This window comes from Mya arenaria, chromosome 5 (genome assembly GCF_026914265.1).
Source record: "Mya arenaria isolate MELC-2E11 chromosome 5, ASM2691426v1".
NCBI classification, from domain to species: Eukaryota; Metazoa; Mollusca; class Bivalvia; order Myida; family Myidae; genus Mya; species Mya arenaria.
In genome coordinates this window covers 67,481,037-67,625,215 of record NC_069126.1, presented here as the reverse complement: position 1 = coordinate 67,625,215, position 144,179 = coordinate 67,481,037, and the positions used below count along the sequence as shown (strand labels likewise).

Sequence of the window (144,179 nt, the reverse complement as noted above, 5' to 3'; positions counted from 1 at the left end):
TAAATCAGGCTAAACCTTATTAAGAAAAAGTGGCAATACATGATAAAGTGTACAGATTTAAGATTACTTGAATATTACAGTATTTGCTATTTCTAGTATGTCAAGGGCATTTCATTATAATAACTGAACCGTTGTGAAAGGAACATCTTATAATAGACAACTATGAATTCAAGAACACGAAATACGTTGTTTTTTTTCACCAGTATCCCACATTATAAATATTGCATAAAATGCATTATTCTCGAGATACAACTAGAGGCGCTTCGGTCCTTTCAATGTAAACAGTTCTTTGATAAAAATAAAACGTTAGAAGAGTTAAAAAATGAACAATAAACCAGGAAAGTAATTGAACACACTTGAAACAAGTTTGAATGTTTACCCTGACATTAAGATAATATTCTTCAACTGCCTTTCTTCGTATGACTGTTTGTGTTGTTTTAATCCACTTTATAAATTGTTTAGTGCAGCCATCCGGAAGAGAATGATGGCGCACGTTGAACATACTTCCCATCTGTTGTCATATTTGTTAAGTTTTAAGCATATGACTAAAATCACACTGCACAATTGTTTATAGAAGAAGAAGAAGAAGAAGAAGAAGAAGAAGAAGAAGAAGAAGAAGAAGAAGAAGAAGAAGAAAAAGAATTTTTTCTCAGTTGACAGGTTTCAATAAAGTGTCGAAAAATATCTTATACGAACAACATGCTTTCATACAATATACAGAGTGAGTATGTCTGTTATTAAGTTAGGTATGATATATAAATGAAAACAACGATTTGTTTTTACCAGCTAAGAATATAATTCATACATAAAATAAATCATAGGTCGAGTAATCTTAGTCTAAGACGATATATCGGTCATAAACATTTCCTCTAGTTATTACTAATTTTGAACGTTTTAAACGTTCCGAACTGAATTAAATAAAGCCATATTGATATTAACCGTAATAGTAATTTTGTTATTGTATTTTTTAGAAAGAAATAACATTATACTGAGCATAAGTTTATGCTTTATAACAACACAGGTATTTCATTCTTCAGCAAAGCAGTTTGATATTTATATTAAAAAAACTACACAAACAAGACCATCAGTCAAAAGTTTAAACATAAAACCCGTTTAATGGCACAGGGTCAACGCGAATGACATAGAGCACAAAAAAGCAACACTCAAAAATCAGAAACATGGAACAACAACACAAAACCCCACAAACAGTACACTACATAAATAATGTACAATACTAGGGGTGCTTATAGCTTATTTATAACCTCAACTATATCCCCAACTTAGCGCAATGCGTTACACGGCATAATGTACAAAGGGAAAATAATACGGAATCTTCGTTTTGTCTATATTTAGCCACCAAACAATATGCCCTTATGAGTTTCGTGAGTTGTAAGTAGTCATTACATAACAAAACCACTCCGTAATGCACGAAAAATAACTGTTACAGTTGTATGCACTGTTGTTCATCGGGTATGGCGTTGGTTCCTCGAAGCAAATACTATCTACCTGATTTGGCAATTCAATTTAATATATAGTAATAGTTGTTTTATAAGTTGTTTAACATTAAACGCCGATACTTCATTTGTTTTTCGTTGCATTACGTTAGTACAAGGTATTATAAAGAGCTAAGTATGACCATCATTGAATCGAACGGCCCCAGCCTTGACACCTGTAAGTTAGGCTATTGGTTACTAACTTTGACAGGTTCGCTTTCTCCTGTGTCATCAACAACGCAAGACCACACTCCCGAGCAACTTCATGCCATCGATATTTACTTAGTATAAGTTATTATAACTTTCTTCTTAATCGTTGTTAAATATAGAACGTTTAAACTAATAACGAGTGTGCACCTTAAACTGTATCTTATGAGTAAAGTGAAGAAAAACGACATTCCAGGACCCGTAGATATCATATTGTTTGGACCTGAATTTGGCAGAAATATCTCTTATGTAAACAACATACCGACGTCTACTAATCCCAAATCTCTTCGTTTAATGCATGGGTCAATCGCATTATGCAATGTAATCAGTCGAAAAGAGTCCAAGAAGTCATAATTGTGCTAGTTTTCGCGAACATTGTGAACACATTCTTCCCCATATCCATGGTTTAAATGAAAGGAGTTAAATAATTGGTGTGTGTATTTCAAAGTCGCTAAAGAATAGCAAAATAGAACTGTAAAAACAAACACGTACAAGGTTCGAGTGTCACAAAATACGCAAGAGCTCCATAAAACGTTAGAATTTTGTGCAAAGAACAACATATCGGTATTAACAAAGTAACATATTGTTACTATAAGCAATGAACAAAAACTGCAATTGATATTATCTACTCAGTTATTTCAGATTTACTAGATGAACAGTTTCATTTCACCTTAATACTAAATCACAGCAAAACTTTAGTCAAAGTTTCCTTTCTTATTGTTTTAGCTTAGCAAACCTTTGAATAAAATACATGTATGAACGTGCGTATCTATTCATCAATAACATTTGGCGAACCTTTTATATGTATATTTGTTTGACATAAATGTTTGGGATTTAAGTAAAAAAGTGAATATCCAGATTAAATTAATTAGAAGGCTTGAATTAGATATGTTAAGTTTGTTGAATTAAGCTATCAGAACCTGTACCTTAAACATGCTTGTCAGTTTAAAATATTGATTTAAGATATATACATGCCATTGCAAATATGCGTACCCGATAAAAACGAACCTAGAAGGAAGTGAACTTGTATTTTTCTTCACTTCATGCAAGTAAAATGACATCAAGACTAAACGATTAACGTGAAATAAACAAATAAACCTTCCCTTAAACTTGGATAGCTTAGCAGTGTTTTTATTACATAATGAAACGGAATATGAAGACAATTACGTGCGTGTGTCTCTTATCACTTTTCAAGACATTCGGTAAGATGAATTTCACTTCAAACCAATTAACACGGAATAATGGTTGTAATTTATTTCTTTTTTCAGTGCATTTATTCGCCGTCGCAAATTAGAAAACGATTCATATTAAATATTTGTATGTTATGCTTGCATGATCAGTTTAGTTTTCGGTATGACAAGAATGTAAATAAAAACAGACCTCATTAACAATAACGCAATGACATTTAGCAAATATTCACATTACTGTATTGATATGAAACTACAGCAGCGTACCCGTAAAGTTTATATTTGGATACTAGGTAGTATTTGATTTTGATATTTTCTATTGAGTACATTTTTAAAACCCTATAGTAGCCGTCTCTGTTCTTCCTGGTTCTTTGTTACACGGCATTATTTCTTTGTTTATGTGTTTTGTTTTTCTTATCAATATTTATATTTACTTAACATGCATACCTTCTGTGTATCGTTTAAGAATATAAAACCTATGTTTCATAAGAAATATCCCCACAGTTATATATTTATATTAAACATATTTTGAAATGCATGATCCGCTTAAATGCCGTACTGGTTAATCCAACAGTAACGTGTAACGCAAGTATGTTTCAGGGTAACTCCTGAATGGTCATATAAAAACCTATACTTAACTATTTAGCAAGGACTATCTTGATTACGTTCCAAAGTTTTACAACAGATATTATGAAAGAGACTTTAATCCTTTGTGTTGAATACATGTTTATTTTTTTAGAAATAAAACATTTAATTGCAAGTGGTCATGCCCGTTCAAATGCTCTATTTATACGCGATTTCGAGATGAGAAATTGTTGCTTAACTAATTTCCCTTTTTTGGTAAAAGGCTGTTGAAATTAGACAAAAAATGATTTCATCTACGAGGAGTCTGGTAAAGCATCTTTGTTACATATAGAAGACCTGTAAATGTATTCAGACAATGGCTGAACATACTAATTATTATGATTATAAATATGTAGATATAAAATTATGAATTATTTAGTAAGTAGTTAATGGTTTATCACTAAAAAACATTTATGCAATCCGAAAATGTAAAAGTGAAAAGAAAATTTGCCATGTACTTTAATTATGCATTTAGTTCAAGAAATACGAACCATTGCTATTGTGACTAAAATATATATAAACTGTTCATGCGCGCTGATCCCTCACTGTCACATACTTGATATACTGGCATGTATTTTTATAGATGCATAATGTAAATATGGCATTGATCTATTGATATTTTTCTTTTCACAATTGTATACTCATGGACATTATGTCTGAATGTAAATACTGAACATCTGTATTTCTGAATAACACGAATCTAGCGCGCTTCATTGAAATTACCATGTTGACATTCAATATCGCATAAATGACCCCAAACTGAATTTCAATCATGAAAACATATCATTGCTTTTTTCAATTGCATTGGTTGATGAATTGCTTGTTCCTATAGTTTCCACTTTTCCATGATCAGACTTATATCCACCACACGACTCTTTATATACTTTATTCTTTTGATAAAATTCGGACTGTTGTAAACGATTGGTAGAAATGTCCATTTACTTCGTATTTCCATCATAATGAGCAGACTAAAACTGAAAGTTGAAATACTGAGCTATTTAATTTATAATATCCATCGTAAAGTAGCATACACTAATTGCATTGCATTGTATTTCGTACAAAAATATGACATTGCAATTCGCTTTTATTATTTTATAGGCAGCGACTCGATCACTTTAGAGGTAAATAAATCAAACATAGAAGAAAAGAAACAACTTACCCTGACATGCTCTACACAGATGCCTCAGGCATATATCCAATTTGTGTACGTATCATCGAACAATTCTTTTACTAGCGCTGCTTACGTGTTATACAACACAACATCAGGCGCCTGTATTCAGTATATTGTCAGAGATGAGGTTCTCTTCGACTGCTTCTGTGATAATTCGAAACGGTACATATGTCACACAAAGCCTCTAACGAGAAATAACAATGGCGATGGTTGGTTCTGTTTTGGAGCAAACTCAATAAAAAGCAATGTAGTTTATATCAGCATCATAGGTGAGAAATATTCCTTTATTTTATCATATTGAAATTAACGTTTAAAGTGTCTTTCTTGATGGATGTTTATTTAAATGCAAATTTAGAAATCCATTATTTTTTTTGAACGAACACTGAATCGTAAAAACGAAATACCTATTCAAAAGAAAGTCGTTTCAGGCCCGAAATTACCAAGTTTTGATTATTCAATATGATTCCGAACGCTTTTCGACAAAATTGAGTTCGCTGTGTTTTCAAATATTTATGAACACAATAATTATGAAGTAATGCACTTTTAACGACTTCTTACATTTTTTATCAGCAAAATGTATACATTACACGAGAACAAAATCGATGCTTTACTCATACAACCTAATAAACAATATACGAGCAAAATAATAAAGATTACGTTAAGCTGATAGATCTACTGTACTAAAATGTCCGTTGTTGAATGTAAAAGTACACATTTTTGAAATAAAATGATACTACTTTAGAGTCAATTTTAAACTGTGCCATCATGTTTTGAAAAAAAAAACATTCAAACATTTCAAAAGACGATAATAAGAAACTTCAATATTATCAATTCAAATTAAATAAACATAAGTACATGTTTACAACATTTGAAGCCCTTTCTACCTAGAGAATATAGCATTATGCGAAATTTATGCCATTGATTGTAGAATTTCTTAATTGAATTCTGTTGTAAAACTTCTATCCGTGCATTTAACTAAACAATCAGGAAATTAAAATAATGTTGCGTCACATTGCCTAAGCGTGCCGGGAAAACAATTCTAAGAAACATTATATCTTAATCATAGGATATACTTATACTACATTTAGACAAAACTGATGTACATGTTGAAAAGAGAATATTATAATTGCTGAATAAAACTTGCCGTTCACACAAAAATCTTCAATAAGAAAAAAAATCACAACACAAATGTGACCCTTTTTCCAATATAGGGGATATTGATGTGCATACCTTAGATAAGCCTGGTTAAAAAAATCTTAAAGTATCTTTGGCATATCGTTGAACGTTTTAAAGAAACACATTTCAGTACCAATTCAATCGGCAACAATACTGGAAGACATACAAGAGGTGATTGATATACAGGAAGGAGGATTGGTACGCTTAACCTGCGAGTCGCCTTTTGGTATTCCGGCGGCGAATATCACATGGTTTCTTGACAACAAAACCAGAAACGCTTATGATGATGATTTAGAGATTTCTTTAAAACTGAGTGCATCGGTTAAAAAGAATACCGACAGGACGTACAACACAACAAGCAGCCTTAGTCTTAACGTCAGTAGAAATGAAGATGGAGAAGCCGTGTATTGCAATGCAAGTAATTCATTGTCCAATGTAGCATCAAGTAGAAAACTTATTTTAAATGTGAGATGTAAGTATAACTAGAAACATAACTTATTTTGAATTAACTTACAATCAGAAACATACCCGGTTTTTTTATTTAATATGTGTATTTAGAGAAAATGAAAAAAAAATAACTTAGTTTATGTATGTGAATGCATTTTAATAAGTATTTTGGATAAAAACGGTTATGGATTGGGCCCCTGATACATTATGTACTGAATACTAATATCTGCGGTATCGAATTTGGGGCAAAAAATTTCACCCTAAAAACGAATAGAACATGGAATGTCATATTCATTGTGTCATTTGGAATGTTAATTGTTATGACTAATTAATAATTGATGAATGAAAAAAACATGACCTTTCTTTCAGACAACCCGGAGACTAGTATATTGATAAATAAAAACGAAAGTTATTCCGACTTTTACATGATCCGGAATGCTCCAACTATTCAACGTCTTCAATGTGACGTTCGTGGTGGTAAACCGTTTGCAACTTTGACATGGTCGTGCTACGGAGGAAATCAAACAAACAACAACACTTCTACGGGTGCAACCAGTAACATAACTTGGATTTCAGGGATTCATAATGATTCAGTGTGCATCTGTAAAGCATCACATGTTCTTGGGTGGTCAGATGAAAGGAAAGTCTCTGTCCACGTATTATGTAAGTGTATAACAGTATTTTGACATGAAAACGGTTTAAATTGATATATGTCGTAATTGTTTTGAAGTGTATAACACAAGCACATCATACGTTATACTTTATAGATCCACCATCTGAGCCAAAGTGTAAAATTGGTACGGCGACAATTAGAAGTGGACCAGTTAATGTTTCTGTAGCTTCGAACTTTACAATGACATGTACTAGCGATGCTAATCCAGAACCTACTACATTCATATGGTGTTTTCCAAACGGAAACTGCACAAAGAGAAACATATTATTTATACCTTCTATGCAAATCGAAAATGATGGGATTTATAATTTGTATATTCAAAATACAATGACACCCAGCATTGGAGACAACATGGGTGGAAACAGAAATGCTACATTTTCACTTCGTGCACACTGTAAGATTGATATTGAATAACAGAATGTTAATAACATAATAATATCATTAACCAACCTATAATATAGCCGCCATTTAATTCCTCGATCATCATTCAAACATGATAAAAATGCTATATTGATTATTATTTGCCTTACTGTTATTGTATTGTACACATTATGCTTTACATTAAATTAAATGAAGACTTTAGATATATAAAGCATTGTTTCAAATGAATTTTTATAAAGTATATTGAGAATATTGAAGGCTTAAGTTTGATTTCATTTGTATTTTAACATTAAATTCATCAAAAGAATTTAGCAGTTTTGGTCATACAGTTTAAGAAATTTGATATAGGTCTTATTTTTTAAGTGATTAAGAGATATTGATCATTATACAAGTGTAACAATTTTCATTATAGATCATCCAAAGGATGTATATTTCCATTTCGATAACAAGAACGGTATTTGTATCCGCTCTACGAGTATTGCAGTTATCAAAAACGACAACGTTACTCTCGCGTGTGTAGCAGACGGATATCCTGCCCCGAATTATACATGGACAGGCAATACAGTTGGACAGTTATATCATCGAGCATTCATTGGTGATACAGAAATCGTCTGCAATGCATCTAATACGCTTCTTCCAACTGGACATGAAATAATTGAACAAGAAAGAATTACCAACGCTAAACTCCAAGTGGATGTTTTATGTTTGTGTCGTTCTTATTGACTAACAATTGACTTTATTGCAGTAAGTCTGTTAATTTGGAAACAACAAATTCAAACTTCCGATTTCTTATAGCACGTTTATGTTTCTATTTCAGATCCATCTACGCGTCCAAATCTTCAACTTCTTGCATGTTCAAGTATGAGGGTCGAAAGCGGACACTATATCAAAGTCATTATCGGTGAAGCATTGTACATTAACTGTTCTTCGAGCGGAAATCCACCACCAACTTACTTCTGGTCTGATGGAAAACATTCAAGTCAGTTTTACATTACAAATGTGTTAAGAAGCCATGCCTCGGAGTATTTCTGCACTGCCCATAATACCATGAACGCTTCATACGGGAAGAGTATTTCATCATCGATGACGTCAAGTTTTTATCTCGATGTTTTAAGTGAGATTTTAACAATTACGTCAATATTTTGCTTGCATTCAGTGAACGTTAAGTTTACCTTAACGAATATCTGTGCGATATTCCTACTTTGATAAGTCTGAACTGTTTTCTATAACAAAATATTACTAACCTAAACGGGACGTTCTCTTGCTTTATAGTTCAAACACATTCATTTTTTGCTTTAACTTTCAAACAACCCTATTTTGGTATGATTTTGCCATTCTTTGTAGGACCTCTGTTAGATTTGATTTATTCCATTCTCAAGGTATTGATTTTACTATTTACATGTTTACATCCATATGGTACACAGCTGCGTCAAGGATATCTAGATATTTCAGTTATTGTAAATGCATCAGGAAAAATAAAGATTTATTGAACTTGACAATTAACAGGACATACTTCTGCTTTGCAAATACATTGTTGTTAAACATATAATTATGCTTTATTAGTTATTTGTGACATTGCTTGTTGTCGATTCGTTTGGAGATTGTATACCAGACAGAATAAAAAAAAAATGTTATGTGCAGTACTCATTTGGCGATATTTGAAAGTTTTCTAAACGTATATTTAGTCAATGATTTACGAATTTGATTTATATTTATGTATCACTATTTCACTGACCGGATACGTGCTGGATAAAGTTTGACCTTTAAAAAAAAAGTTTGAATGTCACAATTTTGGCTTGGTAATTGTTAACTAGAGAGCTCAATATCTTATTATATGAACGCAAATTTAAGTCGCAAAACATTAACAACAAAATATACCACAAAGGACGACAAATGTTGGACGGGGATTGTTTATGTAGTAATTTATATTTTGGTCATTCGGGATCACTGAATATTTCATAATTTAGATGTATTTTATGATCCAAAAGGATCATCTTTCAAGTATATATCTAAGTATTAACACCTTAATTTTCTTAAAGGACAGGTTTTTAAATGTGTTATATTTTAGATCCACCGAAGATATCAAACTTTAGGACAATCATTGAAGTCCCTGAAGGTGAAAACTTCAGTTTAATTTGTAACGCGGAACCGGGAAACCCAAACGTCACATCATATTTTTGGACAAGTTTACACCAACCTGATAGAAATACATCGGACCAATACCTCGTCATTAAGAATATATCTCGGACGAAAGAAGGTGTATATACATGTTTTGCTCAAAATATTATGCAACCTACTGGATGTCCAGAAATACGTGGAAGCGATAGGGAAAGCGTTTATGTGGATGTTAAATGTAAGTATATTAGTTTAAATGATGTTTTGGATATTTTCTGATTCCCGAACTACCGCATTGTAGTATCATTATATATTTAGCATGCACAGGAAAAGTGTCATCACTAGCCTAATCAGTATTTACCCTTGCATAAACATGAACTGGCATGGAATGCTAATGTTGTTTGTTTTCTTTATGTTTAGATAAAGCGTCAATTGAAACATTTATAGCTGAGAACACTATGGTATCTCACGGCAATGATCTAACATTTGAATGCTGTGTAGACAGTGATCCTCCTGCTAATATTACAATGTTATCACCTATTGGGTCCGTCCTAATATATATAACTGGAAGTAATCAGTTACATTACACCAAGAAAAGTTCGTGCTTAGAGGATATCGGTCTGTTTACGTGTGTGTCTGCCAACAAGCACAACCGTATGCAACCCGACATAAGAAGCGTAATAGTGGATGTAAAATGTAAGTAATGATATAATTAATACTGATCTGATTCCGAGTGATATTTTTACTAATCATTATTAACACACTTTTTATGACATAAATTCTCAACACGTATTATCTGTAGGAAAAATCCGGATATCGGCTTACTCGACATCAAAACATATAATACAAAAAAAAAGTCAGAATCGTCTTTGAAATGATATGAAGATTTATAACGAATCAGATTTTCTTTCGTAATTATAGCGCCTGATAACGAGCTGTGTTTTGATGCAATATTGTAATTTGTTTAAATCCAGGTCCTCCTATGTACCCGTCTGCCTACAGGCAATCGACAACAATAAAAACTATACCTGGGGAAAAGGCAATTTTAAATTTCAGTGTTTTTTCGAACCCACCACCAATGTTTTTCATATGGACCAACAGTTCAAGCAATTTGCGAATTCCGTTTGACACAACCACACTTAACCGAGTGTTTATCAACACTACATATACCATGTCATCTTCGCTTATTATATCAAGCGTAGAACCCTGGGACTACGGAAATTACTCCGTAATGGTGCAAAACGAAATTGGCAGCATGATCGAAACGTTTCTCATTGTTGAAGACAGTAAGAGATGTGTGTGCATAAATACCGATACACTTGGGGCCACTTCTAATCCGGACACTTTTATAATTCAGTATAGCTGTATTGTTTGGTTAAAAGATAACTTCAAAATGTTAGATATTATTAATTCAACAAGTTATACGAACATCATAGAAATTTAATTTCAATTAAACAAAAAACATAAAGAAAACATTTAAAACAAATAAAGTACGTCACTGTGAAAAGTCACAGAATCATAACCTTATCAGTACATGATAGTAACTAATACCTTATTTTGCTTGTTCTCTCGTGGTACTTACCACGTGCACACGCCTTTGTCTCATGGACATTGTGTAGTTTCGTATTAAACGTTTGGGAATATTTCTCCCTTCTTGTACAACGGCCAAAATTAGTTCACGTAGCTTGCGAGTGGGTTCCGGTCGCCTCCGACTCGTTCCTATCAAGTTAAATAATGTTAAGATATTGCGACTTTGAAGGGAAAGGCAGCCGACGGATGTTCTGCCGCTCTATTACCTCATGTGTCGCTCTCGCGTAATGGGCCGGTAGGAATACCATGCGACTTTGGAGAACTGCAATGTGATGAAAATATCATGCTGATATCCATCAGCGTAAATGTTCCTCAGGAGCAATAACCAAGTCTGTCTTTATACGTAACGACACTTCGGCCAACTGGCTCCCATTCACATAACTACCACTATATTTGTTTCAGGAAAAACGCACTCGCGATCGTTTATTCGTTTACCTCGACGTCTGCACTACAGCATTTATCCATTTTTGGGGTACAAGTTCGGCCGGCTCTTGTCCGTTTACAATATTTATGCGAAAAACTACAGAAACAGAATCAGTAGCAAAACGTTTAAACATAATCCCGGTTTAATGACTATATTGGAACCGTTTCTGTTTTGTAATTAGAATCATTGCGATATAAATAGCATACATAACATACGTTACTGAATGAGTGGCCGGCCTGCAAAATGCCAATTAAACGACCGCGATCTTTGTAATTCATTCGAATCAAGATTTTTTTTTAGGATTGAAATTCTGTTATTAGGCATTGAAGAGTTTTTTTGTTGGAATTTTCAAAGTAGAAAACAGACCGATCGTAACAGCAGGATGTTTTCTATGTTTTCTGTGGTATAGCCAATGTTGCCAAATACTATTTAAATATTAAATAAATATCTTGAAATCAAATTTTATATTTGCCAAAATAGAACTTGCTCCAAGTGTACGCCCATCATTACTTCTTCTTTATCACTTTAAATGAACACGTCGAAAATGGTAAAAGAAGGAGTCAAACTATTAACGCGCATTTTTTAACTTTAAGTTTTACTTAACAACACCTTTTATTTAGATAATTATTTAATGGTCATGAGTCAATTAACTGAATATTCGAATAAGCGCATCAGACTTGTATATCAATTTTTAATTACATTGACAGGGCAGGGCGAAAGTCGTTAAAAGGTCAGCTTAGTATATCATCATAAACACATAGTTAGCTTGACTAAAAGATGACATACACTATTAGAATTTCTTTTCTACTAATTATGTTGTGGTTATGATCTCACATAATACATGTTTCATAAATTTAAAGTACATCGAGGTATAAAATGTACGTAGATATGCATTTTAGTTAACACTGATCCTACCAAAGAATCTTCAACGTCAGCCAATTCTGACAGTGGTACTGGAACAATCGTTGGAGGGACAGTTGGCACTATGTGCACTGTAATAGTTGTCACAGTTCTGCTTGCTATTTTCTTCTATAGAAAACGACAAAGTCGTTACGGTGAGTATGTCATACTGCATAAACGTTTATTTATTGGTAGCAATATTTCATTAAGTCGAGATTAGTCCATGTGTGTTAATAAGTAACTAGGGCTTGGCACCCGCCTGTCCTATTTTTAATAACGTGTAAATAATTGATAGCATAATGTAAACAAGCAGTGATAGAGTATACCCTCTATGATATGAACTCTATAAATATTGAATTGCTTAAGAGGATATAATACCCATACATCGAACAAAATCTGGACGATACGATGTATCAAATAGTTTTCTAAAACACACGTGTATATGTTACTAATGGAGCCCCTTGATGACTTAATGGACTGAAAATCGATGTTCTGAGAACGATGTCGTTAACTCTTTCAATTGTGTTAGGAATAATTGGTTGTAACTTGTGAAGCCATTACAAGGGAAGGCTTACACAGTTCGAAGCCTTTATTTTCTAAGTTGATTTACAGCGCGTATTGGACTTTGATGGGGGCTAAATTAAATTAGCTAGACGTCATTCCGTCGTTCGTTTATAAAGCAAAAAGAAGAGTTTTGCATTGATCAATGTCTTCCATCGTTCCAAATTCAATTTTCGTGAACATTGTTTTGAAAATATTGTATTAAAAATCTAGCTGGTTATCGAATTGTATACCTAAAAACTGTTAATGTTCAATGTATTACAGAACATTAGGCTTGCTAATATTTTCGTTTATCTTCCTTCGTGTGCCAACCTTATTTTTATCCTTAGAACGACTTGTCATCTTGACCGATTTCTAAGACACTAAAACTTTAAAGTCGTTATATCCCAAAACAAGGTTAATTGTCGGACTTGTTCGGCTTGATTGCAACTTACTGAATTCCTATGCGAGTAAATTAATTTACTGAATTTTCGTTTTGACTGTAGATTTACTTAGATAAATCAATCTTATATTTCACATATCAGATTTATTCTTCTTTTTTTTGTGCTAATTCTGGTTTCTCAATTTCAGAAAGTGACCGACTTCGAGATGAAGGTACTCTAAATGATGAAACTCGGTAAATTTGAATGCTCTAAACTACTTTAATGACAATAACAGTGCATTGAAGGCATTCAATATGCACTCTTACATTGAATACTTCACTAAAAAACGAATATATTGTTCATTTTAGGTACGAATACCTTGCCATGGGTCCCACAAGAACACCTACCGATTATTCTGACCTTGGTATGTATCATTTTATTATCAACGTGTTATGACGATTACAAACGATGAGTGTTACTAACTTTAGTCATACGGTTACTTCATTAAGGAGTAAAGTAATTTTATCAATTTATTAAAAAATATTCAATTTAACAAATTGCCTTTGCCTTTAACTAGGAGGGTTCATATGCTTTAACACACATGTTTTAGTGCCACCACTTTATTTATTATTAAAGAAAAGTCGACGTACTAGCACATAACTCTAACATGCATTTAAACTCTTTGCTTATAAATTAAATGCGCTGTTAACAAGAACTGACTCTTCTACAGTGCACATGACAAATCAAGAATCAAGTAATACATTTAAAGCCAGGGCAACTTAAGAGAAAACTAAACTTCAGTTTCATGTTTCATTCATGTTTCCTTTACTTTAGGCGGAGAAATATTCCTGCAATTTCTAAACTGCCGGATTAATTTTAAATTAAAGAGATGGAAAACATATAAGATATAATATATAACCATGTAAGATTGAGATGGGTTTTTACCAAATACACGTTTAAATTGCTTAAGACGATGCCAGGGGCATGACCGTGTAACTCATTGTAACAAATAATTATCAAATTTGTTTCAATAAAACAACTTTTCTTAAATAGTATGCTGTTTATGCTGAAAATGATCTCTTTTCAAGAAAGTAAATAAGCCTATGATTTACTTAAAGAAAACTAACCATCTTCAGATGTGTAATATCCACCAAATGTTGAAGTCAGTAAGTGTGATCTTTCGGTGAAACAAAACACCAAAATTACGAAAATAACTGTCTCATTTTTTTTTCTATTGATGTCAACAACAACTTGTAATTGCAACTATATACTCCCCCTCCGCATAACGGCTCTAGCGGTATTATGGTTCCCGTCATATTAAACATACTTTTGGAATATATATATATATATATATATATATATATATATATATATATATATATATGTTTGAGGTTAATGTATTAATGTGGACAATTATTTTGACCGTCAACTATTTCTAAAAATACATATTCCTTTAAAAAATAATCAGATGAGAACTGACTTAAGTAGAAGAAAACTTGAGATTTGAGTTGCCATCCAGGCAAACAATTCTGTTTCAGTATTATAATGCCGGATGCATTATATGCCCAAAACGTTAATAATCTCAAATGAAACATACTTAAAAGATTATGTTGCGTTTCAGATTTTCAATGTAGAACCGAAAAGAGCAGTAAGCAAACACCATTCAAGGACAGCGATGTGTATGAAAATTTGAAACTGACTTCAGCAAAAAGCAGTGCATCGACATAAACTTTCTTTCTGTGATTGGCGTACAGATGTGTCAATGTCAAGACTTTAAAATGCTGAATCCTTTTAATAAACATGCAACGATGTATTCCCAAACGCCCATGCTATTAAATTATAATGTCATATAGAAGTACTTTTGTCAATAAAGGCAGTGTGGAACAAACAAGATATTAGTAAATCAAGCTGCTTTGTTAATGAGTGAATTAAGCATATCAAAATATATTGTTTAAATATTGACAAATATATTCAAAACCGTATTTTATCAGATGCAATCAGGTGTAGCATTTTTATCATTGTCACATGTTAAAAGTGTTTGTTTAAAACGTGGCATATCTTCAATGCCTAAATAATATGGCGGTGGATGTGAGTTCGTAGTTTGTTATAGTATTTTATTTGTAACACTAAAACTCATGTAAACAAATATACATTAAAACTGAACTATTTATTTAACAGTGTATATGCTATATTGTATAATAATACATATTCAATGATATTCAACATTCATCAAGGCAACGTGATACAACGATATAAATGAAGCAACAAATTGTATACTGTTTACGGCTTAAAATAAGACAAATATCATCATAACACGTAAGGGCTATATAGATCTTACCAGTATGTGGTGCTGAGTACTTCAAATACACACACTCAGATGTTTTTTAACGTATTATATAGAGCTACATATCTTGTAATGTTTTATCAACATGTAAACAGAACTATGGAGGCGCGTAACAAAAAATAGTCATGGTTGCTGTTTTAAAGGTCTTTAGTGAATAACCGCATTAAGTATTAAATGACAAATCCGAAACCACACAAATACATTCATAACGACGTAAATCCATTAGAAACCAAATACCCAGTAATACTAACTTGATTACTCATGGTGATCTAAGATTTACAAAGATTAACTTATTATTAATTACATGTATGTCTATTTATTCCATTTCTAGTTGTATCTTACTCATTTATACATTACATAATACTCGATTTAATGCAAAAAAGTCATCATTTTTAGGCAAATGACAAAACATGTATCGACGACCGTACCAACAGCTTCATTCGCGTTCACTCATGTAAAAACATAGATAAATGATCTCATGATTATTTAACCATTTTATTTAAAGGTATTCAATTCAAATTTCCTAAAATATGCGACCCTGTGCATAGTATTTCACATTCTAGAATAAACTTCGACTTAATTTTAAGGTTTGTATATTTTCCAGTTAAATTGCATATCAAAATATAAAAGTATATTTTAATGATTCATTTCAAAAGCTTGTGAGCTTCCTAGACGGCCTTATAAATACGGCTCTACTTTCAAGTATGTGTCGTTTAGCGTAATGAACTGTTCTAACGGAGGATTAGAAACGTTTTTTTTTCATTAATTTTCAATGATCACGTAGTCTATTTAAAGACGATCAGCACTTTTCCGAATTGTGTTTAACATGCCCTTAGAGCCTTTAACTGGTGGACTGTATTTGTTTGAGAAACCGGATATAAGTTCATCTAAACATGTTTATTCAAACAGATGATGGCATCCTATAACCATTTCTATGTAATTTTTCATAAAGACCAACGCATAGATGCAATGCAGTCGTTTACAATTGTGTCCTTACACTTTCGCCCCATTGCGTTTTCAAAACACTCGGTAGGGTTCGACTGTCTACATAAAGTTATCAAGTAACTAAAGGAATATTTTTTTCCTAATGAATTTACAAAGTATACATGGTTCAAACGTAAATTGACACTCTATCATTTTAAGTGTGCAATTAAAGTGTGTGGTCTTGTCCCCGAAATCATACATATATAATGTTGTATGTAATTTAATTACGCGTCACAAAAAAGAAAAACAAAAGGGCTTGTATATCTTTGCGCAAATGAAACAATGGCATTTAAAAAGAATAAAAATACGAAAGTTACGCTAAAAATAAACAATTGAAACACTAAATGACTGAATCACACAGAAGTACTAACGGACTTGTCTTTTTCGTTTTCGTTGTATTATTTAAATAAATAAAAACAATCGTGATCATAACCCGTTTTAAAAACATAGTTTCGTTGAGTATTCAAAACCTCTTGGCAGGTAATCCATTCAAAGTATTTTTCACGTGTTTCCCATGTGGAGGCGGAAAGCGGAAACGATGATGTTAAAAAGTTCGTAAGGACATTGCAATTGAAAAGAGTTTAAAAAAAAATTGTATTTTACTCTCTTCGAAAAATATTCATCTTATTTTGCTTGTTTCATTTACTATCAGTTCATCTAGGTTTTCAATTGGTGCGTTGTTGCGCGTGACTTTTCTAAGAGGTGTATGGAGCTTCCCAGAACATACCAGTAACCATAAACGCATGTTACAAGAGTATACGTTCTTCTCTGTCTTAATAATATTTAAAACTTCAATCGTATACTGTAGTTATGAATAACAAATATAACGTACACAATAACGTGAAAATTATGATGCATTTTTTCATAAATTGGCATAACTTATTTTTGTATAAAATTTGAAAATTTCATCATACCTATATTATCAATCGCATTATTTTTCAGGCGGAATACCCTCGAACAACGATAATTGTATAAAACCATACCCTGAGTAGTATAATTTTTATCAATCTGACCTTTCTCTTTAATGTACATTTTATATCAGACATGCTTTATTCACTATTGACTTCAAAATAACCTTAAGTATATTCATATTACATGTAATGAACTGAGGTTTCTATGTACATATAGCATTATGGTTTGCCTATAATTGTCTACACTATTATCTGTTATTGGCCAAAGCCTCGGTGAACTATCTGTATCTGTTTCAACCAGGAGCAAAGCAATTTAGATATCATATTACTTTGTGCATGTATACACAATTGTTACAAAAAAACTGGTATACGTTTAGCTTTACGGTACGAAAACCTAACCGTTTATACAAGCACACCCATCAGTTCTTAGAATATATAACACAAAGTCAACATACAACATTTAATTTCAAATTGATTTTATAGTATGCATGTTAAGAAAGACATAAATGTGATTAAACCAGTATCTTTCGGTAAATAAACCATATTGAGCGCGTGAATGACGGACACAAATATTTCATTAAAGCGTGACTAAACTGCGTTCGGTTTTTTTCGTCATCGTAAACTCGGCAGTTTTCATAAACAAATACATACTTGAAAAATAAACCAACAAATGCAAAATGTAGTCCAAAAGTAATTATCACAATAGTTCAAAGTATACTTATAAACACAGAATATGGAAAGTCTTTGAACTATCAAAAAAATCATGAATCTATATGTATTCATCCAACGCGACTATGAGCGAATTTTCCACTTAATGTCTGAAAATTGGTATACGAATAGAAGACCATATGTCCAGTTAGAAACTGTTTTTACTTTTTCAATACTCGGAACAGTTTTGAAACTACAAGTCTTCATAATGTACCACTGACGTCAATATTGAGACGTCTGTCATATTTTTGAGTTCCAGCTACAATAACCAATATTTTCATCAATTCTTCGTTTACTGCTATGAAATTTAGACCCCAAATGCGTCTTCTGAAAACGTTCACGCACATATATTTTTCTTTCTCTTGTTTTACGTTTTTTATTTTAAATTCGTTTTTCAAGAAAAGTGTACCTTACCGACTTCGTTTTTGCGCAGTATCAAATAATCTAACCCCTATACCTGTTTTTTTTTCAAAACGTATTGTATTAAAACGTTTAGCATGACGTTAATCGAACTATTGTTTTTGTTAATGAAAAGAATGAAAAGATTAGAAATCTTAGAGTGTCTGATCAGTTTTATGTTAGGGATACTTTATTAATCAACGGATGACTTAAATCTGGCGGCTATTTTATTGAGAGGCTTTCTAAATTATTAAGCAATCTCATTTGCCGAATTATAATATTTTGATAATACACATCAATATTCGTTCAAGTCATGGGACTATGCTGTTAAGTGCTTTGTTTTTTTTTATATATATTCATCTACAGCAATAACACAACAACAAACAGTTCTACTACTTTATTAGTTACCAATTTCTTTTATAAGTATCAGTAGAAATTTGCAGTTATAAGGCTCTTAACTAAGCAAAAGCATAGTATATCTAACGTGTGACATTCATTTCATTCACAAAATATAACTTACAAACCAAAATATGTTAATCGACAGAAATCTGCATTGTAATAATGTAATAAGCACAAACGGATCCAGGCAGTAGAGCCCCCCCCCCTTAAAGTCATCCAAGTTCACTTCTGTATGTCACTATCGGAGAATAATGTACAGACCTGTAAAATACGCGATAATAGAGGTCAGTGTTTTGGATCTAAGTTGATGTAGCCAATCGGTTATAAAAACATATACAATTAATAAATTCAACTAATTAACGTGCTACCATATTATTGACTAAGTTTGGTAGTGAATATAACTCTTGAACAAATTTCAACGAGGACCATTTGTTCCGCAACGGTTTGGGAAGGGGTGGGGGATGGTCAGTTCTTTACGTTAAAGTGATCGGTCAATCTTTGAACAGAAAGAAAATGACTCATGTGGTCAATATATAACGGGGTCCAAATTGAATGTTACATCGGTGTTAATTTTAAACACACTAAAATTTTAAAGTGAAACTCTTATTCAAAATCATTATCAACAAAGTTGACCAAAACCAATTTAATCTTGACACCATACTTTTCCTAAACCTGAATAAGGCGACGCTCTCTTAACTTTATTTCCATGTTACACATTAAATTTCTTAAACAAAGAAAAACAACTTAGCTGTTGAATGTTTGGCGAGACTCCCCTTTCACATATATAAATATCTGGGCCAAATTGACCACAGCGCAAATTATTTAGGCCCAAATGGCCATAGCGCAAACAAATAATTTTGGGCCCACTTGACCAAAATTGAATTTTGAAAAAATGGTCTGAAAATGTTGACCCGATTAAAGGCCAACTGGTCACCTGCCAAACTTTGGAGTCTTTCATGGCGACCTACCCCAAAGCCTCGGGGTTGAAATGAGCAATCAATTATTGCACTGCAATCACTTATTGCAGCAGTTTAACAATACAATTTAATTTAGCTCAGCAAATATGCAAATCAGTATGAAATATCAATTACAAACATTCATTCTTTAGCAAATGTAAGTGAATTCCGTCACGGAAAAGCAATGTCCGGAAAGCACTTTAAAATTGTTAATGATAAATTTGCTTAAGATTTGGATAGAAAGGTGCTGCCGAGCGCTAACCAATAGAAGTATGGTGTATTTAATACAACGGGTATTCACGCGGTGTTCAACGTACAAAACCCTTTGAATAAAAGCAAGGTATCATGACAATTTACACATTCTGCTTAGGAGACACAAAAATACATTTTTTTCATATAGTCTATGGGAGCCTCGCCGGACTTGGATTCTTCGGGGTATTCGTCTGGCGACTTCTTATGGCCGTTGCGCACATTGAACTTTCTGCACTGGGTCGCCAGCTTCCCCGGTTTTACGTCATTCAATAGAGCGATGACTGAAATATTCGAACAACACAACAAAAGAGAGCAAAAAATGATAATATAATGCGTTTCATGCTAATTTTTGTTTATAAAGCGTACAGCTAGGCCGCCTAAAATATGCAGGGGGGGGGGGGGGGGGGGGGGTGCTAAATGACGATGAAATTAATTCCATAACTTTTAACACACCTTGTATTGACGATGGCTTGATTCGAAAGAAAGCTTTACCACAAAGGATTAATACTTGTAAAGCGAGAATTTACTTGACCAATAGAAATTTAGAAGAGCGATAAACAACTCATGCGAATTAACCCTACGTTGACCTTCGGTTAATAACAACTATTATTTCATTTGTTGATTATTTCACATGTATAACAAACATCAATTTTGACTGATAAACCCTTACTTTTTACTAAATAATGCAAGTTATGCGAAATGTTATTCACTGATTACAAGATTGTAATGGGTATTTAATAGTAGAAAGCGCAAAAATGATTCATTTTTTTTGGTGAATGCTAAACGATTTATTATGATCTCATAAGGTAGAAATACCGTGATTTATGCACATTTCTTTCAAATTAAACTCGGTATCCTTCAGAATCCTTGTTTTCGATATTTATTCATTCTTAAAGGAATATTAAAACAATATTATTAGTTGTGGTAAATCGTAGTTGTGTTTGCACTGATTATAAATGATCACATTGAATTGTTTCTATAATCTCGTCTTATTAAGGGTTGTTATAGTTCACACATATGCACTCACATGCACGCACGTATACGCCCACATACTCGTACATGCACGCACGCGCACGCGCACACACACGCACACACGCACGCGCGCGCACACACACACACACACACACACACACACACACACGCATACCAACACACCCATACGCACGCCCATACACACGCACACACACACATCCATGCACACGCAAGCACATGCTCCCACACTCATGCACGCTCCCACACGCAGGCATGTATGCACACACGCTTGCGCACGCATACACACACGCACGCACGCGTACACAGCCATTGTACGCACGGCAGAGACCTTGAGTGCGGGATTAGGTAGCTATGTTGGCTTCTGTATCATGGGCATTGAACAGTATGTGTATACCACGTAATACGTTGCGTCATAAATGCTACGCCGGAAGGCAATATTTTGATTTAAAAAAAAAGACTTTAAACAAAGATAACTTAACTATTTCTTCACCATTTTAAATAAAATAAAGCGCAGTCTACGCCGCTAACAGTGGCCCACCTTCGGTTTTTTACTAGAGTTTGAATGCGAGTTTTGTTTCTTAAATCACTTCGACAAACCCTTTCACAATACGGCCGTCTGACGGAGCACTGTCAAAACATTATTTTGGAAACAGGTTTGCCGAAGTGTTTGATGAAACTAAGGACCTCATCAAATTTCGGAAATAAAACAAATGCGGGACTCTTTAAGCGGCATAGACTGCCCTTTGTTGCATTTAAAATGGTGTTGTAAATGAAAAGTTTTCTTTGATTTAAGTCTTCATTTTAAGCAAATTTTTGCCGCCCGACGTTGCATATATGACGGAATTTATCACGTGGTGTACACACACTGTTGAATGCATCGCTTGAAGTTGTTTCATGAAGTTGCTTGTACCCAAAAGAAGCTTTGATTGCGTGATAAGGTCAGGAAAACAGAATAACTCGTTATGGATTAAAACACACAATACGTTGATTAACAAAATTAAACATTTTACTGCACTAAAAACATTAACTTTAAGATCATTATTTTCGTCATTTGGAACAAATATTTTTTCGTAGTGTGTGTGTGTGTGTGTGTGTGTGTGCGTGTGTGTGTGTTTGCGTGTGTGTGTGTGTACGCGCGCGTGTTTGCTTGTGTGCGTGCCTTTGTGGTACCTGCGGTTTGTGCGCGTGTTTGTATGTAAGCTATAACCATCCTTAACAAAATGAGCTTATAGTAACTATTTAAAGATGCACTCTTACTCTCCCAACTCAACTCAACTCAACTCAAGTCTTTATTCCTCCCATAGCTGGAGATATTCATAATATATACAAACATTGATAGACATTGAACATAAATAATAATTATTATGTATATACAACAATAGTACAGTTTAAAATTATAGCATACTGGTATCAAAATATTTATACAATAGTGTAGGATATAGCTTCATATCTATATATGTATAAATAAAAAGCTTATATTCTTCATGCAAATAAAATTAGTCTATTTGACTTCCATGATAGAGAGGTGATTCGCCGCTTGGCTGCAGTAATCTTGTCGAAAACAATGGTTCTTATGAAGAATACCGAGTTTAATTTGAAAGAAATGAGCATAAAACATGGTAATTTTACCTTATGAGATTAGAGTAGACCATAGTCAATCTTTTAGCATTCACCAATCATTTAATATTTTTGCGCTTTCTGTTATTAGACACGCGGTTAAAATCTTGTAGTCAGTAATTAATACTTTCTATAAATGCATAATTGAGTAAGAAGTTAAAGGATTATAAGACAAAACTGATGCTGTTAAACATTTTTATGTAGCGTGTCACTTTAACTATATAGTTCATTTATAATCAGTGCTTTAATGATTTAATAATGTTTACTTTTCGGAATTCAACAGAAGAAAACAATGTTGAATTATAGATTTAACAAAAATAAACAATAACTTTTATATATTTTTGAGCAGTGGTTTATTCAAAACTAAGCGCTTATTAACATAAATAATAGTTCGATTAACGTCATGCTAAACGTTTTAATACAATACGTATTGAAAAAGAAACAGGTATGGGGGTTAGATTATTTGATACTGCGCAAAAACGAAGTCGGTAAAGTACACTTTTCTTTCGTGTGATTTGTAATAAAACATTGAATACATGTATTTAAAAAAAAAATCAAAAATTAAACGAGCAGTTTTTTCAACAATTAAAGAAAGGCGCACTTTTTTCAGCAAAACACGGCGCCTTTTTTCCCGCGGAAAATGATGTTAAAGACGAATTTAAAACAAAAAAAAACGTTAAAGGGGCAACATTCGCTGCCTCGGCAGCGAGTAAATGGGGAGTGGCTTATTGTAAATTCTCTCAGCTATGTACTTGTGTCAGTGTTCTATCTTTAGCACACACAAGAGAAATGTAAACAAACAGGGCTGATCAGAGGCTGAAATAAAGATGACCAAGCCATCTTTAACAGATATTTTCTTTGAAATTATCGTTTTCTTGTTCCTTATTGGCATTTTGTTATTTCGACTAAATCTTGTTTTCTGTATGGGACATCCCTCTCAAATGTTTAGATACAACATCTCATTCCAGTCCAAAATAGCAAGGTTTATTCTTAGTCTGGAATCCAAAACTAATCATTTTGTCAACATACAATAATAATGCTTTATTGAATGCATCCACAACCATAGTACAAATTAACCTTATTGTAAACGAGTTCAGCAAGGAAACAATTCATATAGTGTTGACACCTCTAATTGGTAATTAAATGTCACTGGCTGGAATCTGGTTTGTGTATTGATAACTGGAAATCAAATGCACATTTTGAGTCAAAAAAGAGGGAACTCAAACACAGTTATACATGAACATTTGCAAGACATGAAACTAGGTACTGCCTTCCTTTAAAATAATAACTTTGGACAGAATAAGAAGACTCAAAATATGGAACAAAATAATGCGGACAAAGATATATATATAGTAAAATATATATTCAAACTAACTTTATGAAATATTGAAATATATCACTGTACTTACATTAGTCGGACTCAAATAAATAAAAGATTAGTTGTTTTGTTTTATTTTAAAACGAAGGCGTTCCAACAACTTGACATGCTTCGTTTAGTATTTATATTTTTATGTACTTTTAGAGTTCAGAAATTATAAGACAGTTTTAAACTAAGTTAAAGCTAATGAATACCGTATAAGTCGGGCTAGTCGATTCAAAATTAAGTTGACATACGAAATCATGTCAAAAAATGCATTGCGAGATTTCATAACGGTCAGGATCGGGAGCGGGTTCGTTCCGCCTTTTTGGACCCTACTATTAAGCAAAAACTTAAGGACGGGAATATCGGGATCGGTCCGCAACTCCCCAAGGATGTCCGTGACGCCAGGAAGCCGCTCTACGACGCCATGCGCGCTGCCAAGGACGCCGGGAAGGAGGTGAAGTTCGTCGGTAAGACGCTGTACATCAACGGCCGCCCGTATGCACCACAACCCGAAGGAAACCGCTAGGGACGTCACCAGGAGTATTCCATAAATATAGCATCCTGGAACATTCATGGACTAAAACGCAAGTTAGCTGATAGTGATTTTATAAAGTTAATCCAATGTTATGACATTATCTTTCTTAGTGAGACTTGGATATCATCAACAAACACTCTCAATTTAGATATAAGTGATTACTGTTGCGAGCATATTTTCGGACGTAAAAACTCAAAACGTTCAGGACGATATAGTGGTGGAATTTCGTTGTATTATAAAAGCTTTCTAAAGGACTATATTTCAGTGATTGACAAAAATGAAAATGGACTTATTTGGGTAAAGTTGGATCATTCTATCTTCATGCACAATAATGATGTTTATGTATGTCATGCATATAGACCACCAAGTAATTCAAAATCGTTTACTGCAAATAATTTGAATGAATTTGATTTCTTTGACCCTTAGAATCAGATATTGTTAAATATGATAATCTTGGCTATACTTTTTGCACGGGCGATTTTAATAGTCGTACCGCAGATAATATAGATTTTATTATATATGATAAATATTTAGATGAAAATCAACCTTTTATTAGAGAATTTAACGATATTTCGGTAAATAGGGCCAGTGAAGACAAAGTTATTGACTTTAGTGGGCGAAATTTGATTAACTTGTGTCAGGCCACAGGATTACTAATAGCAAATGGCAGACTAGGTAATGATAAAAATGTTGGCGATTTTACCTTCTGCTCTAGTAGGGGTACCAGTGTTGTAGACTATTTGCTACTTAAATACGATACATTTGATTTTATTGACAAATTCACTGTTAATGAATTTAACGAGTTTTCTGATCATGCCTGTATTTCTTTCGCGTTAAGTATAAATACAAACGATGATAACGATGCAACTACAAGTGAGATCCCCACTAAAAAGGGAGAGTCCAAAATTATATTTGACAATGAGAAGATCCCGTTATTTCAAGGTCAACTCATGAGTAAGAGTGACGTATTATTGCACCTTTCCGCGTTATTGCACACTGAGCCGGTAGAGAGCGTAGTAAATGAATTCTCTGATCTATTGTTTACTACCGCGGACACGATATTTGGCAAGACCGTGGGAAAATCTAAAAGTACATATAAACAATCAAACAAAGATTGGTTTAATAAGGAATGTTTTGATGACAAACGAGAATTTAAGCGTCGGAGGAATATATATAATAGAAATAAGACTGACGATAATAGAGCAAACTTTATTGCAGCGCGCTCTAGATATAATAAAACCAAAAAGAAGGCATTTATGAAATTTCGAAGAGAAGAAGGTATAAAGATAAATAACTTGGCGTCAAAAAATCCAAGACAGTTCTGGAAAAAAATAAAAGGGAGATCTCGCAAAACGAATGTACATGCGGATACTTTAACATTGGATGACCTGTATACTCATTTCAAAAACTTGGCCGGCGACGGCGTTTCGCATCCAAATAATACTCCGAGATACGCAGACCCTAACAGTTCTAACACGGCTCGAGATGTATTACTCGACACGGAAATAAATGAAACGGAAATAAGAAACGCCATTATGTCCCAAAATAATAATAAATGTGCAGGCATTGATCAGATACCAGCCGAAATCTTTAAAGCGTTAATAGATATAATTCTTCCATTTATGAAATCATTGTATAATCATATATTTCTTAATCATGAATACCCTGCATTGTGGGGTAGGGGTATAATTGCACCCGTTTTCAAAAAAGGAGATGCAAACGAGGCTAAAAACTATAGAGGTATCACCCTTATTAACATAATAGCTAAGATTTACTCGCAAATCCTACTTAACAGGTTAACCAAGTGGTCTGTACAAAATGAAAAACTTACAGAAAATCAATTTGGTTTCCAAAAGGGCAAATCAATCTCAGACTGTATATTTATTCTACATTCGATCATTATGAAGACTCTGAGTGAGAAGGAAAAAATATATTGTGTGTTTATTGATTATCAGCAATTTTTTGACCGAATTGACCACACCTTTCTATGGCAGAAGTTGTTAACTGAAAATGTAAGCGACCAAGCAATGTATAACTAAGTCAAATCGTGCGTCAGATACCAATCGTCGTTGTCACCCTTCTTTGAAACGACCGGACTTGGTGTTAAACAGGGGGATCCCAGTTCGCCTCTTTTGGCAATGTTTTTCATTAATGACCTAATTAACAATATTAACTCAGATTTACCCGGAATAATTACTTTGGAAGATATCAAACTTTTTCTTCTATTCTATGCCGACGATATGGTGCTCTTTGCTAAATCTCCTGAAAGTCTTAAAAAATGTTACACGACGTTGAAACCTACTGCAACGCTTGGGGACTAAAAATAAATGTATCAAAAACTAAAGCTATGATATTCGAAAACGGGAGGGCCACGCATGTGAACTTGTATATCTACAATGAACCTATAGAAGTCGTTAATTCATTTAAATATTTGGGAATAAACCTTTTTAAGAACGGCAATTTCAACAGGTCTCAAAAAATGATTGCAGATCACGCATCGTTTTCTCTTATTAAGCTATACCAGATATTTAATACCGTTGAATTACCTATTCATCAAAAAGTAAAATTGTTTGATGTTTTAGTAGGCTCTATTCTGAATTTTTGCTCGGAAATATGGGGAATGAATCCCGCAACGGATATAGAAATGATTCATGTGAGGTTTTTGCGTTATATTTTGGGAGCTAAAAAATCGACGAATCTCAGTGCTTTGTACGGTGAATTAGGAAGGGTTCCTCTTTCTATTTACAGAAAAGTTAATTTAACTAAATATTGGAATAAGGTTATTTCACTTAAGGACAACAGTCTCGTTAAACGCACATATAAGCTTCTACGAAGAGACGATTTCGACAATAAGACATACAAAAATAAAAATTGGGCTTCTCAAGTTAAAACTATTTTGAACGAGTACGGCTTCTCCGATATTTTGATAAATGAGTCTATAGATATTTACACACTAGAAGTAATTAAGAGGAGAATAATGGATACGTATTGCCAAAGCTGGTATTCTGAGATAAATAATTCGCCTAGACTAAGAACGTATGCTATTTTTAAGCACACTTTTATACGAGAAAAATATTTAGATGTAATTCATGAATACAAATTCCGAGATGCTTTAGCAAGATTTAGAATTTCCTCTCACAGATTGGGTATTGAGATTGGCAGGTATACCAACACGCCATTAAATGACCGAGTATGTACACTATGCAACATGAATCAGATAGAATCAGAATATTATTTTCTACTTGTCTGCCCAAAATATAGAGACCTAAGAGTTAAATTTTTTAAACCATACTACTGTCACTGGCCTAATATTAACAAATTTGAAAATATTATGAATAGTAATCATAGAACAACAATATACAATTTGTCAAAATTTATTTTCTTTGCTACTCAGCGTAGACACTCTTTATTAAATTAAACGTCTTTTTATATTTATGATAATGCCTACGAATGTTTACTGTTAATGTTACTAACATTTATTCAATTGTCGCAGGATGTTACATCTTTCCTGTTTGTTTATACTCTTGAAAAATTTCAATGTACATGTACACGTACTTTTCTCCATTCACTGTTTGTTTTTGCTAAAAACGTTGTATAATGTATTCATGCAATAAACACTCCATACAACACTTAAAATCTGACTGGATATAACTGAATGTGTTTGCTATTTTGCAGCAATTATTGCTTTGTATAATTACTCATCTGCAATTTTCAGATAGAACAATGGTCATGGTTGTGTTGATAAATAATCACCAAAGATCGGTTTTGTTTGCATTTTGTTTTTATAAAACGCATAAACACTGATGCGATGAAGACGTGTCTTTAAGGAAAAGGCGTTGGTACTTATTTTATGTGACCCAGGAACGATCAGGCAAACATAGCAATAGTCAATTTTACTAATGAATTTCTCAGCTCAGCTCTTAAGCGAAACAACTTCCAAGGATAAGGCTGGTTATGTAAATGTGTTTTATTTCCGTATGCGCATAACAACAGCAACCTGTTCCTTATACAACATACCTTTAGACCCGATTGAATAACAATATATAGAAACTCACTAAACCGGAACTCCACAAAACCGGAATCCTCGGGATACCGGACTTTTTTCAGAGTCCCGGTTTTCCTCTTCTATTTTCAATTCAAAAAAATCCCTACAAAACTGGAACCCCGGAAATCCGGATATCGGACATAAAAATCGGGAAAATTTGTTAGTTGTCAACATAATTTTACCTCACAGAACCGGACATATATTTGTTCCAACATGTCAAAATGATTTTGTGTATTAGGAATTCGCGAAACGCGTGTCACTTTGTTTTGACAGCCGGTGCGTCGTTAAATATTGCACCTGTGATGTTGTGTTAACTCGATAATCGATAATGATGATTGCGCATACGGAACTCCTCGGCCATTTTTTTCGAAAAACAACCTCGGATGTATGCCGGTACATCAGTTGAAGTAGTTCGGGGTTTTAAAATTATATCGTTAATTAAATTTAGTGTTTTAAAGTTGTATTTATTGATCTAAGTTTAAATTGATTACCAGTGAAGTTTATTATTGCAAACATAATTAAGATTCCAAAGAGTTAAGACAAAAAATTTAACTGCTAAATAAATTACTACGCGATCTACTTGCAGCTGACTTAAACGTACCTCTTTTTTAGAATGTAAATCGTCTAAATACATCCGAGGTTGTTTTCGAAAAAATGGCCGAGGAGTTCCGAATGGATGATTGCGCTGTGGATTGACTGCCGCACGATATTCAAACTTGTGAAAAGAAAATTGATTGAAACATTAATTTGTTTGTTGCAGAAAATAAAGAACTAGAAACGGTTATTAAATGATCATTTTGGAGGGTTGTTTTATCTAAAGAATTCTATGATTAAATCAAATTAGAGCGGTGCGTTAATTAAACTAATAAACATACTTAACAAGCATTAAATTACAGATAATCGGATAATTTGTTTATTTGTTACTCAAATCAAGAACTTTGATTGGTGACGAAGTGGTCATTTTTGAGAGTTGTTTTATTTTAAGACTTGGAAAAAAGATGATTATAAAAACGCAGAAATGTTTAATTATGTTATGTCCTCACTAAACCGAAATCCTCACTAAACCAGAAACTTTGGCCAGTCTGAACCTTGTCCGGTTTAGTGAGTTTCTACTGTATATAAAATGAGCCGATGACACTTTCGAGCTAGTGCAAAAGAGTGGTGTGAGTGAGTGAGTGAGTGAGTGAGTGAGTGAGTGAGTGTGTGAGTGAGTGAGTGAGTGAGTGAGTGAGTGAGTGAGTGAGTGAGTGAGTGAGTGAGTGAGTGAGTGAGTGAGTGAGTGAGTGAGTGAGTGAGTGAGTGAGTGAGTGAGTGAGTGAGTGAGTGAGTGAGTGAGTGAGTGAGTGAGTGAGTGAGTGAGTGAGTGAGTGAGTGAGTGAGTGAGTGAGTGAGTGAGTGAGTGAGTGAGTGAGTGAGTGAGTGAGTGAGTGAGTGAGTGAGTGAGTGAGTGAGTGAGTGAGTGAGTGAGTGAGTGAGTGAGTGAGTGAGTGAGTGAGTGAGTGAGTGAGTGAGTGAGTGAGTGAGTGAGTGAGTGAGTGAGTGAGTGAGTGAGTGAGTGAGTGAGTGAGTGAGTGAGTGAGTGAGTGAGTGAGTGAGTGAGTGAGTGAGTGAGTGAGTGAGTGAGTGAGTGAGTGAGTGAGTGAGTGAGTGAGTGAGTGAGTGAGTGAGTGAGTGAGTGAGTGAGTGAGTGAGTGAGTGAGTGAGTGAGTGAGTGAGTGAGTGAGTGAGTGAGTGAGTGAGTGAGTGAGTGAGTGGGTTTGAGGACAATCCTTAGAAATAACAGCAACGATTGAGACCATTACCGCCAACTGAGGACGGTCTCATTCGGCATTTTTTTAAGGTAGTCTCAAAGTTTGTTTTATGACTTGAAACAAAAAAAAATCATAAAAATGGACTGTCCTCAGTTGGAGGTCAGAAGGGTCAAGTGTATGGGAAGTGCGTGACCGTCCGTAAATTTCCATTTTTTGCCTCTATTTTGGTCACACTCCAGTGGTAGACCAAAATGTCTAAAGAATTAGAACTTAAGCATTACTAATGATCATATGATGACTCGATGTAGATATGTAAATTATTATCTTTGAATACCCTTATTTATTATGTTTCATAGCCCATATGTATTTCCAAAATTGCCAATGAAACTTGAAACATAAATATTTTATAAGAAAAAGTGTTACGTTTTAACTGTCTGTAATAGTGTTTGCGATTAAAAATGGGAATAATTTTTGCTTAATATATTTCTTTCTTTTTTTACACAAAAACAATATATATGACATTTCTTAACTAGTAATGTAAATGAATAATCGAGTATCATATATAATTTCAATTATATAATAATGATAAAAGGAAAAAATATCCGAATTAGTTATGGAATAATTTCATTGCTATAAATGACAAACTTCGCAGCACATGTCATACCCAGTGTCATAACCTTGCCGATGGATTATTACTATCCTGCTGTGAATACGCCGCGGGGTGGGCCATAAAACCATTATCGTACAGTTGAATACACAATTTCTGGGCATCGATTTTCTACAAATTTTACATAAATGTTCAAAAAGGACCAATAGATATTTAAAGTGCATTTGAAAGAGAAAACAATTCTGCATCGTAATCCGTTGGAAGCTAGGCGATCGGATGTCTAAAATAATTTTACACAGCAAAACATTTTTAAGCTCCTTCTTATTTCAATGTAAATTTTAATGACCAACAAAACCCTTAAAAAGGACCAAAATGTAAAAATCATACAAATAATACAAAACCATCACCTTCAAGGGCAGGAATTATACTAACATATATATAGGAAGTAAGTTGATCTGTTAAAAGACTAAGTCGTGAACACTGTTTAACCATATTTTCCCTATATAACACTATAGGCCCTTTCGCTTCAGCGGATTTCTCCAAAGTTGACAATGTTTCTTATTTTTTGATCAATTTGGATAAAATTTGAAATAAAAACCTATTATGAAGCCTATTCAATTATTTGTTTAACCAAAACATTAATTTGTTAAAAATAAATGAGTTATGAGTGGATTTCACGTCTCAAAAAGTGCATTTCAAAATTGCCCTAACTTCTTCATTTCTTGATATATTTCAATAAAATTTGAAATATAAACCCTTTATGAGGCACTTTCCAAAATGTATACAAAAAATAAAAATTACTAATTGATATAACTGAGTTATGAGTGGATTTCACTTCTCGAAAACTGGATTTCAACTCGATTTCCGATCTATTTTCGAAAAATTGCTTTTACTTCTTCATTTTTTGACCAATTTCAATTAAATTTGAAATATAAACTCTTTATGAGGCACTGTCCAATATGTATATAAAAAAGAAAAACTATTAATTAAAATAAATGAGTTATGAGTGGATTTCACTTCTCGAAATCTGGAGTTCACCTCGATTTCCGATCTATTTTCGAAAAAAATCGAAAAATTGCTCTAGCTTCTTCATTTTTTGACCAATTTCAATAAAATTTGAAATTTAAATCTTTATGAGGCACTTTCCAATACGTATACAATAAAAAATAATTATTAATTAAAATAAATGAGTTCTGAGTGGATTTCACGTGAAATCCACTGGATTCCTGTATCAACCCGCACCGCACTCCAGTGGTCTCGATTGGCGGTGTTACGCGCATCATCAAGTGAGTGAAACATCTTTTTTCAATTGTTAATTTACTTTATAACAATACTTTATCGTAAAATATATGTTTAAAGGTGTTATCTTATCAGTATGATACGGTCATGACCAGACGTTGTTTACTTCGATTGATTTTTGAGAGTGTCATATGTTTTCGCGATGTCTGACCCGGAAACGGAAAATTTCATTAAAATGAAGATACAGTGATGGTTTCTACAATTATGATGTGCCCATTAGCTGTTTATATAAGGAACTATATACTTTTCTTTGAAATAGAATTTTATTTTATTTTTTATGCTAATTTAAAGAATTATTATATACATCAACACGACGAGTTTTCGGAGACATTCAGTGTATCCTTGTAAAAATGAACAAAACAAGATTTAAGTTGGTCAGCTGTTATGTTTAAACACCAGCTATTCGCCAGTTGTTATTTTTGAATGGTTTAATTTATTAAAGCTTATGTATCTACAAAAGCAGTGAATTAAAGCATTATGCTTAGTATACATCTTAGTCCAAATAATTGTACGTTGATGAATGTTGGCTTCAGTCTTCAGAGACGGTTTTTATTTGGCGACTCTAAGCGTCCATGTCCCACCTGTTGTTTTCCTAGCCAAGAATGACAGAGCCCAGCGCTAAGTTTATTGAGTGGAAACATAAAGGGCACCTTCTAGGTAGTTTAAATTGGTGATGCTTTGTTGACAGATCAATATGAATTAGCAACCCCTGCATTGGAAAAATGTCTTCCGGGCTTGTTAAAATCCTGAATTTTATATAGCAGGGCTTGTTAAAAAAATTGATGCCAAGCAAAAGTTTAAGAATTCAGGCTTGTTCATCCAAAAGTCTTAATAGCGATGACTGGTTTCATGAAACACTTATGCACCAGCCAATTGTAACCACGGTCCCCCCCCCCCAGGTCCAAGGGAATAGCCGGGTAAACCCCGGGTAAAATCCCCGCCTTGCGGGGACTAATTGATTGTTAAACGCCGGCCAAATGCCCCCGCACCCCACAGTCTCTATATAAGGCCCAATCTCCGCTAAATTTGGCGTTATGACTAAACCATCGCGATCACCCGGCCCTGCCGGGGCACCTGGAAAATAAAAACACAGGCATAATTGTAGTCTGTGTTAGTCAGTTTCGTTTTATTGCAATTTAATGCTTTTTTTGTGCAAAATATATTTGCACTTACATGGTAAAATATAAATATAAACCTTTATTACCTATTTCAAACATAAAATTCTTCTCGAAATAAAATTTCAATACGTTTCAAAAAACCCCTGTTTTTTGCACAAACCCGTTTAGACGTTAGGTATTGGAAGAATCCTGTATAACACGTCTATTTTTTTAGACTAGCATACAATCATGCTTGTAGCTAACAACCATGCATGAACTTCATCAAACACGTGATTACAAGAGCCATCGTACCAACACAAACTAGTACTACTATGAAGTCTCACCATATATATAGAGAAGTCGCCCCGCATATGGATTATATACGGTAGTGCATATTATTTCTGTCAAATTTTACAATATTTATTGGATATCTTTTTTAAAGGTATTTTATTGATTAAGAATTTATGATGGTAAATTAATATAAAGTCTATATGACAAGCTACTTATATGAATCTACCCATACCGCCTATATAATACATATGTGGGGCGACCTGTCCGTATATTGCACGACTCGTATTGGTGCGAGTTTGTGTTGGTACGACTTCTGTTAGCAAACTTGTAGCCCTCTGAAAAATAAACTACAATATGATTTGAATAGGTTTTCAAGACAACCAAACCCTACCGACAAAGAATCGTGACCCGATTATGTTTTTTTATGTTAAGGTGACTGTGAAAGCAAAATTATTCTGTTTAGGGTACAGTGACTAACCTTAACTTTCTAATGTTAATGTTTAAGTCAAGTGTGGTCATTAGGAATTAAAACAATCAAAATCAAAAATAATATAGATCTATATGTCCAAAATTTACTGTCGCTTATGCTCAGAAGTTGTATGTGAACTGATGTGATGTTAAACACTTATTTTTAAGATACATTGTTGTTTTGCAGTCAGATTTATTGTTAATGTAGCAGAAGTCCAAAACAATATATTAAACAGCGTACATTTTGTTTATTTTCATCTTTATAAAAAAACTCCAAATACGATTGAATGTTACCACTAGCCGGTTGAAAGCAAGATATGATAAAATGTATATTTTTTATTATGCCCCCGAAGGTGGGCATATTAAAATCGCACCGTCTGTCCGTCCATCCGTCCGTCCGGCTCTGTAACTTTCTCTTGTATGGACAGATTTAAAAATAACTTGTGCCACATGTGTTCCACATACCAAGACGATGTGTGGCGTGCAAGACCCGTGTCCCTACCTCAAAGGTCAAGGTCACACTTAGTGTTTATTCACAATGGAGTGCTGCATATAAGGACATAGAGTATAGGTTGTCGTGTCCGGGCTGTAACTTTCTCTTGTATGGACAGATTTTAAAATAACTTGCCACATGTGTTCCACATACCAAGACGACGTGTCGCGTGCAAGACCCGTGTCCCTACCTCAAAGGTCAAGGTCACACTTAGTGTTTATTCACAATGGAGTGCTGCATATAAGGACATAGAGTATTGTTTGTCGTGTCCGGGCTGTAACTTTCCCTTGTATGGACAGATTTTAAAATAACTTACCACATGTGTTCCACATACCAAGACGACGTGTCGCGTGCAAGACCCATGTCCCTACCTCAAAGGTCAAGGTCACACTTAGTGTTTATTCACAATGGAGTGCTGCATATAAGGACATAGAGTATAGGTTGTCGTGTCCGGGCTGTAACTTTCTCTTGTATGGACAGATTTTAAAATAACTTGCCACATGTGTTCCACATACCAAGACGACGTATCGCGTGCAAGACCCGTGTCCCTACCTCAAAGGTCAAGGTCACACTTAGTGTTTAATCACAATGGAGTGCTGCATATAAGGACATAGAGTATAGGTTGTCGTGTCCGGGCTGTAACTTTCCCTTGTATGGACTTATTTTATAATAACTTGCCAAATGTGTTTCCACATACCAAGACGACGTGTCGTGTGCAAGACCCGTGTCGCTACCTCAAAGGTCAAGGTCACACTTAGTGTTTATTCACAATGGAGTGCTGCATATAAGGATATAGAGTATAGGTTGTCATGTCCGGGCTGTAACTTTCCCTTGTATGGACATATTTTAAAATAACTTGCCACATGTGTTCCACATACAAAGACGACGTGTCGCGTGCAAGACCCGTGTCCCTGCTTCAAAGGTCAAGGTCACACATAGTGTTTATTTACAATGGAGTGCTGCATATAAGGACATAGAGTATAGGTTGTCGTGTCCGGGCTGTAACTTTCTCTTGTATGGACAGATTTTAAAATAACTTGCCACATGTGTTCCACATACCAAGAAGACGTGTCGCGTGCAAGACCCGTGTCCCTGCCTCAAAGGTCAAGGTCACACTTAGTGTTTATTCACAATGGAGTGCTGCATATAAGGACATAGAGTATAGGTTGTCGTGTCCGGGCTGTAACTTTCCCTTGTATGGACAGATTTTAAAATAACTTGCCACATGTGTTCCACATACCAAGACGACGTGTCGCGTGCAAGACCCGTGTGACGTGTCCCTACCTCAAAGGTCAAGGTCACACTTAGTGTTTATTCACAATGGAGTGCTGCATATAAGGACATAGAGTATAGGTTGTCATGTCCGGGCTGTAACTTTCTCTTGTATGGAAAGATTTTAAAATAACTTGTGCCACATGTGTTCCACATACCAAGACGACGTGTCGCGTGCAAGACCCGTGTCCCTACCTCAAAGGTCAAGTTCACACTTAGTGTTTATTTACAATGGAGTGCTGCATATCAGGACATAGAGTATAGGTTGTCATGTCCGGGCTGTAACTTTCCCTTGTATGGATAGATTTTAAAATAACTTGCCACATATGTTCCACATACCAGGACGACGTGTCGCGTGCAAGACTCGTGTCCCTGCCTCAAAGGTCAAGGTCACACTTAGTGTTTATTCACAATGGAGTGCTGCATATAAGGACATAGAGTATGGGTTGTTGTGTCCGGGCTGTAACTTTCTCTTGTATGGACAGATTTTAAAATAACTTGCCACATGTGTTCCACATACCAAGACGACTCGTCGCGTGCAAGACCCGTGTCCCTGCCTCAAACGTCAAGGTCACACATAGTGTTTATTCACAATGGAGTGCTGCATATAAGGACATAGAGTATAGGTTGTCGTGTCCGGGCTGTAACTTTCCCTTGTATGGACAGATTTTAAAATCACTTGCTACATGTGTTCCACATATGAAGACTACGTGTCGTGTGCAAGACCCATGTCCCTACCTCTAAGGTGAAAGATACACTTAGTGTTTATTCACAAGGGAATTCTGAATATAAGGACATAACAGTGTGGGTTGTCAAGTATGGGTGGTATTTTTTATGTTCAGAGGCAATTTAAAATAACTTGCCATATGTATTTGACACGTAAAGGCAAGATCAACTTTTCATGTACTGACCTTGTTCGTAGGTCAATGTCACATTCGGGGGCATTCGTCACATACTGTGACAGCTCTTGTTTCTTTTAAAAAACAATCTAAGAGTCTAAATCAGTCTTTATCATGTATATCCGATAAAATACATAAAATTCAACTTAAAGTGACTTATTGTTATATATAACAGTTGAACAGTATATAAATAGCAACAGCTTTCCAATTACAGCCAATATCTAATCAATTGATTGTAACCAATAATTGATTGTAAAATAGAATACTGTTTAAAACAAGGAAGCATAATTAAAAAAAAATGCAAAATATAAATATTATCAAAGTAGAAATGAATGTAAGTGATGATGTGCCATATAAACATTTGCATTCACATATTCTAGTGGAGGCATAATTAATTATTTTATTGCAGACAAAGTTTTTTTCTTGGCCAATTCTTACCTGATTTCTATCAAATGTTTTTTCATAAATAGGACAATCTAAGGAAAATATTGTCCGGAATTTGGGAAAATACATACTCACCTATTTTACATGTATAACAGGACATAACTTTGTTGGCAGAAAGTTATAGTTCAGGCCCCAGCATAAGGTGTTAACCAATGATTTTTTAGCTTGACTATTCAAAGAATAAGGAGAGCTATTCTAGTCACCCGAGCGTCGGCAGCAGCGTCGGCGTAACCACTAGTGAAGAAACGATAATCGAGTACAATCGATAAATCGTCGCTGACAATGCTTTGTCGGCGACAATCGATAATGGTTGTCCATCGATGTCTCTAATGTTACTTCCGGTATCTACGTATTTTTTGTTGAGGTAAAAGTCGAGTTAATGTCAATATTTGTTTCTTGTAAATTCTCGTTGAAGTCATTTTAACATGGGAGGTCACTCTCTTACACAAATGCGGTGAATGTAAACACTTTTGCTTTACAACTTACAAACTCTCTCAAAATTACAAATTGTTTTTATTTGTTTATATATTTCATAAAACCTTCTTCAATAACCTGTTATTGTGGTATAGTGGGTCCGGTCTTACCTGCAAATACCGGTGATCCCGGCTCGATGCATTCTGTTTTTAAAACATTTTTTGTATCGTTTGTAATTAAATAATTTACTTTTTTGTGAAAGTTTTATGAAATGAAGATTTTCTAATGAAAAGTTCAATATAACAGTTTATTGAATGTTAAGCTGGTTCACAAATAAATACCTACTTGATGCGGTGTGCATCATTTTGCAATTAATGTGCAATTATTAAGCATGTGTTGTGTTCTTATGTTTTTTCGTTAAGTTATTAAAGACAGAAAAGGTTATGGAAATTTAATTACTGTTGCAAATCACTTACTGTTTAACCACTTAAATGATCATGATGATAATATGTATAAAGAATGTATTGTTTACTGATATTATGAACTTTCGATTATTGTACGATAGTAAATCGAAATGCTTGATCCGATTCGATTCGATTATCGATAGCAAAAAGGGTCCGATTTTCAAACACTAGTAACCACTTATATTAAAGTTTGTGTACCACCTCAAATATTTTCAAAGTCCATTGACATATGGCTTCGAAACTTTGCACGCTTGTTCACCATCATTCCCCCAACCTGTACACAGGAAGAGGTAACTTTATCAAGCATTTTGAGAAAATAATGCCCCTTTTTCTTCTTAGAATTTACGTTAAAGTTTACGTACCACCTCAAATATTTTCAAAGTCCATTGACATCTGGCTTTGAAACTTTGCATGCTTGTTCCCCATTATGCCCCAACTTTTATTTTAAATAAAGAGTAATTCTTTGGTATAACTTACATGTTTTGTTTTCAATTAAAATTACTAGAAAGTTTTTATTTGCCGTCAGTGCAATTGGTAAACTCCAAGGTTGCTCTGTTAAATTGTATTGAATTTTCTCCTGGTTTGAGAAAGCATAAGTGATTGAAGATTTTTGTTGTCTATGATACGCTTGAAATATGGTGTGTTTTTCTTAAGTAGGAGTTGCAAAGTGTTATAATATTGGTTGTCAGTGGGTGTGCTATAAAGAACTTCCAGTAAACGTGCCTCAAGTTTTATGAGACAAAACTGGTTGAGGTGCCTAGCTTAAATGAAATTTTATACCAGAGATATTTTAGAAATAGTTTTATATGTGTTGGTCAAAGGTAATAACTTGTCCTCAATTGGAGGTGTTTGTGCTAGAATTGTCCTCAATTGGAGGTCATTCACACTGCACTGTATTCAGTAGTTTTTCTTCCATGTTAAATACCATAATGTATATTCTTGTTCTGTTTTTGATGCTTCTGTAACTTTTCAGTGATGTGATGTTTTTGTATTGCAGCTGGACAGTGCCATGATGTGAATACTGTTGATACTGATGATGTGGATGCTGATGATGTGGATGATGATAATGTGGATGCCTCCGGGCTGAAATAGGTACTTTAATCTTTCTTATAATATAAGATGAATGGGTGCCTGTCATTGGAGTAAAATTGCAATTATTTTTTGTTCTAGTATAAACCTAGAGGAATATAGTTTTTTTCTTAACTAGAAGTTGCAGTGTTTTGATATTGGTCTTCAGTGGGGTTTCTATCAAATACTTTCAGTAGAGGTCCCTCCTATCTTATGAGACAGAACTGTTTGAAGTGCCTAGAGTTAAAGGAATTAGATACTAGAGACTCTTACGAAATAGTTTTATGTGTTGTCCAAAGGTATTAATTTGTCCTCAATTGAAGGTGTTTGTGCTAGAATTGTCCTCAGTTGGAGGTCATTCACACTGCACTGTATTCAGTAGTTTTTCTTCCATGGTAAATACCATAATGTATAGTCTTGTTTTGTTTTTGATGCTTCTGTCACTTTTCAGTGATGTGATGTTTTTGTATTGCAGCTGGACAGTGCCATGATGTGAATACTGATGATGTGGATGCTGATGATGTGGATGCCTCTGTTGATCAACCAGGGACTGAAATAGGTACACTTATCTTTCTTATAATATGAGATGAATTTGTGCCTGATATTTGAGCAAAATTGCAAAAAAAAAATGTTTTATGATAAGCCTTGGAATATAGTTTTTAGCTCGATTATTCGAAGAATTAGGAGAGCTATACTACTCACCCCAGCGTCAGCGTCCGGTTAGAAATTGCAATTTAGGGCAAGTTGGAATTTTCACTTAGAAGTCCAATACATTCATTCAATTAACTTAATACTTAACATAGTTGTTCATGACCATCAAACAATGAAGTTAGATTACTCCATATTATCCTTTTTACAAATTATGACCCCTGATTGACTATTGAACTTCGGTTAAAGATTTAGGACAGGTTGGGATATTTATTAATAACTTCTATACCCTTTGTTCAATTGACTTAATACTTCACACAGCTGTTCAGGACCATCACTCCTTTGAGGTTACATAACTCCATATTATCTTTAATACAAGTTATGGCCCCTGATTGACTTGGGTTAAACTTTAAGGGCAGGTTAAAGTTTTAGGACAAGTTGGGATTTTCACTTATTAGTCCAATACCCTTCATCCAATTGACTTAATACTTCACACAATTGTTTAGGACCATCACACAATGAGGTTACATAACTCCATATTATCCTTAATACAAGTTATGGCCCCTGATTGACTTAGGTTAAAGTTTTAGGGCAGGTTAAAAATAAAGGGCAGGTTAAAGTTGTAGGGCAAGTTGGGATTTTAATAAAAAAAAACGTCTATACCCTTCATTCAATGCCCTTAATACTTTGCATAATAATTGACGATCATCTTAGAACAAGGAACATAACTCCATTTTAACCCTTAATACAAATTATGGGAATGATTTTTTTTTCAATTTTTCTTTTTATATCCTTTGAAAGGCACATTTTTATATATATTCTTAACCACATTTTCATAAAGGGAAAACCAGTTATTTGAATGTCGACTTGCGTCATTGTTTGGGCGGCTGGTGTGAGGCAGCGTCAAAGTCACCTTATGAATGTAATAATTTTAGCTAGGTTTGAAATAAATAGACCAAACTTGGTATATAGGAAGAGTTTATAGAGACCTTTTCTGAGATTGTGTTTTGGGCCCCTAGAGTTATGGTCTAGGTCAGTGTCACTGTTGCTAAAATTAGAAATATGCTTATACTGAATAACTCAAGTAAAGGTTGACATAGTGTGACCAAACTTGGTATATAGGACAAGTTTATGCAGAGCTTTCATGGATTGACTTCGCCACCCTAGGGTCAATGTCACTGTTACTAAAAATAGATTACTGTGTAACCGAACCTCAACAAGTGGTAGTAAGCCGCACGGGCGGTTACAAGAACCCTCAGGTTCGACACAGGGCAAAGGCAGGGAGGTTGGGTATGTTTGCATTTTTTTATACAATCTATTCAAGAATTCAAGTTCATTAATTAAATTCAAATGGAAATAACACTGTAAAAACCAAAATAACTATGAAACTAATAAATGCCTTAGATATACCTAGCTGCTCAGGCAAGCCATAATGCAACTTTAGGCTGTAAGTTTGAAACAATTCTGTCGAGTGTCAAAAATTGACAAACACAGTATAAAAAAATAAACTCCAAGTAATTTATTTCTAACTATCAAAAGCAGAGAAATTTAACATCTCAGGTACAATAATCAAGTTTTTAAATTGGAAAACCTATATGAAAAAATGTGAGTGGCCCACAGGGAATCCACGCACTACCTTAACAGAGCCCAGGAAAGTAAAAATGGTGAAGGTACCGTCAGAGGACAGATAACTTACTGAAACTAATTCAGTCGGTCTTTAAGCAGTAAGAAAAACCAATCCAAATAAAAGTAATGAACTTCTGTAGCACAGGAAAATGTAGAAACAGTTATGGTTGACATACTTTGACCAAACTTAATATGTAGGAAGAGTTTATAGAGGACTTCCATTGGATTTTGTTTGGGGCCAATCGAATCAAGGTCACTGCTACTAAAAATAAAAATATGCTTAGTACTGAATATCTCAAGTAAGGGTTGCCATAGTGTGACCAAACTTGGTACATAGGACAAGTTTATGCAGAGCTTTCATGGATTGCCTTTCGGCACCCTTGGGTCAAAGTCACTGTTACTAAAAATAGATTACTGTTTCAGTTATGGTTGACATACTTTGACCAAACTTAATATGTAGGAAGAGTTTATGGAGGACTTCCATTGGATTGTGTTTGGGGCCCATGGAATCAAGGTCACTGCTACTAAAAATAGAAATATGCTAAGTACCGGTACTGAATATCTCTAGTAAGGGTTGACATAGTGTGACCAAACTTGGAATATAGGACAATATGCAGAGCTTTGATGGATTGCCTTTCGGCCCTCTTGGGTCAAAGTCACTGTTACTAAAATAGATTACTGTTTCAGTTATGTTTGACATACTGTGACCAAACTTAATATGTAGGAAGAGTTTATGGAGGACTTCCATGGGATTGTGTTTGGGGCCCATGGCATCAAGGTCACTGCTACTAAAGATAAAAGAAAGCACTTGAAACTGAATCTCTTCTGCCAATCATTAAAAACCTGGTTTTGTCACATCCCACTTCTTGTTCACTTTTTTAATTTGGTTGTTTTATTGTGTTTGACAGGCACATATAACATTGCTATTGTTTTCACTTCTAAGTCAAAGCGGCGTAGTCAAGCGCGCTGTCTTATAACAGCCCTTGTTTCTTAACTAGAAGTTGCAGAAGTTTTTGTATATTGGTTGTCAGTGGGTTTTCTTTAAAATACTTTCTTTAAACGTGCCTCCTGTCTAAAAGACTAAATTGTTTGAAGTGCCTAGAGTAGGATGCTATTTGAAACAAGAGATATTTATGAAATTTTATGTGTTGTCCAAGGGTAATAACTTGTCCTCAGTTGGAGGTCATTCACACTGCACTGTATTCAGTAGTTTTTCTTCTATGGTAAATACCATAATGTATAATCTTGTTCTGTTTTTGATGCTTATGTCACTTTTCAGTGATGTGATGTTTCTGTATTGCAGCTGGACAGTGCCATGATGTTTATACTGTTGATACTGATGATGTGGATGCTGATGATGTGGATGTTGATAATGTTGATGCCTCCGTTGATCAACCAGGGACTGAAATAGGTACACTTATTGTTTTTATAATATAAGATGAACGGGTGCCTGATATTTGATGTTTTCATGTATAGATTTGCCCTTGTTGTAAAAGAATTAGTCTTGGAATGTAGTTTTCATAATGGGTTCAAAGTGATTGGAATGAAGTGTCTTCATTTGGACATCAATGGGTGTTCGACCAAATTCATTGTCTTTTGAGGTGATGATTACATGTAGAAATTTGCTTAACAAATAAGAAATTCAAACCACCAGAGATATTAAAATCAGTTTGACATCATTCTAGTCGTAGGTTGAAGGTCATTTCACAATCTTAATTGTACATCATTGTATGTAAATAACATTATCATTAACCGAAATGTTTAATATATGTACCTGTATGTGCTTACAATCAGTAAAGCTGAATAAAAAATTTCAGAATCAAAATACCAGAGGTTCAAAAGACAAAATACTATGTCATTTTGTTGCAACATGTCTCTTTTAGCCTAGTTGTGTAGAGATAAATTGTCTCCCTAAATCGAGGTTGGTGTGTGTGTGTTTGAGATAAATTATCTCCTGTATTGAAAACACTACACCTTCAATATTTCATAACCAGTACTGCATTTTAAATAATAGGCATCAAGGAAATTTGAAATTCCTGAGATCTCAATACAGGCATGGTGTCTAATAAAAGTAACTGGCCTCCATTGGAGGTGATATTTTTAGAAAAGTCCTCAGAAAGAGGTTTTGTTAATGTACATCAATTTCATTCAAATAATACTTGTCGAGAGACACCTGTTTCATTATTATAAATAGCATTAATTGTTAGCGTTAAGAAACATAGCAGACCTATTTGCGTTTATAATATGTTTTTGTCTTCATAGGTCAACTCGAAGCAGTCGTAAATGCTAGGATTGGCACAAACCATGTAAGAATCATATTGAAATTTGTAACAATTAGAAATTTCTATTCTTAAAGCAAATTTGATTTAAAAAGTGTTGTTTCTGTAAAGGAGTAAGTGCACTTTTGTGATCAGGCTTTTCTGTTGTCTTCCTTAGTGTACAATTAATTTTGTGTAACAACCATATTTGTAATCTTAAAAAAAACTATTCAGTGTTTAAATTAGCCAGAATGTGTGTCATGTTACTGATCAGTGTAAAAAGTTACAGTGAAAATATCTAATTGTATTTAACAGAAAGGCCTTGAATTGAATTTCTACATATCAAATAAAATCCTGAAGTCAAACATGTTTAACATGGACAACAATGTATATTATATAGCACTGTAAGACATGTTGCTCAGGTCAGTGCTACAGAAAAATGAGTTTGCTTACCGTGCCCATTTTATTGTACAAAATCAAAAATCAAATAATATAAAGGTTATCAGTGAAAACACATCATCTTGAATACAGGTCATATTTATATATTGACTTGCAGAGGCACTGTTGCTAATTCCTAGACAACTTCAATTGATAAAACATGTTTTAATGTAGGATTATATGTTTTATGGTTATTTGTCCTATAGAGGACTATCAAGAACACACTTTCATATTTTAGTGCTCAAAATAGATGAAAATATAGTGATTTTTTTTTTGTCTATAAAATAGCCTGTATTTCTGTGTTTTAGGAAAAACGAACAGCCACAGTCAGAACACCTTGGAGCTAGGCTGAAGAAGACGTGGTAGAAAATGGCCTTAAAAAGTGTTTTAAGCTTAATACTCCACCAAATATAAGTTAGAATGTCTTGAACTTATAAAGAAATATCCAATTCTTGCCAGGCGATCAAGGACAGTGGTGAAAGGGTACATTAGAACAAGGCAAAAAGCAAACAATTAAACAAATAGATACTTTAAATTATAGAATAGACTAGATTGCATTTTGATTTAAGCTTTATATCTGAATACTATCAGTGATTGACATTTTCTTTCGATATTGTTCTATTTTTATTTATTTTTTTACAATTAAAAATTTGAAATTGAATATGGTAATAACTTGTCCTCAATTGGAGGTGATTTTGCTAGAATTGTCCATGATGTTTGTGGTCATTTACACTGCAGTGTATTCAATTGTTTTTTTGTTCCATGGTAAATAATGGTGTGTGGTATTGTTTTGTATTGAATGCTTCTGTCACTTCTCAGTGATGTGATGTTTTTCGTGTTGTTGGATAAATTGATGAAATGCAAATTAAATATCATCATGTATGAACATGTCAAACAAAAATGTATTAACTTTCTTCTGTTTGCTATCAAAACGTTAAGTATTTGTTTGGTTGAATTGTATCTTGAGCCAATGAATGAAGATTTGTTTATTACTGAAATTTGATATGCATTAATTTTTGTAAAAGAAAATTTTTCAGAAAAAAGTATCTTGGTATTGTGATATGCCTTGGCACCTGTCAGGGCTGTGGGCATCATGCAGTCTTTTACCTAGGACAGTAACTAAATCACTTCATATTTAAATAAAACTTGGCTAAGATGTTGCCAGGGACAATATGCATGTGTACATCAAGGGGCATAACTCTGGCTTTAGTTTGTATTGAGTTATGCCTCATTTTCGAAGGAGAAAAAAACAGACGAGCGCTGGTGTTCTCTTCATGGCGCTCTTGTTGACCTTGGCAAGATCAAGGTTCAATGTTGAAATAAGATATGCCTTGTAAGTTATTTTAACTAACAGGGGAAAGTCTGACAATCAAGTTTAGACTTTAATAGCTTTAATAGTGATTGTTGTGTAAAGTGGACTTTTAACATATTTTATCATATAAATAGAAGTATGAATTCTGCTCTTTGGAGCTAAAAATTATCTAATTTCCGGCTATTGATAATTATGTTCTTATTTCACATATCCGAGCATGTTATGTATCCGAGGTTCTTTTGTTATGTATTTGTATCCATTTGTCTACATTATACTGATTACTTAGTATTGATATATTCGTATTTAATACCTGTCTTGTAATGATCAGCTATATAAATATATCCATCCATCTGAAGTTTCTGTTAATTGATACTTAACTATTACAGTATTACAATCGGACCAATAAAATACTTCTGAAAACTTTACTGACTTGCTGACATTATCCTTGATGTATATGCAAACAGATATCTGTGTCACATCCTTAAAGTGCAAAGGAGTCATTTTAGTTCCACAAGATGATGCGTTGTTCGCATTACATTACAGTATTAATCCCATGTAACACACTGGGTGATTCAGTTTTTTTCAACGCAGTCGTTATCACACGCTGAAATAGCCATTGAAATTAAGGGCAGTTAGTATGACTATCTGTTTTACTTCCATATAAGTTACAATATGCAGAGGTGTTATTTTTTAGAAAAGAAACAGTGAGAAAGATTTTACCAGCTTGACCTATAAACGCACCGACAACATTTCTGTTCTGTAGTACCGTACGAATTCGCTGGATTGATAACCGTCGGCGTCGCTAAATTAGGCATTTTTCATGCATCAAAAATGCAAAAAGTATGGTCTGATCATATATTCAATGAATAACAACAACAACATAATAAAAGCATTTCACAAATACATTTAAACACCCTTTCCAAGTTCCATCCATTTGAAGGCAGCCAGAGCCTACTCGCCGAAGACAAAAAATATTTCAAGTAGCAAAGAGCCTCAACATTGCTTAACACTGGTGGATTGAATTTCGTTTATGGACCAGAACTAAGATACATGAATGGCTCCGCATGGTGGAAATTAACTGACGAGTCCGGATGGAAGTGTTATGCTGTAAAATTTCGAGTACTTTTGTGTAATGAAGTTTTACGAAATGTCATTAATACTTTTCATGTTTCATAATTTTAGAATATTTTGTCTGTTAGAAACACATTCCTGGTGCTTACTGGGCAGTTGCCTAATTCCGGATCAATTTTGAAGTTTTCTTAAAATATTGTCATAATTACTGAACATAAGTGCATGAAATTTTAATAGAGAAATGTTGGGTACTAAATCAACCAAAATGGAAAAAGAATAAAAGAAAAAAACAATTAATTATAATATAATATTCAGTACTAAATAAGGGCATAAACGACGTCCAAAAACCTGCATTCAGTGCCTAAATATTCGGATTTTTCAAAGAACAAAGTAAACATTATTAAGTCAATACAAATATTTAAATGCTACATAAATAAACATCATGTATTAAATGTTTAACCTGTATATAAATTTTATACTTCTCTGAAGTATTTGTATGTGTATTTTCGGCGTATCCGAACTACTAATTTGTCCGAATTTGCATAATTTTGAAAGTACGAATCTGGTTCATTTTTGCTTCATTTTCATATCAAATGCTGCACAACACAAAACAATGATATCGTCAATTTATTTACTTTTTATGATTTTTTTTTGTATTTCGTGATTGACGATAAGTCATAAACATCGTATAGTAGGTCTAGTGTTTAAAGATAACCATGTCGAACCTCAATATAAAAGCTCGCGCTGTGTGACGTCATCCCCCGCGTGACTTAATATTGACATTTAGGAAAGCGAAAGTTTAGAGGTATTTATTTTGGGGTTATACTCGAATAGCTGCACTTTTGTGTTGTTTCTGTTGCTATGGAGGTTAGTTGCGTAGACTGTGATCATTCTATATTGATCATGGTCGCCGAAACGCTTTTTAAACGATTTCCGAATATTTAGGCAAATCCGGAATTAGGCAACTGCCCAGTAAAGTGAATTTTGATAGCCAAATTATTTCATGACATTTATTACTCTATCCAAACATAGTTGTCAAACTTTATATTATAGTATACACAGCGTATAGCATTTTTATTATCAATTAGTCTGTGGAATTATTTTTCTTGACAACCTATCACTACGCTAAAGATTGTTGCGAAACTTTAGATTGTAATATAAACAGAATGCCCGGCTTAACTGATAATTGAGATTAAGTCAGACAATGACATTTTTAGGGCCCAGCCCCTAGTGTCCCCTGCGTCTGGATTAATTGTCTCAATTTCATTGGCCATGTATTGGCATGACTTTTTGTAACATCCTTTGTCATTGGATGATGATAGTTTTGGCAATTCTCTAAAAAGTTGTGTCTTTCCTCGCTCGAGTCACTTTTACTGTTGACTTCGAAGTGTTTCATCTCATAATAAAACGAGGAAATAGACACATTTCTTGATCCTTTTTAGATCTCGGGAAGGAGTCATTAAAGGTCGTCCACGCGGCACAAAACGTGGTGGGTAGGGATCGAGACTGCCCTCTCAACTTAGCCAAACGAGGAAATGCCCCAATTCTGATGATGACAATAACGCAGATGATGATAATGATGATGTGGTGGAAGACAATGATGGGAATAGAAATGAAGATTCTGACAAAGGTGATGTAAGGAATGAAGATACTGATAACAATAATGGTAGCAAGACTGTAACAAGGGATACAAGTACAGATTTAAACAATGGTGTCCAGGATGATATAACAGCAGGTCCATCTAGTGCGAACCAGACAAACAACGAAGTAACTATGAAACCTGATGGTACACAGATAGATTCCCAAAATGACGAAGGTAAAGAGCAGAGTTGGAAAAAGGCAGACAGATGGTATGCTGCAAATAGGATATTGAAACAAAGAACTAAGGAAGGAAGAAAGGAGTTCTTCCTTGAATGGTCAGATACAAAATCCAAGCCGTCATGGGAACCCGAAGATAATGTGAAGCCTGAATTGATTAGACAGTTTTACATTAAACATACAAGAGTAGGAAAACGGAGAAAGCGTAAGCCATATACATATTTTAAATAAAATGGATATTTGTTGATTTGAGTACACTTCACAGCTGTCATATATGTTAAAGATTTGAAGGTGTTGAACGTTATTGTGTGTTCTGATTTAAAATAAGGGCCAAACACTTTTGTTCTTTCGTTGTTAAGAGCTCTCAGATACTTATTGTTCATAAATGTCCTTTTATTTTGTGTATGTCACTGCACTGGGACTTTTTATATATTTAATTGAACATGTGGACCATAAATTTATTATCAATTGATATGAATGAAGGTTTCAATCTCGGTAAATCGCTTCTGGCCATACTAAAGTGTTGTACTGCTGTAGTACTCAAATAAGTCATAAGTTATCACCACGTCATTTGAAAGTAGGATTTCTGTGAGAAAGTGTGTGCGCAAGTGTGATGTGTGAAAGGTCTTTCTTATCTCTTTTATTTCTGTCCTCTTTCATTTGATAGGAAATAATGTGTACATTTCACCGGTGTGTCGCTTTCCTGGTAGATAACAAGTCATTTTCTTATATTTTTAGTTGACTGGAGTCGACTCATGATGTTGATGTCCTTCATGATTTTTGGTTCCACTTTGGTGTCTGGTAGTCCGACAGAGCTGCAACGGCTTAACTATGGTGTAGTGTTTGAGTCACAGGATCCAGTACAGCTCGCGACAGAGAGCTGGATCCATACCTTTGCCATTGAATTGCCAGAGAGCATAAATATTGTAGACCTGACGGGTTGTAGTAAAGGTCCAAAAACGTGTAAAATTGTGAATGAAGTGTTACTCGAAATAAATCAAGTTAGAGAGGAAACAGAAGTTATGATTAGCACACCATCGACTCCATTATTAGGCTTATTCCAGAGAGAAACCTTGTAAAACAACGTTCCCGTAGAGCTTTACTGCCATTCATTGGATCAATTTCAAAATCCATATTTGGAACTGCTAAAACAAATGACGTTGAAAACATGGCCAGACATATCAATGCTTTAAATAAACTCACTAGGAATATGGCCAATAGTATACAGCAACATGACAACAATCTTAGTTCATACATGCACACGATGGACCGTAGGATCGAGAATATTGTGGAAGGAATGAAAGAGAATGAAATGGCAATACAGCATATTCAAACACAATTATATGAGACTTTCGGTAACTTGGAAAGATCATTCTCTACAATGAGTGTTTTGATTGCCAAGCAGATTCAGAAGTCTAGAAAACTTGAACATTTGTTTAACGAACTTCTTGATGGCATTTATGATTTAGTTGAAGGTAAGCTGTCCCCTCATTTGGTTGCTCCATCTGTGATGGCAACCACGTTGTCGGATATTCAAGTATTGTTGCATGATAAATTCAGTGGCTATAACTTAGTCTATAAAAACCATCATGAAATTTATAAGAATGTTGACATTATATTTACACGTCAAGGCTCAAAGCTTTTTATATCTGTTAAGTTCCCCATTTCTACATTTAATAAGCCATTGTCACTGTTTAAGGTGATATCTCTTCCAGTTCCTATTAATAATACTTCAAATCATGCAACTCAATTGTTAGACTTACCACAGCTTTTTGCAATTACTGGGGATTCACAGTACTATGGCACTTTTGATATGACTGAATTAAATAGCTGTAAAACAGGCAAAACTAAGATTTGTACTTTCAATAAAGCTCTTTACCCAATAACACATGATACTTGTATTTCTGCTTTGTTCAATGATGATAAAAGCCTGATAAAAGCAAACTGTAACTTCAGATTTTTGATTAGTCATTTATCATCTGAGCTTTTGCCATTATCTCACACAACTATTTTGGTATACAATGTAGATATTGTTGAATTTGATTGTAAAACTGGTCAGAGAATGGTTAAAGGCTGTAACTTTTGTATTATACATGTACCATGTGAATGTTCTGTGTCTACAGCTACCATTTATCTTCCTCAAAGATTATCTACATGTAATCAAAACACAACTAGCAGGTTACATCCTGTTAATTTAGCATTGCTCCAACAATTCTTTAATGATACAGAATTACAGAATATTGATAGCAATTCTTTATTTGAAAATCCATTGTCTGTGGATGTGCCTCAATTCCAAATCTATAATCATACGATGCAAAATATAATTGCCGATGACAGAAAGGCACACCTTAGTCTGGAAAAGATGGCACAGTCGGCTAAAACTGATGCTATGGTGTTTCAATCTTTAACCGATCCATTGTTGACCGGAGATATTATGCTGGAAGATAACTGGCCCTTCACAGATGACATTCTCTTGTATTGTACGACATCCATTGCTGCCTTTTGTCTGATTGCTTTAATCTTAATATCTCTTAAACTTAGAAAACTCATGATTGTAGTGTCTGTTCTACAAAATACAGGTGTACAAAAAGTTCAGGCTGCCACTGTACCTTCTTTCATATATAAGAAGCCTGAAACCACTCCTACACCAACAAATTATATTTGGGAACAACTTGGCATTACTTTAGATCATTACATATTAGCTTTTGTGATTATGTCATGTGTGATGGTGTCGGTTCTATTAGTCAAAACATGTACATGTAGACTAAGAAATAGATCATGTCAACTTGTTCTTGAGCTCACAAATGGATTTTCATGTGTCTTTGTGCCTATTTATAACCTTTCGATGTGTCCCACCTACTGGAATATTAGGGTTCCACAGAGCATTTCATGCATTTCAATTCAAGGACTATGGACACCCATTTTATCATTTGACTGGGATGATTTTCATGTGGAAAATAAATTAACTCAGCAAAAGAATAATGTAGCATCCACTGTTAGAGTTGGTCCTCTAGCAGCTAGACGAATTCGACATATCATGCATACTTCATACTCAGCCAATTTTTATGCCAAACATGGAAACCTGTTAATTCCATTGAACTAGAAAATACCATTGCTTTACAAAATTTTTGGACTGTTGCACCTACAAAAGAAACTTGTGTATTATGTATTATATATCATGTAAAATGTTTAAATACATCTTTTCTCTTTGGACAGCTGTGATTAAACCTGTTGGTAAAACGCCACTTTCTGTTCCACAGAACAAAACTTGTTTAAAAAATAAATAAAAATAACAACAATATTTTGTGTAAATAATTTACAATTCTTCTTGATGTGATTCTGTTTTTCAGCATTTTGTAATATAGTAAGTACAGATGCTGGAAATGTATATATTTTATGATGTTCTTTCACTGTTTTGATGTCAACAATGTGTATAAATGTTTCACATGGTTAGTGTACAATTTTTTTTAAAAACCCATAGGAGCTCAAATTAAACCACAGGAGCTAATAAACACAATTAGTCAAAATGGTGGTGTTATGAGCATTTGTGTATTTTTCTTATGTTGTGCATTCCCCGAGTCCTACAACTTTATAGGAATAAAGTAAAACAAGGGAGAGGGATAGTGTTATGCTGTAAAATTTCGAGTACTTTTGTGTAATGAAGTTTTACGAAATGTCATTAATACTTTTCATGTTTCATAATTTTAGAATATTTTGTCTGTTAGAAACACATTCCTGGTGCTTAAAGTGAATTTTGATAGCCAAATTATTTCATGACGTTTATTACTCTATCCAAACATAGTTGTCAAACTTTATATTATAGTATACACAGCGTATAGCATTTTTATTATCAATTAGTCTGTGGAATTATTTTTCTTGACAACCTATCACTACGCTAAAGATTGTTGCGAAACTTTAGATTGTAATATAAACAGAATGCCCGGCTTAACTGATAATTGAGATTAAGTCAGACAATGACATTTTTAGGGCCCAGCCCCTAGTGTCCCCTGCGTCTGGATTAATTGTCTCAATTTCATTGGCCATGTATTGGCATGACTTTTTGTAACATCCTTTGTCATTGGATGATGATAGTTTTGGCAATTCTCTAAAAAGTTGTGTCTTTCCTCGCTCGAGTCACTTTTACTGTTGACTTCGAAGTGTTTCATCTCATAATAAAACGAGTAAATAGACACATTTCTTGATCCTTTTTAGATCTCGGGAAGGAGTCATTAAAAGTCGTCCACGCGGCACAAAAGAAGGGAGTGGTGGGGGGGAGGGGGTTGAGTAGAGGCCGAACAAATCAATCCATTTGTTTTTCTTACGATCATATCTAGGAACAAAAATAGAAATGAAGTTTACAGTTAGGAAGATACCAAGCGGGGTATCTTTCGAAACGAACAGATCAGGCGCAAAGGACTCCAAATGACATTTGGTCCGCTGAAGGGTTGGGCTCGTGTCACGCCCGGGTTTACCCTCCGATCGAGATTTTTTTTTCAATTGTAAGCATTGAAAGACTCGATTTCCAGTGAGTTCAGGTTTTGTTTTCATGTTTTTTTCTCTAAACCTTTTACCGTTTCAAATAGTTGTTAGATCTAAAACTAATATCGTTTGGTAACATTTATTCACTGGGAAAAAATGCTAATATGATAAAACAGTAATACACATGTTATGGACACGTTTGTAAGCACATATTTAATACTAGTATTTTCTATTTCTGTACCAAATACAAAAAGTCACAAATAGTCACAAATTAATAAATCACACACATTAAATTCATTTTAATCAATTAGAGTAATCATGCCATGGTGATCTGTATATTCAATATCGTGTCAGACATGTATTAATCTATATGCGCGTAGCTTCATTTGAAATACAATTTTAAAAAAAAATTGGTATCAAATTTTGCGGCCCAATTGCCGTTACTAGCTAGAATATTGGGACCGCGGTCACGGCCCCTGTGGTACCAGCTCCTACGCGCCTGAACAAACTGAGAAAATCTCGAACAAACATTACATGATTTTTCGAATAAGTGTAGAGCACTCGAACAATGGATTTTTGAAAGTAAAAAATGGGTAATTTATCTGCCTATAGTCGAGGCTGATATTTCTTAGCATTAAAGGGTCTGCAACCCTGCTATTATAATGAAGAGAACTGGTTATTAATTTGCATTATTTTAGTAATCATACATAATTATATGCATGAATTTACATTACATGCACCCTGACGATGATTTACCAAGATATCGCTCCATTAAATAAAGTAACCCTTTGCCACACTGATATACATTGGAGGATTGTACATAGTTTCATTATACATTTATGCTTGGTTTCACCATAAGTAGGACACTGAAGTATTTTAGGCTTTAGATAATGTCAAAGATTCTAATGCTGGAATTTCTGATGTTTTGAAGCACAGAATCTATGGTTTTGGGTCACAAAGGGTAAATTTTGGTAATAAAAATAATAACTTGAAAAAAGATTTGCCGTCAAACCTACCCTTTTTTAAAGATGCACTCTTATACCCATGTAAGATTTACCATAACTAATACGATTGTTTAAAAATACCAAAAAGGATGAATAAATGTCAAAACAATAGTTTTGAAGGATACCGAGTTAAATTTGAAAGAAAGTTGCAGAAAACACGGTATTCCAACCTTATACGACTATTGTTAATCACAGGAAATCTTTTAGCATTCACCAATCATTTAATATTTTTGCGTTTTTAGCCATTAAATACACGATAACAATCGTGATATCAGTAAATTATACTTTCAATATATGTATTATTTAGTAAGTAGTTAAAGGTTTATCGCTTAAAATGTATGTTTCTTATACATGGGTATGAGTTGATTTTGAATAAGAGTGTCACTTTAAGGCAGGTGACCAGAGACAGAGCTTGTTTGCCTACCTAAAACTTATACCTTTTAAGTTATTATTATGGTGTAAATATGTGCAATAAATACACATGTATCGACTTCGTATATAAACACTAATCAATCGCGGTACTCGATAAATATGGTATAAGCCAACCATCACAAATTTCGTGCAACGCAACCTTTTACAGTAATCAATCGGAACACCTCGGCCGTGGTTTTATGGCGGAGATGGTCAGGGTGTTCCGATTGTAAACTAGTGTAAAATGCGGCCCAAGTAAGGCCCTATGATATTTGTATACGGAAAACACGGCCCTTTCGGGGATCCTGTATAATGTTAATTATTTCTTAATTCATTGATAAATTTCGTTCGAGCGTTCCGACCGTAAACTTATTTGGTAATAGTGTGAATAACTGTATAGGGTAAAACACCGCCCTATTGGGCGATATACGACTCTATAGATATATTGAAAAAAAATCTTTATTCATTGAAGTTCGGCTTATGAAAAAGAAAACAATTTAAAATGCATAAGAAATTTCCTACCAATACAGCTATCAAAGTACAGTATTAAAATGCTTTAAAATATGCAAGTTTGAAAAATGACCGTAGATTTCACAGTCTTTGGCGACAAAGTTTTTCAAATGAATATCCCATGGTCCTATTTGTTTTATCTAAATAAATTTTCGAAATTAAGAAAAAAGTTTAGGAAATATATTATTCAAAATCGTAGAATGCTGGCGAAGTCAACCATATATAAGAATATTTATAAAGTTGTCATGGATCACGGCTATATTTATGCTAGCTATTCTTATGCCTTGGCCCAAAATGATAATGTTTCTATTTGTGTGAATCAATTCCTAATCACCCACTATTTAGGAATCAATTTTATGATTGCCTTTGTGTCGTTCTATTTTCGGCATTAAATTTAATATCTTGTATTTCTTTCCCGCTGTGCACTTTTTTATGATATTGCTTATTATGATGTTAAACGTGTCGGAAAATAGCTCATTTGTTAATACACGTGTATTACAAATAAACATTTCTTGCCTTGTTCTGGTGATACAACGGAAAGTGCCGGTGCTTTAAAGAACCAAGCGGTTGCATGCTTCGCACACGGATCTCTTGTCACGGATCACTCTGTTTCTTCAAATGTTCATATAAATTGACTGAGAAGTGCAGTCACTGCTATCTCATTTTACTAAGTTCATTAACCACAACACATGTAGTGATAGCATCATGGCAGTTCAAAGTCATAATGCAGCTAATGATTTCGGGCAGAACTTGATTAAATAAAAATAAACATAAGCGAAATCTAGCGAAATTCCATTGAACTGTTTGATTTACATACGTACAACGCCTTATCTGATCAATTACCTAATTGAGTTACTAAGAATAAGTGTCCGCCCAGTGTTATCTTGTATATTGACAGCATAGTCTGACCAAGCGCTTCAAAGACCACGACCCCAACCAGTGATACAGCTCTTCAACGACCAAGTCTGTCTTCACACGACCAGGCGCTGGAACGAACATGACTCAAACCCCACGAGCCTATGTTTCAACGACCATGACTCCAATCCCGCGACCTAGCGCTCCAACAACAACGTCACTCATCACACGACCAAACGTTTCCACGACCATGACTACATTTCCGGATCCTAGCGCTCCAACTACCACGTCTCTCATCACATGACCCAGCATTTCAACGACCATGACTCCATTCCCACGTCCTAGCGCTCCAACGACCACGTCTCTCATTACACGATCCAGTGTTTCAACGACCATGACTCTAATTTCGCAACCTAGCGCTCTAACGACCACGTCTCCCATCACACGACCCGGCGTTTCAACAACCATGACTCCATTCCCGCGACCTAGCGCTCTAACGACCACGTCTCTCATCACACGACTCAGCGTTTCAACAACCATGACTCTATTCCCGCGACCTAGCGCTCTAACGCCCACGTCTCTCAATGCACGACCCAGCATTTCAACGACCATGACTCCATTCCCGCGACCTAGCGCTCTAACGACCACGTCTCTCATCACACGACTCAGCGTTTCAACAACAATGACTCTATTCCCGCGACCTAGCGTTCCAACGACCACGTCTCTAAATGCACGACCCAGCGTTTCAACGACCATGACTCCATTCCCGCGACCTAGCGCTCTAACGACCACGTCTCTCATCACACGACTCAGCGTTTCAACAACAATGACTCTATTCCCGCGACCTAGCGTTCCAACGACCACGTCTCTAAATGCACGACCCAGCGTTTCAACGACCATGACTCCATTCCCGCGACCTAGCGCTCTAACGACCACGTCTCTCATCACACGACTCAGCGTTTCAACAACCATGACTCTATTCCCGCGACCTAGCGCTCTAACGACCACGTCTCTCAATACACGACCCAGCATTTCAACGACCATGACTCCATTCCCGCGACCTAGCGCTCTAACGACCACGTCTATCATCACACGACTCAGCGTTTCAACAACCATGACTTCATTCCCGCGACCTAGCGCTCTAACGAACACGTGTCTCACCACAAGCCGATGGTTTCAACGACATTGACTCCTATCCCGCGACCTAGCGCTCTAATGACCACGTCTCTCATCAAACAACCCAGCGCTGTAACGACTCTGACTCTAACCCCGCAACCTAGCGCTTAAACGACTACGTATCTCGTCACGCGACCCAGCGCCGGAACTACCATGACTCCAAGCCCGCGAGCCTGTGTTTCAACGTCCATGACAACAACTCTGCAATCTAGCGCTCCAACGGCCACGAAGCGAGTCCCATGGACCAGTGAAAAAAACACAACGGAGAAACAATGTCGACTTTGACAGAATAATGAAATCGAAGGTCCATCTAGAATGAACATACTTGATAATGTGCATCCTGAACAGATCCTGGGATTTAGAAGTTGTTATTTGTCGTAAACAAAGAATATCGAGGGATATATGTGGATCAAGGAAGCAAACATGTAAGAATGACAGACGGAATCTGTTAAAAAACGCCATGCAGAATGTTAAACAAATGAACCAATGAGGTCGGTGTGACCCCCGTTTGGTTCTTCGTTGTCCGGGTATATTTTTTTCTTAAATGAGCGTTTACAGTCAAATCACACAACGAACAGGTTGCCTGGTAATAAATTGTCCTCATTTGGAGGTCGGAGGCAGAATATCCTTGCTTGGAGGTGTTTCGTTCGCATTTTTTGGGTGTGTCAATGTCCCTGGTTGGCGGTGTTTTGTTAAAAAATGTTTACGTATTTAAACCTCTACCCAGATAGCTTTAAGTCCGTTTAACACATTGGCGGTGCTTGCAAGTATGAGTGAGTGAGTGAGTGAGTGAGTGAGTGAGTGAGTGAGTGAGTGAGTGAGTGAGTGAGTGAGTGAGTGAGTGAGTGAGTGAGCGAGCGAGTGAGTGGGAGATTTGGGTGAGTGGGAGATTTGGGTGGGTGGGTGGTGTTTTTTTATGGGTGGGTGAGTGAGTGGGCGGGTGTTTGGGTGAGTAATAATGAGTGAATGATTGAATGTATGAATGAATGAATGAATGAATGAATGAATGAATGAATGAATGAATGAATGAATGAATGAATGAATGAATGAATGAATGAATGAATGAATGAATGAATGAATGAATGAATGAATGAATGAATGCTGTCAGCTGTCAGAATGTCATTTATTGTATAAGAATTATGATTTTGCTATGCTTTGCTATATTTTCAAATAGGGACTGCATTTCATAGTTGTTAGTAAGTTCACTGTGTTTCTATATTTACTGCATTAACTCTTTTTTAATTTTAGGTATGTGATACAGTTTCCCATTCATAGATAATTCGATGATTGGTAGTGCGTGCTGTAGTTTGATTAACTTCCTGGTTGCAGTTGCCTTCATTTTGCAACATTTGTATAGTCACTGTGGACGATACTAATGATTACAACACTGTATACTATGCACTATGCTTAGCTTTCTTTCCTACGATCTACGATTTATTTCAGTACATTCCGAATCGTTATTTTGTTCTCACCTTAATTTTGAATGGACGGAATCGCTGATTTTGCATCAATTTGATTTTGCTACTAAGCTTGTTTCTGTAGTGTTTCACATATATATATATATACATGAATCAAACCATATCTTAACCAACCAAATGTGCTAATAAAAAAAACACGGTGCGTATGACAGTTAACAAATTAAGCATGTTATTAAAATTAAAACTATCATTTTTGTACCAGCTTATCACGTAGTGTATATATGAAATGGAATCATCGGTTGATTTAAAGTCGGTTTAATATTTGTCATTCATTTTTTCTATTTGATATGACTCCTTATTTTGAACGTTTTGAAGTAAAGATGAAATTCAATAATAACATATTGATATTAACCTTAAAGGTTTTATTGATATTTTTGTGTATTTAGAACATAGATTACAGCATACTGAGCATAGATCTTTGCTTATTATCAACTATAGTCTTTCATTCTTCTTAAATGCAGGTTAAAGCTTATTGATTACCCCTGTTAAGCGTAACATTAAGCAAAGGGAGAATAATGCAGAATCTTGGTATATGTCTATATTTAGTAACCAAACACTATGCCCTAATGGGTTGTCTTTCTTTCTATATAGTACAATGCAGCAGGTTAAGGCTTAGCTCATATTTATTCTTTAAACTAAGCGCAATACGTTACACGTGATGTATTATTATATTAAGGGAGATTAATACAAAATTTTGGTATTTTTCTATATTGAGTAACCAAAAAGAATTAATGACCTAATAAGTTGTATATCCTTTTAAGTAGTCAGTTCACATATTGCACATAGAACAGGGCTTATAACATTCCATGCACTGTTGTGCATTTGGTATGACTTGGTTTCGCTATCAATTCAAATAATGATTACTTCAATTGGCATCGAATTTATTTTTACGAATAAGTGCAATATAAAATACAAGTTGTTATAAGTCGTAAAGCATGATATATCGAATAATGTAAGGCCTCTAGTAAAGAGTAGAGCCTATGAAGACTCTGGGCGATTTCCAAACATCAACACCAAACTTGGACAATATCGGTATGGGCAGATAACGTCGGCCATGTTCGACAACCAGCCATGTTGCCCGCTTGCATCAGAATTATGACACTTAACTTGTTTAAATTAGACGAACCGTATATTGTCTGCAATGAGCTTTAAACCGATCATCAGCAGACTTAGACAATATGTGAATCCACAGAGTACCTCGGCCAAGTTAGAAGTCACTTCAATGTTATGGCTCTTGAATTGACTTAATAACACACACTTTTTGTGTTGTCCGCACTTTCATTCGATCACCGCCAAACTTAGACAACATATGGTAGGACCCTTAAACTGATTAAACACACTAACGTTATTTTCGCGAGCGTTTGGACTAACGGATGAATTGAGTATGCGTCTGAACCTTTCTTTCATTTATCCATGAAGTGAAAAACGTAAACGACAAATCTCTAAATCAGAATAAATAAAAACAAAGCATAACTAACAACACAACAATTATTCAGGTAAATCATGGCAGTCATCAATATAACAATTGATCTCTATTTCAATGATATAATTATCATTTATATACAATTATTAATAAAGCAAATATTTTTATCAAATTAATATCATTTTATTATTAAGATTTATATAATTTACTATTTTAAGAAAAAATAGAAATGATTTTACATAACAACAAACAGTATTTCCCGACATCCATTAAGCATTTCTGACAGTTATTTCCACGTGTAATTACATACATTTAAACTTTAACAAATATGACGTCACAATTATGAAGTCAAATAAACGTAGGCTGCGACGTAACATCCCCGCACCACACGTTGACGTTACGTCGTACATTACATTTGGGAAGGTGACATATAAGTTACTAAATTCATAAAAAGATTTAAAAGTTACGTCACTTGTGCTGCAATATCATCCAATATTTTGGAAAATATATGTACGGGCAGAATATCTCAGCCAAGCAATCCTATTTCAAGTTCGTCCCAAACAAACTCACCAACATTAGTTGTTTCTCTGTTAAACTCGTTATTCGAAAGCCCTGTGTTACACCCGTTGCTCTAATCAATTTTCAGAATATTTGTTTCAGACACAACCGAACATCGGTATCGATAAACTTGAGTAAGAGAGTTTTCCCGTTTTGGGGATAGAGGTTGATGCGACGTGTTTGGCATTCAACATGGTGTTCGGCTGAAAACAATATACTGAGTACTAGAAATTGCCGCATATCGGGGTTCTACAATTTGGTAAGTTTTTATGGAATGGCAGGTTTGCATTTCCTTCATGGCACATCGCAGAGACTCGAAAACGTACCAGACAAAGCCGGAATTCTGGTCTCATTACATTTTGGGGGCAATACTATCCCGGACTGTTTTGCGTTTGCGTATTTAACCATGATAATTCCTATATGGGATTGGATATGGTTGGTAGATATTTGTCCGCCTTCAGCAGTCACGTGAGCTCTAGACACATCCGACATTCGGGTTCAAGTCAGGTTGTTGGGTACTGTAAACGAGTTATCAAAGATGGTGACTTCTATGTGGTAGTAATGGAGTGACAACTTTTACACTTGGTCGATTGTATTCCACATTTCTTACATTAGTGATTTCTTTTGGGGTTTTGTATAATTTTGGGTGTTGACCTACATGTTGTTTGAGTGAGTAGTCCCTACTACATATTGTAGGTGTTACAGTTTTCGGGAACGATATCGGTTTGGGGACAAATGTTTGTTCGTTTATATTAATGTATGAAAGAGTTTCCCCTTATGATGACCACTATGTAATGGTATATTGGATCTGGAGTTACGTGTCCCGTACCAAACATGGTCATCCCTAAACCCGAGGTGCAAATAAACAGAATCACATTCGAAGTAAATTAAACACTTTATCTAAATAATGGAAAACATTGTAATAACTTGAACTTGCACGCAAAAATCTCGTTTTGGGAATGCCCAGATTCCTGTCAAAAATAACGGCATCGATTGATAAATCGACAGATTGCATTAAAGGCAAAACACTATCACATTAGATGTTGAAAGTTTGCTGATAAATTAGAATAAAAACGTGGCTTTTGTGAAGTGTTTTTTTATTAATGTTAGAAAAATCGCAGGTTATTAGCACTAAATCACCTTACACAAAAAGTGCATCACAAATTTAAAAGTTAAATAACATCTCTGTTTTTATAAACTGCACTGTATATATTACCGTTTTAAAATGTGCTGAGTAGATTATTCAGTACTCACACTTATTTCTTTTTATAAAATTATGCTAAAAAAACCTGGGAAAGATGTCGAGTCAGTCAAACTTTGGAATGGCTTTAAAAAACAACCATTCATAGGCTGTAATCTCCACACCATAACACTGCTATCGCCGCTAAACTAACAAGATGTACAACACACGCGGTTCTAATACATAACCATAACGCCAATACACTCAACAAGGGCCGTCTATACTATCCAGATAAACCGGAGAGGTAAGCATAATTCCAGCCCTAGTCTAGAAACGCTGACACCACGCTAATCTCGTAAAACAGGCCGCATTACGTCGTGGCGTTAAAATATGTTCGAGAAACACTTTTGTAAGGCTGTGTGACTTATCGGTTTAAGTACAGATATGCCCCTTGCAGTGCATTTTGCCGTCTGAAATCGATTTATGAGATACGTAAGCATGTTAAGGATGTCTTGAAGTCTGGACACACACGTTTACTTACTGTACTTGGTTTGTTATTTATATTACTGAGCAGTAATGGTATTCTTATAAAATCAAAAAAATGTTCAACGACGTTTCGAGCCATGTCAGATTGCAGCATCCCTATTGTCCGATCGCGCTTGTTTTCATGGAGTCTTGGCATATACACGAGTGCGAAACAGTGGCTCCAGCTCTTTTAGGAGCTGTGTATTAATAAGAGCCAATGACACTTCCGAGCTAGAGCAAAAGAACGGATATCATCATAAAACGTAAGTATGACTCGCTATTTTATTTAATATCACAATTATGATGGCTTATTTGAGAAATCGGGGAACGCAGTGTTAAATATGTTTAATCTTCACACGTACTTCGGTTATTTCGTAAACATATTGTTTATGGAGTTATAAACCGATTCTCCCATCAAACACATGCATGTAAGATAAAACCAGTATTATCGAGTGCTTTTATTTTGTTGTACAGAGTTCAAGTGTCACAAAATACACCCGAGCCTCATAAACAGTGAGAATTCTGTGCAAGAAAACCCCATCAATATTAGAATGTGCAAAGTGACGTAGTATTATTTTGAGCAATGAACAAAAACTGCAATAAATATCGAATATTAGTATTTTATTTATTACAGATTTATAAGATGAACGGATTCGTTTACCCTTAGTATATCACATTCAAGTGTGACTTTAAGTTTCCTTTGTTGATTTCTTTTTAATAATAATAATTAAGCTTAGCAAACTTTTAAATGCAGTGCATGTATGAAATGGCGTATCTTTTCATCAATAACAAAAACCGAACCTTAAAAGCTTCTGATATACATGTTTCTTTAACATATAAGTTTTAAATTTAAGTTAAGAAAAAAAGCAAATAGCCAGATTATATAAATTAAGAAGCCTGAATTAGATCAGTTTATTTCAATATAGTTAGCAAACATTTTAAACATGCTTGTCAGTGTAAAATATTGACGGAAGATATATAACTGACATCGCAAACACACACACCCGATATAAACGAATCAATGAGGAAGTAAACTTGTCATTTTTCGTTCTCTTTATTCAAGTATAAGGACATCAAGACAAAATTGATCCACGTGAAATAAGCAAATTAATGTTCCCTTAAAGTTGGATACATCAGAAGTTTCTTATTACATAATGAAATTGAATAAGAAGACAATTATGTGTTTGTGCCTCTTATCACTTCTCAAGACATTCGGTAAGAAAAATTTCATTGCATACCAATTTAAATGGAGAAATTGTTGTAATGTTTTTTTCATTTTATTACGTTCATTTCAAATATAAAATGTTTTTGTTAACTAGAGCGCCTTCAATGTTAAAACTATTTGCAACTATGAATGAATCCAGACAGCCGTTGGAAATAAGACAGTTACTCCTATGTTATACGTCTTAATGTGATAGTTATTATTATATTGAAATGCTTGAGTTATTGTTCTAGTGTTCGATTTGAGAGAGGATGTAACTTGAAACATAACTTAATCATTACGCAATGACAGTTGGCAGTTATATTTCTCAGTGCATTGAATTAACTTAGGTACATACTCGTATATATTATGTTATGTTTTCTTTCAATACTTTCAGCCAAACATAAATTATGTATTTATTAACCTCATAAAGTATAAAACAACGACTGTATAGGAGTGGTCTATACCGGGCCAATACATTTATTAAATGATCATACACGCAATGGTTTCATGAGGAAAAAATTGACCACTGAATATGGCATATTGTGTCCATGCACTTATACATAGTAAAATGAAAAGAAAAACAAAAACACATTTCACATGTAACTTTGTAAATGTCCATGAAACCTCTTCTCTCAGACTTAACAAGTATGTCATGCACACCCAACTTTCATCCGAAACGAAACAAAATTGTTTATCTGAAAAGATACAAAAGTTATTAACATATTCTTGATAAACATGGTATTTCTAATGAAACACATAAACATAAAGAACATCGAGGGTGGGCGGCAGGGCGACCAATTTTCTGATGGTTTAACTGGCCCGGTACAACCTCGAATGACGAAAACACGTGGCCAAACGGCTTTTATACCAGCCGTTTGGTTATATAAACCCACTGACCATTACCATATATGGCAACAGTCGGAAATACCCCCCCCCCCCGTATATCGTAAATACGATTTATTCCGAACAGAAAATAAATATATTTATGTTTTCTTTCAATACTTTCAGCCAAACATAAATTATTTATTTATTAACCTCATAAAGTATAAAACAACGACTGTATAGGAGTGGTCTATACCGGGCCAATACATTTATCGAATGAAAAAGAACGGGAAAAACCCCATTTGTATAAACATTATTTTAGTTACTCAACTTTAAAGTAACTGACTTCTTGCATTTTTCACTTTCCCTGATGTAAATATCTTTAGAAATCTCTGATCTCCATCGACCATGTTTTTTAATTAATCTATCTGGTGCGCCCCTTTCAGAAGCTGTTGTCGCACCTCCCGACCTAAACGAATGCAATCCGTATTTAGAACTATCTAATCCTAAAATTGTAAGATTTTTAACAAATATTTCTCTTGCTGTTGTATATGAAATATGCTTCCCCTTTCTTAATCTATGTGTATTATCTTTCTTGGAAAAATAAACGTTACTAAACAAAAATTCATCTGAATCTTCTGAAAGCTGAGCTGAATCCATGTACATTCGTAAACAATTCACTGGACAAATATCGTTATCTGTCTTGGCAATTATAACGATGTTTCCCTTTTTATATTGATCAGTCTTTGATTGTCTTAACAGCACTTCTATGCAATCTTCTTTAAAAACAATATCAGAACATCTTAAGGAAACTACCTCGCTAAATCTGAAAAACCCGAAAAAACTCAAAACTGACATGGTCACAAAACGTTTGTTTATCAGACAAGAATCGTTCCCAAAATATTTAACAATATTAACAATATCGTTTTTTCTAATTGGTTCCTTTGATATGTGTGTTTTACCAACTGATCTCAAAATACCTTCTTTGACATTACGCACTAAACTGGAAGAACAAGGATCAACAAAATCACTGATTTTATGGGCATAGGAAATGCTATAAACAATTGCATTTAATTTTGATTCCGAACAAATTCTATTTTCCATAGATGACAAATATAATGCAACAGTGTAATCTGTACTTGGAACTGCTGTAAATTCGTATTTGTTACACCATTTGCAAAACAGTTTGAAATGATTTTCGTAACTTTTGATAGTATTTTCAGATTTTGTTTTTTGACCCAATTTCTTAATATTTTCATGAGAAGATATTAAATCCGGGTGAACCGGAAACGAGTCAAAATCCTTCCAAATGCCTATTTTGAAAACATCTGAAAAATGTACATACACATACTTTTGAGAATATGTTATTCAATAAGTAATAGTATTGCAATGATAATTTTGCCAAGATATAATAGTTACGCCTCTTTAAACTAGTACCACCATAACGAACAAAATCCGTCTTATTCCGAGACAACGGTCGCCATGAACAAAATCCGTCTCATTCCGAGACAACGCTTGCCATGAGCAAAAACCGTCTCATACCGAGACAACGCTCGACATGAGCAAAATCCGTCTCATTCCGAGACAACGATCGCCATGAGCAAAATCCGTCTCATTCCGAGACAACGCTCGACGTAACAAATTCCGTCTCATTCCGAGACAACGCTCGACGTAAGCAAATTCCGTCTCATTCCGAGACAACGCTCGCCATGAGCAAACTTGTCATCATAAGCATAGAATCATGAGCAAACGATTCAATTCATAGACACCTCTCATCATAGGCAAACCCTCACTTGTCATGTCAATTAATCACATTCATATTAGTCACTCCTCGTGAGCAAACGATCGCAAGCATAATCATCGCTCGTCATGAGCAAATAATCGCCTTCAGAAACGTATCTCGTCATGAACCAAAACATTCGCATTAATTTCATACTAATTACTCTTGTGAGCAACACATCATCTTACAACAACGTCAAAACAACTTTATAACTAAAACAAACTGAAAACTTTACTGAATGTCGCTCTGTATACCAAAACAAAATACGCTGCATTTAAATATGATTACAACATACATCAAGCTAAATAACGCGCACAAACAGCGAACACGTACGTTGACCCAGTATATCAACGAACGCTTATACTAAGAATACCTTAAACATTTGCAACGATTCTAATTGCCAATACCTTACTAGAAAACCTTCTAGAATTGAAAACGCATTTCTTGTTACCATTGTGTGTAAAAATGTTTTGCCCTTTGCCAAATTCCATAATGTCACGAACGTAATCTTTCTGGACATAATTAGCATTGAACAACATAGGCCAAAAGGCCGAACTAGGCCACTTAGGAACAATAAGCGTAGCAGATGCATTACAATGCAAAACATGCAAAATGGCCTTAGAAACTAGACATATGGGTGGCACCAGCCAATTATTGTCATTACCCCAATCTTGAGTAAAACAGTCTACTGCTTCCGACTCATAGTCCATAAACAAGGAATTGTATCTCTTGGTTTTCCTGTTTTTGTATGTAGCAAAGCGATCTACATCATGCTGTCCCCAAATACTATCTACATAACTAAAAAACTCGTCGGTGACTTCCCACTCATCAGTGTTGGATAGTTTGCTTATATTATCCGCAACTTCATTTGACTCTCTCGGAATCCATTGAATACGCAGATCTATCTTAAACTTCAAGCAAATGTCAAATATGCGTAAAGATTCTTGTTGTAACTCTACTTTGGTACTTCCACACTGAACCTGGGAATCAGAAAACCATTTTACCGTTTTACCATTTAACATATTGCCATAAACATCTAATGCAAGTTTGACAGCCCTTAGTTTTCTAAAAGTAGAACTTTTGACTACTTCCTCTTCCGACCATATAGAGCGAAAAACGCTGTTTCTACAATTCACTACATAAGCGCCCGCACCCGAATGGGAAGCGTCGGAATACACTAACACTCCAACTGGCGAATACGGAGCTAGAAATCTAACGTTAGATTTCTGTAAATTCAACTGCCGAAATTCCAATTCCTTACGAAACGGGTGTCCTTCAGGAATTTTCATACAAACGTCCCAAGAACTACGGCTTTCTATCAAAATATATAAAAACCTAGTCATTAACCTCACAATGTTGCCTAAAACTGGTTTCATAGAAATAATTTTGCCAACGCATTTTGCTAAACATCTCGCTGTGACTGAACTGTAATTTCTAAGATTGTGTTCAATGTTTGATAAACAATCTAGTACTCTCCTTTCCGGAATACTTATACAAAATGCTATACTATTCCAAAATATACCTATCCATTCAAGGCTTTGAACTGGATTCCAAACTGACGTTTCGTTGTTTATGATGAAACCAGCCTTAATGAGACTATCCTGTACAAATGAAGCATCTGTCAGCGTCCTTTCTAACGATTTATTTGTGCCCCATCCATCATCTAGAAACATTACAATCTTAATGCCGTTTATTCGCCAATTTTTGATCATTTCTCTCAACACTTTACTAAAAATAAAAGGGGCAGTACTGCATCCAAAAGCCAACACCGTGAAACTATAATATTTCCCCTTTATAGAAAAACCTAAAAATGTCTGATGAGCCGCAAAAATATCTATGTGATGATACCCTTGACTTAAATCAAACTTAAAACTGTAGGAATCTTTTTCAAAATACTCTAAACCCGTTTTCCAATCTTCAAAAGAAAAACTTTCTTTCCACAAAAATTTATTTATTTTTCTGAGATCCAAGATCAATCGTTTTTTGCCTTGTTTGTTTATAGCAACACTCAAGGGATTCACTGTATGCGGAACAAAAGGTGTCTCGACAATACAATGCTTTTGTAACGATTCGTTTACAGCAGAGTTTACAAAATCTATATTATCCAAAGCGGACTTATTATTTCTCGCAAAAGAAGGTTCCGGCACCTCAAAAAATGGTAATTTGTAACCATTATCTATAACATCAACAATATCTTGATTTGCGCCGATTTGTTTCCAAAAATCTATGTGGGATTTTAATCTACCCTTAACATTTTTGGTTTCACTTGAACAATCTGGTATAAAACTATTTTCTTCATACACAAAGAAATCTCTATCAAACAAACAGTCAAAAGAATACTCATCATTTATATTCTGTCTTGGGCTGTGTGGTTGCCGCTGCGTCTCTGGACCTGTCGGCGTAGTAATAGTTGACTCTACGTGGAGCGCCTTCGTTTGCGCGGCAATCCCTCCGGAATTGCCCTCGCTGACCGCACGAGAAGCAGATGTCGTTGCCGGTGCTGATACGCTGGGCACGAAAGGACTGCTGTGTCGAATGACCATCCCTCTTGTTGACGTGGCTGCCACTGACTTCCGGTGGTGGCGCTCGCAATTGCAGAAGAACGCTTATAAGGATTAAATTTGTTATCTGTAGAAGGCTTGGAAGTTTTGATCTTTTTGATAGCCCTGGTTTCAGCTTGTCTAAGCCTTTTTTCGTCATCGCTATCTGAACCAAGTAGTGGCTTTTCATACTCATTCACTGTCAACCAGCCCCCGGGGGAACAATCTGCCACTTGAATTAATTTATTCCTGTGCTTAACTTTAGAAAGTAAATCTTGTAAAATTTCCTGAACTCCTTCAGGTAAGTTCTTACACAAAGCCCTTTCCAAGCATTCCTGAATTTCTGAATTAAATTCAAACTAATGTTTATTTGATTCACTTTTAAGTTTTGGTTTTTTGTCTTTGCTAGTTTTAATACTACACAAATCCTGTTTAAAGTCCTTCAATTGACTGTCAAGATATGTTTTAAACAACGAAAAAGCTTCAATTGCTGAGTCCCCCGAGGACTTACCGTTTCCACGTGCAACTCCGCCGCCTTCTTCGTCGCTTGCCATAATACAATACACCAATTTTCTGATGGTTTAACTGGCCCGGTACAACCTCGAATGACGAAAACACGTGGACAAACGGCTTTTATACCAGCCGTTTGGTTATATAAACCCACTGACTATTACCATATATGGTAATAGTCGGAAATACCCCCCCCCCCCATATATGGTAATTATCGTAAATACGATTTATTCCGAACAGAAAATTAATATATTTTTAATACTAGACAGTTATCTCTATAATTTATATTGTCCATGCAGTTACTATTAAAATACCCCAACGTGTCCTTCAGTATCACGTTTCTTTCGTTAGCATTTGTTTGTTTATTTGTTTTTGTTTAATACTTATGTGCACAAACTACAGAAACAAATAGAACACAAAAAACAAATCACAAACAAGAAACATGGAACAACAGCAATGTACTCCACAAACAACACAGTGCATATATATTATATAACAAACTAGGTATGTTTATCGAGGATTGCTAGGTACCGCCTTGGAACGGTCAGTGAAATGTACATTGTTTAAACCAGTTTACGTGCACAAACCTCACTCTTATCCCAACAATCCAGAATATAGTAAAAACGTAAAAAGTAAATATTATCAAAGTATGCATTACCTTGAGGAAACTTAATAATAAAACAAATAATAATAAACTAATAGGTAAACCCCAAGTTCTTCAATGATAATGGATGCCAACTCTATCTGCAGATGAAGGAATACAATTCAGAGTACCTAATGCAAAAACTCAAAGATATGATGCAGTTATTGTTTAAAACTATGAGCATCACACACAGCCTTCCTAGCCAGCCAAGGACGGTTTGAAATATAACTTGAATCCGCAAATATTTCATAAAATCAAGGACTGGAAGTTTAGTTATGTAAGAACTTTGTATTCAACGTTCATTTTTTTAGGAATTCATCTTCAAAAACTAGAAGGCAAGTACTCTTCAAATTATTGCCGTTATATCCACGGCTTAAATATAATCCAAGTAATTCATTGAGTCTATCTGCCCAACTACCTGCTAGAATCAATTTAATTTTACGAGTTTTCTTTAAAACATCGCCATAAAAATAGGGATGAGCAATACTAGTATCAATCAGTGATTTAAGACTACTATTGTACTTTTATATAATATTTTAATGACCATTTACAAGTTTTGAGAATTTTTTCCTTAATTTGTGATATTTTAAACCATGTTTTAGAAGTTTTTCCGTCATAGGCTTATTGTGAGAGCTGATTTTTTTTTACATATTCTCGCGAATCGTATCAACTGTGCAAAACGAAATCCTATGGTGGTGAATCTAGGAAACATCTCCATCTAAAGAAGGGTAATTAATTATTTTAAAGTTAAAATCATCACGTTTATCATAAAGATTGAATTTCACTTTATCTTCCCTTACTTCGTTGCTGATCTAAATATGATGCCTTTAATCGGATGTATTAGATTTATTAACTTCCAATTGTGAAGGGTATACCGATTTAATGTTATCTGTAAATACCGGAGTATCCAAACTTAGAATATCGTCAATGTATATAAAAGTGCTTTTGAATATATCAACAAGGGCGAGATCTCCACACTTAGATATTATCAACATATATTCACCTTCATAGCAGTATAAAAAAGGGCTGCAAGTAAAGGTGCATAGTTGGCACCCATTGGAATGCCTATTGTTTGTTTAAATAAACATTTTTCGAATATAAGAAAAAAATATTCAGTACGAAATTTAATACTTCAATGACATCTGTGCATGTCAAATATATATATTTATCTGAGCGATCATTGGTAAAAAAGCGTTTTAATCATTAACTGCCATATATGTAGTTTTCTACCTAGCAAAAATATTTTGTTCGATAAGAGGTGTCAATTTGTTTGTTACTAAATATTGTTGAATAGATGTATAAGGCATTGAAAAGTCATCAGTATTAAGCACTGAGACCTTATATCGTCTTCTTTCAAAATCATTAATTAATTCTAAAGAATTGTTGATGAACCAAAAGAGATGATTCCAGAATTCTCATAAACTTTGCTACAGTATTTTTTTCACGTGAAACTCGATAGCAGTTAGGCAGGATGTAAGTAAAGAAACCGGTTAATTAGAACAAGAAATGGAATTTACTATAAATCATGAATATGTATATATATTTATAGGTTTTTAGCGACTCGTCCAATATGACTTTCCAAGCTGTGTACTCGTCCAAATATATTTCGTATTGTACCGAACAATGTTAAATAATAATAATAATAATAATAATAATAATAATAATAATAATAATAATAATAATAACAATAAGAAGAAGAAAAAGAAGAGGATGAATCTTAATAATAATAATAAAAATAATAATTATAATAATAAATAATAATAATAATAAAAATAACTGTTATTATTATTATTATTATTATTATTATTATTATTATTATTATTATTATTATTATTATAATGTCCGTGTTTACAAACGACAATATTGATCCGATAATAACAGAACCTTCGTCGTAACGCTTTATCTAGAGCGCCTGTTGATTCGAATTTAACATTCGTAACATTTTCCCGGTTTTTTGTCTTTATCATAGGTTTAACATGGGACCTGTGATTCGTAAAATACGGAAAAAATATTGAATTTTTGTACGCGCGTGCGTCCCAATACGGAAATATATATAGAACGGTCACGTGGTTCAAGATGGCGTCTACGATTGGTCGTATGAATAAGGTTTAGAATAAATATATATATATATATCTGTATACTTTAAAACATTTAACAAAACAATATTCCACTTGACGAACAATCCAATGCAGGGATGCGTCTTCCGTGCAAACAAATAGATAATCTAGAAGTACCAAGTTGACTACCGATTAAACTATTTGACCATACAATAAGGTATATACAAACTTACTCCTGCGAGGCTTTTGTCGTTCCAGAAAATATAAACTGTCTTTTAAACATTGAATTTCTTTCGCAGAATAACTCAATCCAGAACATCCACTCTAGCGTATATTCTATATGCAGACCTCAACCAATATCATATAAACTTAGAATACCGGCTTGAATGTTTAACTGTTAGATTAAGGTGGTTTAAATGATATTAATAAATGTTCCTCATTTGTGGAAGTCTCTTTTTTTTAAAAAAGTCAACACATCTTATAGAGCAAAAACATAATACAATTTGTATTGAATCAATTCAACCAAACATGGTCAGATTCAATGTCAACTTTCATCAAATGGACATACAATCGTGGGTTTAAAGAAAAGCTATGTGCCTCCGTCGAATACCGTTTTAAACAAATAAAATAACACTTTCCCATACCCTAAACCTTGCAGTTTTGTCCTGCAAGAACTTAAATCTGTAACGTAATGGGAAAATAAACGTTACTTTTATTAAATAATTATCTGTGAATTAAATGTATATTTGTCTTGGTTTTTATTTGGAAAATTTCTCCGTGTTAGATAGTCCGGTGAAGAAAAGAAGCTGAGATGGACTCACATGTAATATAGTTAGATTGTTTCTGGGGAGCAGACGAAGCTTTTTACTTTCTCGTATCTAAGATTTTCTAAATAAATATCTTGAAATTGTAAATCTTAATAACAAATATGGACTTGGAACTCATCGTTTTGTTTTAAGTTTAGTTGGACACTTTGAGAGTCCCGTAACGTTACGTTACAAAACACAACATGCGAACAGATCTAAATAAATTTTGGATTAATATTTACCTAAATACTACAATCATTAACTAAACTCAAAAACAATGGATTTGCAGATGTGCTGTTATTACATAAATGATAGCTAAACTACTGAGAATTTCATTGACGTTATAACCAATCGACAAAAAGTCATCAAAAATGCACTGCGTTCAACATCTTAACAAACCACGATTATTTTATAGTGTACAGCTCGAAAAATATAACACTAAATCCTTTATTTTTTGTCGTATTTTAAATGTTAAATAACTACATGTATAGCAAATAAAAAATAGGATGTAAAACGACTCAAAACGACAATAAGAAGTGGAGTATCAGACTTGTCAGATAAATGCAAGCCGTTTATCTTCATCTTGAGACCAAATACATCGATTAAATGATTACTTATACATATGATATAATTCATAAACAAAAACAATAATAGATAAGTTCCAACAATATTAGCAAGTAGAAATTGCTTCATGGTACATAGATTGGCGATGTATCGATAAAATGAACAATGAAACGTGCAACGCATTCGTGTAAACTAGCTTTTAAAACCGCTTTATATTTCGAACACTCAGCTCTAGTGATGATTCCCTTTACCGTGAGCTCTCTTTTTCTTTCTACTTTATAACTGATTGATTCTTTTAGAAAAAATAAAGCTACTTTCGATTATAAAGTTTGTGAACTAGCGAAATAGCGATTTTTATTTAACATACCGATTTGAATTGAACACTTTTACACTGATAAAGTTGCATACAATTCAGAATCCGATCAGGAAGTGTTTATGGCTGAATTGGACAGGGTGTGTTATGTACGAATAAGGCGGAAGCCCAATGACATTAGTATCATATGAATGAGTTCAATGTCGCTCTTGTAAAAGTGATTTCAGTTTGCTTTAACATCAGTTTCCTTTTTATACGCCCGAAGGGTCGTATTATGTTATGGCCTCCATCGTCTGTCCGTCTGTCTGTCCGTCTGTCCGTCTGTCCGTCCGTTAGCAATTCCGTGTCCGGGCCATAACTTGGTAAGTAATAAAGCGATTTTCAAATAACTTTATACAAATCATCACTACATTAAAAGGATGTGTCGCGCGCAATTTCCAGGTCCATACCTCAAAGACTAGAATCACCATGGGGGGGGGGGGGCGTTAGCAATTCCGTGTCCGGGCCACAACTTTGTCACTAATAAAGTCATTTTCAAATAACTTTATACAAAGCATCATTACATTAAAAGGATATGTCGCGCGCAATTTCCAGGTCCATACCTCAAAGACTAGAATCACCATGGGGGGGCGTTACAACTTTGTCACTAATAAAGTGATTTTCAAATAACTTTTTACAAAGCATCATTATATTAAAAGGATGTGTCGCGCGCAATTTCCAGGTCCATACCTCAAAGACTAGAATCACAATGGGGGGGGGCGTTAGCAATTCTGTTTCCGGGCCATAACTTGGTAACTTATAAAGCGATTTTCAAATAATTTTACACAAATCATCACTACATTAAAAGGATGTGTCGCGCGCAATTTCCAGGTCCATACCTCAAAGACTAGAATCACCATGGCGGTGCGTTAGCAAATCCGTGTCCGTGCCACAACTTGGTCACTAATAAAGTCATTTTCAAATAACTTTATTCAAAGCATCATTACATTAAAAGGATGTGTCGCGCGCAATTTCCAGGTCCATACCTCAAACACTAGAATCACCATGGGGGCGTTAGCAATTCTGTGTCCGGGCCACATCTTTGTTACAAATAAAGTGATTTTCAAATAACTTTATACAAATCATCACTACATTAAAAGGATGTGTCACATGCAATGTCCAGGTCCATACCTCAAAGTCTAGAATCACCATGGGGGGGGGGACGTTAGCAATTCCATGTCCAGGCCATAACTCAAAGACTAGAATCACCAATGGGGGGCGTTAGCAATTCTGTGTCCGGGCCACATATTTGTTACTCGTCCGTTAGCAATTCCGTGTCAGGGCCATAACTTGGTAACTAATAAAGCGATTTTCAAATAACTTTATACAAATCATCACTACATTAAAAGGATGTGTCGCGCGCAATTTCAAGGTCCATACCTCAAAGACTAGAATCACCATGGGGGGACGTTAGCAATTCTGTTTCCGGGCCACATCTTTGTTACTCGTCCGTTAGCAATTCCGTGTCCGGGCCATAACTTGGTAACTAATAAAGCGATTTTCAAATAACTTTATACAAATCATTACTACATTAAAAGGATGTGTCGCGCGCAATTTCCAGGTCCATACCTCAAAGACTAGAATCACCATGGCGGTGCGTTAGCAAATCCGTGTCCGGGCCACAACTTGGTCACTTATAAAGTCATTTTCAAATAACTTTATTCAAAGCATCATAACATTAAAAGGATGCGTCCGCGCAATTTCCAGGTCCATACCTCAAAGACTAGAATCACCATGGGGGGCGTTAGCAATTCTGTGTCCGGGCCACATCTTTGTTACAAATAAAGTGATTTTCAAATAACTTAATACAAATCATCACTACATTAAAAGGATGTGTCACATGCAATTTCCAGGTCCATACCTCAAAGTCTAGAATCACCATGGGGGAGGGGACGTTAGCAATTCCATGTCCAGGCCATAACTCAAAGACTAGAATCACCATGGGGGGGCGTTAGCAATTCTGTGTCCGGGCCACATCTTTATAACTCGTCCGTTAGCAATTCCGTGTCCGGGCCATAACTTGGTAACTAATAAAGCGATTTTCAAATAACTTTATACAGATCATCACTACATTAAAAGGATGTGTCGCGCGCAATTTCCAGGTCCATACCTCAAAGACTAGAATCACCATGGGGGCGTTAGCAATTCTGTGTCCGGGCCACATCTTTGTTACTCGTCCGTTAGCAATTCCGTGTCCGGGCCATAACTTGGTAACTAATAAAGCGATTTTCAAATAACTTTATACAAATTATCACTACATTAAAAGGACCTCAAGCCGAATCTTCTTCGGGCGTATAATGCTCCGTTTCGCGGTGCTCTTGTTTCTATTGGCCAAGATGTGTGAAGTATCAAATAAATTCAATGAACAGGTTTCTGGGATATACCTTGAAATCCCTTACTTTCCGAAAACATTTATGTCAAAAGCATCTTATGGAGTTATTTGTTTTAATTATGTTATGGCTTCGAAAACTATGGGGATGTCACATGTCAATTATTCAAACAACTTTGAAATATAACTAAGAATATTTACATGAACGTCAATTCATTTAACCAAATGCAATCAGAGGCATAACTTGTATTGTGGGCACACACTACTTCCCACTCGTTTTGTTTTGCAAAAAACGCGTTGCCTCCACGGGAGATATTGCGTCATCGCGGATAGCCGCGAAATATTCCATGGTAGTCATCGCGGTGGTGCGCGTCTTCGCCGCGTTCATCTGCTGCTATCGCTTACGACTTCCGAAAACACGAAGTCGACGTATCGCCGCGCTGCGGTTTACCGGGGTGAAGGTATTTTAACAGGTAAAGATGCTTCAAATAGAAGAATGAACATTTTAATTGAACCGTGCTCGCTAAATGATTTCACTCGGTTGCAAGAGAAAATAATCTCATCCCCCAAACTTGATGATTATGTCGATGAAATATTGAATGTTTCTTAATGTGACTCTTTTATTCAAAATCCATACATTCAGATCAAAAAGATAACGTCCGCGGTAAGGAAATCTCGGCGATGTGCGAAATGTGCAAAAACGCGTGGTTGGTAGTGTAAAGCGTGTCCGACTGCTTTTTACACAAATGTTAAGAATTATGTCAATTTTAATTATGATTTTAAGATATGATAAAAGCCAAAAATTGCCAACAGAACTATAATGTCAATTAGAGTTTATTATTTGTATTGGTGATCTTACAGAGATGCTTTAATTAATTGTCGTATAGCCGGAGTATGAAATCATCTGTATGAGTGAATTTGAGATATAACTAAGAATCCAAATATACCGACGACGACGCGAATTTAGACACAGAAAATTCAGTGTCAGTCCCTCTAATAGTGGTCAATTAGGACCAAAGAGTATTTGTCTGTATATATATATATATATATATATATATATATATATATATATATATATATATATATATTGTATTATCATGACATTTCGCCGATATTAATGGTACATTATTGCTTAGTATAAAGTGGCCACATGCCATAGAGTTTCATTATGGTAAGGGACAGGTGTCGATTTGACATTCGTAGGAACGCTGGAAAAAACAATCGCGAAGTTGGCGCGTAGCTTGTAGATCGTACATCAACGTAAAAATAAAAACATTGGAGACCTGGATCGTAGATCGTAGATCGACAATGCATTGTTGACCTAGATCATCAATCGCAGATCAACAATAAAAGTAAAACAATATCAAAAATAATGTTGACCTGGAGATCGTAGATCGTAGATCGACAATGCATTGTTGACCTAGATCATAAATCGTATATCGACAATAAAAGTAAAACAACATTAAAAATAATGTTGACCTGGATCGTAGATCGATAATGCAATGAAAACAAAGTGGCTCAACATTGGCTGCATAAACAACAAAACTCATACTTAAAGTACCTTCTGGTTTATGAATTGGGGCTCGTTTAAGTTATTGTTGTTGTTTGTGTAATTCACGGCCGTTTGTTCATTAACAAAAATGATTATCTCAAATTTTAAGACAGAAATATAATGACTTCTTTTGACTCAATTTTGGCCAATAAATGAATAAAGTAAATCAGGTATTTGAACAAAACAGATTATCTCGCTAGGTCAAACAATCGCAAACTGTTTTTGATGAGTAAAAGTGTCGTAATTTGAGTAATAGAAATGTATTTATAAATTTGTTCCAATTAAAGTTCGGAATAGTGTTTGTTAAAATGCATTTATAAAATAATACGTGGTCAGACCCGAAGCATGTCGAGCGATCAAATTTATAATTAATGTGATAATTAAGTCAAATGAATACAATACTATCTTTCTGTTGGGCAATATTTTTTTGGGACAGTTATAGCAGGTAAACTGACAATTTTTCCTTTAGCAAAATTAGTGTTAATTGAGGAATAAAGAACCATAAAAGGATAAGCCCTCTTGGACGTGTTTTGTTGCTCTAATGTCTGTAGTCAAAATTGATAAAGGAAATAATATTTCCCTTACCCATAACCTATAAACGTAAACATTCAATTTTTCTCAAAAGTCCATGAAATGTCGAAAACACGTGTATAAGATGTAATAAAGATGGGTTATTATTAGATTTATGATTAAATAAAAATTAACGTGCTGTAGTGGCTTGTATCAGGTATATTACGTTTTTTGTTGTTGTTTTTTTACCTACTGAAAAAAGATGTTTTGAATACTCAGACTATGGTTTATGTACCTGCTTGCATCGAAAAGTACTTCCTTTTCCGCTGGCTTTTTGCATATATAATGAAGTAAATGAGAATTAAATCTCTTTCGTGTAAATGCACCGAATGAAGAAATACAATCAGAAATTCGTTATTTGCTTAGTACGTGCATGACCATGAACTTTGAACACACAAGGTATATTTAGTGATTGGAGATTGTATGTCTATAGGTCCCCATGTCCTAAATTAATTTAACATAATAAAAGCACAGGAACTTTCGCCCTGTTTATCACTAGGTGACACCACACAGTAAATTCCAGTATTGACCAGGTCCACAGATGAACGGTCAACGGCTTTATATTATTTTAACCGGTGTGATAAAAAACAACATTTTTGTTTTGCAATATGGGTCATCAAATAAGAGTTTCAACAATGATTATGGAGACAAATAACAGAGCTAATACTGACAAATACTTTTAATAATTGTTTGTCTCATATATAAATTAACATGCAATTAATTTAAAAGTGAATGAAAGAGTTGCACTTACTGTACACAGGTTTTGAGGTGTATTAACTTCCGTATGTAGCTGATATAAAATTGTCACTTGTAAACAGAATAACAAACCGTCGGCGAGGAAGGAATATGGCGTTGTATTGATTTCATGTTTAAGGTGGCTCAATCTGTGTCCTTAATACGAGACGCTTGCATAATATCAATACGGCCGAGTTGTGGAGTGTTAGAAAAGTGTGTACATGTTCAATGCAACGGTTTTAATGTTTAATTCCTGAGCAAAATGACAATTTTAGATTTTATTCAGTTTTTGTTTCGTCCAATCATATATCTGATGTAAAAATTACTTCTCTCTAAGCCGTTTATGAGTATTTACATTTTTAACATGGAAAATGCAGGTATTTGTAGTAGCCTTAACCTACGATTTCGTTAACAGACACAGTTTTTAGGACTAACATACAGCCACGAATGTTAAGTATAGACACGACAATAAAATCACATTTTCTTTTCCAAACTCAATCATCTTTAGTAATAAATGTTCATTTACCACCTTGAAATCGTTAGTAAAAACAGGAGGTCACTTGGTTTAACGCATTCTCAGTTCATAGGTATCTTTAATTCAAATACAACCTTAAAATATCCAGCCGGAGAAATAGCACATACTTATTCAGGGTAAAACAATTGTACACAGACAATCATCAGACAAAGCCTACCTATATGCTCATACATGTTATACCCATAGCATAATCATGATCATTAAACGGCTAAAGGTTTGTTCTTGATGGATTGTAAGAATAGTGTTAAGTGTAACATCTACCACTTACTGATTACCTATACTAGGATTAAAGATATAATTCAAAAACAAATTGGAAGTAAATTACTGCTATCAGACAAACAAGTAAAAGTTGTATGAATTTTATTAATAAACAATTATTAAGAACGTGACTTAAATGACACACATTACAATGAAATATGATTACCAATGCATCCACAAGTCGGTACCTAATGCTATAAAAGTGAAATATATTTGTCAAAAGTCATGATGCATACTCAGGATCAATAAATATTTCCTCAGCTTTAAATTCCAATAGACTTATGTGTCTTTTCCAGCCATGAGGAAATAGTCGCGAGGTATCATGCAAAGTTTAATCGAAAAACTTTGTGCCAGTTCAAACAAGAAATTAAGAAATGTTTTAATATGTATAAAATAGTATCTGTTCTTTCAATGTCCTGATTAATAACTGGTCATTGGCATTAACATTAGTCCGTTATGTCTGCCAAGCGGGGGAGCGGATCGATAAGACACAGTATGAGCTGAAGTCACAGGTTGTTTCCAAATATTCGGAGCTATAGTCAGCAAAATTTAATTTTCTATTACACTACTTATGTGAAAAACTACAGAAACAAGCACAAGAGCAAAAAGTTTAAAAATAAACCCGGTTTAATGGCACTGGGTAAACGCCGAAGACATTGCACACAAAAACAAAAACAAAACACTAACAAGAAACATGGAAGAACAGCACAAAACTCCACAAACAGCACAAGTTTGAAGTTACATGTTTACCAAATTATTTTCAGAGGCTGCTCCCTAAACAATAATCAAAGGTCATTTTATACTTAACAAACGCAAATAATATTTTTTGCAAATTACATGCAATCTTTATTATATTTACGTTGAACGTTTGCAGTATATTGCAACAAAACAATTCATTTGAATAAAGATTCTTTGGCGTAATTGCTGCATGCCTTTTACACTGTTTTAAGGGTGTATATTATATTCAGTTATACAATGGAAACAAGTAGTCATGAAGTCGAACAGACACACAACGTTAAATATCAACACATACATATAACACATGCATCATTATCACGCTTTTTAAAAATTAAGTTTACCGAATGGTCATCGGAACACCGGCGGATGAAAGTTCACTTTCAGTTCATATAGGATTGCTTTAAAAATGGTGATGCTAGTGTTCACAAAGTACTTGTGGACGAACGGATGGGCGGACGCCTAACGGAAAGCAAACTTTTTTTAAATGCTAACACTGATCATTAAGTGCTCACTGGAGGTAAAACAACATAAATCCTGTAAGAGATATGTCTTCACGTATAACTGTCATTGCGATGGTGTTTTGCATGCGAAAGGAGATTAAACCATAACCTGTTGATTTAAATATTTATTGACGCTGTATGATTGTTCAAATCACTTGTCAAATGCAATTATATCATTGGAAACCACATGATACCTTATATTATTTTGCTGAAACGGTAGGTTAAGGTTAAGATTGAAATGAAAAGGAAAAAATCAAAAAAAATATCAGAGTTATTTAATGTATGATTCGTTTGACCACACGGTTGAACGTGTTTAGACTTTTTCCATATGTTGTCATATAATGAAATTTGTCAGTAATGGACGGATCAATTTTAAACAATTTCTCTAAAGTTTTTATTAGCCAGGAGTTTTCAATTTTTGAAATGACGAACCTTATATAAAAGTGTCAATAGTCAAAATGTATTTCAAATTTGGCCTTTACAGATGTTTACACCAAGCATTTAATTCCTTGACAAAGCTTTTAATGTTGTCGACTGCCGTTTAGAGTACAAATGCTTTCTTTACTGCGCTCGCACTTAATCGCATCAAACAAACGGTGCGTACGGTCGAAATTGATATCGAACATTGATATTTTAACATGATCACAAATTTCATCAATAATTGGCTATTTGGTAATGAGACGCAATCAGCTGAGAGTCATTTTATCGGCCTAAAAACTGCTGGACCATACTTTAAATAACGCTATGCACTAATTCACCATATTAAAGACGGTGGAAACTATCTTAGTGATTGTCGTTCCATACGTTTCAAAACATACTTTTGATTTAAGTTTGTCGGTTGCCATTTGTATGCAAAACAACACTGGTAGTCAGTATGAGCATGGACATTTTAGTCACGAATAAACACTGGTCTTCCTCATTTTCACTGTAGTTTAAAGCATGTACAAATGTTCATCCTTTCCATGCTTTAACCAGGTACCAACCATCCTAATTCAACATTTATTTTTATGCCAGGTACCATTCCTTCTCCTTCCAAATGCCCGTTGATGCCAGGTTACATTTCTAAACATTATGCTATCATACGTTTATCAGCCAAAACGGAGTTAAGTCATGCAATTTTTGCCAAAAATTGTCCCATGATATTTACATATTGCAATTACATCTTTACTTGTTATGTTATTTCTGTAACATGTCTAGGCACCGTTAACAACAACATTGGTAAAAGAAAACCAAGTTTTCATAATTTTATAATTTCTCGAAAGTACCTACTGATTTTGTCTCGTGATTTACGTTACGTTTAGGGTCTAATCAATTGTAATTCAGGTTTTACAAAGAGTTGTATCATCAAAAACACATATTTATAACATTGAGTTTTATTAAACAACAAACATTGAGAAAACAGTGAACATTATAGAACACTTCTGAACAGACATAATGAAACGCAGATGGAAAATAGGTCGTTTTTCAATTCTCAAGCCAAAATGTAAAGAAATAAAACCTGCATTGTTTCATATTTAAGTAATGACACAATCTTGTAATATCAAGTTAAAAGAAACTATCTAATAGATCAATGAGTCATAACTTTACATAAAATACATGAATGTTGACAAACAAGTCATTAAAGTTTTGCTAATTTACAAACACAAAACGCTTTTTGCCGGTAACGTAATTCACAAATGAAATGAATTTCAGAATATCAATACATCTAAGGCATATACTTCAAATAGCGTCATAATTAATATGTTTTATATTTTTAACCATCATGTAGCATAAACGTGTTTTAGAAAAACTTGTTATGATTGCACTTTTCTGTACATGTGGGTATAGTCGTGATCACATTTGTTATATTATAAAAGTAACACTAAGTTATGTATTTAACAGCTTTTTAAAATCCCAATTTATAACATTTTAATTTGTTATTTTAAGATAATCATAGTAGTATAGTAATTCAAACACACGTTCAAAATTTAAACAGTCAATTGCAACTAATGTCAGCAAGATACACAAATTTGTTTCTTGGTAACGTAATTCACACTATGAGTAAACTGAACTAAATTCTCATAAAATGCTCTTCAAACAGTATTCTATATTCGAAATGGTTGTCTGTGTTTAAAGATATCTATTTTCGTTTATGAAACTGGTCAAACAACGGCATCGCTGTATTAATGTCAGACTCCGCTACTTTGTACATTTTCCTAGAACCAAAAGGCATTGGTTCACCGACAGAACAAAGCATGTCATCAGAACTCATCATAATTGAGTCATCTTTGTTTGGCCATTTGAACGTTGGACATACTTTGCCCTTCCCGTGTTCCATAAAGGAAACTTGTAAGGGAAGTTCATCATCGGAAGGATCGTATTTTACTACTTTGCCGATGTACCAGTAATCGTTGTAAATGGCTGCAACAAATTCATTTTCTGTGAATGACGCCTTGATACGACCCTTCTTGCCTGGTCAAGAATGACTTCTGGTTCATTTTGAATGTCTGTGTGCATGTCAGTTTCATTGGTTTTGCCACTTTGTTGTACAATGGTATGCTTGATCCACCCGTCACAGCTGGCATTGAACTTCCCGTCTGTGAAACATTCTTAACAAAGGCATGAGGTATTCTTTACAAATATTTCATTGTTCCCCACCGGAAATACACTATGCAATTGCAATGTACCTTTGATTGGTTTAACATTAACTGCCAATAACTCATTGTAGGCTTCGTCACATTCTTCCTTTGTCACAAATGCGTACTTTGTCTGACTGTTAGCTAACGATTTACCCCAGTTATAATAGTCTTCTGCTGACTGTATCACTGCTGTTTGCCGCTTGACCGCTAAATCGGCCAACCTCTTGGAAGAGCCCCCTACACCATCGCATGGTCCTTTTCCGTGACCCGCTTCCCAAAACTGCCACGATGCGTTTAAACCAGAGTCGAACGTGATTTGCCACGAGATACATGGTATTCTTGTTTCTATATTGTGACGTGGGCGAATCAGTTATGTAGTGCACATAGGAGATTCCCGGATGTTCATTCTTTAGGCGTTCTGTAATTCTCTTAATAAATGCGTACACTGTGCCCCTATTGTGAGACTAGGTATCTGATACATAAATGAAGGATTCGTGATTCAAGTCTTGATCTGAGCTTTTCGTGTATATAACAACCGGGTGAAGGGTGACGGAACATTTATCGAAGTATGCCGTTTGAATTTCATCAGCGTGACCGCAAGAATAATTCTCGGCGAAATCCATTTGGCAAATTGCGTGTGCTGGCGGTAGTCGCTCGTTTAAGCGTTGTACTTGTTTACGTGCGCTATATTGGACCAATTTGGCGTAACGAGGCCTGTAGCTTGAAAAAGTGGTTAAACTTATTTTAACCCCAGGATTTTCCGCTTTTAATTTCAGATGGAGATTATACATATAATCATTCAAAACTCTTGTTTGCTTCATTCCCGTCTTCGTTTTTGTACTATCTCTCTTTTCTGGTAGACATGAACTGTTATCATCGCGTTCGAGAAAATCTCTTACCTTTTTGGCCAATTGGGTTCTTTCAAGGACTTGACGACGTTTTACAATGCTCTTTCCCATATCTGCTTTCAGTAGTTGGCCTCTGTTTACTCCCAGGGCACGGCTTGATTTTGCTCTTAGGCGGTACTTTTTCATCAACTTTCCAGAGACCACCTCTAAGGCTTTGCGTTGACAAGATCTGCCTCGATTTTGAACTATTCTAGATTTTATCTCTTCCACTAAGCTGTTATGAAATGTCAATTTCTTGACAAGTCTTGTATGTTTTGCCGGTGAAATGCCTAAATGTCGTAGCTCATGAATGGATTTGCTCTTCGGTGTCAGGTTTGCTTCGGAAAACGGTCGTTGTCTTACTTCTTCTTCAAGACTACAATGTCCCCCCTTTTTGCTTGATACTGATGCATTACAGCTTCTATTTGAATCGAAAGTGGTTCTCTGTACTTTCTTTCTAAGTGAATTGTTTCTCTTTCTTAGTTCACTCAACTGCCTTTCAAGCTTATTAATATTGACCTGTGCTTTCTTTAAAGATTGACTTTTCTTCCATTGGCCCCTTCTTGAACAAAATTTCATATTTACGAGAAGCCTCCTATCTTCTGTGACCGGCGTCCTGCTTTCATTCATAGCACTAGTAGAATCACATGGCCTCCCGGATTGATCGTCAACACTTGCATGTGAAACATCATGTATGATGTGTTCATTCTGTTCGCTTAATCCGTCTGCAGCTGGTTGTTCTCAACATCCTCCGATGTTGCTGCATGCATTTTCTCACCCGTTCCCGTCTAATTGGCAGTTTATGAGGCCCAATCTCTGAGGTCGGTTTATAATAACCTCTAACGCGATTTGTCTCCTTTTTAAGGTAGTCAGAACCTTCTTTGGCTTTCTTTCTTTCCTATATGCCCTTTGAATCTCTGCACGTGTTTTCCCCATGGGTCTGAAACATTAAATAATGCTGGTGAATTACGTTACTATTTTGTGAATTACGTTACTACTTTAAACATGTGTTTTCTCCCTTCGATGTTTTCCTGCGTACAAACAAATAACAACTATGAAAAATCTTAGTCTTATGCTAAATTAAAAGAACAATAAAGAAGTTTCACGTTTAAAAATAATTGAATAATCAAAGAAACATTAAACATACCTTATTCTTCACTGAAAACAGACTTTAAATTTTGTAAACAAATAATTTCCCGCTTCAAAACTTTTGGAGACGACGCACCGGGAAGAGTATTTAGTGTATATGTTCATTAAACCTCGTTCAATTGATCCTGGGATTAATTTCCCTGGCTTTAATCAAAAACGTTGTAACGTAATTCACAGTAACGTAAATCACGTTTTGTAATATAGAAGGTTATCTTGATATCATATGAATACAGATAAACTGTTGTTCTATTGTTATCGTTTTATCTATGTATGAGCTTTATTTCGAGATTATCAAGAGTGTGTATATTGTGTTAGAGAGAGCATGTAATACCCATTAACGTAATTCACATTTTCACCCAATTTTAGGGGGTCGATATTTAAATGTTATTTATTTATACTTTCAATTAAAAAGGTTAACAATTTGATCGATATATATTACAGTACATATAAATAGGTCAATAAACAGGCAATAGTTTGTTGCATTCGAATAATAATACGATTTGTTGAGTGTGGTTGAAAAACGGTAACGTAATTCACATAGTTTTGTTGGACAAGTGAATATTGCAAGCTCACTCGAAATTTTCAAATTGTTTGTCACAAAATGGTCACTAAATTTTACAATTAAGTTTTATGTATAAATAGATGTAAGATTTTTAATTGAATATTACTTTAAACTATGTATTAGATACGTTTAAAATATATCACCCTTAGTTTGTGACAGCCATTTTAAGGGTTTTAAACCATCTTTGTTGAAAAATTACAAAATAAATCAGATGAATATATGAAATATTGTTTTATTGTGATAAAGGTACATAATAAATCTTTGAAAATATGCATTGACATATTGGAAAAACCTTATTATTATTCGTTTATAGCCATGTGACAAGCTCTTTGCGTATTTGATTAACTTAACTCGTTTTGGCTGTTTAAATGCCTAGTTCCAGTCTTTCTCCTGCAAATTGTTCGATTATACAATGTGCCGGTCCTCATCATTCCCAATGTATGTTCAGACCAGCTAGCCCTCTTCCTTTTTCCAAATTTACCTTTATGCAAGGAACCAGTTCTCCTTATTTTAATGAACGTTTATACAAGGTAACTGACCTCTTCATTCCCAATATACGTGTATGCCAGGTACCGGTCTCCCTCATTCCCAATATTCGTGTATGTCAGGTATCAGTCCTCTTCATTCGTAAAATACTTTATGCCAGGTATCTGACCTCCTGATTCAAATGTACATTTTTGCCGGGTAGCAGTCGTCCGCAATTCCAATATACGATTTGCCAGGTACCAGTCCTCCTCATTCCCAAAATACTCTTATGCCAGGCACCGCCCTACCTCATCTCTAATATACGCTTATGCCAGCTTTAAGTCCTCATCATTTCCAAAATGCATTCATACCAGGAACCTGACCCCCTCATTCCCAATATACGTTTGCCAGGTACCTGTCCTTCTCATTCCAAATATACGTTTTATGCAAAGTACTAGTCCTCATCATTCCCAAAATATGTGTTTGCCTGGTTCTGTCCAACCTCATCTCCAATATACGTTTATGCCAGCTACAAGTCCTCATCATTTCCAAAATACATTCATACCAGGTATCTGACCCCATCATTTCCTATAACGTTCATGCCAGGTACCTGTCCTCCTTATTCCAAATATACGAAATGCCAGGTACCAGTCCTCATCATTCATATATACGCGTTATGCAAAGTACCAGTCCTCACCATTCCAAAAATATGTGTGTGCCAGGTACCAGCCAACCAATCTCCAATATACGCTTATGTCAGCTACAAGAACTCATCATTTTCAAAATACATTTATACCAGGTACCTCACCGCCTCATTTCCAATAACGTTCATGTCAAGTACCAGTCCTTCTTAATATACGTTTACGCCAGGCACTTGTCAACATTAGTCCCTATTGTACGTTTGCACTAACTTTCTGGTACCTGTTCCTATGTACGTCAATGCCAGGTACACGTTTTCCTCCTTCAGAATGTACGTTTATGCCAATTAGCAGTCTTTCTCATTCCCCATGTATGTTTATGCCAGATTCCAGTTCTCTCTTCATTTACAATTTACGTCTATGCCTGGTTCCAGTCCTCATCATTCCAAATGCACGTGTATGCTAGGTGTTATTCATTCTTATTCTCAATTGTACGTTTATGCCAGCTACCGGTCGTCCACCATCCTTACGCTTAATGCCAGGTACAAGCCCTCTTCATTCCCAAATGTACGTTGATGCCAGGTATTAGTTATTCACTTTCCATATATACATTTATGCTAGGTACCAGTCCTCTTCGTTTTCAATTGAGGTGTTTTGTTAGGTACCAGTCTTCCTCAGGCCGAATAAACGTTTACGCCAGGTACCGTCCGTTCAATTCCCAAAGCATCTTTATGACATGTAGTGATCATCCTCATTTTATGCCAGGATTAGTTATCCACATTCCATTTATACATCTATGCCCGGTACCTGTCCTCCTCATTCCCAAAGTAAGTTAATGCCTAGTATCGGTTTTTCTCATTCTCGCTGAAGTTAAGGCCAAGTACGGGTCCTCCTTATTTTGAATTAAGGTTAGGCAGAGTTTCCATCCCCCACCTTCCCAATGCACGTTCATGCAAGGTTTCGGTCTTCATCCTGCCGCATGAACGTTAATGCCAGGTACCGGTCCTTCAACTTCCGATTGTTCGTTCATGCCAAGTTAAATTCTTCCTTATTATCCATGTATGTTTATGCCAGGTACCTGTCCTACCCCTTTCCAATGTACGTGTATGCCAGTTACCAGTCACCCGGATATACATTTAAGCCTTGTGCCGGTCCTGCTCATCCCAAATGTACGTTTTTGCCTGTTTTCAGCAAAGCGCGTCCAACACGTATAGTTTTGCCTGGTTCCAATCCTTATCATCCCATGTGAAATTTACCCGATTCTAGTCCTTTTAATCTTCAATATACGTTTATCACAGGTACCTGACCTTCCAGGTATAAGTTTATGTCGAGGATAAGGCCTTCTTATTCCCAATATTCGTTCATATCAGGTACCTGTCAATCCTGTTCTTAACGGACATTAAGGACAGGGACCAGTCCGTTTTAATTTATTGCACGTTTATGCCAGCTACCAGTCTTCTTATTCCCAGTGTACGTTAATGCCTGGTTCCAGTCTTTCTTATTTCCAACGTACGTTTATGTCAGGTAAAAGCCATCTTTATTTCAAATATACGTTTATGCCAGGGACCAGTCGTCCTTTTCCCCTAAAGTAGTCCTTGTTGTTACACCCTCACACAGCCTGTTTCTCGAAACCTAACACCCCACTGCCTTCTCGTTGTGTTCTTCTATTCTCAGAAGGTATGTTTATTTGATGTGTCATATCCTTAGTACGTATGAGTGTTTGCTATGTACTCGAACAAAGGGATTTTTGCATTTAGAAAATACAAGATACACTCTTATTCCCAGCAGTACCACAATGTATATAATTTCCTTTATTTAACGAAAAGATGAATATATATCGAAAACAATGGTTCTAATTTAAGATACCTTATTCAATTTGAATAAAAAGTGGAAAACTACGGCATTTATATTTTATAAGACGATAGTTGATCGCTGTAAATCTTTGGGGACCAACCAGTCATTCAATATTTGTGCGTATTTATAATCTTGTTTTCAGTAATTAATTATTCTATAGTAAGTAGTTGAAGGTTTATCACACAAAATTAATGTTTGTTATAGTTGGTTATGTATTGATTTTAAGTACGAGTACCACTTTAAATTCACATCGCTTTTGTTTATTCTGACCTGAAGTTTGTCAAAATACCATGTACTTCCGCATAGAAAAAGACTTCTACTTCCAAATGTATGTCAGGTGCAAAAAATGACCTTATACCATATCATTGACATACAAATAACATACTCTCGAATTGGTATAAGCATATATGTAAAGAAGTAGGTTCTCGTATATAAAAGCGTTGACGATTACAATATAAACATACAAATAAGGTATTTCAACGCGTCAGACCACTTTTATTAAATGCTCATTATACTACCTGAGTTATAGAATATTTATTGATATTTTGATTATACGAACGTATCAGATAATCAAGTGAACAACGTCAAATAATTCGGAAAAATACGCGTATTATTCATCGAATTCGCAATGGTACGGACGATATTTCAAGCTGCTTTCTACATGCATGCGAACAAGTTTCATGTCAGTTATTATTAAACGTGTATTAGGGGTGACGAAATTTAGCAGGAACTATCATTATTTTGCTATAAGTTATGTTTTTCATGTAGATAAGTCTTTCACCTGTCTGAATGTGTACATTGTAAGAGATTTTGTCAACAATTTCGGACATTTGATATTGTTTATGGTAATGTAGTTTGGGGGATTTCTGGAACAAATGTATATTAATTTATATATAATGGGATTTTCCCTAGTAAAACTCTTAGTATTTAATTAAAATGTCATACTATTAATTTCAAACAATGTCATATGACTGATGGGCGGACCATATTTTAGTTTCCAAGCTATGTGAAAATCACATGATCTGTTATTTTGCATGATGTGGTCTTTTTTTTAATAAAATTTAAAACTAAAAGGCGACCAACATTTTTCAAAACTTCCAGTTTGTTCTTTTTTTCAGGGAAATAAGTTAACAACCAACTATATTGTTTAGTTTTATCTTTCAGGTATGAAATTGGAGGTTGATAAGAACACATTGCAAGAGTATTCAATGTTGACTATCAATTGCACAATAGACAAAGCACCGTCATATGTAATTCTGATACAAAGTCAAGCAGTGATCACGAATGGCGGGGAAAATAACTGTGATGTCGAGATATATGTTACCTCTATACTATCCCATTGTGACTGTGTCAGTGACATATTAGTTTTGTGCGTTAGCAAACGATTGAATCGAAAGAATCACGGAGATGTTCTCGAGTACAGGGTTTTTGGAACAGAAATCAAAGCTTTCATTAGAATCAACATAACAGGTATGTGTTTAGTTTTCAAATGAAACATCTTATTTTAAAATTGTATATTCTGTATAATATAATAAAGTTATATAGCCAGACGTAATATATTCTACAAAATATGTACATAAACACATAAATAAACCTAAAATATTTTTATTTGTATATGACAAATTTTGTTACATTTAAGTAAATTGGACACAAAAATGTTATTTATAACATTTTAAAACAATTTAAACAAAAATAAAACAATATTGCGCCCATCCACCAAATAAATGCTAAGATGCCAATCCAAAGGGAATCTTGCAGATAGGGGTTATAGTAAATTTGTATCTTATGGCGAAACCATCTCAAAACATAAGGTTATGTTTGTAATCAAGATGTCTCCCTCGATTGGCAATTTGCCAATATCACTCATACCTGAATAAACGTGTTTGAATGTTCACTAGAGTAACATGCATCCAAACCGCAATATTTATATATTAAAATAAAAATAAATAAAAAATCTATAGTTTTATACAGCGCAGAGCTACCCAGGACCTTTCAGTATAACCTTGAAGTAAAATAATAGACGTATTAACATTTCATTAATAAAATCATAAGAACTTGCACATATATAGTATGTAACAGGTAGTTTATGTTTAAACTGTTGGCTACTGAGCTTGTTTCTGTAGTTTTTCACATAAGTAATGTTAATTTATTTTTAGTCATTATAAACCTTAATTCGGCCTTTGTCTGTCATGTTCAAACAGATTTGTTTGCTGAGGTCCATTACGTCTGACAGCTTTTACCAATGTAAATAACAGTTATTGGTCTTTTAAGATACAGATCATTATTGTGCTTGTGTTTTACTAACCTTTGCACTGTGGTGGCGTTCGATAATTAACAACTTATAGTCTCAAAGCGTGTAATGTCGTCGGGAGCTGCTTTTCGATTTTAACGTTTTCTAAAAACTAACAGGAAAAAGTGTAAATTTAAATACAGAAGCATAACATAATATGTCTAACATCATAATGACTTAAATGATGTATGCACACCCATGGTAATACACCAAACGTTTTTAAATGTGTTAACCGTTTTAACAGAGCTATGGCCCTCTGTAAGTGAACATTCATTGTACTCCGGACCTTTTACCTAGACAATCGCCTCTTATGCCGCACGCATACACAACCTTGTAAACAATGTTAAACATTTATAAACATGGACAGGATCGCCATATCAAACGTTGTGGGATAAATGTTCAACTTGCGCATCACGGTCACCTGTGTTTTCATTGACACGCAGTCGGAACTCGATCGGCGGCTCCTCTGTAGAATTCCCTCTAACAATGTGTTATCACTAGATACTAGAACAATACGACTCCACTTATTGTCCTTGCGGAAACAGAAACATGAAGTTAATACGTGACTTCGAATCTACATTTACATGAAAAGATTTAAACCCACACACTAGGACCAATAAGTCGTTCACTTGGAATATTTTAAGTTATATACTAAGTAAATGTTTTCGCATTTAAGTTTCAGTCATAATTTTAAGTTTTCCCTGTATTTTCCATGTGTGATGTTCCGTGAAATTTGCAAACGGCAGTAAACGATTAAGTTAATATGAACATGTGTCGTCATAAACGACCAGTCTGATTTGTTCCTAGAAAAATCTTACTTCGTCCTGAGCATTTAGGCTCGAGTCTAAGCTTTGATTTGAAATGCATTCAGCATATGGAGCCAAACCATTTACAAATATTACAAATCATCTCGCATCGTCATAAAAGTCTCTTCTGTTTTACGGAAATGTTATTTTCTCCAATTAAAGTGTTTCCCCTCTCCAGGTATATAAATAATAACCCATACAACCAATTACAAAACACTCATGGTGATACTCTCAGGTTCAAGTCTGGAATGAATTAATACTATGTTAATTTTACCTTTTTCATCTAGGTTTCACTAGAACATAAAGTAAAGATGTTTACTTAAGGAGAAAAGTTCAGCTTTAAGTTTTCTACCTCAATCTTCATCTCATTTTCTTAACGGTCATATTTAATATTTAGTTTAATAAAGGATCTTATTTTTGACTCTGACGAATGGACAAATACAGACCTAACCCCATGGGTCTTCCTTCTGGAACCTGGAAATTTGCTATGTCTTATTGAGATAATGCCAATATTTCTACTTCTGCCTGTCAGTATATCTTTTCAAATATAACCCCTTCCAATGTGTATATAACAAAGCTTCCATAACGTAAATGATGCGTAAGTTGACGTTTTTAAGCTACGTCTTAACTTTACGAAGCCTTTATGTTATGTTTGTAAACCAATTGGATTAAATTCGCCGCCAGGCTGCTTTTTACTCAATTAAAACAATGAATACATTTTTTAACGAACGAACGAAAGTTTATTCAATGAAAGGCCTCCAGCCCATAATACATGTTACAATGCAAATCAAATATAACAAAATGCATATATGTAACTAAATAAGAGTTGTGTCTCTTGGTTAACAAGTTAAGTGTTATCTATAGCTAACATGAGTTTATGAATGTAAAGAGCAATGGATTTAATATGGGTAACATTTTCCGATGCCATCATATTATAGAAATGAAAAATGTCAGTATTTCCACGATACCAAGAGAACAAATAATTTTCCCGGATGTCATTAAATCTTGAACACTTAAAAAACACATGATATTCATCTTCAATAACAAGTATGTCTTTATCCAATAAACAATAAGTACAAAAGCGATCATTTCTATCAATACAAAAAAATCGACCAATTTCAATATGAAGTTTATGACTAGATGTTCTAAATCTTGCCAATGATTTTCGTACAGGAAACGGTAAACTGATATTAAGGTATCTTTCAACATTCAATAAAGACTTAAAGCATTTATAAGTATCACAACGTGAGGAATTATTTACATCACCAAGCCATGTTTGTCTACAACAATCAGCAATTCTTATTTTAAAATGACACATAAATATATTTATATCTCCCACATCCTGGGCAATCCAAGCATACCCAAAGCCATATGTAAACAATATTTCTTTTATATCAGTTGCCCAAGTACGCCTACCTAAACTATCCAGATTTTTTATCATAATATATGAATTTCTAGGGAATCTATTTTCAGGCATTTGTAATACTTTGCACCAATATTTTACACATTTCGAGACATAAATAGTGAACATTGGTAATCTACCACATTCACCTAAAGCCACACAATTATTTACAGAACTCTTAACTCCGAGAAAATATTTACAAAAGAAAAGCTGTACTTTTTCAATCTCATTACATTCCTTGAATCCCCAAATTTCTGAGCCAAATGTCAGTATCGGGGAGACCATTGTATCAAAAAGTTTAAAAAATTCATTATGATTAAACGTACCAAATGACAACTGATAGTTTTTAATTGAAAAAAATGGCTTTCCTTGCCTGAGCTGCTAATTTGGATTTCGCTGCAGACCAAGATAATGTTGGAGTAAACAATAAACCCATATATTTGTACATCGATGTAATTCTGACGATGTTACCATTAAGTGTCCAATTTTCATACTGGCGTAATGGGCCTCCGTTTCTAAATACAATAATTTCAGTTTTTTTCAGATTAATCTGCATCTCATATTCATTACAAAAGTTGGAGATAGCGTTTAATTGTCGTTGAAGGTTTATGGCAGTATCAGCACAATTTGCCACATCATCTGCATACAGTGTATATCAGGAATATTGTCCGTGATAAAAACACCCTGGTTACAACTATCTTTAAGATATTGACATAGATCATTGATAAAAAGATTAAATAAAATTGGAGAATATAAATCTCCCTGCCTTGTCCCAATATTACACTTAAAACCCTCAGTAGCATAAACTTTTTTTGTATTTACGTCATCATTTGTTATGACGTCATCAAAAAGACCACCAGAATTATCTAATTTTATATGAGCTTTGAGTTTAGAATATATCGACAGTATTACGTTTATGAGTTTACCTTTTATTCCTTTGTTTATCATATTAGTAAAAAGTTTGTAATGACCCAAGGAATCAAAGGCCTTTTGAAAATCAACATACAACACGTAAAATCTGCCGCCTGGTTTTGACAAATATTTTTGTATTAGGCATTGTAATGTAAACAAATTATCAACAACAGAATAACCTTCCCTAAAACCAGCTTGCGATTCATCTAAAACATTGTATTGCTCTGACCATTCTGTGATTCTTTCTGTAACAATACTTGAAAATATCTTATATATAACATTAATTAAAGAAATACCACGATAGTTGGCTGGGTCATTTTTAGCACCAGACTTATAGATAGGTGTAATTAGACTAGTACTCCAACTGTCCGGAAATTCACCCGATGAAAGGATTTTATTAAATATTATATTCAATATAGGCGTTATCAATGTAATGGTATTTTTATAGAATTCAGCGCCTATGCCATCAATACCATGTGCCTTTCCAGCTTTTAATTTCCTTATACTTTTCTCGATTTCCTCATTTGTGATAGGTGCGTTTAATATATTTTCAATTCCGGTATGTTCAGCCGTATTAGAAATATCCAAGCCAGCCAACACTTGATTGTCTTTAAAAAGTAAAGATTTAAAATATTCAACCCACTCATTAGGCTTAATTGAGCTCACTGCCTCAGGCTGTTTATATGTACATCGCTTTAATGTTGACCAAAATAACTTTGGGTTTCTACTGTTATCTATTAACATCTGACGTGCATGCTTTTGATATTCTAATTGTTTCTTTCTACATACGTTCTTAAAGGATGACCGTGCTTCTTTATACATATTAAAATCAAAATCATCATTAGTATGCCTAAAATGGCGCAATAAAACTGTTTTAGTATGTTTCAACTGGATGCAAGTTCGGTCCCACCATTTTGGTTGATCAGACTTATTTAGCGATATCCTTTTCTTACACTGCATTACACCCGCCGCTCGTTTATAAATATCCAGTAGCATAGAAATAGCACTATCTATATTAATTTCGACTAAATCTGAAATTGAACGACTGTGTAAATCAATCATAGAACATAAATTAGATAGAAACTTATCTGCCATGCGTTCACTCCATTTAAAACTATCAAACGTTTGTATATTAGGTTCGCGGTCCCCTTGTATATCATTAGTACCGTTATTGCTCTGCCTAGGAATAGAGAGTTGAGTTACAATAGGAAAGTGATCAGAGCTATCTATATCATCAACATTAAAGTAGCTTATGTAATGAAACAACTCTGATGAAGCTATATGATAATCTACTACACTTCGACCCCCATTAGCACAACATGTGATATTCCCCTCTATATCATTATGTAGTCTACCATTTATAATATGTACATCCAAAGTGCAACATAATTCAGTTAATGCTTTACCAAAGGCATTGTATCGTTCAGAATCCTTATTGTGTCTATGCATACTAAAGTTATCCGAGTTATAATCTACCTCTGCATTATATACATAATTTAGATTGTCATTTGGTATATAATCTAAAAGATTTTTGGTTCGAGCATTAAAATCACCAGCCATATATATGAGACAATTGTTATATGTATTCTTAATCATTGAAATATTATTCTCTATCAGAAAAATGCCGTTACTGTCATCTTGGTATATAGTGGAACCTTCTGGGGATACATATGCTACATAAAGTATAATATCATGTGCAAAATCATACAAAGATGACTTAATGTAAAGTACAACACAATTTACATAATCTTGACATATGCGGCTTATAAATCCTGATTGAATAAATTCACATTTTACAAAAACACTTACACCGCCGCTATTTCTAATTGCATTTACAGGTTTCTTTCTAATATATCCGAAATGTTTATATGATGATAAAAATGAATCAAATTCGCTTTCGTTATCACCCCAAGTTTCCACTACGCCGAATATATCAAACTGTTGCATATAACGTTTAATCTCTTGATCATTGTAGTATTTACGTAGACCAGCTACATTCCACGTGGCAATATCAAGTTTATAAACAAGGTCACATGTATTCATGCCTCGGCCGCTTCCCTAGTCGATCCTCGGAGTGTCTTCGGTTTCAGTCGGAGTGTCATCATCGTCCAATGGAATTTCATCCCGTTGAGCTTGTCTATTGTCGTCCCGCTCCTCGCGATCACGTGCTCGTCTTTGGCGCCATTTGGTTCCCGGCTTACCGCGTGCTGGTCCAATTTCATAAATAGATTGATCTCGATCATTGTAACCGTAAATAGTGTCCTCGATTACCAACTTGTCATAGTTCATTGAGGCATAATTGCCTTGTTCACGCTCGGATATTAACCGTTTGCCTAATTCTCTGCGGATGGCTCTTGTCCTTTCAGTAAAATCCTCGTGAACGATATATGACGTGTTACGTAAAAAACGCTTTGCTTTATTCAGAATTTCATCTCTATCCTTGAACTTTGTAAATTTAACAATGATAGTGCATTTATCGGCACTAGCATTCGATTTCATACGATGTGCCCGCTCTATGTCAACATTTTCGAGATGTGGCAAATTTAAGTCATTTTTGATGAATGAGCGCACCTTATTTTCTGTTACATTCCATGGTTCATTGATTTTACCTTGTATACCATTGAATTTTAAGTTGTTGCGCTTCATTTGAGCTTCACAATTGTCTGTCTTGGATTTGAGAAAATCAATCTCTTTCCATAGGGATGCATTTTCTGATTTTAATTGATCATTTTCGATTTTCAAGTCCGCAACTGTAGTATGAATGTCATCAATTTTGGTATTTAAAGACAAAAAATCATCTCTGATGTCCTTTTTGAAGTCTCTCAAGTAGGCTAATACCTCAGCATTACTATTGTCATTACTGACACTTACACTATCCTTCCGAGCACCCGCGCGCTGTGTTTTGGGCCTGGCACCCTGATCCTGATTCATGGGGGGTGAATTAGCAACCTGGGCAAAAGAAAGCTTCTGTTGTCGGGTGGTTCTCTTAGGGGTGGGGTTCTCCAACAATTGCTCTGATCCAGGGCCGGGATTTCGCTCCACATCGCCGCACGTCGTCACGAGTAAAGCACACGCTAATATCACTATTCTAAGAGTTAACTTTGCATTGTCCACATTCACTTTTATTCCAAAAATCCGACATTTAAATTTCCCTGGCATAAAGAATGAACCGATTCTAACACGGTAGGTCATTAAATCCACTCCCATTGTCGAAATACTTAATATTTATCAAATATTTACACAGGTAAAAAATACTGCCGCCATTTTACAAGGGACGCAACTCGCATGCAACACCACGACTCTATCATACAATATCAGGATTGGGGAAATTATGATGACTCACTGATGTTCAATTGTATGGCAACTAGATCTTGCTTCAAATATAAAATCTATGTTTGTTGGCTTTGCTTACTTCCTTTGCCTAATGATCGCCTTAAGGAACCTTTCCACTTTGTCTGCTGCTGTGACCTTCTTAGAAAACCCAAATTTGTTGTTAAAGCCAAACCATACGTGGGATGGATTTATTCCACTAGCAATCATTAGCCTGGTGCAACCTCGTAAGTGTTTTGCCTTGCAATCTATCTTAGTCCACATAAAAGCTGTGATATGCTAATGACACTCGTAATTTATATAATAATGGCTTATTGTTTGCTTGTTCATTTATAACTTCTTCATATGTTGGCGGAGTTTATTTCTACTGTTGCGTGGCAGCCATTTCTTGATCGTTTACTCGCTGTTTGTCATAATTCAGCACTGCATTATACTTTTGTTTTTATTGCATATCTTATGTATACCCGGAATGCCCATGCATTATTTTTTTAATAAAGTAACAAGTGTTCCTATAAATGCAAAAAGGTGCTCCAAAAATCGTTATTGTAAATAACAATGAAATATCACTCAGCTATCAAAAATTTACTTATTGTCTATTAAGAAATACAATAAACTAGTTTACTATCAACCGTTCACGATATACACCTTTCATATTGAGCATTGACTGTCTGTCAATAGTCTACATAGATTCCGGTCATGCATGTGCTGTAAAGCTCCATCGATTGTAAAGTTTGAACACATCATTGAATTGATATTTTTTAAGTTTAAATATTTCGTTTATATGAAATTGTGCTTGTTCTGGTATGATACTGCTAAGCCGCTTTATATAAATATTTCACGGTACAGTATTACCGAGGACTTTCAAGTATGAAATAGACATTTCATAACAGAAGTACTCGTTTTTCAATAATGAAATGATCAATAACTTGCACAGATAGAGTTAAGAAACACATTGCAAGTTATGCGATGTATTCCGTGCAAGTTGTATTTTAAAACAGGTTTATATCAAAGAAACATAAACTTCTTGAATAAAACAACACCTAAAACAGTCAAAAGTATACATTTACAATAGGACTTACGAACATAACTTATTAACCATTGAAACTCATTTGTTTATTCATAATACTGAAGGGTATATAAAATTCTCTTAAAATGATTTTACTTCTTGATTGATTTTTTTCATTTTATTTCATTCAATTTTGCAACATGTTGTCAGTTTAATAGGAAACAGTTAAACACTACCTTTATGTACATATCTTTCATCATATCATTATTGAAAGAACATTACACGAAATTCATAATACATTTTCATTACTGGGAGAATAAGACATATTCTGGCATAGGTCGAGATGGTAGAGATAGTTATGTTCTTTTTCTATTGATATAAGTCAAAGTTATATAATACAGTCTCTGGACGGGATCAATTGCAAAAAAGCTGTAGCTCAGGAGGTTCTATGTTTGAACACCACCAGATGCTGTTTTGTTTTTTAATTGTTCATCTTGCCATTGATACTAGTTCTCGTAACTCACTGAAATACCATGCAATAATTTTCGGTCATTAGCCATTCATGAATATATTACACACAGGTGTAAATTAATAACTTGGTTATAAAAGGATTCTTTACGGATACGCATGCACTGCCACCTTAAATATAATGTTGGTTGCTACTTCTTCACTTGGAAAATGCATTAACACTCTGACGGCATTATACAAATCATGTTTATTTCTCATCAAAGATCATTAATGTTTAACTATTAGTTTCTATCCAAATAACATAATCTTAGTGTGATAAGAGTAAGCTGGTACAAAACAAAAACCAATACAAACGAGTTTATTTAAAACGAGTTCATCAGTGACTTTAAGGAATGAGACAGCGAATGAGAAAAGTCGGCATTAATTTAAATCGTACATGTTTTTTCAGGTTGAACAGGCAAGCTCATCACTTTGTAAACCTATTGTTATAGCATAATATTTAAAATGCATCGAAAGATAATACGCACGGCTTTAAAAAAATGTTAGGTAATGCCGGCCTTTTAATTGAAAAAAACAAACAGCAGGGAAGCCCTTGTTCAATGTCATCAAGTAGTATATTTTCATTTTCAACCACTTTTCAACAATGGAAGTCATCTTGAAATACATTATAAATAGTAAGTGGTTACTAATTATGCCAACTTTTTAATCGAATATTTTTATACCACCCGTGTATGTACCTTTTTTCAATAGAAAGGTAAAAAAAAACGGAAAAGGAACATACAGATCGTTTTTCTGATGACTGAATAGAAAACAAACAATTATAAGCTTTTTCCTCATCCTTGTTTTTAATTATAACGTAAACTTCAAAAGAAGGGAAAATTTTTATCTATACCGTTTATCGTTTTTTCGTTTTGACGAAAATACGGTATATACGCGGATCACCTTCCTCTGTCAATTGATATTCTACATATAACTTATAAAAGTATATTGACTGGTGTATTATTTATAAACAAATATCACCAAACTTCTAGATAAACCAATCGAAAAATCCGAATTAATATTTTCCTTTTTTCTTAATAATGAAATGGATATCGGATATTGTGTTACCCTGACTATAAATACAACATAATTAAAATGGTGTCAGTTGAAATGGCGTAATACTGTGTTTATTCACTAGTATAAGACAGAAAATTTGTCAAAAATATCTCTATTGATTCTTTTGTTGCTGTTTTAAATATAGCGCCTTTTTTTAAACATTCTTATTACAGTTAATCCTTCAGTTGTGTTCGGATTTTGTAAACCCTGAATTTGCATTGTTGAAATAACTATTGCTTAAACACATAGTATAGGAAGTATTTAAAACAATATTATTCATGAGTTACCCTTTTTATGTAGCCACTGTCCACTAAAGCTTTTGTTTCGTTATAGAACATTAAAACAATTTACTAGAATGAATGTTAACCTGTAAGTAAAATTATACCTTCACTTTCAAGGTGTTGTTTAACATTCAATTTCAGTCTGATTTCATAGTAGTTTTACCATTGAGAGAACTGTCTTGTTAATAGATAGCCAAATACACAGATGTGCAGATGTCACTGCATTCTGTTTCATGTTCTTCTCGTTTGTGACAACAGTTGTGTCTGTGAGTTTTCATTCCAACACTAGCGTCCTTTTTATATGAGCTCTGACCAAATTACTAATAGCACGTGATCGTTGCCGCAACATCCCGAACAGGATCGAGACTATTCGGAAATTCTCGTGATACTGCCATGTTGTGTAATATTGACTAACACAAATATTGTTTGGTTGAAATATCAGGTGAAAAAATGCCATTGCAATAGAATTATGTACTGAAATTATGCACACCGCTACCATATTGATGTCTTAAGATTATTTAAATCTTTATACCTTTGAGTATGTAAGTGTTGTACACTATGTTATTTGTATATTTTGTATTAGAAAATGTTCAGATTATCTATAAGTATTGAATGCAAATTAAACAATATTACTTTTTCAGTACCTGTCGAGTATGCAAAAATACAGGAAGATACTCCTGACAGATTGATTGTAGATGAAGGCAACACGGCGTTTCTAGTCTGCCAAGCTTTGTATGGTATTCCTGCAGCCAACATCACATGGTTTGTGGATAACAAAATCCTTTCTCAGACCGATAATAGCTTGTCTACTTCATATAATATAAGTGAACGAATTAAGGAAGAACCTGACCGCACATTAACGGTTATAAGCAGTTTGACTCTAAAAGTTAACAGATCCCACAACAAATTGTCGAGCTATTGCACGGCCAGCAATGTGAACTACGAAAACAAAACCAGTAGGATGATTCAACTCAATGTAAGATGTAAGTGGCATACTTTTATATTTCTATTAATGAACCTTTCCAGTCAATGTCGTTCACAGTCTTGTTATTTATTTTCTGGTCATTCGGTTTCTTTTGATTTGTTCTTATAAAAATAATACAATTTTAGCCTATGATTGACGCCGCTGACTATTTTGGATATTTACAGTTTTGATTAGACAAAACATGTTGTTTCTAAAGGTTTAGTTGAAGATGAAGTAAGTGCTTTCTTCGGAATGTATTTATTGCATATGAAATGTGTGATTATATGTTTCATAGCCGAGATGATTGTTTGAGTTTAACTAAGAAAATAATTCCGGATGACTTGTTATATTCGTCCAAATGTATTTTAAAAATTGAACACGCAGAAAACGATTCAAACAAATAGAAATGCGTGGGAAATGTGGCGATCGAATTTGATGAGTTATTTTCAAATCATATCCAGGCCCCAGTATCACGAAAGAACTTAAGACAAATCTCTGACTCAATCTCAAAGAATGAACTCAAAACAGGACTCATTTTAAGTCGAAACTCATTTCAGTGTTCACAAAAAAACTCAATATCAAACTCAATCTCAAACTCAAAAAATCAAGCTTAACATTTGAGACAGCCTTGTAGCACTCTCATTTTTTGTCTCAAACTCAAAAATGGCCGACAACTATGTAGATAGATTCCAGCGTCTGCAGAGAATCGCTATGTATGGTCAACAGCGGGTTCCAAGAGTGTTTAAAGACAGGGCCAACCCGTTGGAGAGATTATCAAGAGTGGAAGTTCGGGAGAGATACCGATTTTATCCTGAAACAATCGTAATGATAGTGGGTGTTGTTTTTAATGAACTTGATGCTGTAACAAGACGAAGCTTGCCACTACCACCTCTGCTCTCTGTGCTTGTAACTCTTCAATTTTTCGCCACGGGAGCTCATCATTTATTAATTGCCGAGATTCATGGAATTTCCCGTCCATCTGTGGGGCGTGCCATAGACAGGGTTACCAACGCATTATGCAGGCACATTAACAGGTTTATAAGCATGCCTGTTGATGATGCAGAGATAAGAATAAAGAAGAAGGAATTTTACAGCATTGCGGGTATTAAACTTTTATATTAATTACCGTTTTGATTGGTTGCTAATGTAATTAATGTAAACTTCCGGAAATGCCGTTACCTAGTGAAGGTTAAGTTCAACTCTCTTAATGCTGCATGCTAGTTTCGACAGTTACGCCCCTTGCCTTAAATAACTTGATGAATCATAACATTGCATTAATGTTCATTTAAAACCACATACATGCAATACTTGTTTACTGTTAATTGCATTTTGTGCTATCTTACTTTTCAGGATTCCCGAACGTGTTGGGGTGCATAGACTGCACACATGTCCGCATCAGAGCACCAACACATAACGAAGCAGATTTCGTAAATCGAAAAGGGTTCCATTCAGTGAACGTTCAGGTTTAATAATTTTTCATTACCATATGATAAAAAAACGAATGAAATAAATGAATCATCAAATTAAAATGTTTTCATCCCCATCATATAGGTTGTCCAAACAGGTATGTTGGTGGTGTTGATTTTAAAAGTTACTTTATAATTTTCATATTTTTTCATGTGACAGATGGTATGCGATGCTCGTTTCATCATCATGGATGTCGTAGCCAAGTGGCCCGGGAGCGTACACGACAGCCGTATATTTAGGGAAAGCAGATTATGTGCACAGTTGGAGAATGGTATTTATGCCAAGTTATATATGAAAATCGTTTTGTTATTTCAATTATAAATGACGTACAACATGACCATTGTACTTCAAGCAAAGCACCGGCCCGTACTTATTTTGCATAACAATTAATGTACTGCACTACATACTCTTTGAAAGGGAACTGACTTTTGCAGGAATGGATGGAGTGTTGCTAGGAGATAGTGGCTATGCATGTAAGAAGTACTTGATGACGCCATACCTGAACCCCCAGACTCAGACACAGGAGAGGTATTGCCGGTCATGTTCAGTCGTGTTAGTTTTAATGATGTAATTCCGACATGACATAATTATGGAGCTTTCTAGTCAAAGATATTATAATTGTTATTTTATATAAAGATTTATGTTAAAAATACGTTCTTACCAACCAAATTCTGAATGATTTCAGATTTAACAGATCACTGTGTAAAACTAGAGTCATCATCGAGCAAACGTTTGGTGTTTTAAAGAGGAGGTTTGCAGTTATGTCGTACGGGATAAGGACATCCGAGATGAAGGCTTGCAGGACGACAATGGCGTGTGCCATCCTGCACAACATCGGGATTAACCGGGGAGACTCATTTGGACGCTTTGTGGTCGAGTCCGACAATCACCCAGATGCACCGAACCAACCGGTTGATGTTGCAGGGAATGCCTTTAGGGACTTTGTCAGCACGACATATTTTTCGTAAAGTGTACTGAATCAGTAGAAGAGTAGTATATCTGCGTTAATTGATTGTAATTTCAAGCTGGCTGTATAAGTAATACGATACTAAGTGGTAAATATACAATGAACCAGTTTCATTTCGAACTGTACTTGCGTTTGTATTTATTTTTCAAAGTTTAAAGACGGAAAATACAGTCTAACAACATTATTTACAAATTTACTTTAATTTAGCAGGAGAAAAACCACTACTAAAACATCGATGATACAATAATATAACTACGTTTAACTCAATTATTTTGAACAAATATAAGCATATCATATTTTTACATCAAACTAATTCGAATCAGAATCGGTATTTTTTGGAGTGTATTGTTTAATGGTGTATATGCTTATACTTGACCGTGACAGTTCGGTATGGCTATTGAACATGCACTAATTAATATGGAAATAGGGTTTACAATTGTCACAAACATCAAATTCTTCAAGTTTCTCAAAATGTACATGACATAAGTGCACAATATACATGAATAGTTTGAGCCCATAACCATTAAAATATCAGTTTTGAGGTACTAATAATAAACAATAAAATCTAATTGATTTACTCCAATGCCATTGATTTCCACAGTATCTCACAATACTGTCAGAATTCAAGCATGAAGATGCTTAGCACTACTTTGGATGTTTTCTCTTTGATTATATGACATTAAAATATAGACAGCTTTTACTTTAACAATCACAATTTAAGTCATGGCAAAACAGTGATTGGTCTCCATGGTAACATTTCTTAACAAAATTTCAAGTTAATAATTGCTTATCTGAACAAATATCCTTTGCAGAATAAAACTCTAATTCAGAATCATATCAATGGAGCAGTCAAGACTACACAAAAAATGACAATCTGTACAAGTGAATTCACATGAAAACACTGCATTTACAACTTAATAATTCCCTGGCATACAAAAAAGAAATATCAATTCTGACATTCAGTCTTGACATGTATAACTGCTCCACATATGGTTTATATAACATTGCTTGACAACACATGTTCAGTACAACAGAGGGAGATGTGGTGTACTATCCTGTTCAAAGAAATGCATATCTTGTTTTCAATAGCTTCAATACAAAAAAGTAACTTAATCTAAAATGGTTGCAATTTTGCCACCAACAATCCAAACGACAACAGTAGCCATACACATATTTCGATAGGCATGATAAGGTAGTCATCTCTGAAACTTGAATATAATCATTGATACTGTTAAAGTTGTATTTGCTGCTTGTGAAAGGACTAAGGCATAAGGCAAAGTCTCAAAGTATCAAAGAATTAAATGGAAATACCATTCTAGCTACTTGTTTAACTGTTTCTAAAGTGTACACTATTATAGCTTTTCATTTCACTGTTCACATGCTATAGATAACAAAGTTCTTCACATTATTTTGTGTTGAACATCATGTTCAGCAAAGTAATACAAGATGAATTCTCGAATATATGAACACAACTACATACAAAGAACTAATGACATATTGCAAATAATTTTGTTTAAATAATTGATATTCACAAATTCAGTAGACTTTTCAATTTTAGTTGTAAAAATAAGTGTATTGATACTATAATTAGATAAATTAGAACATAACCTACATTTACAGCCAATAAAACTGATGACAGGTAATCATTAATTCTATGCCTATTTATTAAAAAAATAATCTTTTGCAGTTGCTAAAAGCTGACAACACTGCCACCGACTCATCCACTACACAATTCCTGCGTCATTTTACTTTTAAAATGTCTCTAATAACGTGGTTATATTCTTAGTCAGTAATATGACTGGAATAAAAATCTTAATGATTAAGAGCGATCAGTCGGTCCACTACATCCATTCTTAAAACTTAAGATTTTAATTTATTTTATATGACTATAACATAGCTATAACAGTTTCAATGACTTACAATTGTTTTTACAGAAAATTGAATAAATAAAGGGTTTACAATTCATTAAATGGTATGATAGAACTATTGCTAAACACTTGTTCAAGGTTTTTTTCAAGTATTGCTTTTTTCAGTTCAAATAACTCATTCTCATGGGCTACTCGGTTCTCGGCCAACTGCAGTTCTACTCTAGCTCTCTTCTTTTCCAGCTCATACAGTTCGTCCACATCAGTTGATCGTTTTCGAGCTGTAAAAGATCCAAAGTAATGACCTTCAAAAGCCTGATAAACATAATAAATGAAAAGAACCATGGAAAAAGGATAGATAGAGTCAGTTATATAGTTTTAGCACATTATGAAGTGAAGGAGACTCATGAAAATAACTAGACTGTGGTTTTCTTCCTATAATTAAATACAAACTATGCCCAAAATGACATACATTTCCTCTGCATTTTCTCTGCAAATACACATGGAACTTCATCTGAAAAATAAATAAACAACCTAATAAACGTAATAAACTGAGGAATAGACATGAACATTTAAATTTGTGTTCATATTGTTATCCTATTCTCAATACTAGTAATTTCCATATATTGCTTTAATAGATAAAATTGTCTTTAAAATATCAGATTATTAGATTATGCATGTTTAAACACTTAACTCATTCTGAAAAAATAGGGTTTTTAATATAAGCAATTATAGCCTATTAACTTTATGTATCAGTTAGGTAAATGCAGAGGACTAAAGTAATTGGGCAGATGCTTTTCAGTTTTCTATATTTTACAGTTACAGTGATCTTGAACTTGAACCAAACACAATCAAAAGCAATATCAAGATAGTTTCACTTATAAGCTACTAACATACCAATTTTCATTACTTTCCATCAATGCTTCTTGACATTGTCGTGCCGAAACCAATCCCTAGCAATGACATCACATACCTGTTGACGAAGACATCAAAGCACTGTCACTTGCACAGGTACTTGTAGTCTGTATACATTCCACAGCTGAAAAACATTACAAAAGTTATGGATAATATACTTTTTTTCAAATATGTATTCAAGCAAAATAATGAAACAACATTGGACCACACCTCTATATTTTGCTTGTACTGATAAAACCGGAACAAGAACTTTCCTTGTATCATTTCATAACTTTTGCCAACCTGAATTTACACATGTTTAAATTGAATAACACTTACATGTAATGTTTTCATTGATCCTGCCACATGCACCAGTTCCAGGTTGAGAGCTGTCATGATCTACAACAAAGTAGACACAAGAAATCATAACAAGTATCATGCATGAGTGAAATATTGTGCCCAAAACAATGGACAGAACACAAAAGTGAATTTTTGTCAATTTCCAGAACAATATTTCACTAGTAAAATACCAAATTGCTGAAAATTGTCAATTATTAACAAGACATTAAAGCTGCACTCTCACAGATTGAATGTTTTGAAATCTCTGCACTCTCACAGATTGAATGTTTTGAAATCTTTTTTTATTTTTTGTCTTGGAACTAGCGAATTTTATCCAAAATACATGGAAACTAGTTATAAAGGACTGGTGACAAAAAATTAGATTGCAGATTTTCATATTAAAGTTCAAAATTTGATGTTTTAAGCATTTTTCTTAAACCGTTAAGAACTATTAAGCCTTTAAACATATATTTTCGAACGGAAATATGAAAATCTACAATCTGATTTTTTTTGTCAGCAATTTTATATTATCGGCTTGCAGATATTTATGCAAAAAGTTTGCTCCTTCCAAGATAAAAAAATAAAAAGTTGTAAAAATGATATAACTATGAGAGTGCAGCTTTAAACAGAAAAGCAAATATTTAACTGATTTTTTTTTTCCAATTTGCAAGATAAACATACTTCACATGAACATTGGTTTGGATACATCACTTATTCCTCAATATTGTGATAATTACCTTATATATAAAATGATTTAGTGTAATAGTGTTCCTTTATTAACATTTGTGTGAATACATGTTCTGATATTGTTTAAGTATACAAACTTAACATAACATCAAAGTAATATAGTCATGTAAATGTTAAATTAATTAATCCTATAAGTCAAACTTTTAATTTATACAAAAACAGTTATATACCGTTCTCAATGATGAATGAGTAGGACCCACTCTCAACCCCGCCAGCAATGCCAGTCAGAACATTTGTGTCCTTTAGTTTGTCTAGAAGCAAATTATCGCATGCTGAAAACTGCTCTCCAGGTCCACCCCCAGTCTTTTGGCTGCGAAAGAATTTCTCCTTTGCTGAAAAAGTCAGTGGTCGAAATTAGCACAAGCCCGCAAGCCCTGCACTGGTAAAATGTCTTTCGGGCTTACTCAAATTCTGAATTTTATAAAGCAGGGCTTGTTCAAAAATTTGATGCCAAGAAATAGTATAATAATTCGGGCTTGTTGATCCCAAAGTCTGATTTCGATGACTGTAAAAAGTATGAAAATTTTCAATCAATTAAATTTAAATATCCCCGGCAAATTATGCACAATTCAAAGCAAATAAATTATTAATTTCACCTTGCAGTGATAAAATGGGAATCCAAGCCCCACAAAGAAACTAAAATCAACAAAATATTTCTAGAAGGAGATTCCAAAACCCATTTTCAATTACAAATGTTTGGGTTTAAACTGTGGGATAACATGTCCCACATAGATGCCAATTTATATGGCTTCACATGCAGGACCAACAGTATAGAACAAGCTAATTTCTGCATAACCGGTTATTTATTCCTTCACCGATTGCACCTATAAAACTGGAAAGTTTTACAGTTGAGAAAAGTTCATTATCATGGAAAACAAATAGAACTGATATAGTTTTGTTTTTTTTAAACTTTATTTTTCAACTTTATTATTATATCCATAAACTTTACTGCATTATAGAGGATCTTAGGCATACAAATTTTACTGTTTTCAAGAACTAAATTCATATAACATTTTATCATAGAAAATGGCCTAAAGCTACATTGTTCTGTTAATTTTTTTATTTACCCCGTTGCTTTGAGTTCTGGTACATCTTCCGGACCTCTTCCACAGTTCTGCGTGTACCACCACAGCTGAAGTAGGAGTACAACATCATATACAAAAAATGAAACACGTACTGAAAATCACATTATACAAATGTAGACCATTTAACACAATAATGTCAGGCATGCACTTTAGTTGTAACAAAATAGAGTGTAGTGAAATTAGACACAAATTTATATATCGTCCTGGGATACTGCTCTTGAATCTTAAAATTTGCACTACTTTCAAGGAATACAACAGCATATACTGTGAACATAAAATATTTTAAAAGCATCAGAAAATATTAAAGCTGCACTCTCACAGATTGAAGGTTTTTACAACTTTTTAATTGTTTGTTTTTCGAACGAGCCAATTTTGCAAAAATCCATGGAAAGCAGTTATATAAGACTGCTGACAAAAATTAGATCGCAGATTAATTTATTATATTTAAGTTCAAAAATTGATGTTTTATGCATTTTTCCTAAACTGTTAGTAACGGTTTAACCCATAAATCATTAATTTTCGAACGGAAATATAAAAATCTACGATTTGAATTTTTGTCAGCAATCTTATATCATTGGTTTGCAGATATTTACACATAAATATGCTCTTTCCCAGACAAAAAAATAAAAAGTTGTAAAAATGGTCAATCTGTGAGAGTGCAACTTTAAGCAATGGTACCACAAAATGGCTTTATATATTAAACGTATCAATAATAGGGAAAGTTTAACTTAGAAACAAAGTGAAAATAAACACCATGAATCATATGACACTTCTGACTTACGAATTTATTTCCATTACGATCTCATCCCATTTGGCCTCCTTGGCCTTATTTCCGAGAGTGGCCCCTTTGAACTTTCCAAAAAGTGAATCATGTTGATTCAGTATTGTTGACAGAGCGGAGTGTCGCTCTGAATCGGTCCAATTGTTCGAGCGCTTCTTCAACTCGTTCATTTTGCGTTGTTTTGGCCACAGACGACCCCGATGATGACATAAGCTCGCGGTTCATCTTCCAGTTGAAGAGTATTTAGCGGAATATAACCGCTTACGCGAATGCAGATCGATAATAGTTGAGACTGAGTTTAAAACTCGGCTGAGAACGGTCTCAAAATATTTCGTGATCACCAAATTGAGTCGGATCTCAACTGAGTCAAAAAAAAATCTCAAGTCAAATTTTGAGTTTAAGTTTGAGATTGAGTTTGAGTTCTTTCGTGATACTGGGGCCAGGTTCTCGATGGCTGTAACATACGCGTGCTCAATGTAATTCCGTAACAAGTGCTAATTGTGCTTCATTATCACCACAAGCTGTTGCCGGATTGCTATTGTAGTATGGTTTGTAAAACTATGAGATGATCGAGTTCGAAATAAAGATTGACTAGGTGTGAAATACAAAATCGGGACCGTACTTTTTACGTCGAAATATCATTTTTTCTATATTGCGATTTCGGATTATTGATTAAAAATTTAATTAAACAAAGAAAAAATAAAATCAGGACCGAACAATAATTTCGAAATAGCGATAATTTCGGATAAACGTTGTTCGGAATAGCGATAAATAAATGAATAGGCAAGTAACTTTCATGTTGAAAGTTGAATCGTTGTTAGCTCATGTAGCAATGCGGGTCAATTTTAGTTGAGTATTTTTACTCAATTCTATACACAATTAAAAAGAATAAGGCGTGTCTACTCTCGCTTATGTTTGTTATATGCAGTGATATGACTTCAAATGGAACAAAACATTTTTTTTTAATATATTACCTACACATAACCATGACTAGTTACATAAAAAAGCAAACGGTCATCTGGGATTCAATCCTAATAATGTTTTCCTTATGTGTTCCTGTTCAAATACATATTTCTAAGTATTGGACATATGTCATTACTTTTAAAGTTCATACGAGTCAGTAATAAATAAATTGTATGCCGTTTAGTTAAACCGACGACAGGGATTTTGATAAGCGGTGATGGAAACTTTTATATGATCCAAAACTCACCAACAAAACAGAGACTTGAATGCTTTGTGAAAGGCGGTAATCCATACGCAATGTTGCATTGGTCTTGCTATGACGGAAACCAGACAACGTTCAACGACTCTATGGGTGTAAATAGTACGATTATGTGGGAAGCAGATTTTCACAACGATTCAATTTGCAACTGTTCCGCATCGCACGTTCTTGGATGGTCAAGAGTTAAAGAAGTGTATGTCCATGCACTATGTAAGTGCAGCCATTAGTTTTAAATATGCGTGTCATTGTTAGGCGATTGTTTGTATTTTCGGAACAATTTAAGTCTTGTTTTCTTTTATTTGAAATAATGCTTCGCTGACGAATTTAGACATTTTATATTAAGATCCACCATATGAACCAACATGCGAAATTGGAATGGCAACTGTGAGATCCGGATCGGTGAATATTTCTCTGGCATCCAAATTTACAATGACATGTAAAAGCGATTCTATGCCGGAACCAGGTATACTTATATGGACATTACCGAGCGGCTATTTCCTGAATGGATCGACACTACATTTACCTTTTGTACACATCGATGACAGTGGGATATATAACTTATATATCGAAAACACCATGTCGCCAAGCATTGGAGCAACAGTAAACGGAAAAACAAACGCTACGTTTTATCTCAATGTACATTGTAAGTTTTGTTTGTAATAAGTATTCCTTTGACTTATCAATAATTAATTTGCTTGTCGGAAATTTTTTACTTTAACGGTTTTATATATATAAACAGAAATATGCAATACATTTATAGGAATAACAAACACAAGCCCCATAGCCAATTATTAAACCAGTATTATGTTGAAGTCACATGGATCAATACCATGGATATATAAATATAAAACTGGAAGTGTAGAACGTCACAAGCGATTAATTTCAAACAAACCTTATATGTAAACATTGCGATAACGTAAACAATAAATAAAACATGCCCTGGTATCAAAATAGTATTAGCTTTGTAAAGAATTTAAACATTTACTTGTATTGTATTGAATTAATGTTGGATAATGCAATTGTAATATGTCAATGCTTGGTTAATCTAAAAAGAAAAGGTATTGCCGCAATCAGTTTTTCTTTACTTGTAGATCATCCAAAGAATATATTGTTTCGTTTTGATAACGAGTCCGGCAATGTAATAAACACCCGTCATATAAACGTTATCAAGGGCGAGATCGTTACTCTTGTCTGCTTAGCGGACGGCCACCCACCTCCAATGTATACATGGACGGACAACAACGCTGGACAGTTTTATACTCAAGCGTTTACCAACGATTTAGAACTCGTCTGCAATGCATCTAATACACTTTTTCCGACTGGATACGTAGCGATTGAACAACAAATAATAACCAGCGCTAAACTTCAAGTGGATGTTTTATGTTTGTATTATTCTTATCTTCGTATCATTTTGTGATCAACATATTTATTAAAAAACGGGGTTATTGTATTTAAGTAAATGTTTCCATTTCAGATCCAACTACGCCTCCTGTTTTCCAAACTGAAACATGTAATAGCAATAGTTTTGAAGAAGGATGGTCCATTAAAGTTCTTCGGGGTAAAAAAGTTAACATTAACTGTTCTTCAAGCGGAAATCCACCACCGTCTTATTCCTGGTCAAACGGTTTACAGTCAAGTCAACTTAACATACACAATGTCTCAGAAGGTCATGCCGTTGATTATTTCTGCACTGCAAATAATATCATGGACGCTTCCTATGGCAGGAGTATTTCATCGTCAAATACGTCAAGATTTCACCTCGATGTTTTATGTAAGAATTGCTTTACACTTTACACTTATGTTAAGATTTTGTTTGCATTTTGTTTATAAAGGTTTTCTTTGTCGAGACGTTATGACCAATAAGGGAAAATTGGATCCTAAGATTAAAGATTGCATAATGCCGCATCTTTGCATCTAGGAACCTGGGTGCGAGTTCGTGCCTTGTACTACTGTTATAAATATATCTTAAGGCCTCCTAGATTGTTTACAGAAAAAAAGGCTCTGTACTATATACATACACCCAAACAGGACGCTGTCCCATATTAAAGTTGAAAAATATCATATTGCTTGGTCATTTCGGTTAATTGTGATTTCAGATGAATTGATTACAATTCACAACATTAACAAAAGAAATACAGTATTCTAGTATTTGCAAACATTTAATAAGTGAGCGATAACATACCATTAACACGCTGAAAAAGTCCTTGGTTTTTCGCAGTCTAAGTCCTTAGTGTATATACCAGACAGATTTTTTTTCCAAAATCAATGTATGAATTACATGCACGCAAGAGGAGTATTCCCTTTTTGCTTTCTTCGACCAGGCAAGCAGTCAAACATTTAAGACCATATCAAATCGTTGTGTTAAGACTTATGCTTTAGCGCTTGAAAATGGGAGATAATTTCAGAAAAAAATACAGATCCTTGAAAATCGAGTCAAATTGAAGATATATTGTATTTGAAATTAGTAATGCGAAATTCTGATAAACTTGACGTATCGGACTAAAATCAATCTAGATTATGAAAGAGATAATAGGGACATAAATTTAACCTTAATATACGTAGTATTTAACGAATCACAATTATTTACCACATTTCAACATAGCTGCTCAAAAATACTGAGAAAAGTTCTTTTGGTTTGATGTCATGGTTTTGCATTTACCATTAAGGAATATATCCCATAGGAGACTAATGTTTTAACATATATGTGTCAAGGTCACCTAAATTCTGCAATGATTCATTAGGATCAATTGGACTGGAAAACCAGCATGATGTACAATTACTTGATTAAATTGCGATTATTGTTAAATCTACCAACGAATTTGGCAGGAAGCACTTAACATGGATTTGTGTTGTTACTTAAGACCAGGCAGAACAAAAACAATTCCACTCCATCCGATCGATGATTAATATTTAAAAATTTATGACATACATAATACGATATTGTTTTGGTGTTATGTCTATTGTCATTAAAGGCAAGCATGTCTCGTCAATCATTTATTCTAGCCTTCCTTCATGTATGATCATTTTCTTGTCTATAAATAACTACATTTCTTTATGCACATCCGTTGTCCAGTAATAATTGAGGGGGTCGTTCAGTACCTCAGCAATAACGAAATGAGTGCCCCTTCCGGGAGGGACTTTAAACGGGGCTCTCGTATGACAGTGTTATACACTTGTCCACGTAAAAGAACAAGAGTGGCTAAAATCAGGATTACATCCGGCTACAACCTAACACTTCTGATATTCTCAATGGATCTAATGACGATTGTTTAATTTCCCGGCGGCGTCGTTAAGTAAACGTTCGTCCCGCTCTCGGTTTTACAGGAATATGCTTCAGAATATTTTATTGAAACTTTTTAAGGAAATTAAACGTATAACGTGTTTGCTAATTATATATTTTAAATTATTTTACACATTTTATTACTAGTCGTGTTTTCACTGCAATTCTGACCGATTACTTTCACTTCGATCAGCTGGTTACAGGTACAATATAAAATAAAATTTCTAGATTACATATATGGCTATTTTGAAAGTTTTGAAAACGTAAATACATTAAATATTTTACACATATAATTACTGACCGGTTACTTTCACTTCGATCAGCTGGTTACAGTTACAGGATAAACATAGTTTGTAGATTACACCACTGTTCTTAAGATCAGGCAATAACCCGTACCGAAACATTTCGTAGCTCTCACTAATCCCAGCTTGATACAATGCAAAACCGAAAAAAGGGAACGTTTATGTAGCTACACTTGCGGCCATTCGAGACCACTGACTGTTTCATCATATTTTTTTTTACATTTTAGATCCACCAAAGATAACAAACTTTACGTCAAACGTTGAGGTACTTGAAGGTGTTAACATCAGTTTAATATGTGACGCAACACCGGGGAACCCAAATATCACATCATATTATTGGACAACGACAAACCAGACTAAACAAAGGATAAATGATCGATACCTCATCATACATAATATATCACGAACAGAAGAAGACGTTTACACTTGTTTGGCTCAAAATAGTATGGACCCGACTGGATGTCTAGGCGTAAATGGAAGCGATACGGCAAGCATCCATGTGGATGTCCAATGTATATATATTTAGTTACATTATAAGGATACTAACCAATATCATTAGAACCTTCATAGTCAAAAGGGAAATGCTATGTAGGCAAAGCTTTGTCTTGTTTGTAGGTCTATAGATCACGGTAGTTAACCATTCATTATTGGATTGAAATGTATTGTTCTTACGATTTGGTTTTTGCTGTCATAGAATGTAATTATTATGACTTTACATACTAGTAAAATGAGTTATTTTAACAGTGACGTTTTTAATGAAACCAAATCTTAATTATAATGATTATATTTTGCTTAGTTTCAATTCAAGTTATTGATAATACATTTTTAGAACATAGTGTCATAAGGAAAAAAATAGTGTTTTAACGTATTCCCTTCCCTTGTCCTTGTTTTAGCTGCAGTCACTATTTAACATAGAGCTATTTTGAACCATTTTTATCGATAGTTCATTTGTTTTCTTATATAATCTGATCGAAATGAATCCATTGGATATTGTCCATGCTAGCCAATCAATGATTGATTGTACTGACAGTTTATTAGGACACACAAGAATGTAAAAGTGGCATACACATTCATCACACGTGGCAAATTGTACAATGTACCTTTTGCTTTTGCTGCTGATGATAAAAATATTACCAGCAATATTTATACGAATGAATTATTAATGAAAAACTGAACAAATGCACATCATTTGTCTTAAAGTTACCAATGCGGTGACGAAATGTAAAAAAATATCTTAAAACAACTTTTAATAGTTACTTAATCAAAACTTTTTAACAAAGTTGCTTAAACTGAAACACTGTTTATCTTGTTTATTCATAATGCAGTATTATGTTATAAAGTGTGAGCTCGCGAGCGTTATCCTCTATGTCGCGACAATGGAATTGCGCTTATTCTCTCCCAGATTCACATGATCTGTTATGCACGATGATTCCCCGCATATATATACCTATTTCAGACAAAAATATGAAATGTCTTTTTCAACAATAAGTGACAGACACGCTTTATAATAAACATTAAACCGACCTTTTATCCATGTCTACACTGTTTTGATAAAGTTTTTCGACAAAACCAAGCAATAACAGAATCTCAATCATTATAACGTTGATGAATATAGAATCTGCTTATGTTTTGTTTCAAGTTGTTTTTTGAACTTTACTTTTCCCGCGTTATTCACAAAAACGCATTTTCAATTGAAAAGTTGTAATTGCTGGCTTAGATGTTTAGTTCTATGAAGTGTGTAATAAAACCTTGTGCCTCTAAAGAGGTTTTAAATTTTTAATGTTCGACTACTTGGCTTGTCTTTGAAGTTTTCATTGTATCATTAAGAACCAAAAGCAAGAATTACGGACTTGAGTAAAAAAAAGACTCGTCTAAAACGGTGTTATATAGACGTACAATCGTGACAAAGCCCTATCTACAACGTTTGTCGTCGTTACTAGAGACGGCCCCGATTGAGTGACCTAATCGTAGTAATTTAGACAGAAATGTAAGCAATCACCTGAACATTGACTCCTCATTAAATAGTATAACTAAAGTTAATTTGGCTTGCCTGATACGAACCGATAGAGTTTATGATATAGTATCGTTCTGTATTCGTGAATCTACTTCAACAGATTTTTAGGCAACCTTTATGTTGCAATCTGTACTGCATTCTTCGAAGAAATGTTGATTATGTTTAAGGGCCGGCAGCGATGCAAAATGGGAGAGGAAGGTCAAAAACTAAAACGTTTGAAAAAAACATGTTTTATTTAGCTTTCAAGAACGAAATTTTTTGGGAGTGAAACATTTATTCTTGGCGACATGTTCTGGGTTAGTTAGGAGTTAAACAAATTTTACAAAAAAAAGATTTTAACATATTTAGGATAAAAAAAATTCACATTATTACGGAAAAGTCTGTCGACATTAGTACTTCGTTTTTATGTCAAAATGCCCCAGACTACCTATTCAACAATGTATTGAGATATTTTGATGATATCTTGTCGAATACGAAAGATATTCAGAAAAATAATGAAATTTCGTGGATGAAATTCATTTCTGGGTAAAAAAATTGCATTTATCGTTTTTAAAAAGCTGCAATCAACACAAAGCCACAAGACATTGTTGGTTGGGCAGTTCCAATAAATTTGACTCACAAACATATTTTTTTTGTATTCAGACATTTCCGAGAAATAGTAAATGCTTTTTGGTTGGAAATCTGATAAAATATTATTTCGGAAAAAATGCTCAACTCCTTTTTTTAACTTTTCATGTTGCATCAGCTATATGAGTCATGCTTGTTAAATATTGAATCTCAAAACTAAATGGAAATTGATTTTTTAAAACATTTAAAATTTTGGTCCCTCAATCGAATTTTGCATCGCTGCCTACCATTAAAATCATTTTCATTTCATCACAAAGCTTTTCATATGCGGAATTCGTGTAGTGTATTGATGTTTATAAATCTTCACCAACATATCACACGTTTCAATGTTTGACAATTAAGCTATTAACTATTAACACCAAGCAAGAAACTACTTCTATGTGTTATTTAAGGGCAATGAGCAGAGCCGACTTATCATGTAATTATATTCTAAACATATATTACATTTCATGTGTCTACCTATTTGTTTCTTATGTTGTTTCCATAATATCTTTGTAACATTGTTTAAACAGCGGTTTTGCATTTTAAACTTACGAGTTTTGTTCTGTATTTTAGACGAGGCGTCAATTAAAACATTTAGACCTCTGAACACTACGGTCTATCACAGCGATAGCCTAAGCTTTGCTTGTGATGTGGATAGTGACCCACCTGCTAATATATCAATAGTATCACCTACTGGATCCACCCTGGCATATATCGAAGGAAATAGTCTGTTACATTACAACAAGAGCAGCTCTTGCTTAACGGACATTGGTCTGTTCACGTGTGTGTCTGCAAACAAGCACAATCGTATGACACCAGACAGAAGAAATGTAACAGTGGATGTCAAGTGTAAGTGATGGTTTTACTTATGCAGATGTGTATTAAAAAGAAGGTATGTGTTTAAACATGCATAAAACACGTAGAACATATGTTTCACCACAACTTTTGACAGCAATTACTGCACAGAAAGCGTGCAGAACTACGATAACAACGACGCAAAATCCCCTTTTTAAAGCAATTTAAAGTTTTCATCCTATTTAAGAATACTGTTAATACTGTTCGGTATGTGTATGAACAAGATATTTAATGTCGTGCAGAAGACAAGTATACTTACATACATGTACTTACATACATATATACGTTCCTGTGAATTTTCTTCTTGTCTCTTGATTCACTCATGTAAATTTGCAAAGCAATAGATATTCCTTTAAAGTCCATATTACGAAGTAATTTGTGTAGCCTTTACAATATCTTACGGAAATACTTGTGTACACACTGAGTTAACCTTCTTTTAATTATATTCAGGTTCGCCTATGTATCCCAATGACTACAACCATAGTACAACTATCGATACTAGACCTGGTGAAAAGGCAATTCTTAATTTCAGTGTATTTTCGAACCCTCCGCCAATCCAGTTTACATGGACAAACATTTCAAACAATATGCGTATTCCAATAATCTCATCAGCATCTGACAGAGTTATTATCGACACGACAGATGGCATGTCATCTTCGCTCATTTTAACAAGCGTACAACCCTGGGATTCTGGCAATTACTCTGTGAGAGTTGAGAATGAAATTGGCAGCATGATCGAAACGTTTCTCATTCTTGTGAACAGTAAGTGACGTATTTGGATAAATACCGATACATTTGGGGCCCCTTCTAACCCGACACTTATATAATTAGGTATAACTATATTATTATGAACAGATAACTTCAAAACTTGGGATAAAAATAATTCAATACTTCATACGTACATCATATAAGATATATTTTAATAATACAACAGATACATATAAAACAACACATAAAGCTCGTCACTGTAAAATCGAAATTCAAATAAATAACAATGTAAAAAGTCCGTGAATCACAATCATATCAGTACATTAGAGAAACTTATACCTTATCTTGTTTATTCTCTCCTGGCTCTTACGACGAACACACGCTTTTGTCTCATGGGCATTATTTAGTTTCGTATGAAATCTTTGGGAATATTCCTCCATTCATGAACTAGAGCCTGATCAAGTTCAAGCAGATTGCGAGTGGGTGCCGATCGCCTCAGTATTCGCCTGTCTAGCACGTACCACACACGCTCATTAATGTTGAGTCATGACGACTTGGAAAGGAAAGACAGCCGCTGGACGTTCTGCTGCTCTAGAAACGCCCATGTTGCTTGCGAGAAATGAAACGGCGCCCCATCTTGCAGCAAACCATGCGACTTTGACCGGCTCGAAGGTGGAGAATTGCAACCGTGATCAGACTATAATGCTGAAATATAGCAGCGTTACGGATCCCCTACAGCAAAAACCAAGTCTGTCGTTCTGCGTAACGACAATCCGGCCAGCTTGACCCCACCCACGAAAACACCACAATACTGTTTTGCTAAAACAAATACGCGTCGTTTAATATCTTATCTCGACGTCTTCACGACCGCGTTCTTTAATTGTTGTGGTACAAGTTCGGCAGGCTCTTGTCGTTAACAAGACGTTTGACCTCTCTGCCCGAGTCATTCACTAGTGGTAATGGGCCTATCGCTTACGCTGCTGCTGATGTTGTGGTGTCAGATTAAGTACCCGAAAGGTACTAGGTATTATTTTCTGTTCAGGGATCCGACTAAGGACTGTTTGACTAATAACTGGTCTAATGTATGTTCAATTTGTCGTCAAGGAATTACCTGTTTCGGTCTTAAAACGATTCTGGATTTGATGCACAACAAGCTGCGCATCCTGTGCCGACGTAAATATCCTATCGCGAGAGTGAGTCGGCAACTCGGCCAATGCTCTGCCACACCTCTGAAGTAGATTTGTTGTCTGCCAATAACTACCTATAAAGAAACATAATTCAATGTAAAAAACACGAATAAATTTACTCTTTTACTTATGATTTTTAATGACTATTTTGAAACTGTATATTTTTTTCAATTAATTTATAATATGAAAATAAAATACATAAACATACGTCATTGAGTGAATTCGGCGTGCAAAAAGCCAACTAAGCGACCGCGATCTTGGTTATCTTTGTTTATTCGATCGGGAATGATTTTTAAAACGAAATTCTGTTGTAAAGCTTTGCATTGGGGAATGTGGAAATTGTACCCGTTTTATTTGAAAAACTGACCGACCGTCACAGTTGAATTATGTTGTTTTTCGTTTGTATTTTGGTATAGCCAATGTTGCCAAACACTAGTGTTTACATTTTAAAATAAATATCATGAAATCAAATTTAAAATGTGTCGGAATAGAACTAACTCCACCCATCATGAATTGTTTTATATCTCTTGAATTTACACGTAGAAAAATGGTAACAGCAGGAATCAAAACTATTAACACGCAATTATTTTCAACTTCACGTTTTACTTAACAACTTTCTATTAAGAGAGTTATTTGATGGTCATGACTTAGTTAACAAAAGATTGGAATAAAGTACTGGCATCAGCCATGTATAGCACTTGTAAAATACATGTTTTGGGAGAATTGCTTTAAACTGTCACTTTAGTATGTCAATATTAACACGCAATTATGTTGACTTAAAGATAGGATTTTATAGATAAATATGTTTTATCATCATTTATCTTTGTGACTAACCTTGATTTATTTTTGTCTGAAAAGTTACTTATACTCATGTTAATTACCTCGTCTGTTTTTCGTCTTGTTATTACATTGTCGTTGAATTATGTCCGCTGTTTTATTGGAAAAAAGAACAGAATTTTTTTTCCATACACTATTAGCATTCTTTTTCTACTGATTAATATACGGTTATGATCTCACGTAATACATGTTTCATAAATGTTAAGTGAATCAAGGTATTATATGTTCATCTTAATGCATTATAGTTAACACTGATCCTGCCAGTGAACCCTCAACGGTAGCCAATTCTGGCAGTGGTACTGGAAAAGTCGTAGGAGGTACAGTCGGCGCTGTGTGCACTGTGATAATTGTCGCGATTCTGCTTGCTATTTTCTTGTATCGAAAAAGACAACGTTGTAAAGGTGAGTATGCCATACTGCATTAAAGTTTCTTTAATGGTAGCAATATTTCATTAAATAGAGTTTTTTTTTCATGCGTGTTAGGTAACTAGGGCTTGGCATCCGCCTATCCTATTTTGAATGACGCGTATATACAACGAAAGAATAGTATAAACAAGCTGTGATAGAGTATACGCTCTATGATATGAATTCTTTAAATATTGATTTGCTAAAGAGGACATGATAGTTTCGGTTACATCCAAAAAAATCTGAGCGATACGATGTATCAAATAGTTTTCTAAAATAAACGTGTAAGTTTCTGTGACTTATGGAAACTCGTAACTCTGATCACTTGCCGGACTGAATAAATGATGTTCTGAGAGCAATGTCGTTTACTTACCCATTCGTGTTAGGAATAATTGGTTGTAACTTGTGGAACCATGACATGGGAAGGCTTGCAAAGTTAGAAGCTTTAATTTTATAGGTCGATTTAAAGCGCTGCTTGGCCTTTGATGCGGGCTATATTAAATTAGCTTGATGCCATTCCTTCGTTCGTTCATATTAAAAATAAGGATTTTGGATTAAGCAATGGCTTCCACTTTTCCTAATTTAAATTTCGTAAAACAAAGTTTGAAAACATTGCTGTTTTTCGAGTTTTAGACCTTAAAACTGCTCAGTTTCAATGTATTACAGAATATTAGGCCCTTCGCAGGTTGCCGTCTATCCTTCTTCGTTAGCCAACATTTTTTTATCATTTGGACGACTTGCCATCTTAATTCGCTTGGCAGATTTCTTAGACACTTGACATGAGACATCAGTGCACTGACCTTACTCAATGGTCCCGTTGCATTGTCGCTTTATCCAAAATATTCAATAAAAAGCTTTAAAGTCTTTTTTTTCAAAACAATGTTAATTGACAGACTTGTTCGTACCAAATTCGCATGCCGAGAACTTAATTAACTGATTTCAGGCAATTTTGTTTTGAATGATTTTTATTTACTTTCGATAAATCAATTTCATAAATCAAATTTCTTCTGTTTGTTTTGCCAGATGTTGTTTCTGAATTTCAGAAAGTGACCGACTGAGTGATGAAAGTACTTTGAATGATGACACTCGGTAAATTTGAATGTTTTAAATTCATTATTTTAAAGATCATAATAGTGCATTGAAAGCCGTCAAAAGACACTCTTACATTGATTTATTGACTTTGCAACCAAATTGTTGTTTATTTTAGGTACGAAGACCTTGCCATGGGCCCCACAAGAACACCTACCGAATATTCTGACCTTGGTATTTATGAGTTTATTTTCAAAGTGTTATGACGATTACAAACAAGGAGTGTTACTTTCATTTGTCATATGGTTACTTTAATATGTATACAGTGATATATGAAAAAAATGTACAATTAAATAGATTGTCGTTGCCTTTAACTAGGATGGTTTATGTTGTTTAATGCACATGTTTTAGTACCACTAAGTATTATTAAGGGAAAGTCGACGTCTAAGCACATAACTTTAACATGTATTTTATCAGAAATCGTGTAATACAATTAAAAGTAAGACAACTAAAAGAGAATAAAACTAAACTTCACTTTCATATTTCATAAAAGCTGCATTTAAATTGGCATTAGTCTTGTTGAAAGAAAGATACTGGCGGAGAAAATGTTCTTGAAATTTATAAACTGCCATATTTATTTTAATTGAAGAGTTGGAAAAAAGTCCATTTACTATTGAGGTTGGTTTTACAAAATGCGCGTTTAAATCTCAATAATAAACACATATTTTATAACACATAAAAGTCTGTATGAAAGTGTTTTATTATAATTATTATCAATTGGTCAAGCAATTACAAATTTTGCCATTTATAGTTTGTTTCTTCCTTAGACTAATTAAATTTCCTAATTTCTTGGGTTTGTTTGCAGGCAAATATGTTTTTCGGTGTACTTTATGAAAAAAGAAAGTATATTTTGCTATGAAAACAGCCTTTTTATCGGAGTAAATTTCAGGACACTTGTAAAATATCAGAAATGTCAATATATATACGACGTACCGTATCCAAATTATCTTATATATATTACTTACGCTTATTACGTCAAATGCTTCGTGTCGGCTGATAAAACGTCGCTATTACTTCTTTTACATTGTAGTCGTTTAGTTCTCCTTTTCCTTCGAGATCATTTACAATGTATAAATTGATTAAGACGATGCCAGGGGCGTGACAGTGTAGCTCAGTGTAACAAATACTTATCAAATTTGTTTCAACCGAACTTATTTGAAAATATACGGATATGATTTACTTAAAGAAGAAGGAAAATCTGAAGATGCGAAATATCCACCATATGTTAAAGTCAGTTAGTGTGATCCTGCGGTGACACAAAAGCACCAAAATTACGAAAATAGCAGTCTAGGTTTCATTTCGAATTTCCATTGATGTAAAAAAACAACTTGTAATTGCAACTAGATATCCCCGCATACCGACTGAAGCGGTATTATGGTTTCCGTCATATTAAACATTCTTTTGAAATAAATATATATTTGAGGTTAATGTATTAATGTGGACTTTCTTTGACCGTCAAATATTTCTAGAAATTCATATTCCTTTAAAGAAAAATCAGAATGGAAACTCACTAAAGTAGAAGAAAACTCGGGACTTGAGTTGCCTTACAGCCAAACAATAAACAATTTCCGTTTCAGATTTATGATGCCGAATACATTGTATGTCCAAAACGTAAATAATCTAAAATGAGACATATTAAAAAGATTATGTTGCGTTTCAGATTTTCGATGTAGAACCGAACAGAGCAGGAAGCAAACAGTATTCAAGGACAGCGATGTATATGAAAATTTGAAATTGACATCAACAAATAATAGTGCATCGTCATAAGCTTTTCGTCTGTGAATGGCATAAAGATGTATCAATGTCAAGACTTGTAAATGCAAATTTAAAAAAAGATCCTTTAAACAAACATGCAACAATGTAATTCTTAACGTATTAAATCATAATGCCATATGGAAGAACGTTTGAAAATAAAGCCAGAGTGGAAAAACAAGGTAATAAAAAATCAAGCTGCATTGTTTATGTGTGAATTGAGCATATCGAAAAATATTGTTTGAATATCGACAAAAAGCGTATCTATTGCAGTCAGTCAGAAGTAGCATTGTTACCATTATCCCACGTTAAAAGTGTTTTTTAAATATGGCAAATTTTCTATAAATTTTCTAAAAAACTACAGAAACAAGCTCAGTAGCAAAACGTTTAAACATAAACCTGGTTTAACGGCTTTGGGTAAACGCCAAATACATTGAACACAAAAAAACAAAAAAAATACAAACAAGAAACATGGACGAACAGCACAAAACTCCACAAACAGCACAGTACATACATACTATATATATATATATATATAAAACTAGGTATGTTTATCAAGGATTGTTAGATTGTTAATGTCTTAATAATATGGCGTTTGCTGTTGGTTCGTAGTTTATTACAGTATTTTTTTTGTAAAATGAAAACTCATGTTTTTAAACAATAATATATTAAAACTGAACTATTAATTTAACAGTGTATATGCTATATTGTATGATAATATATATTCAATGACATTGAACTTTTAACAACGCAAACGTGAAACAACGATGTAAATGAAGTAACAAATTGTAAACTGTTTACGGCTAAAAATAAAAAAAATATATATATTGCCCTAACATGTAAGAGCTATATAGATCTTACCAGTATGTGGTACAGAACACTTTAAATAAACCCAGATGCTGTGTTTTTAACGTCTTATATAGTGCTACATATCCTGTAATGTTGAATCAGCATGTAAACAGAACGGAGGCACCATTACAAGACATTTTCAAGGTTGCTTTTTAAACGTTCTTAGTGAAATATCGCATTAATTATTAAATGACACATCCGAAGCCACACAGGTTCACTAGTAACGCATTAAATCATTGTCAAACGGAAACCATAAACCCAGTTATACAAACTTGATAACTCATGGTGATCTAAGATTAACTAAGATTTACTAATTATGAAATAATGTTTATTAAATCCACTTCTAGGTGTAGATTACTCATTTATACATTACATAAAACTCGATTTAATGGAAAAGTCATCATGACGAATAAGCCAATGACAAAACATGTATCGACGAACATACCAACAGTTTAGGTTCATTCGCGTTCACTCATGTAAAAACATATGAAATTGATTGTGAAAAAGTAGTCCCCATCCTATGAAGATTTAAATTTTAGTTTAAATTTATTCAGTTCATTTTTCCTAAATTATGAGACCCCGTACGTAGTATTTCAAATTATCATAGAAGCTCAAATCATTGAAGTTGGAACACAGAAAAACAAAGCAGACATCAAATAAATAGTTTAATAAATTTTGGCCGAAAAAAAGGAGGCTGTAAAGTGAATTATATAAAGATATACGCCATGTAACACAAGAATTAACTTCACACAAGTAGTAAGTAAATATAATTATGATACACAAGCAATATGAATACGAGTAATACAAATAATAAATATTAATAATACCTAATTAAGACATATGAACAAGTCGCACTCTTATTATTATTGTTATTAGCACAGCATCAAAAAGACATTAAGAAAAATAAAAAAAGTATAAAAAAGAAAGAAAAACATATTACGGCGCGCTCAACAATGAAATTAGCGCTAAACAGCGCCACCTATTACCTAAGAATTATGGGAAAGGCGTGACGTCAGAGAGCGCTTAATAATTATCGTATTTATGTCTAAATACTTAAATAATCATAGAAACTCAAATCATTGAAAATGGAACACAGAAAAACAAAGCAGACATCAAATAAATAATTTAATAAATTTTGGCCGAAAAAAGGAGGCTGTAAAGTGAATTTTACAAAATTAATTATGCAAGCAGCCTCCAAACACGCCAAACAAAACGGAAAAAATAACCTAATGAATTAGCAACATCCTTAACACTGAAAAGAACAGATTCTTCTGAAAATCGAAGATATCTTAAACAACAGTCGGACGACCAATGTCCGATATATTGTATAATTTCACCAGGGACACTAACTTTAAAGAAGTAAGATGCAGCTCCCCTTCTTAACCAATGCGCGGTAAAATATCCTGTAATACACGCCTTATGCAACAATTTCCCGGGATTTGCGTCAAGGCAAAGAGCATCAAGCGAAATCAGCCGCCCATTGCTAGGAACACAAAAGGCGGGCGCCTCAGCATTCGCGGGTATCAAATGACACATGTGTAAATAGGCAGTGACAGGACACAAAGGGGAATTTTGAATCTTACACAAAGGTAAACAAATTTTTTTTTTCTACCAAACTGATTTGTTTTAGAATATTTCATGTAAACAAACAATTTATCGTTCTTAGATACAACATCTTTTCGGCAAATATATTTACATTGATCAAACATGGACGATGACTGAGATACAATGCTCGATTTTCTAGCCATGGTGAAAAACATGAATAAAAAGGAACACCAAAGTGTACAATGCAAAGGATTATCAATGCCTAAACACAAAAAAAAAATCAAAAAAAAAAATCGGGAGTCATGGGCTCAGCTTGCTGCGGAGTATAAAAAAGAAATTTACCTAAACCACGCATAGTCAACTTAAATTGAAAATTGTCTAAACTGGGAAATCCTACATCGTGGAGAACATGATAGAACCGGACACCATTAACATAATTTCTAATGCTTTGTACTGATTTTAAAGATCTACTCAAATATTGCACAAATAGGCATAACGTGTCATTAGAGACTGGCAAAAAGACTAGACCAAAGTATAAACAAAACATCAGGAAGGCCCTAATCTGTGACCGAAACTCCAGGGCGTAGGCTGATCTCTGCGTGGATCTTAACTGGGATCGTAAGTGATCAAATTCAGATCTGTCTGAAATTGATGAAAAATAAAATCACTAAGCACACGAATTAAATTGTCAACAACAAAACACTTGACTAAGTTCAAATTAAAAATACTATGCTCACATATATGCACAAACAACAAACATATAAAGGCACTCAATTGTCAATAAAAATCACTACAATTTACATTGTATTTTCCAGGCAAGTCATAGTTTATCTGTAAACATCATATACCAAATATCATTTAGCACAAATAAAGCGTCATCCGCTGTAATTTCCTGATCTATTCTTAGACGTGATATATCAAGAAATCGTTCAGCGTTCCCATGATCCAGATGCCATCTAGACAACAGGTCCGCAAGACGATTGGCGGAGGACGATAAGTGTACAGCACGAATCCCAAACTCCTTCGTTATCTCAGAAAGGCTAGCTCCTGCATACATCGTAATAGATACTTATCACGAGATCCGCCCGAATTTATCACTGAACATACAGCCTCGTTATCACAAAATATAGAGATCTTGCAGCCTTTCCATTTCTAACACCACAACTTAATTGCGACTACAACTATAACACACTCAAGTTGCACAATGCTGATTTCTTCCATTTTCATGAACTGGGGAAACTCGCGATGAAAGAACTGGTCACCGCACACAGCCCCACATCCGGTCAGGCATCCGTCACTGGAAAATACGTAATCCACTTGAGACCACTGTGAAACTTTGATCATGGATACGCCATTGTACACTTCTGCAAATGATAACCACCATTGTATATCCCTTCTGAATTCAGCACTCAACCTAACACGATGATCACTACGTTTCAAACCACGAAGAAGCGTAAGCATTCTAGAAATGAAAATTCTACTGGGCCTTACACACTTTCCAATGAATTGCAGCTTTCCTAGAAGTGACTGCAATTGTCGACGCTTAGCAAAACGTCGCTCAAACCAAGAAGGACGAATAACCCTTATCTCCCGAAGACGATCCTCCGTAACGCGTAGCTCCATGGAAACCGAGTCTAGAACTATACCTAGGAAGATCATGCGTGTACACAGTCGGCATACCTTTTTGGGGTTCTCCTCCACGCCCACGCGCTGAAACGCTTCCGAAATAATATTGAATGACCTCTCCGCGCACTGAGCATAGTCTGCCCCTCCAAAATCATCTAGAAAATTTACCTCTTTTACATCATGTAAAGAAACAATATATCTGAGCACAATAGTCACACGCTGATAAATATAGGCTGCTGAGGGAAGTCCAAATGGTAAACATCTGTCTAAATAAATACAATCGTTCCATTTAAAACAGAGAAAATGCATGTCACCCAGGTCAACTAAAATCTGTCTATACGATCGTTTTAAATCCGTTTTGAACATTAAGGCACCATGTCCTTTTTCAATCACAATTCTCGCCAAGTCATCAACTGTAGGATATGAATCTTTGAAAATACCTGAGTTCACGGACTCCTCAAACTGCTAGCTTAAGTCAACTATAACACGTCGGCTTGTCTTTTTTAACGGTGTTCAATGGCGAAACCTCAACGTTACAAAACAGGGGATTCTGCTCGAATGGCCCCAAAGAGCGCACCGTACTTCATCTCCGTTTCAATAAACTCATCCACAGACTCTGGGAAGTTTTCTGCACCTTTATGATAATGATTATCAGAGTTAGGCAAACAGTCCTTAAAATAAACTATAGGAAATCCGAATTCTATCAAATCACATATCTCGTAGTCCTCGTATCCAAAAAGCACTGATCTCAAATAAGGTACATTCCTGTGCGAAACAAGGGAATACGCAAACCTATAAAGTTCGGAAGTCCTGGGTGAAAAACGGCGTCATAAACGCAAATTCAGTGATCGGTGAAAGAAAATAGTCCATTGTGCTCACCGTCCACGGACGTCTCCGGGCAGCTCCCGACTTGGCTCGACACTTCAGCCAAATTACATGCAGGCTCTAAAGTATCGCAAAGTTTATTGGCACATTTCAAATCAAAATAAATTCTCGAGTCTTCAGCAGGAAAACAAATCGGCTCTGAAGAGTCGCAACATGTGTTGATAAAAAACGTGTCCAATTTCTCTAGTCAGTCCTTCTTATCAGACCGATACTGACACTCGACTGACTTTTCTGGATGTTTCCGGGAAACATTATCCTTCATGTGACATGCAGCCCAAATGTGCTTCACAGAACGTTTCTCTCCCCGAATGTACGCCGTGTGTGGACTGGTTTCACTGCACTGGCAACGATGGTATTTAGAGCAGAACCAAAACCGTCCCTCTTTCTTACTCAAGCTGGAAGTATCCCTCCGACAGATATCCTCATTACGAACAGCACCGGGCCTTTCCAGTAGTAACTCAAAATCTCTAAATCAGCGAAACTATCACCCCAAACTCGATTTACTCGCTCAATTTCAAGTAGAATCTCCACATGAATATTCAACACACAAGTCAAGGGATATGTATGAGCGAACCACATAAGCGATTTCAGGTGAAGTAATCTATACTTAATCTTCCCATTCACACTGGCCGTGTTCTTAGAACATAAATGTGTCAAAAGCGAACAATAGCCGGCCACAAATTGGAACATATTTAGGTTCTTATAGTCAATGTCTGAATGACCAGATTTCTAAGCCGGTACAAACACATGGGGCCATAAATGGGGGTGACGAAACGAAATTTCAGTTGATTTAGCAGATTTACCAGATTTCAACTTTTTGGAAGGTGTTATACCTGCTGTTATCTCTGAATGTTCTGTCGGCATCAATAAGTCCAATCTTTCGGTCATCGAAACCATCGCACGAAGATCGTCGAGCGTCACCTCCTCCTTTGGCACTAAAGGGGTCCGGGGTTTGGTTATAATGCCGCCCTCTGAAGCCTTGACTCGCGGAACGTCATTATTGCCACGACCAAGGGAAAGGGAAGGGAAAGGGAAGACAGCTGCTGTTTTAACGCGTCGATCTCGCTGAGAAGACGCTTCTTCTCGCCAAGGGCCATTTTCTCTTCGACTTGCCTACGTAAAATATCTCGCTCCTTCAGCAGATCGTCTAAGTCAAGTTCTACGGTTTTTTGCTTAGATTTTGTTCTGGGAGTCAGTTCCAGAAATTCTCGGGATAGTAGTTTACCCTGTTCCTCTAGCTCGCGGATAGAACCCTCAACGTCCACCGCATTATTCGATCTCGCACCACCAGACGCCATTTTGTCCAAATTAAATTTAAACTATAAACAATAACCGCTCGGCTGGCGGCGCGCTTAACAATGAAATTAGCGCCAAAAACAGCGCCACCTATTACCTAAGAATTATGGGAAAGGCATGACGTCAGAGAGCGCTTAATAATTATCGTATTTATGTCTAAATACTTATATTATAGAATAGCCTACGACTTATTGTTCAGGTGTATATATTTTCCATTTAAATTGCATATCAAAATTAGGGCAGCATATAAAAGTAAATATTTAAGCTTTCATTTCAAAAATCGTGTCAGTTTTCTAGAAGGCTTTATACATACGGCTTTCTCCTTCAAGTATGTATCGCTAAGCGCAATGACTAAATACGCTTTTTCATTAACTTTCAATGATCCCATAGTCTATTTAAAGACATTCTGCACGTTTCCAGGATGTCCTTAATATACCCTAAGCTCCTTTAACTGGTTGACTGTATATTGTATGAGAAACCGGATACAATATGATAATAACTATATTCAGACAGATGTTGCCCTCCTATATATATCAGTATATATTTTCTGGAGGTCAACGCATAGATTTCATACAGTCGTTTAAAATTGTGTCCTTTACTCTTTCACTCCATAGCGTTTTCCAAACACTCAAAAAGTTATAAAGTTATAAAAGGAATCATGTTATAATTAAATAATTAAATACTTATATTTACAAAGTATACAAGGTTCAAACGTACATTGGGCCCTTAATTATAAGTGTGCAATAAAAGTATGTGTACTGATATAATAATGTACGTAATTAGGTTACACATCACAGACATGAAAAAGAGAAAGGATTGTATATCCTTGCGCAATTGAATCAATGGGATTTTAAAAGGATTTAAATACGGAAAACTTTGCAAGTAATTAACTTCGTTTCCGTTGTATTACTTAAAAGAATTAAAAAATGATTCGTTAAATATTTAAAGCCTCTTGACAGGTTATCCATTCAAAATTTGTTTTATGTGTTGTCCTTGTGAATGCGGAAAGCGGGAACGTATCGGAGACAGATGATTGATATTTTTACCTTGCGAACATCTTGTTTGTGCGGTTTACCATTACGCGCGGTATTTTTACAGATGACGTTAAAACGTTCGTTAGAACATCGCAGCAGTAAAGACTTTTTAAAACTTTTGTGTTTTAGTTTTTTTCAAATAATTATTTTATTAATGAAATCTTATTTTGCGTATTTCATTTGGTATCATTTTCATTCCATCAGTTTTTTTATATATTTTTTCATTGGTGCGTGGTTGCGCGTAACTTATCTTAGTGTGTGTGAACCGTTTTAGCACTTTTACATATCATAAACGCATGACTGATCTACAAGATTTTACGTTTTCATCTATTATGAATATATTTATAACATAACTCGTATACAGTGGTGAGAAATAACAAATATCAAATAAGTTGAAGTTGTTCATCTAAACCAACCAACCTACCATCTTTCTTCACTTTTATCCTCTTTACTATCTTATTCTGTTCTCAAACAAAATGAATGACTTTTGTATTTGAAAAGTGAAAATAAACTAACCTCATTATAGCTTTGTTAATCACACAAAATGTTAAACTTTTAACTACTTTCTTGTCTGTGTACATCGTATGTAAAAATCTTTAAAATCTTTTTATTTGATAAAAGTAAATGAAGCCAAATCACATTAAACACTACCATCTGATCTAATCCAACAATATCAATATCATTGTGTCATCTACATTGTAAGCAGTACAAATGTTCGTCAATAAATATGTACTTCTGCTAAAGTTTGGAGAAGAACTTTTTTAAGATATATTTATCTTTCGTTCTTATCCTTTTCTAGATTGTACATGTGTTTTATGTTTGTCTTTATAATATGTGTGTATACGCTGATGAATAAAATATGTTTAAATTGAATATCAAATACACGATAACATCGTGGATAAAATGATGCATTTTTTAATATTGGGCTGAAGTCATTCTTTTGTGAATTGATAATTTCATCATATCTCTGATAAACTGAAAACTGAAACTGTTTTATTTAATTAAACGCCTATTTCTGAACAAAATCACATTCAATGGCGTAGTACATCAGTATAATTTTTTAAGATAATAGACATAAAACATTGATTAGAACACAATAAAAAAATAAAAAAAAATAAGGAATGCCCATAAACAACCAAAAAAAAACAGAAAAAATCATAAACACAGAGAATTTAAAAGCATATGAAAGAAACGACAATAAAACCAATAAAATAAGCACTCAGTTATGTATATTGAAAACAATGTCGAAAGGTTTCTCATATAGTGTATTAACTGTTACTGGACCACCATCTTAAACAGCGCATAAAAGTGCGCTTTCAGGCTTTTCTTAAAAGTGTCTAATGAGGCAGACTTTCTTATCATTAAAGGCAGTTCGTTCCAGAGCTTAGGGCCAGCTGTACTTAAACCGCTGTCTTTGAATGATTTTCATTTGTTAAAAGGTTTCTCAAACTGTAACTCTGTTGAATCTGAAGACCTTAACCCTGATCTCTTTAGGATGTGTTTAGACAAAAGTTCCGTGGGGTAGGTAGACGCATCATTTACAGAACATTGGTGTATGAAACATAGCAATTTGAAATTATTTCTGGCCTTCATAGGTAACAAATGTAGTTTATATAGAATTTGTTTAGAAATTTCGAATTTGCCACGATTTAAGACAAGTTTTGTACACATATTTGAATATTTTTTTATATATATCACATTCTGCTATGTCAAACAGTATAGAATTACAGTAATCTAAGTGCGAAATGACTAATGAAAGTACAAGGAAGTTTGTAGCATCTACAGTTAGAAATTTACGAATACCTTTAATTCTGAGATAGTTTAGCATTGCGGTTCTGCATTAGGTTTTTACATTCTCTTTAAGATTTAAAGTCTCGTTCAAGTAAGCACCTAAGTACCTTATGACACTGACTGACTGAACTTTATCACCAGCTATGTTTATTAGTATTTCTTAAGTACAACATTTATTTAACTGTGCTCTACTGCCAAACATAATAAATTCTGTTCTTGAGGTGTTCATTTTTATTTTGTTTCCATTGATTCAACTGTTTATTTTCATTGCACATTGATCAAATTTTTTGATCGCATTTAGTTCATTGGAAACAGAAGTTGGCCGAAAAAGTGTGTCTGCAGTGTGGTCATCTGCGAATCCATAGACCGATGTGGATGGTGGGATAACATCGAATAATGTTCCAGCATATGAGGGATAGTGACAGGGACCACGACAACTACATTGTGGCACACTGCATTCCAATATACGCGGATATGACAGTGTTGCGATGTTGGCGGTGCTGACACACGCACGGCGACCCATCTGAGAGCTAAATCGGTGACACCGTACTGACTGTGAAGTATACCAAGCAGAATGTCTTGGTCCACGGTATCGAAAGCAGCACTGAGATCGATTGCAATCAGCGCTGATACCTCTTGATTCCCCATGCCATATATCAGGTCATTTACAAGTTTAAGTAAAGCTGTCTCGCAGGAGTGAAAACGTCTGAAGGCCGACTCGTGATTTTCCGCGTTACTATTAAGTATGGTTCAAACAGCCTTTTCAATTCAATTGGAAAGAAATGATAGTTACTTACTGGTCTATACTTATTAAATTCAAGTTCCAGACCAAGTGTCTTTCAAAATGGACTTCCAATAGCTAGGTTTCCATCGAGAAGCAAATACCCCTTGCCGTAAAGACATATTGACTAGTTGAGTGATGATGGGCAAAAGATCGTGTAAATAAGACTTAAATATGTTGGTAAGTAATACGTCCAGTTCACACGATTTGGTGTTTCGTGCTTCTTTAAATGCTTGAAACTGATCTGGTTGTTTATATGTTTTCCACAGTCTTTCTGATTTTCTGATAGTATCTTTAATATGCAGAATGTTTTCATTAAACCACGGTTTCTACGCTCTACATATTTTAGTTTTCTCTTTTTGCGATGCATGCTTATCGATAATTCTACTCATTTCAGATTCAAAGATATAAACGAATGTATCAACATCTTTACAGCCAATGGATATTTGAGCTAAGTCATTAGACAAATCAGCTTTAGAAACATCATTCCAAATGCGGGAAGTTTTTGTTTTACTCGTGATGATTTTTTTTCACATTTATAGTGACCTTAACCACACAGTGGTCAGATAGAAACGGTCCTTGCTCACATTTAAGAACATCCACGTCATTCGTTATCTCTGTGATGATAAAGTCTAAAATGTTTCCGCAAGTGTGGGTAACGAGGTCAACGTGTTTTTGTAGACCCATGGCACAAAAGGAACTATTGAAATTCAAAGTAGCACTGCTTTGGTCGTGAATATGCAATTGCAAGTCGCCCATTATCGTCAGGTTAGAATATTGCGGGAGTATGTCTTCCATAAAGTTTAAGAATTCAGTAAAGAATGGTGTTGCAGTCGCTAAGGCAGGAGTTCTATATATCCCAATGACATGTTATGTTATGTTTTTGAAAATGAGTCTCCATATTCCATTCTCAAAACTTGGCGTTGATTCTGCTTTCATTTTACGCATATTTTTTCATTTCTACAGTTTATGTTGATTCCACCACCATTTTTGCTTTGCCTGTTTGCAACACTAAGTTATTATCCATATATATTGATTGAGATCAGATATTTCGTGCTGATGTTGATACTTGTCGGAATACCATGTCTCAGTAAGGACAGTAAAGTCAATGTTCTCCTCTCTTAAATATTGGCCAATTTATGCGTCTTTCCGTATAGCTGATTGGCAAATAAGCGTGATTTTATTAGCTGTGTTTGATCAACGATTTAGGCGTGATTGATGGCTGTCTGATTTTCTATGTTTCGTATAATATCAGAAATGAAAATAATTTGATTTTTTTTATACTTTCCCTTGTTGTAAATTATTTTAACACTGAGAATACAAATATATAAAAAACACAAACAGATGCTATAATCAATTTACTTGACGCATTAGTTTTAAGGCGAAATAGCATCATACAACGATAAATTTACAAAAACAGACTCTGTTAAGTACAATACATATAAAGCAAACCTTTCTCTGATACAAATCTTATATGAGACATGCTGAATCACTTTTGACTTCAAAGTAACATTAGTATAATTAATTTACATGGAATGTATTCAATATTCATTAAAGATATTCAAACGCACGAAACAATGTTTTGGAATAAACTTCGTACATTTTCGTTCATGCATTTACGCCAGTAGCTGCAACAACAACTTCAAGAGAATGCGTGTTCATCGAAATTGTTCGGAATTTTACTACATCAGTATATATATAAAATATCATATATATTTACGCCAATAGCTGCGCCAACAACTCGAATGCGTGATCATCAAAATGGCTGCGAAAGCTTAACAATTCTAATGTACATATAACAGAGAGTCGAACCTTAATCTTTGCATTTAGGTGCTTAAGCAATATTTGTATAACAACACAAACAGCGATTTGTTACGAAACAGTTTAAAATGCTTTGACGCCGATTTCTGCAGATCCTTGTTTAAACGTCGATTTCTGCAGATCCTTGTTTAAACGCCGATATCTGCAGATCCTTGTTTAAACGCCGATTTCTGCAGATCCTTGTTTAACCGCCCATTTCTGCAGATCCTTGTTTAAACGCCGTTTTTTGCAGATCCTTGTTTAAACGCCCATTTCTTAAGATCCTCGTTTAAACGCCTATTTCTGCAGATCCTTGCTTAAACGCCCATTTCTTAAGATCCTTGTTTAAACGCCGATATCTGCAGATCCTTGTTAAACGCCCATTTCTGCAGATCCTTGTTTAAACGCCCATTTCTTAAGATCCTCGTTTAAACGCCGATTTCTGCAGATCCTTATTTAAACGCCGATTTCTGTAGATCCTTATTTAAACGCCCATTTCTTAAGATCCTCGTTTAAACGCCGATTTCTGCAGATCCTTGTTTAAACGCCCATTTCTGCAGATCCTTGTTTAAACGCCCATTTCTGCAGATCCTTGTTTAAACGCCGTTTTTTGCAGATCCTTGTTTAAACGCCGATTTCTGCAGATCCTTGTTTAAACGCCCATTTCTTAAGATCCTCGTTTAAACGCCTATTTCTGCAGATCCTTGTTTAAACGCCCATTTCTTAAGATCCTTGTTTAAACGCCGATTTCTGCAGATCCTTGTTTAAACGCCTATTTCTGCAGATCCTTGTTTAAACGCCCATTTCTTAAGATCCTTGTTTAAACGCCGATTTCTGCAGATCCTTGTTTAAACGCCGATTTCTGTAGATCCTTGTTTAAACGCCCATTTCTTAAGATCCTCGTTTAAACGCCGATTTCTGCAGATCCTTATTTAAACGCCGATTTCTGTAGATCCTTGTTTAAACGCCTATTTCTGCAGATCCTTATTTAAACGTCGATTTCTGTAGATCCTTATTTAAACGCCCATTTCTGCAGATCCTTGTTTAAACGCCGATTTCTGTAGATCCTCGTTTAAACGCCGATTTCTGCAGATCCTCATTTAAACGCCAATTTCTGTAGATCCTTATTTAAACGCCCATTTCTGCAGATCCTTGTTTAAACGCCCATTTCTTAAGGTCCTCGTTTAAACGCCGATTTCTGCAGATCCTTATTTAAACGCCGATTTCTGTAGATCCTTGTTTAAACGCCCATTTCTGTAGATCCTTATTTAAACGCCGATTTCTGTAGATCCTTGTTTAAACGCCCATTTCTGTAGATCCTTATTTAAACGCCGATTTCTGTAGATCCTGATTTAAACGCCGATTTCTGTAGATCCTTGTTTAAACGCCCATTTCTTAAGATCCTCGTTTAAACGCCGATTTCTGCAGATCCTTATTTAAACGCCGATTTCTGTAGATCCTTGTTTAAACGCCCATTTCTGTAGATCCTTATTTAAACGCCGATTTCTGTAGATCCTTATTTAAACGCCGATTTCTGTAGATCCTTATTTAAACGCCGATTTCTGTAGATCCTTGTTTAAACGCCCATTTCTTAAGATCCTCGTTTAAACGCCTATTTCTGCAGATCCTTATTTAAACGCCGATTTCTGTAGATCCTTGTTTAAACGCCCATTTCTTAAGATCCTCGTTTAAACGCCTATTTCTGCAGATCCTTATTTAAACGCCGATTTCTGTAGATCCTTGTTTAAACGCCCATTTCTGTAGATCCTTATTTAAACGCCGATTTCTGTAGATACTTGTTTAAACGCCCATTTCTTAAGATCCTCGTTTAAACGCCGATTTCTGCAGATCCTTATTTAAACGCCGATTTCTGTAGATCCTTATTTAAACGCCCATTTCTGTAGATCCTTATTTAAACGCCGATTTTTGTAGATCCTTATTTAAACGCCGATTTCTGTAGATCCTTGTTTAAACGCCGATTTCTGTAGATCCTTATTTAAACGCCCATTTCTGTAGATCCTTATTTAAACGCCGATTTTTGTAGATCCTTATTTAAACGCCGATTTCTGTAGATCCTTTTTTTCAATATTTAAGAATGCCTTTACGTTAGCTTTTGTAATTAAAATAAAAGACGAAATAATTTTGTGCTGTATTACTACGCCAGCAGAAGTGTTAAAGGGATAAACGGTTTGGTTAAGGCTACTGATTCCGTGTATTGTATTTTCCTCATGTTTGCACGAAAAAACAATACTCATGTCGAGTTTTCATTGCTGTTTCCAAACATATCGTTATATTTAATGATACGCCCATGGACTGAATGTTAATGCTTACCATACTAGTGCCATTTACCGATGTAGCATAACAGCCACATAACCCTCAAAGTGTTCAACTTAACTCGACTCAGCTTAACTCAACTTTAAACATAAAAAATCTGCTTCCAAGTGCATACGTTTACAACCTCAACATATTTATTTACAAAATGTAAGATACAAAAGAGCGAACAAACTTTGACTGCTACCTACAACTGTAGCTGCACTGAAATCATACTGTTTAAATACAAGAACATGCTTTAAAAGGTAGGCCTCGCCTGTCAGTTTTGAAGTCTCCTTCTGCACATATTTTGGACTGGTAGCTTACTAAGTTACGCTTTCGAAGTGTTTTTACAACTTATAAAAAGTGTTTTTTGCGTATATAAACAGCTATTACAAATACACATATTTGCAATGATCCGTCAACAAAAGTATACGTGGACAATTACATATTAATCAAATATGCCGTACAAAAATTAAAAAGTGTTCAGTATGAAAAAATGTAAGCAAATATACATTTAATTAAAATACTTAAAGCTGCACCCTCACAGATTTACCGTTTTGACTACTTTTTTTATTTTTTGTCTTGGAAAAAGCACATTTTTGCGTAAATATCTGCAAACCAGTGATAAAAGATTGCTGACACAAGATCAGATCGCAGATTTTCATATTTCCGTTCGAAAATTAGAAATGACACATAGTGAACGCCAAAGACATAGACCACAAAAACAAATACAAACAAGAAACATGGAATAACAGCACAACACTCCACAAACAACACAGTGCATATATACTATATAAAAAACTTGGTATGTTTATCAAGGATAGTTAGGTACGGTCTTGGAACGGTCAGTAACATGTACATTTACTGGGGGTGTAAACCAGTTTACGTGAATATTCCTCACTCGTATCCCAACAATTCTGAATACATTAAAAACGTAAAAGGTAAATCTGATCAAAGTATGCATTAACTTGAGGAGACTTGAAAAAAACTAATAGGTAAATCTCAAGTACTTCAATGATTAGGGATCTCAACTTTATATGTAGACGGAGGAATACAATTCAGAGTACCTAATGTAAAACTTTTCAAAGATACAATGCAGTATTGTTGGAAACTATGAGCATCACACACAGTCTGCCTTAGAAAATAAAAGGTTTAATACAAGTCTGTCCACACCAACACCTATGAGTAAAATACTATTCCGAATTAAAAAAAACGAGCAATGCTTTCAGTTCAAATTTGTTTCGCAGAATAGGGGAATATAATTTTACCTTCACTGCCAATATTACCAGCTAATAATACAAATACAAAATACACAATACAGCTAGTTCACTTCGGTGCGCTGATGATGATTACTGCATTTGTCGTTTTATTTTGTTGTATCTCTCATATTCAAAACTATGCTAGCTTCCTTACTGGTTTTTGGTCATCTGTAACAATTGAAATAGTATACATAACTAATCTCCAACATGCGCAATTTAAAAGTAATAAAAGCAAACATTTTCAAAACCTTAATCAATATAATAGAAACTTTGATATAAGGGTCTGGTGGAAAACAGCTTGTGACTCGGATACATCCCCTCAAACGTCAGACATTGGGTTCGCTCCTGGGCATACAGTTGGAAGAATAAATTTAAACGAACGTGTCGATAAAGTCTGTTGAAATGTTTTATTTATTGAAGACGTGCGTATGAAGTGGTATCAAAGGCAACATTTTTTATCATCTTCGATTTTACAATTGCATGCATTTTATCATTATTTGTTCACGTTTGCGATTAGTGAATGGTGAATTATACTTACCGTTTAGAATATACGCACTGAATTTTCCAAATTAGTATTGTATGGAAAAATGGAAATGCAATCAACCAAAGGAAACTTTAAGCTCACAATGAGAAAAGCTGGTATTTTTTATAAATATAAACAGACCGGAATACAAGTTTAGTACCACACATAACATCAAACAAATATACATCAATGCAGTAGACAATGAGAGCCATTGATAATTTCATATTGTTAAACATTATACTACAGAAACATATACAGTAGCAAATATTTAAACTATTTTTAGAAAAATATATATGAATACCGCCCCAGGTTTTCAATGAAGATGTCGTCGGACTGGCTGGGGTCAAACTGGTAGTTTTAGTGATGACACTTTCAATTACTTTGTATGTAGCAAGTTTATGTAGAGACGAACCTTGAGATTGCATTTGGGTTATCAGGTCAAGGTAAATGGTACTAAAAACAGATACATGGTTTCTACCCAATAACTTAAAATTAGGATAAAAAAGAATGGTTGTTTGTAACCAAGCTTACGTGGAGACGTACTTTGGGATTGCATTTGAGTTGTGTGGTTCAAGGTCACTGTTACCAAAATTAGAAAATGATGGTTTCCGGTTGCTGTTTGTTGGTGCTAAAGTCGCTGGTACAATTGTTTGATATAAAAGGCGCGTGTGAAGAATTTAAGGATTTGGGATGTGGATGGGGAGGGTCCGATGAGAAAAATCTTGCAAAAAGCGGCCCCGGTAAGCTCTAATTACAACATTTTATATGCGTCAATGATCAGAAATTTTATTTCTGGTTTACTTTTAGTTTTAATTTTTCGTATGTAATTACAGTAAAGAAACATCGTCCTCAAGGCATACATTTTGAGGGTCTTCAGTCCCGTGCTACTGTATTAATGTACGGATGAGAAAACAAATAACATTTATTTTTAGACAGCTAACGAAAAGCAATAACTAAAACTGCTCGCTGGATTGGTTCATAAACAAAACAATCATAGCATTTGTTATCTTTGCGTGGGCAGCATATACGATGGAGTGATTGTATAGTTAACCAGATATTCAATCATAGCTCAAATGCAGCGTGTCTACATTTCAATTCTTCATTAGGCATTTACCTAGTCACGGTGTAATTAAAGTTGATCTACGAACGATTTTGCATTAAAAGCTCTTTGTGGTAAGGCAATTGTTTTGGAAATTTAAGATTTCTTTTTGATTTGTAATATTCATTTCAAACTTTTAACATGTTTCCTTGCATGTCTACGAACGTGTACGTCGTTAAAAACGAAAGAAATAGTGCATCACCTAACAACATCGCTAATTTGTAGCAATAATGAACAGCGTTAGGGCGTATATCACTCTTAATGGAAGTGATGGGAAATTGATAAGAGAAATTACTAACTAACATACATATAACCTTTATCTTTAAACGAAACAACAACATCAGAAAAATGAAAAATCGACAACTATGATTTTTGGTGTTTTTGTGAGTCTATATCCGTCCGAAACATGTTCATGCTTAGCATCAAGATTGGCCAGATAATGGAAGTAAAAGACTTCGTTTTTCAAAACATTTGCGTTATAAGAACGAATCTCAGAGCTCCGACACGATTGATCCCTGGGAGAAAAGCCCACGCCCATATAAATCAGTGGATTCAAATATACTAAACAAGATCCATACATCAACATAAATATTGCCAACTCTTAGAGAAGTTATAGAACAAAACAGGTCGGAACATTAGTGACACTTTCAGCGTAAATGATGGACGTTTAGCCAAATAATTGACGTTCAATAGACTCATGGGCCCTATGTAATCTTCAGAAAGCCTCGTCCTGTTTGTTCTTCCTAAAATGAGATTTACTATAAGTTTGTATTTGCTTTCATTCGGAATCATTAATGTTCGAAGAAACAAAGTTCGTATAAGTGAAACTAGGTCCAGAATAATGCCAACTGTATAGTCGGCACTTAAACTGGAACCCACAGTCCCCAAAGCGTGAGTTATTATTGATAGACGTGTGCGTGCGCACGTGTGTTTATATAACGACGCCATCGGACCAGGGGCGTAGCTAGGCCTAAAAACTTGTAGGCCCGATGGTTCTATGTGAGTTTGGGGACTTTTATATGTGCATTACACAGTAGTGTAGGAATGGGGGGGGTAGAAACCACCTGGGGCCAAAAACCACTTGGGGCCAAAAACCACTTGGGGCCAAAAACCACTTGGGGCCAAAAACCACTTGGGGCCAAAAACCACTTGGGACTAAAAGCCACCTGGGGACTAAAAGCCACCTGTGACGTAGTCGAGCTAACCCTTACTCGAGTCCTTAACCTCGACCTGAACCCTAGAGGTGGGGATGTATATCGTCATACGTGACGAGCGTAATACCATGAGAGGTAACTACGTACTCCGATTTTGTTTAACACCTAGTAGAGTCGCTTATCTTAGATCATATAGCTTATGAACTCGGTTAAATGTATTAACGCAGTATAAACTTAAATATGTTTATAACTAAGTGTACTTAATCCATGAGTGTATGTTAACTGTTATTTCCAAAAAACGTTCTCACAGACAACTATTTTCCATTCGTTTAGATAAACAAAAGTTTAGGTTTATAATTATATTTTATTTAGAAAAAAAACATTATCAAAGGCATTCCTTGATTTTACAATGTCATCGTGTCATAAAGAGCATACAAAGATGCGTCATTTTTAAAACTGTTACCATGTATACAGTGGCAGTGAATATATGAGTCGAAATAAGGTGATCTATGACCGCGTTCTAGTTTACACCCGCATAAATGAACTACTTTAAAAAGTATTTGAAATGAAAACGCTTTTCTATATCCTGTCCTTTGTGACTTGGAATGTAGGACCACACACGACGTCGTGCTAACCAGAGTCACAACTGGTATATAAACTGATCATTTTTTATAACCTGTTATAACACGCTCTTTTATTCTCCCACCCCTTTGAAAATGGCTGATAGGTTTATGAAAGATTTTCTAGACTTGTCTAGACGCATTTATGATGATCAGCAAATGTCAAACAGCTGGATGGTGTGTGAATTACAGGTTGGTTGTTGTTCATGTTTTATTGTTTTTACGTGTTGAGTTAATTTTAATATATACTTTTTATCAAATATATTAAGAGATTAATTAAAATCGTCATATTTAGAGCAGCACCGTGTTTTTATTAGTCCTGATGCCATAAAATTTATTTTCAGAATAAGATCGCTGTTTTGACTCAAGAGATAGCAGACGTGAAATCTTCATAAGAAGAGTACAATATGGAAATTTACCCTTAACATTTGAACTTCAAAAATTAAAACTTACACGCGATTGAAAATACCGCAAAAATGCAACGTTGACTAAAACCAACCTCATTTATTATTTTTAATGGTTGTGGGAAAGCGTCTACCCTTAACAATGCAAACAAACATCGCGGTTTATAATAGATAAAACGAAGCGTTGTCACTATAAAGATAACAAAGCTTATTAATTACGTATTCATAATATAATGACATAGTTTAATGTCTTGAAAGGAGTACGTTCAGACATCTCGACGCTGATAAAACCACAAAAATGTTAATGACACGCAGGTGTTCGTACTAAACAACGTGATTTATAATGGATAAAACGAAGCGTCGGTACTTTAAGAGATAGTCATGCTCATTAATCACATATTTGTGGTAATCCAATGACAAGTTTAATGACTGTTTCCTGTTTGTTGAAAGGGCTTCAACAGACACTCTGACGCTGTATTAACCGCAAGTATTTTAATGGCACACAGGTGTATGTACTTAACGACATCGCTTCTTACAGCTAATAAAAGTGAGCGTTGAACGAAGTTGAAAACATGACTTTATAGTTATACATAATTTTGATACCTACAGTTTATAATATTCAAATCAACATAAAATGGATGTGTAAAACATGGAATGTTTTAATTAACTTTTTTTGGAATGCTTATGGAATGGAAAATACCTTAAAAATGAATCCTACACAAGCATTGCATATGAAACATTAATATTACCCTGAAACATTGTGACCCCCCCCCCCACCTCATGTTATTCTGTTATCATTTGAAAGAGTTTCAGGAGTAGAGAAGTTTTGTATAACAAAGTATTGCAAATATTCATTTTGTTATTAAAACATCACAAAAACACTTCACCTCATATTTTTTACAATATATAACAAACTTACAAAGTATCATAATGATGTTTATAATATATATAAACACATTCTAGTCATATATTTTCAATCAGCAAGTCATACCCTTTCAAATGATATCAAACTTGTATGAGGACTCTGGTATGAGTCAGATACCTTAACACTGAATGGATTTATTTACCAATTTGCAGTAATATGCTATGCAAAAATGGAACACAATTACGGTTTAGATACCTTAATACTTAACGGATTTATATATCAATTTGCAGTAATGTGCTATTCAAAAATGGAATGCAATTACGACTCGGATACATGAATACTGAATGGATTTACCAAGTTGGAGCAATATCCTATGCAACAAATAAAAATAAAATGGGGGTACACAAATCTTGTATGGAACTCATCCTATTAGCATGATTACATATGTTATACACATGTCTATAATGTAATAAATGAAATAAACTATCTTGATGAGTGTTGATATATTATAGATAACACATGTACATTTCAGAGTGGTATGTAAAAGATAACACA

General features: G+C 34.5%; 4 protein-coding genes and 1 long non-coding RNA gene across 16 annotated transcripts; 4 read left to right on the top strand and 1 right to left on the bottom strand.

The window, feature by feature from the left end:
• Window positions 1-2,726: 2,726 nt before the first annotated feature.
• LOC128233752 (hemicentin-2-like) lies at window positions 2,727-15,448 on the top strand. Of its 10 annotated transcripts, XM_052947582.1 has the most exons (14): window positions 2,727-2,902; window positions 4,610-4,951; window positions 5,989-6,330; window positions 6,675-6,968; window positions 7,073-7,372; window positions 7,772-8,062; window positions 8,177-8,473; window positions 9,428-9,712; window positions 9,895-10,170; window positions 10,449-10,769; window positions 12,388-12,543; window positions 13,520-13,565; window positions 13,680-13,735; window positions 14,933-15,448. In XM_052947582.1, exons 1-14 carry the CDS (start codon window positions 2,842-2,844, stop codon window positions 15,037-15,039), a joined length of 3,174 nt encoding a protein of 1,057 aa, XP_052803542.1. In that variant the 5' UTR covers window positions 2,727-2,841; the 3' UTR covers window positions 15,040-15,448. The 10 variants fall into 10 exon arrangements, 8 of the variants coding, with proteins under 8 accessions (XP_052803542.1, XP_052803548.1, XP_052803541.1 ...); XM_052947588.1 differs by lacking the exon at window positions 4,610-4,951; XM_052947581.1 differs by lacking the exon at window positions 2,727-2,902 and having other exon boundaries at window positions 2,918-4,951; window positions 10,449-10,760.
• Window positions 15,449-32,431: 16,983 nt separating this feature from the next.
• On the top strand, window positions 32,432-46,007 carry LOC128233762 (uncharacterized). The gene is made up of 6 exons (XR_008260773.1): window positions 32,432-32,461; window positions 39,314-39,408; window positions 39,860-39,943; window positions 42,962-43,069; window positions 43,921-43,964; window positions 44,663-46,007. It is a non-coding gene; the product is annotated as an uncharacterized LOC128233762 (long non-coding RNA).
• A 2,275-nt stretch (window positions 46,008-48,282) lies between these two features.
• Window positions 48,283-49,634, top strand: LOC128235905 (uncharacterized). Its single transcript, XM_052950693.1, has 2 exons — window positions 48,283-48,760; window positions 49,294-49,634. The coding sequence occupies exons 1-2, from the start codon at window positions 48,511-48,513 to the stop codon at window positions 49,632-49,634; spliced, it is 591 nt and encodes a 196-aa protein (XP_052806653.1). The 5' UTR covers window positions 48,283-48,510.
• Window positions 49,635-63,212: 13,578 nt separating this feature from the next.
• LOC128233753 (putative nuclease HARBI1) lies at window positions 63,213-124,371 on the top strand. 3 transcript variants are annotated; one of them, XM_052947589.1, is made up of 14 exons: window positions 63,213-63,369; window positions 89,987-90,292; window positions 101,054-101,395; window positions 110,669-110,953; window positions 111,087-111,386; window positions 111,835-112,125; window positions 112,218-112,514; window positions 114,553-114,837; window positions 117,522-117,797; window positions 118,254-118,565; window positions 120,781-120,936; window positions 121,983-122,028; window positions 122,147-122,202; window positions 123,689-124,371. In XM_052947589.1, exons 1-14 carry the CDS (start codon window positions 63,309-63,311, stop codon window positions 123,793-123,795), a joined length of 3,120 nt encoding a protein of 1,039 aa, XP_052803549.1. In that variant the 5' UTR covers window positions 63,213-63,308; the 3' UTR covers window positions 123,796-124,371. The 3 variants fall into 3 exon arrangements, with proteins under 3 accessions (XP_052803549.1, XP_052803550.1, XP_052803551.1); XM_052947590.1 differs by lacking the exons at window positions 120,781-120,936; window positions 121,983-122,028; window positions 122,147-122,202; window positions 123,689-124,371 and having other exon boundaries at window positions 118,336-118,545; XM_052947591.1 differs by lacking the exons at window positions 110,669-110,953; window positions 111,087-111,386; window positions 111,835-112,125; ... (6 more) ...; window positions 122,147-122,202; window positions 123,689-124,371 and adding exons at window positions 102,059-102,478; window positions 102,727-102,839; window positions 103,003-103,114; window positions 103,278-103,371; window positions 103,529-103,896.
• Window positions 103,919-109,941, bottom strand: LOC128233758 (uncharacterized). Its single transcript, XM_052947602.1, has 7 exons — window positions 109,522-109,941; window positions 108,723-108,787; window positions 107,826-107,987; window positions 106,909-106,968; window positions 106,649-106,714; window positions 106,148-106,189; window positions 103,919-105,956 (listed from the first exon to the last, which is right to left on the bottom strand). The coding sequence occupies exons 1-7, from the start codon at window positions 109,689-109,691 to the stop codon at window positions 105,766-105,768; spliced, it is 756 nt and encodes a 251-aa protein (XP_052803562.1). The 5' UTR covers window positions 109,692-109,941; the 3' UTR covers window positions 103,919-105,765.
• Window positions 124,372-144,179: the final 19,808 nt, after the last annotated feature.

What these genes read in the sequence shown, in the direction of transcription:
- LOC128233753 (XM_052947589.1), top strand. Translation starts at nt 63,309, where the DNA reads ATGAAATTGAATAAGAAGACAATTATGTGTTTGTGCCTCTTATCACTT. An exon ending in ATCACTTCTCAAGACATTCG is followed by an intron (nt 63,370 to 89,986) that starts GTAAGAAAAATT and finishes TTTATCTTTCAG; the next exon opens with GTATGAAATTGGAGGTTGAT. An exon ending in GATTCAACTCAATGTAAGAT is followed by an intron (nt 101,396 to 110,668) that starts GTAAGTGGCATA and finishes TATGCCGTTTAG; the next exon opens with TTAAACCGACGACAGGGATT.
- LOC128233752 (XM_052947580.1), top strand. Translation starts at nt 4,471, where the DNA reads ATGAGCAGACTAAAACTGAAAGTTGAAATACTGAGCTATTTAATTTAT. An exon ending in ACTTATTTTAAATGTGAGAT is followed by an intron (nt 6,331 to 6,674) that starts GTAAGTATAACT and finishes CCTTTCTTTCAG; the next exon opens with ACAACCCGGAGACTAGTATA. An exon ending in TGTTGAAGACAGTAAGAGAT is followed by an intron (nt 10,770 to 12,387) that starts GTGTGTGCATAA and finishes TATGCATTTTAG; the next exon opens with TTAACACTGATCCTACCAAA.
- LOC128233758 (XM_052947602.1), bottom strand. Translation starts at nt 109,691, where the DNA reads ATGAACGAGTTGAAGAAGCGCTCGAACAATTGGACCGATTCAGAGCGA. An exon ending in CTCATTCATCATTGAGAACG is followed by an intron (nt 106,969 to 107,825) that starts GTATATAACTGT and finishes ACTTTGTTGTAG; the next exon opens with ATCATGACAGCTCTCAACCT. An exon ending in GATCAATGAAAACATTACAT is followed by an intron (nt 106,715 to 106,908) that starts GTAAGTGTTATT and finishes AATGTTTTTCAG; the next exon opens with CTGTGGAATGTATACAGACT.
- LOC128235905 (XM_052950693.1), top strand. Translation starts at nt 48,511, where the DNA reads ATGAAACCTGATGGTACACAGATAGATTCCCAAAATGACGAAGGTAAA. An exon ending in AGTAGGAAAACGGAGAAAGC is followed by an intron (nt 48,761 to 49,293) that starts GTAAGCCATATA and finishes TTATATTTTTAG; the next exon opens with TTGACTGGAGTCGACTCATG.